This window comes from Camelus ferus, chromosome 13, assembly GCF_009834535.1.
Source record: "Camelus ferus isolate YT-003-E chromosome 13, BCGSAC_Cfer_1.0, whole genome shotgun sequence".
In the NCBI taxonomy this organism is placed as follows: Eukaryota; Metazoa; Chordata; class Mammalia; order Artiodactyla; family Camelidae; genus Camelus; species Camelus ferus.
Window position 1 is genome coordinate 8,199,795 of NC_045708.1, and position 114,728 is coordinate 8,314,522.

A 114,728-nucleotide genomic window follows, 5' to 3' on the forward strand; every position below is an offset into this window, starting at 1 on the left:
CTTTACAGATTTCTCCATAACTCTAAACCATTCATTTTTCACTTAAAAAGTAATGACTCAGACTGGTCCACCCTAGTTTGCCTTCTGAGAACTTGGTTGTGACCTTTTCTTTCTTTCTTTCTTTCTTTGTGTTTGGAGGGCCCTCAGCAGTGGCTTGGGCATGACTAGTCCGTTTCGCTGGCTCCGCACACCTGTCCCCTGGGTTCTGCACCGCCCACCGCCCACCCTGCCCATCCATTTCGGTGGCTTCCACACCTCAGTGGATGGCACCCTCACCCCTCCAGATTCCCAGGTTACAGACTTGGGGCGTCTTCCTGGACTCCTCAGTTACACGTGCTACATCCTATCTGTCAGTTTCTGTCTTCAAAATAAACCCAGCCCCTGACCACATCGTCTGCTCCATTCACAACCACAGCTCTGACCCAGGTTATTGCCCCCAACTCAGCCCCTCCCTCCACCCTCGCCTTCCTGTGCTTGTTTCAAAGCAGCAGCCAGAGTGACCTTGACATAGGTTGGAAATAGAACTCAGCTCTTGTTACATATTTGCTCTAAATACTGCTCTGGCTCCCTGTCCCACCCAGAATCAAGGCCCATGTCCTTGCGGTGACCTTTCAGGATCTGCTGCCTCTGACTACCCCTCCCTCGGCTCCCTCTGTTTTGGCCACACTGGTCCCTGCTCTTCCTTGAAGCTGCTGAGCACACTCCTCCGGGAGGCCTGTGCCTGGGCCAACCCCCTGCCCTTCGGACAGCATCAGGCTGACTGATTCTGTTACCTCCAGGTATGCCCAGACCCCCCAGTTAAAACTTCCTTTCCTTCCCTCTTTCCTGGGACTTCCAAGTACCCTCACCTGAGCATCATCTGAGAAATACTGTTTTGTGTCTCCACCTGCTGGAGCACAAGCTTTAAGAACATAAGCAAAATGTGAAATGTCTGTTTTGTGTATTGACATCTCGGCCAGCGCCAGACCTAGAATCCGAACTCAGGGAATACTTGGTGATTTAACAAACTTTGTCCTGATAACACAGTCACACGTTTATCAACCCTCTAGCGCTGGGGGACAGAACTAATAATTGCTACTGGAAAGTTCCTATAGGTGGGCATGGCACCGGGGGCCTTGAAGTGTGTTGTGTATTCAGTAATTAGCATTTTCAACCCCACTGTGGAAACAGGCTCAGAGAGATTGAGACTCTCAAACCTCAGCAGCCGGAGGGATGATGCAGCCTGGGTTGGAGCCCCGTCCTAATTCCCCAAAGCCCAGTGGCTTTTGACTTTTTTTTTCATCCTGACCCATTTTTAGAAATCCGTCGTGATTGAGTACACACATATAAGTCAGTCATTATCCCCTTTTCTGCACTGCAGAGGTGTTTCCTCATCAAGAAGCTGCTCTTTGCAACCCACTAACCTGCACACCAGCCACTCCTGGATCATGACTGGTAGTTTGAAGAAAGATGTTCTACCCCGTCTGCCTCACTCCACACCTCCTAGTTCTGTGTTCCCAGTCAAGGCCAGACTCATTGCTGTGGTTTCTCATACCACCTCCGCCCACTGAGAGTTCTGGGGAATAAAGAGTCTGAGATTTTTGGTCCTTCAGTAACAATGTCACCATTTAGTCACAAAGTACGTAGCACAAAGTATGTGGCCAAGAGTGTACATCTCTGTTCCAAGCGCTGGGCCTTCCTTACAGATGTCAGCTAAGTTCACTCTGACCTCCAGGACAGAGCTTTCTGTCTCTGAGTCAGACTCTAAGGCTTGAGATTTTATTGAGGGCTTGACATGTGTCAGACATGTAGCTGCATGAACTCAAATCCTCTCAAACACCTAGTCATCTGTTTTTCCCCTTTGTACAAATGAAGAAGTTCATTAATTCAGCAAAATATTTGAGTGCCTGCTGTGTGCTGAGCACGGTTCTGGGCATTGGAGAGACAGCAATGAATAAGGTGGATAAAACTCCCTGCCTCTATGGAGCTTGTATGCTAGTCGGGGAAGGCAGACAGCAGGCAAAGCCGTTGAGTAGAAGACATAGTGTCAGAAGGTAAGGGCTATGGTGGAAAATGAAGCGGGGAAGGTCAGGGAAGACGTAACAAGAGTGTGGTTGGGGCAGGCCCCGCTGGGAAGACGACGTTTGAAGACCTGAATGAATTCAGGGGAACGGACCCCTGTGGATATCTGGGGTGGGGCATTCCAGGCAGAGGGAGCTGCATGTGCAAAGGCCCTAACGTGTGAGCATGCCCAGTATCTTCAAAGAACAGAATGAGACCAGTATGGCTGGAGCAGAGTGAGGGAGGTGGAGAGTAATAGGAGATAAGGTGTGAAAAGGAACCAGGGGAGACTGGGGTCTCGCAGGCCATTGAGAGCACCTTGGCTTTACTGGGAGCGAGGAAGATGCCATTGGACAGTTCTGGGCCATGGGCTCTTGTGCTGCTGTGGCGAGAACAGACAATAGAAAGTAAGGATGGAAGCAGGGAGACCAGTCAGGAGGCGATGGCAACATTCCAGAGAGGAGAGGATGGTGACTTGGACCAGGCAGCTGTGATGGAGGGGGTGAAAAGTGGTCAGTGCTGGAGAACTTTTGAAGACAGAAATGATATGATGTGCTGACAGACTGGATGAGTCATGGCTGACTCGAGTTTTGTCCTGGGCACATGGTAGGATAGGGAAGCAGGTTTGGGGGAGAGGATCAGGAGTTTCATTTTGGACAAGTTGAATTTAGGGTCCCTCTTCCATAGTTGGACATGTGAATTTGGAGTTCAGGTGAAGTCTGGCCCGGCGATGCACACTGGAGAGTCATCAAGTGGATGGTGTCTTGGCCAGGGTTCCCAAAATGTAGAGCCTAAAGTAGAGAGCTTGTGCACCCTCATTTTATTCTGCAGAACAACCCAGAGAGATGCAGTGAGGGAGGCGGGAGTTGGGAGGAAAGAGAGTCAGCAGAAGCATGCATGGTGGAGTTTGCTGCCACCAAATGTGATTCTGAGAAGCCATGTAATGAGTCTCAGCTCCATTTCTTCATGGGGAGGAAGGGGGCAGAGTTTATCCATGGTCTCCCTCTTCCGGTTGGGTGAAGATTTGCCCTGTGGGGTACTGACTCCATGCATTTCTGGTTGCATATAAAAATGCTCAGGTGCCAAGGTGGACCCCCGGATGGGGGTGGAGGTCAGAGGGGCAGGGTATGGGCAGGGGGTGTGGTTGGGCAGGTTGTGTTTGCATCAGATCAGCTCAGCCGAGGCAGAGCTGGACAAGAGGCAAGTAAGGCCAAGAGGGTCTGGAGGGGTCACTCCTCCAACCCACCCAGATCTGCTATTGCTTTTCCTCCCTTATTCCCCCAAAGGGGAGGGTGACGTCCCATCAAACAGAGTTCCCTTCAAGGTGACATGGCCTGGCCCTCATCCACCCCCATTCTATCTCCCTTTACCCTGACCAAAGCTACAGCTGGCAAACATTCCTTTTCATTCCCATGGTCTCCATTGTATGGAAACACATTTAGTTTGTCCATTTGTGAGTTGATGGACATATGGATTATTTCCCTCTTTTTGTGGCTATTATGAATAATGCTGCCAGGAATGTTCTTGTACAAGTCTTTGCGTGGACATATGTTTTCATTTCTCTTGGGTAAATATCTAGCACTGAAATTTCTGGGTCATTCGGTGAATTTATATTTAACTTTTAAAGATACTGCCAAACTCTTCTCAAGTGATTGTACCATTTTACATTCCCACGAACAGAGCACATGGGTTCCAGTTTTTCGCCATCCTCGCCAACACTTGGTAGAGTGTCTTTAATTTTATATGCCATCATTTTAGACATAGAAATAGTTGTGCGGTGGCATCTCGTTGTGGTTTTATTTTACACTTACCTATTGAAGGGAGCCCAGAGCAAGAGAAGACTCTATGGAAAGCCAGACTGGGATGAAAGCTGGTGCCAGAGGTATTCGTGGTAGGTAAGGATGCTGTGTGGGATCTCTCACTAACTTCAGTGGGAGAGTTCTATGATGTAGAGCATCTTTTCATGTGCTTATCTGCTGTCTCTATGTATCTCTTCTTTGGTGAAATATCTGTTCAATTCTTTCACCCATTAAAAAAAATTAGGTTGCAATGTGGGTGGGCATCATCCAATCCCTTGAGGGCCTGAACAGTAAAAAAAAAAAAAAAAAAAGGTAGAAAAGGGGCAAATTTGCTCTTTCTGCTGGAGCTGGGACATCTACCCTCTCCCAACTTTGAACACTGACATTCCTCTGTTTCTCAAGCCTTTGGACTTGGAATGAATCACACCATTGATTTTCCTGGTTCTTCAGCTTCCAGATAGAGAATCGTGGGACTGTCTGGCCTCCATAATCTTGTGAGTCAATTCCTATAATAAATCTTCTCTTATTTATGTAAAAAAATTGGGTTGTTTTCTTATGAGTTGTGAGAGTTCTATATATAACCTGGATATAAATTCTTTATTACACATGCAATCTGCAAATATTGTCTCTGATCTTATGGCTTGTAGGTCCATTCTCTTAATGTCTTTCAAAGAGCAGAAGTTATTAATTTTGACAGAGTCTAATTTATCCATTCTTTCTTTTATAGATTATACTTTTGCCATCATATTTAAGAGATTTCTGCTTAATCCAAGGTCACAAAGATTTTCTTCTAGAAGTTTTATAGTTTTACATTTTACAATTAGGTCTATAATCCATTTTGAGTTAATTTTTACTTATGGTACAAGCATATAGATAGAGGGTTTTAAGATTTGTATTTTGTTTTGTGGTATATGTGTCTTTGGCATATGATTGGTTCTTATACCATTTGCTGAAAAGATTGTCCTTTCTCCATTGAGTTGCCTTTGCATCTTTGTCAAAAATTAATTGATCATATATGTGTGAGGCAAGTTTTGGACTTTCTATTCTGTTCCATTGATCTCTTTGTCTACCTTGATGCCAATACTACACTCTCTTGATTACTGTAGCTTTACAATAAGTCTTGAAGCAGGTAGTGTAGGTCATCTGACTTTGTTCTTTGTTTTCAAAATTGTCTTGGCTATCTAGGTCCTCTGCATTTCCATATGAATTTTAGAAGTTCTCAATTTCTACCAAGAAACTTACTGGGATTTTGCTTGGGATTGTAAGAGTCTTTCAAACCATAAACACAGTGTATCTCTCCAATTATTTAATCTTTCATTTCTCACAACAATAATTTAATGTACAGGTCTTGTACTCTTTTTGGTTTGATTTATCCTTAAGTATTTCATTTTTGTATTTCTTGATGCCATTTGAAACAGTGTTTTTTAAAGTTTTCAATTTCTGATTGTTTATTGCTTATAGAAATACAGCTGATTTTTGTATATGTATCTTGCAACTTTGCAAAACTTAATGATTCTGGTAGCTTTTTTGTAGATTCCATCAGAGTTTCTATTATCATGCTTCTGTAAATACAGCTTTACTCCTTTCTTTCCATTCTATATGCCTTTTATTTTTTCTTCTTGCACTGACTAGAACTCTAGTGTAATATTGAGCTGAAGTGGTGACAGCAGACATCTTTATCTTTCCCTAACTGTAGTGGAGAAACATCATCTTCTTTTTTTTAATAAATTTTTTTTTAAATGGAGGTACTGAGATTGAACCCAGGACCTCTTGCATGCTAAGCACATACTCTATCACTGAGCTATACCCCCCACCCTCCCATAAGATGGATAGGTCACAGGATATATGATAGTTAATTTACCTATGCATTATCAGATCACTCTCTCTACAACTTTTTTTTCTTTTTTCTTTTTTTTTTCAGTGGAGGTACTGGGAATTGAACCGGACCTCATGCTGCTAATCATGTACTCTACCACTGAGCTATTACTCTCCCCTCCGTTCAGTCTTTTATTATGAAATATGCTGTTAAATGTAGGTGTTTAATAGCTGCCTTCTATTAGTGAGGAAGTTCCCTTCCAGTCTTAGTTTTCTGGGACATTCTTATTTTTATTTTTAAAGATTTAAAAATTCAATTTATTTAAACAACAAAAAAAATCCATGTCATGCATTTCTCCTACTCCTGCCTCTTGCAACCAACCACCAATCTGTTCTCTGTATCTATGAGCTTGCTTTCTGTTTTTGTTTTGTTTTGTTTAGATTCCACATATGAGAGAGATAATATAGTATTTGCCTTTTCTTATCTTTCTTCACTTAGCATAATGCCTACAAGTTCCATCCATATTGTTGCAAATGGCAAGATCCCCACTTTTGTATGGCTGAATAATATTCCATTCTGTGTGTGTGTGTGTGTGTGTGTGTGTGTGTGTGTGTACCACACTTTCTGTATCCATTCATCCACTGCTGGACATGTAGGTTGTTTCTGTATCTTGGCTATTGTAAATAGTGCTGCAATGAACATGGGGGTGCGTATATATTTTCAAATCAGTGTTTTTTTCTTCAGATAAATACCCAGAAATGGGATTGCTGAATCATATGGTAGTTCTATTTTTAATTTTTTGAGGAACCGCCACACTATTTTCCATAGTGGTTGCACTGGTTTACATTCCCACCAACAGTGCACAAACGTTATCTTTTCTCCACATCCTTGTGAAAACTTATTTCTTGCCTGTTTGATAATAGCCATTCTAACACATGTGAGGTGATAACTCATTGAGGTTTTGATTTGCATTTCCCTGATGATTACTAATACTGAGCATCTTTTCATGGCCATATAGCTTTATGTCTTCTTTGGAAAAATGCCAATTCGATCCTCTACCCATTTTTAAACTGGACTTTTTTTTTTTTTTTTGTAATTGAGTTGTATAAAACTGGAAGATTTTTTTTTTTTAATCAGAAATGAATGTTGCGTTTTGTCAAAAGCTGGAACATCTCTTTAAGTTAAAATATTGTGGCACTTCCACTTCCAACACTAAGAAGGGACAGTGCTTGGATTTTTCTGTTATCTATTGAGGTAGATTTTCTTCCTTTCCTTTCGTCTGTTAACTTGGGGATTACACTGATTATAAAAGGTTCTGGACAAGTCACTTCATCTCTCATGGCCTAATTTTTGTTTTGTCTGTAAAAACGGGACAAAACCCATCTTAAAGCACATTTATGAGGCTGGCATGCGTTGGCATATGGACAATACCTGGCGCAAAGTAGGCGTTCCGTATAAACTTGTCAATATTTTACAGACTGGTTCATAGGTATCTGTGTTTTCATCTTACGCGCTGCCGCCTCTCCCTCTCCTCCAGGCAGGGACCCCTCTTAATTCTTTCCTGGCTCCAGTGCTTACTACAGTGACAAAAAATAGGCACAGTAAACACTTGAAATAAGGTACAAAAGAATGGGTCGCTGACTGCTGCCTACCCACCGCGGACAGCCGCACCCCACGGCTTGGAACAATGTCAGGTCCAGACTCTGAAACAGCCGCCACCAAAAGCGAACTAGCCCGCGGCCTCTTCCTGACCAAGCGGAGCCCTTCCTCCTGGGGCCCTCCCCATTCCTACAATACAAGTGGACCCAATCAACTGCTGATCCCCATTGTTATCTCCGCCCCAATGTTGAATCTGCGGCTTCTAAAGGCGAAGTAACGCTCGCCGGAGCGTCCCGCCTCCGTCACGCGTATGACCAATCAGAGCGGCCGCACAGGGCCCCGCCCCCGGCCGGCGCTGCGTTTGTGGGCGGGGCGGACTCCCGGCAACGCAGGCGGCGGGGGGCTGCGTGGTTCCGGGACATCTGGGCTGTGAGTGCGGGAGCGGCGGGGTTGGGGATAGGAAGGAAGGGTTAGGCGGGTTGCCCTACGTGCGCCCTCACGGAGGGCCCGGGGCCCGCGATAGGAAAGAAGAAGGAGGCTGAGTCTTCCTTTCCCGGGTGTCCCGCCCCTGCTTTCCCCGGCACCACCTCTGGGACCCTTACTGCCCCGGTTTCTCTTTTGAACGTCGCCTTCCCGGTGCATTGGCGCAGCTTAGCTTTCCAGAGCGCGGCCGGAGCCAGAGGAGGGCAATGCAGGCTGTTCTCTTTAACTCCGTGAGAAAACGGAGACCCTCGGACTATAGGTCGGGCCCAGAGTCGCTTGGTCAGATAAGGGCGGAGGCCTAGTCCTGCCCTCCTTGTTCGCACCCCCAGCGTCGTCTGTTCTCGCATCTCCGCGGTCCCTGTTACCTGCGTGAGCATATGTGGGGGCTGGGGGAGGGCAGTGTAGTCTGTCTTCTCTTTGCTTCCCCCACCCCCGCAACTGGGCCCTGAGGAGGGGACCCCCAGGTGTGGGCAGTCCACAGGCGAGGAGTGGGAATGGGAGGGCTGGGGGCAGGGCAGAGTAGGATGAGAGTAGGATGTCTGGACCTAGTTTAAAAGGGATAGTGCGTTCTGGGGGAGACTGGTTGGAGGAGTCTGGGCTTGAGGCTATGAAGGAAGAGGAAGCCCCTCCCACTAGCCTGCAGAATTCCCTTCCAGTGGCATCAGTGTGTCCCGAGCCTGGATCCCTGGGGGGCCAAAAGGTGGGAGGAAGAGAAGGCGCTTTCTCAGGCCCCTCTCCTCACTGCTGGGGAAAGGCTGGCATGACCATGGACCCTGGAGCCAGATTTGGGTTCAGGTCCAGGCTTTGCCACCTACTAGATGTGTGACTTGGGGCAAGTGGCTTAACTTCTCTCAACTTTGGTTTTTCATTTGTAAAAAGAAAGGGAAGAAGAAGAGGGGGCAGGAGAGAGGGACGAGTCCCTTCAGAAATCTGATTTGTGTTGAATTTGAAAGTTATAATGCTTTATACTTGTGGACTTGCCCTAATTGTTTTCTACAAGTTAAACTAGTCGTAATTTCATAGTTAAGGTTGTTAAAGGGGGTTTGTTCTCTTTTGACATGATGGGAAACACGCCCTGGCCAGTTTAAAAATAATAGACATTTATTGAGTGCTTACTGTGTGCCAGTCACTGACCTAAGATTTAATACGCCTTATCTCCTTTAGTCCTGGTAACAGTCTAATGAGGTAGATGCTGCTATTATCTGTTTGGCAGATGAGGAAAGTTAGGCACAGAGAGGTTAAATAACTTGCCTGAGGCTGCACAGTTAGGGAGTATCTGAGTGGGGATTTGAACCCAGGCCTCTGGCTCCACAGGACAGCCTCCTTAGGGCTGTGTCTTGCTGTCTGTCTTGGCTTCAGGTAGAAGAACCCAGCTGTGAGGGTGCTCTGCAGCCTGGGAGTCTGTGACACCTGCCGCAGGAAGGTAGCCCACACACCCGGGATGGTGGAGACCAGGGACTTGGCGCAGCTGCGGCAGCTCAATCTGGAGCTCCTGAGGCAGCTGTGGGTCGGGCAGGATGCCGTGAGGCGGTCGGTGGCCAAGGCAGCCTCAGAGGTGAGCTCCTTGGCCAAGTCCCAGGGCTGAGGGAGAGGCTGGCTAACCCTCAGGCTGGAATCCTGGCCTTTGGGGGGGTCATCTGCAACGTGCCCATTTTATTGATGGTGAGAAAACCAAGTGAGGCCCAGTGTGAGAGGGACTGGCCTGGGACACTGCAGAGGCTGGAGCAAGGCTGAGGACCAGAACTTCATGCCTAGTGCAGGCCAGCTGGGTGGGTGACTGGGTGACCTGGTCTCTGTGTTCCAGTCAAGCCTGGACTCCAGCAGCAGCTATAACTCAGAGGTGCCATCATCTCAAGAAACGACCTGCATGGCCTGCCCACAGGGTGCCCACCACAGTGACTCCTGTGATAGGTCCTGGCCTGGCGGGGCCAGCTCGGGAGTGATCTCTCTCCCATCTACCAAGTGCCAGCACCAGGAGTCTCTGGGCCCACTGAGGCCCCAGTCAGCTCCCTTGCTGACCAGCTCAGACTCGAATGACCCAGAGCTTTCAGCAGAGCTGGACAGTCTGGGGACCCAGGAGTCACAGGCCCTGAGGTCCGTCCTGGCCCGACGAAGCAAGTTGTCTAAGGTAACTTGGGAGAGCAGGGCGTCCATTGATGGGCACTTCCTTGAACCTCAGTTTCCCTCTTCCTAAGGGGTGCACTCGTGGGCAGCCTCCCTTCCAGGGTGTGGGACTCCCAGGAGATACTGTGAGTTGTGTCCAGCTCAGCCTAAGTGCTTGAAAAGTTTTGGCCATTAGTTTCTCAGAGAGCACTTTGGGAAGAAGATGACGAGCCCCATTAGGCAGATAGGAAGACTGAGGCCCAGAGGACAGACTTGTTCAAAGTTCACATAGAGGGTGGTAGGGCCAAATTCTGGTCTTCCAGCCTCCAAGCCGCCAGCAGAGGCCCGGGGCCCATGTCAGGGTCTAAGTTAAGACACATGCCCTCTCCTCCTTGCAAAGTGGGGCCTCCTTTGGGCTGTTCCTGCTGGCCTAGTCCTTGTCCCTCTTTGCCTCCCCCCTCAGCCAAGAGTGACCTTCGACAAGGAGTCTCCAGTGCCTGAGAGGAGCTGGCGCCTCAGACCGTACCTGGGCTATGATTGGATTGCAGGTGTGGCCCTCCCCTGTGCACACGCCCTGCCTGGGAGTGGGGATGGGGGGAGGTGGGGGCCCAGCTTGCTTACGCCCCTGCCTGAGCCCCCACCAGGTGCTGCTGCTGATTCTTCGACTGTCCCACTCTCCTCAGTGAGGACCTTCAGTGTTGTGTCTCCTCTCTCGGCCGTTGGCACAGACGGTGCCCATCAAGTGCTTGTTGAATGAATGAATGAGACAGCTGCCCTTTTTTTTTTTTGGCATTTATTGTGTGCCAGGCCCCTGCAGAGTTCTGTATGTGTAGCATCTCTTTGCATTTCATTGCCCATCCCCCCCACCCCTCTGCACCTCAGTGGCCTCCTGGCTGGTCTCCCTCTGGCCTCTTTCTCCCTCAATACAATCTTTTTTTGTTGTTGTTCTTTCCAGGTTTGCTGTTCATTTCCAACCATTTTGACACAGCAGCCAGAACAAATTTTTGAACGTGGGAATCAGGTCATGTCACTCAGAGTCCTTAGCTCTTAGAGTAAAATCCAAAATCCTTATCTAGACTTATTAGATGTGAGGCCTGGCCTCTGCTGGCCCCATGGCATGACCTCTAACCTTCTGACTTTTCCCTCCAGCCTTGCTGGCCTCCTTGAACCTGCCATGGTCACAGCCACCTCAGGACTTTTGCACTTGCTCTTCCCTCTGCCTGGCATGCACTTCCCCAGGTTCACATACGCTGGTTCCTTTCCATTATTGAGTGCTCAGTTCCAGTGATAGATCTTCCATGAGCACGGTGTCATAGGGCCACTGTCCCTGCATTATTGCCTCCTGCATTGGCCATTTGTATGGTCTTCATGTCATTCATTCTCAGAAGTCACCTTGTTTGCTTGTTTCTTGTCTGACTCTAGTAGATCATAAGCTCCGTTGGACCAGGGGCTTGGCTGTCTTTTCATTGCTCTGTTTCCCAAGCCTGAGCCTAGAATGGTGCCTGGCACATGGCAGGCCCTCAACCAGCACTGGTTGAGTGAGCGAGAGCAAATGGGCAGTCCTTTGAGGTTGGTGCTGTTGGATCCTCATTTCAGAGGAGGAAACATGCACAGAGAGGTTGAGTTGCTGCCCAAAGCGGGGTGCTCTTTGGGGTTGCTGGGACCCGCAGTGGTGGGATCACAGGCCCCGTCCCAAGGACTTCCCAGACTGCCAGCTCACTGCCTTGCTTCGGGTCTGGAAAGTGGATGTGCCCGCCCCCGCCTGCCCTGTGTTCGTGCGTTCCCTCCCTGCTTTCTGAGCTCCCATCTCCGGCTTGTTCCTGCATTTGCGCACTTGGCCCCATCCCCTCTCGGCTCCCAGAGGGTTTGCCCCCTGTAATTCCCTCCTTTCCTTCCTCCACAATCATTCTTCCCCATCAGCACGTGAACACCCAGGACTATTAGTGAGCACTGATTTTACTGAGTGGCTGTTACGTGCAGGGCCCTGTTTCAAGAGCTTTACTCTGCTCCACTCCCATCAGCTCCTTTACTCTTCATGCTGATCTGATTGGGTTAATGCTGTTACTGTCCCCACTGACAGATGGGAAGGCTGAGGCACCAGGAGACTGAGGAACTTAGCCAAGTCTCACATCTGGTTGGGGTAAAGCTGCAGTCTGGTATTTCCCATACTGATAAAGCATCTCTCCTTTTACTTTCTGTTTGCTTCTAGTTACCACCCACGTTCTCTGCTTTTCTTTATAACAAAGCTCCTCAAGAGGCCACTGGACTAGACTTGCTGTCTCCAGTTTCTCTCCCCAACTTTTTTTTTTTTAAATGGAGGTACTGGCGATTGAACCCAGGACCTCGTGCATGCTAAGCACATGCTCTGCCACTGAGCTATACCCTCTCCCTGACTTTTTCTTAAATCGGGCTTCAGCCCCTGGCACCCACTGAGGCCATCCTCGGCTGAGTCATCAGTGACCTCCCGGTTCAGTTCTCATTCAGCATCTTTCCTGGCCCCAGGCGAGGACACAGCGGCCACTCCCTCCTTCCTGAAGCTCTTTCTTCCCTTGACTTGCAGACCCAGGCACTCCCTGGGCTCTTCCCCAGCTCCCCGACTGCTCTGTTCATTCTCCTCCGCTAAATCTGCCTCCTTATTCCAACCTCCAAACTCCCGAGGCCCCCTTAGCGCTAGTGCTTTCCGCGCTGTCTTCTCCCCCATTTATCTATCTCCAGCTATCTCCAGCCCATGCTGCTCCTTGAACTCCAGAATTGTAGATCTGGCTTTCTTCTCTGCCTAGCTTGTTAGGTGTCTCAGATTCATGTCACGTCCAAAGTCAAGGTCCTGCTTTCCACCTCACGTATTCCTCCTGCAGTCTTTCCTATCTCTGTAAATGGCAACCCCATTTATGGAGCTAATGGCCATCATCTCAATCAGCCTTGATTACGCCTCTCCTTTTGACATATTCCTTCTCTAGTCCATCAGCACATCCTAGTAACAACATAGTTCTAGAATTCGACTACTTGTGCCCACCAGGATGCCTGAGGTAGCCTCCTACATGGTGTCCCTGCTTCCCTCCACCTTGCAGCAGCCAGAAGGGCAATACTTAAAAGTACGTGGCTGATCTGATGGTGTTGTGCCTTGTCCCCAAACCCTTCACTGGCTTCCCGGCCTCATCTCCTCTACCCTCACCCCTCCACCCACTTCGCTTCCTGGATGTTCTTAAAACATACCAAGCACATGCCTACCCCAGGACCTTTGTACTTGCTCCTCCATCTTCCTGGGACGTCCCCATGGCTCCCTCCCTCCTTTTATCAGGTGTCACCTCCTCAGAGAGGCCTCCCATGCCTTCCCTGCCTGACCAAGCTTGGTTTCCTGACTCTCTTACTTTCTGGCAGGTGTCACCTTTTGACTTTGTATCACAGGTTTCTTTGGTGACTAGTTCATCTGTTGCCACGTGTTAGAATGTAAGCCTCACGAGGGCAGGGCTTTGTCCCGGTTACTGCTCTTTCCCGAGCACGTGAACAGTGTCTGGCTCTGTAGTAGGGGCTCTCTGAATGTTTTTACGTGGAATATGGGTATGTGCGAAGTTAAACAGACATAGACACAAAACCAACAGTCACATGAGTGGAGGGTCCCCTCCAGGTCTGTGCGAGGCATGGGAGGGGCAAAGCAGGTGGCCTGGGGTGCCCGCGCCTAGCATCCCCTGAGTCTTGGCCACACAGCAGCTCCTCTGTGCCTTGTCCCCTCCAGGGTCCTTGGACAATAGCTCTCCCATCACCAGCAAGCCCGAGGCCTTCTTCGCAAAGCTGCAGAAGTTCCGGGAAGCTAACAAGGAGGAGTGTATTTGCAGTGACCCCGAGTGAGCAGGGGCAGGCGAGGGGTGGGCAGGGCGGCGCAGGGGTCTGCGTCGCCCTGGTCTGCTCACCCTCTCGCCCTCACAGACCCCAGTTCCTAGGCCTGCAGGAGAGCGGTGCCGTGGAGGGAGATCATGAGTGTGAGTGTAAACCCTCGGGGGCCACCTGTAGCTCAGCCAAGGCCTAGGTGCCTGGGGAGGCAGCTGAGGTGCTGGGGACTCGGGGAGGGAGGTCTGGGGTCCAGACGGGGCGCGGCAAGCCCTGGGTTGGGGATAGGGGAGAGCTGAGGCCTGGCCTCGTGGGGAGCAGGGCCGCCTGTGCCACCCTCCTCTCCGCTCCCCAGCCACCTTCATTTCCCCCCCAGCTGCCTCATTTTCCCTCCTTTCTGCACATCAGCGGGGGGGGGGAATGCCAGCTCAGTCACACGAGCACCTGAGTCAGCTGTGGATTTGCACTTGCAGCATACAGTGTAAATACACGTGTACATGTGTGTGTGAGGTACATGGACACAGGTATATGTGCACCCTGTGTGTGTGATTACACATCAGCACATGCACATATGTCCACAAATGACTCAGCGAAGCCGTGCATTGTGTTTGCACGGGTGACGTGCACGTGTGAAGATGCAGGCGTGTGCGCGTGTGCACACGGGTGTCATGCTTGTGTAGAAGGGGTTGCTCGGTGTGCACGTGGGCACGTGTACACGTGCATGCTCTGTCTGTGCAGGTGGCCAGGCCTGTGAGCGTGGCTGTCGGGGGTGTGGAGGGGTTGGTGGGCCTGCGTGGTCGGGGCCCAGGGATCTAGGTGCCCTGGCTGAGCGGGGCTCCTGCTTCTTGCGGGTCTCACAGGCATGTACTGTTACCGTGTCAACCGGCGCCTGTTTCTGGTGCCTTCGGATCCTGGCACCCCCTGCCGTCTGTGCAGGACACCACGGGACCAGCGGGGTCCTGAGACCCTGGCCCAGCCAGCGCAGGTCAGGTGAGCGGCCAGAGCAGGCAGGACACCCACCCTGAGGGAGCTGTAGGGGCAGCGGCTGCGGAGAAGAAGAGCCTGGGGCCTGCGGTTTTGAGGGAGGGCAGGATGGGCCATAGCAGCCAGGAGGCACCTGCAGCAATGCCCCTGCTGTCACCCCTGCCCAGGGTGAGCATCCCACTGTCCGTCCTGGACCCCCCACACCAGTACCGCATCCACCGGCGGAAAAGCTTCGACGCCTCCGACACGCTGGCACTGCCCCGGGTGAGGATGGGTGTGGGCTGACCCCTGTCTGGCTGAGTCCCTGGATGAGTCCTGCCTGAGGCCCAGAGAGGGTCAGGACTGTCCCAAGGCCACACGGCGAGGCTGGGCTCAAGGACCCAAGTGTGTGGAGTTCATGCTGGGCCACTGGCATCATCGGTACTGTTTGTTCCCTGAGGGAGGTGGGGCTCCTCCCTACCCCACGGCTTCCAGGAGAGGTGTCTGCCTGCATATTGGTGTAGTGCAGAGGGACACCATTTCTTGAGCTCTTGTGTGCTGTGTGCACAGTCCTTAGGAGGATTATCTTGTGGAACCACAGCAACCAAGAGTACTGGTGTTATCCCACTTTACAGATGGAGACTGAGGCAAAAGGGAGGTGACTTGTCCAAGGTCAGCCAGGTGGAAGAGCTGGGATTTGAACCCAGGTCCTTATACTTCCATAGTGTCTCCTGGGTAGGACAGGGGTCAATGGTGACCCCACTCCCAACTGAGGCTGGGGAAGCTGGGGTTGGCGGGAGAGAAGGGGTGCTGAGGAAAGTCAGTTTGCTCATTTGTGAAATGGGTATAAATACTGTCCTCAGGCTTATGGGGTGAGGTGGGGCAGGTCAGTGAATCGATACTTGTCAGGGGCTTGGAGCAGAACCTGTCACGCAGGATGAGCTCCGTCAGTGTCCACAGCCTTCCCTCTGCCTATGTGTGGTCGAGGCCCAGGGCCTGGGTCAGCAGGGTTTGGAAAGAGGCCTGGGGTAACAGTGGGTGGACACAGACCCCTGTCCAGGGGGAGCCTCAGTCTGTGGAAGACACTGACTATTTGGGGACCCCTTCACCCTCACGGGGGACACAGCCGTGTCTTAGAGGATACTGCCAGTCCAAGAGGAGAGGTACAGCCCCTCCCTGGGGTGTGCTCAGGCAGCGAGGAGGCCTGCCCCAGGCCAGGCACCTTAACCCCTTGTTCTCCACAGCACTGCCTCCTGGGCTGGGACATTCTCCCTCCAAAGTCTGAGAAAAGTTCAGCCCCCAAGAGCCTGGACCTCTGGTCCTGTGTCTCCTCTGAGGCCCAGCACCGGAAGCTGTCAGCCGCCGACCCTTCCTGCCAGGTATGGCCCAGGGTGCCCTGGGAGGATCAGATGCCTTGGAGCAGGCCTGAGGACTGCAGAGTCCCTTGGGGGCAGGACTTGGGTGGGAGTGCAGAGCCTGGAAGTGACTCTGTGGGGTCTCGTCCCCCTGGCCCTGACCCACGGCACCCCTCTAGGCTTCACTGCTCTGCATTGGTTACCCCACTTTGGAAGGTGACCCCAAGTCTGAGACCCAGAAGGAGATGAGGCTGGATATGGGGGGAACCTGCCCCCAAAGTGGCCCCTCTGACACCTCTCCCTTCACTATCCAGGCCTTGCCAACGCAGGTCCCACCCCCAACCCCGATCTGGTCAGAACCCTTGGTGCCCCAGCCCTGCGCCCCCCAGCTGAAGCCCTGAGGACTGGCCACCTGGAGGAGGACAGTGCCTCTGCTGTCGTCCCAGCCTCTCCCCTCTGGCAGGGGCGCCCATGAGAGAGGAGCCCTGCCAAGCACAGCTGGAGGTAGACTCAGGCCCCACCCACCTAGGCTGAGCAGGTGGGTGGGCCCAGGCCTGTCTCCTTCCTGGGTACAGAGGTGGGTGGGCTCTGAGGTCAGGGTGAGGGGATTCTGTGACACGTTTGTAAATAAAGTTCAGAGCTCCCTGCAGCTCCTGGTTCCCGCGTGTGCTAGGTCTGCCCTGCTGGTGCCCTCGGTGCCCGGGAGGTGCCCCGGCCTCAGCCTACACTCCCCTCACCTGGGGAACGATGCTTCTGACAACCTGTGCTGGGCGGGTTGAACCCAGCACCCTGAGTGTTGCTCTTTGTGCAGCTCCCAACTCTGGGTGTGTGGCCTCCCCAGACAGATGAGAGTGAGGGTCCCCCAAGTAGGCGGGGACCAAGGTCAGCATTAAAAAGCCATCTCAGTGGGGTATAGCTCAGTGGTGGAGCGTGTGCTTAGCGTGCACAAGGTCCTAGGTTCAATCCCCATTACTGCCATTTATTTTTAAAAAAATCATCTCAGCAAGGAGATTGGGGTTTCAGGCTGTCCCCTATGGGATGAGGCTGAAACTGTGACAGTGGGGAGTGAGTGAGCCCTCTTCTTGGTCCCTGAAATGGGGGATCCAGTGATGGAGGGGCTCTCTTGAAGTCCCTGGGCCAGGTGGCTCCATTGCTCCCAGCCCTAGAAGCCACAGGTGATCCAGATCGCCAGCAGGGACACATTGGGGATGGAGGGCCAGGATTCAGAATCAGAGCAGGTTGGCTGAGAGCCCAGATCAACCCTCTTGGATTAATTAAAAGGACCTGTCTTTCCCCCATAGGTTGAGCAATATGAAATTCCTGATTTTTAGGATAAAAATGGAATAGATGGGGAACCTAAGCCCAGAGAAGGCATGTGCTTTTTCTGAGGTTTCTAGCTTAGAGAGGTGGAGCTCAGGCTGTGGTCCCCTGTGGCTTCCACCTGGAGCTTGTGAAGCTGAGAAAACCTTCTCTCCCCATCATTCACAGCAAATGTGTTAGTCAGGATAAGCGAGGTTATGCCACAGTAACAAATTAACCCCCAAATCTCAGGGGCTTGGACATAAAGGCTATTTCTTGCTGACTTGCTCACAGTACCTGTCCGTCATGGGTCCCGTGGGGCCTCTGCTTTTGACATTGTCTTTTGGGGACCCAGGCCAACGGAGGCCCCACTGTGGAGGAGATCACCAGTTGCTTCAGCCCAGAAATGACACACAGGTCACTTCTGCTCATGGTTCATGACCAGAACTAGTCACATGGGCCCTGCCTGATAGCAAAAAGTCAGGACATGGAGGGGGGCTCACCAGATATTGGGTGAGCCTTACTGTCCACATCCTGCCTCCCCCAGGTCTGTCCATGCAAGACAGACACACAGACTTCCCAGGCCTTTGGCAAAATAACAGGCACTACGAACTCTCACCTAAAAGCCTTCCCTCACTCCATCTGGGGTTCCAACCTCTGCCTCAGAATCCAGACAGGTAAGGTGGGCTCAGGGCCACCTGGTGCGCACATGTCCCTTCCAAAGGCTTTCAAGTTCAAATGCCTCAATGATGCAAACTCTGCGTGTCTGGGCAGGTTCAGTAGCAGGTCATGGTTTGCTGCTTGCTTGAGTCTGGCACCTGGAGAAACAGTCTCCTACTTGTAATTTTTAAATCAACTTTAAAATTGATTTTTAATTATATAAAACATACATACCGTAATTGGTCACTTTTATATGTGCAGTTTGGTGGCATTGAGTGCATTCACAGTGCTGTGTGACCATCACCGCCAGTCATCCCCAGATTTTTTTCTTGTTGCAAAACCCAAACTCCACACCAATTAAACACTAACTCTGGCCACTGCCATTCTACTTTGTGTCTCTGAATTCAACTACTCTTGGTACCTCCTACAAGTGGAGTCATGGAGTATTTGTCTTTTTTGTTTCTTACTTGGCTTCTTTCATTTAGCATAATGTCCTCAAGGTTTATGTTGTACAGCATCAGAATTTCCTTCCTTTTTTTTTAAGGCTGGAAAGTATTTCATTTTACAGCTCCACCACATCTTGCTTATCCATCCATCCATCCGCCGGTAGACCTTTGTGTTACTTCCCCCTTTTGTTATTGTGAACGATGCTGCTGTGAACCTGGATGGACAAATATCTGTTTGAACCCCTGTTTTCAGTTCTTTTGGGTATGTACGTCAAAGAGGAACTGCTGGGTCATATGGTCATTCTAGGTTTAATTTTTTTGAGGAATCACTGTACTGTTTTCCAGAGGAGCTGCACCGTCTTACATTCCCACCAACAAAGCAGAGGGATTCCAGCTTCTCCACATCCTCACCAACGCTTACTTCCTGCCTTTTTGATGGTAGCCATCCTAGTGGGTGTGACGTGATATCTCACTTAGGTCTTTCTTTTTTTTTTTTTTTTTTTTAAGTGAAAGCAGGTTTAATCAGGGAGATACTCCATAGGCAGAATATGGACCACCTCAAAAGGTGAGAGGGAGAGAGAACACGAGGTGTGAGGATGTTTAAAGTACACATGCCATGAAGATACACATGCCATAGACAGAGTGCCGGCCGTCTCAGAAGGCAAGGGAGAGTGACCGCTCGTTACTGATTTGATTTGCATTTCCCTGATGAGTAGCGATGTTGAGCATCTTTTCCTGTACTTAGAGGCCGTTTGTATTATCTTCTTTGGAGAAATGTCTAATCAAGTCCTTTGCCCATTTTTGACTGAGGTTGTTTGGTTTTCTGTTGTTCCACATGTGATTTTAAGTCAAAGAGCCTGTGGGAGTCAGTGGTTTTGTTAGAAATTCTTTGGCCTGAGGGAGAAGAGAGTCTGGAAACCTTCTAACAAACAAAATGACAAAATTTACAGCTGACATCGCTGCCTAAGTTCAGCTGACCCAGAATAGCAACAGCTTGAACAAGACAGAAATGTTTCTTTCCCATAAAAGTCCAGACCCCATTAAATTGTCAGGGCAAGCAGTCTCTCTGGAAGGACAATAATTTGGAAAATTTAGGTGTCTGGCTTCTGCAGGGCCACCCCCTGCGTGTGGTGGCTTCAGCGTGGGGAACAGGCTTTCTCAAACCTAAGGGGCCCTGAGAATGAAGGTCACGGGCAGAGCGGCCCCTGAACAGAGCGTCAGGTCTTCGGCTCTGCCCCCCTCAGCCTGCAGCCCGCACTGTTCCAGGTCACCGCTGCCCTCCCAGGTACCTGCCAGCCATTCCTAATTCTTCCAGCCCTTCCCTCCCTCACATGGGGTTGCCCAGATCTCTCCCTTTCCCTCACCTTCACCCCTTCCAGCTCCGTGTCTCAGCTGGAGTGCTTCTTCCTTCAAGAGGACCTTCCCTGAACCCCTGGGCCGCTCGGATGCACCCCACCCCGTCACACCCTCCTTCATCTCAGCCCTGCCGTATTATTCGATTCCTAATCATGGGGTTCTTTGCGTTAGTGCCCCCCTTTCCCCTGCTAGAATTTAAGCTCCGTATGGCAAAGGTGGCATTCTTCTGTTAGTTTGGAAATTTTTTCCCCCAGTTTTCTCAGAAGTAGTGACTGTATTTCCAGAGTTGGCTTTTTCCTGTTTCCCCACCTGCATCATGACAGGTGGGAAGGATGCTTTCATTTTTCTGAACCAAAGGACCCCTGTGGCTGGACACCTTGCATGCTTCCCACCTGCCTCCAAATTCAGTGTTGTCTTTTATGTGTCCACTCTGAATATGTAGCATCAATGCCAAAGGAAAAAACCAAAATCACCTACATCTTCCAAAATTGATGTCAGGCATTTAGTAGGAAGAACAGAGAGTCCAACTTTAGCCTGTGTCCCAGCAGAGAGACACAGACTCACACAGGTCATCCGTCCTTTCATTCATTTACATGGGCACCGAGGGCCTACCCTGCCAGGCACTGTGCTGGGCTCTGCAGACCCAGTGGTGAACCAGAGACAGCAGTGACAGCAAAAGTGGCCCCAGGGAGCCTCCCTGCCTGTGCTGGGGCTGAAATGAGCCCGCTCGCAGAGATGGCCCCAGCCCCGCTGAAGCTTTTGTCTGGTTCTCCCCCGGCCCCTAGATCTTCATCCACGCTGTTCCCTCTGTCCACAAACTCCTACTCAGGCCTCAGCTTCCATGTCCGCTCCTCAGAGGCCTTCCCGGGTCCCACAGAATTGGCTGAGGTGGCCGAATCAGAGATCCTGCTTCTGTGTCCCCATCCTACCTGCCCTTATGCTCTGCTGTCAAGACCCTCAGCTCTGTCCTTGCGCAGCACGTGGCATATAATGGGTGTGTACTAAACAGATGTTGAATAAATGAACCCTGAGGTCTTGGGATGATGGAGGCCACACAGCGCAGGGACTGGAAGTGAGCGTGTTCCAGGCACGTGGCACCGGGCGTGAGCTGCAGCTGCTCTAGCTGTTACCGGTTTGGAGTTCCTCACGTTGTCCTGTGTCTCAGGCAGATTGTGGTGGGTCTCGCTCAGCACCAGCCCCCTGGGGTATCTGGCCGCCTGGGATGGGAGGTGGGGAGTGACTGGGGAGAGCTGTGACATCTCCCTCACCTGTCAGCAGCCATGGTCCCAGTCCCTTGGTAAGAGGATGGAGAGTGTGTGTAAACAAATGAACTCCTGGCTTCCCAAGGGACCCCTCCCGCTTCCCAAAGAACAGAAGCATCTCCTGATTGCCATCTAGAGGGTGGTCCTCCCTGGACCTCCTGCTTCTGTGACCTCATGTAGGTGGACCCTGCATGGCTCCAGAAAACACAAAGAATTGGATTTTCCAAAATTATTTCCCTGTGCCTTTTGAACATAGCATCATGGTGTTCTCAGGATTTACATTTTGTTGCAACAAAAGTTCCTACGTGGCTTTCCCGACTGGAAAGTTGCATTAAAAGCCTGACCTGGGGGAGTGGCACAGCTTGGCTTCAAAGAGATCGGGGTTCAGACCCCAGCCTGGTTTGCTGCTCCTGACTTTGTGGCCTTGGGCACGTCATCTCACCTCCACAGCTTGGTTCATCATCTGTAGAGGGTGTTAGGACCAGTGAGAGGTGAGGGAGCTCAAGACGGGTGGAGGGCTGCCCATGGCTGGCGGGAGAAGAGGGTGATAAGTGATAAGACATCGCGATTGTCATCGGCAGCGCTCCCTGGGGGTGTGAGGGTGGCTGCCGAGGCCATGCAGGAAGTCAAGAGGGGAAGCCCGGGCCCCATGGGACCATGCTGTAGCTGGTAGGGGTGGCATGGGATTGGGCCCTGGTGATGACGAGGTGCCTGATGGTGGCTTGGGTGGCCTTTGGGGACATCCCTCTGTCGTGGCACCGGGCTGAGCCCTGACCACAGGGTTTTCTCCCTCAGGCCCTCTTTATCTATGGCCCTCTCTCCCCAGAAACCCCCAACACAGCCCCTGAAACTCACCAGAGACCCCCCAGACCCCGCTGTCTGGACAGGTGCCAGGAGGACCTGGGCGCTCTAAGCCCAGCTCCCAAGGCCACGAGACCCTTCTCAGCCAGCCAGGGCTCAGGAACTGTGGGATCTCCATGGGAGGGAAGGGAAGGTCGGGGGTTGAGAATTTTCCGGATCCCAGATCTGGTGTGGGGGAGGATCCCCCGCATCAGAAGGCTCAGAAGGCTCCAGCCCAGAGGGAGACCCAGCTGTCCTGCCCTCCCACTCCCAGCGAGTTCTGACAAACTTCCCCTGGCTCCAGGGACACCCTCCTGGGTCTGTACGGGGTCAGTGAATGCTGTGTGGGCTGAGCACTGGGCCTGGAGCCGAGGCCTGGGGTTCAGGGCAAGCCAGTGGGCCTCTCTGAACCTCAGTTTCCTGTAAAATGGAGGTTATAATGCTACCCATCTTACAGAGGTGTTTTGAGGAGTAAATGAGACAATTCTGAGATGATGAACTGCTTAGTGCTGGTAACCGGCACTTAGGAAGTACTTAATAAATATGGGATGTTATTATTTGAAAACAGGGGCCCATGTGCGTATTGCAGATGCAGATCCTGTCTTTGGGGCAGTCTGCCCCCCCTGGCCTGAAACAGGGATGAGAGAGGATGCAGGAAAGGCTCTAGGTCGTTTCTCCAGTGAACGACTGATGAGGGGCTCTGTCTCAGCGTCCCTGCTGGGCTGTGCCCCCATTGGCCTGCATTTCTGGGGGAGTTACATGGCTGAGTGGGTGAGAATAATTCTGTTGGGCTGGGGTGGGAGGGTTAGAGGCCTGGAAATCACTAAGGCCCTTCCAGGAATCCTTGGGTTCGAGCTCTGGGGGATGTGGGGCAGTGCGTGACACAGTGTGGGAAGATACTGGGCTGTTGGGGTGGGAGTTACCCAAGGCTCCATCTGTCTCCTCCTTTGGAGTCTATTGCCCAAACTTGGCCTTGGGCTCCCTGCTTGGCCACAGGCCCTCCTCGGCCCTCCTGGCTGCCTTGTCAGCCTGCATCTTCCTGTGTATCTCTCGGCCAGAGCCTGGTGGGCTCATTGGATCCTCTCTCCTCACTGGACTGGGGGCCTTGTGAAGGGCAGGGGTCCCCTGTCTGCAAGCCAAGGAGAGAGGCCTGACAAGGACCCAATGCAGCCAGCACCTTGATCTCAGACCTCCAGGCCCCCAGGACTGTGAGACAGGACATTTCTGTTGTTTAAGCTGGTTTGTGGTGCTTTGTCAGGGCCGCCTGTGTAGACTAAGACACCTTCACGCCCGGAAATTCCTTGTGGGACTTGGGGAGGTGGGAGGGAGCTGGCGGACTCTGCACAGCCCTAACCAGTGACCCCTGCGCTCCAGAGCTGCCCTGGCCTGGACCTCAGTTTTTTTCTGCCTGAAAATTCGGGCCATCTTCCCAGCCGAACCAGCCTCTCGCAGACAATGTATGGAGGAGACAAGATTTTGGGCAGAGGGTGGGGGTTGGGGGGTGCAGCAGACAGGCCTGGGGACAGGACGCCCCACCACACCTGCCTCTGCCCCAGTCGCCACCACGCTGAGACTTAGCCTAGCTGTTCTTGGTGTCTGGTCATTCCAGCATCTTGGGATTTTATAATCCTGGAATTCACCTGTCCCCGGAGCTTATTAAATCCACAAGCTCACTGCTGTGATCATAACAAGGAAGATTTATGTGGCACTTGTTATGTGCCAGGTGCTTTTCTAAGAGCGCTACATTTCTTATCTCTTTGAGTCCTCAAAACCAGCCTATGAGGTAAGGTTATTATCCCCATTTACATGTGGAGCAATTGAGGCACAGAGAGGTTAAGTGACTTACCTAAGGCCACGCAGCATGACCAAGTTGGGATCTGAATTCAGACCACCTTGAACTCCAGAGTCCGTGTGTCTAACCTACACCACACACCCAGCGGTGACGACTATCCTGGTCTGTCTTTCCTCCTGGGGCTGGCTTTGGGTTGGACTTGTTTCCCTTGGGAGGCAGCTCGGCAGGGACCAGTGGCAAAGCCTGGTCCTGAGTGTGGGCTCCACGCTGGGAACACTGGCAAGTGACCTCCCTGCCCTGAGCTTCATTTTCCTCCCTGGTGACAGGGCTTCTCTACCTGGACCGCTGTGCAGCGGAGAGGATCCTAATGCTCTCTGACCACACACCCCCGCGCACACGTGCATGCACACACCCCCCCTGACTCACATCGCCGCGGGCACACCCCCTCACACACACATGCCCTGTGTCCGCACACCTCACACGCGTAATCTCAAGGGCTCGCACACTCACACTTGTGGGCGCGCGCACACACACACGTGCTGCAGGAGGCCCCGTCGTCATTGTCACTGTGGCCCCAGCACTTAGTCATCTGACGACCCACTGGGCCGTGCTGCTTTCATGGAAGCCGACGTTTGGCTTTTCTTTTGCCAGGATCTTCTCACTCAGTTTCTCTCAGTCTCACTTTTCATTCTGACTGAGAAGGATTTTTTCTCAATCTCTCTCTCTCGTGGTTTTGACAGCCCAGCGCCTGTAGCTCCGGCCCCCCACCTCCCCAGCCCCGTTTGGCCTCTCCCGCGTATCCACTCTGGGGGCAGGCCCAGGATGGCCCCGTCACCAGCCCCGCCGCTGCCCAGCCATTTGCGGAATGGAGGGGAGAGAGGAAGGCTGAGGGAGGAGACGTGATATCACAGGGGAGCCCCCGGGCTGGGGGGTGGGTAGACCCCTAGAGCTCAGGCCTGTCATTCCACCTCCTCAGCTTGGAGTTTCTGTGAGCCATTCGAGAAGTGCTCGGGGAGGGAGGACTCTGAGGCTGCTGGGATCCCCAGCTGATCACAGGGTTCTCCCTGGGATGCTGACACCTGCCTGCCCCAGATGTGCTGCGCCTCCCCCGGCCGTCACGCTTGGGATCTCCAAGTGGCCTCCCACCCGCTCCCCGCGGACTGTGTTTGAGTCTAGCTCGACTGCTGCTGGCAGAGGCGCTCCGGGCAAGGTGCTCTGAGCCCTCATTGCCTGAGCGCTGTCGGGTACAGGACGCCTTTGAGCGTCCCTGGGAGAAAGCAGCCTCTTCCTGCTTAGAGATTTTTTCAGACCCCAAGTCCCATGACTCCCTCTTCTTTGCCAGGTTGTTTGGATTTGAGGGAGGAGCACGGAGAAGTGTGTTATTCACTGGAATAGCAGAAAATTGTGCTTTTATCCTTTTTTCTGATGTGATGTTGGATGATTAACCTCTCAACCCAGTTTCACATCTATAAATCAGGTATTAGAATGCCTGCCTCATGGGATATGGGGGAGGACACATGAGCTCATGCAGGTAAGGGCTGTTACAGAGCCTTAACCCCCACGTGACTGTATTTGGAGACAGGCCTTTTTTTTGTTTTTAATTAAACTATAGTTGATTTGCAGTGTTGTGTTAGTTTCTGGTGTATGGTCTAGTGATTCAGTCATATGTATATACACATATTCTTTTTCTTTATAGGTTATTACAAGATAGTTTTTTCCCTTGGATTTTTATTTATTTATTTATTTTTAATTGAAGCATAGTCAGTTTTACAGTGTTGTGTCAGTTTCTGGCATACAGCGTAATGTTTCAATCATCCATGTACATACATATATTCCTTCTCATATGCTTTTTCATTATAGGCTACTACAAGATACTGAATATAGCTTCCTGTGCTCTACAGTAGAAACTTGTTGCTTATCTATTTTGTATACAGTAGTTAGTATCTGCTAATCTCAGACTCCTAATTTATTCCTCCCCTACCACCAGCTTGAGACGGACCTTTTAAAGATGTAAAATAAGGTTAAATGAGGTCATAAGGGTGAAGCCCATATCCAGTAGGACCGGAGTCCTCCAGAGAAGAGCACGGGGCCCCAGGGACATGCATGCATGGCCAGGCCATGTGAGGGCACAGCAGGAAGGCGGCCATGCGCAAACCCAAGGCGGGAGGCCTCAGGAGAAACCACAGCTGCCGACACCTTGATCTTGGACTTCCAGCTCCCAGAACTGTGAGAAATGAATTGCTGTTCTTTAAGTCACCCAGTCTCGGGCGTTTTGCTGCAGCAGCGACGGTAACGAACGCCAGGGCCAGCACTGTAACCTCTGGCATGCACATAGTAGCTGCTTGAACAACGGTAGTGGATAGCATTGCTGGGAGATAACTCTCCCTGGTGATTCTACATTTCTTACGTCAGCGTTGGCCCGGACAGTTTGTCCAAGGATGTTTGCAGAGTGGAGGTCTTGAGATGCCAGGAGCAGGTGCTCCGGTGTGAGGCCCAGGGGGCCCGAGGAGAGAATGGTGGCCTCATCTGTTCGTGTGGTTGGGGCCCGATTCGGTGGCCACATAGTTAGAAGAGATCTTTGTCTTTGTAGTGGTTGGGCAATGAGTCTTCGAGCGCTTCCTGTGTGCCCAGCTCTGTGCTAAGCTTTATCACCTCCTTTAATCTTCGCACAGCCCTGTGAAGTGGGTGAAACAGAGGCCCTTGGGAGGTTAACCAACTTGTTCCAAGTGGCTCAGCTGTGGCGGTGACAGAGGTGGGATTCGAACCCAGCTTTGCCTGACTTTCCCAAATGCTTAAGCAAATAAACAAACAAAATACTTGACTACCTCCAACTGCATTTTATGAGTACAAGGCTTTTCTTTTCCTTTTTGAAAAACATCTGAAGCCCTGATGGCCTGAGAAAGGTTTTCTGTGCACTGTTCATGTTAATCTGAGTCCTGGGGACGGTGATGGGCCCAGGTCCTGCAAGGAAGAGCTGCTGTGCCGCCTGGGGTTTTGCAGGGCTGAGCTCCCTGCGCTGGGGGCCCCGGGGGCTGAGCTCTGCCTGACCTGGTCATTCTGAAATCAGGGGCCCCTCCCGGGAAGATGCAGGCTGGGGAGAGCTGCACAGCAGGCTCAAAATTGGGGCTTGAGATGACTCATCTGTGGCTATTTATTACCCATTTCCATTTCTCGGTCTGATTGGGCGCTTGAGGGCCAAGCCTCCTTCTTGGTGGGTGCTGAGCAAGCAGCCCGGCCAGTCCTGCCCACCTCTTGCCTCATCTGGAGCTCGCTTTCCTTGCCCTTAGCAACACTCGGGCCCCTTGAGGCCACTGGAAGTTCCCCCTAACTGCCCTCATCGAGGTCTTCCCAGCAGCCCTGGTTCTTGTCCTTTCTCCCCAGCCCATTCGTTCTTCCTTTAGGCGCAACTTAAATGTCATCTCCTTCGGGAAGCCCTCTCTGACCACCAAGCCCACTCTGTCACGATCTGGCTAGGTGGCCCTGAACACGTGCTCCTGCAGCACCTGCCCTCTCTCCTAACAGTCACCAGTGGGTGATTAATTAGTTACCCCATCCTCCCATCTTAGTTGAAGGCAGTTCCATCCTTCTGGTTTCCCAGGCCAAATCCCTTGAGTCGTCCTCGATGCCTCTGTCAGCAAACCTTGCCTATTCTCCCTTTGGAGTTCACCAGCATCTGGCCACTTTTCTCCTCCCCTCCTCCTGCTCCCTCCTGGTCCGAGCTTCTGTCAACCCCCACCCCTCCCACCAATTGCTGTGGTCAGCCTCCTGTCTGGTCTTCCTGCTTCCATTCTTCCACCCCACTGCCCAGCCCTATTTTCAACGTGTCAGCCAGAGTGACCCTGGAAGAACCTAAGTCAGGTCATGCTTCTCCTCTGCTCAAGGCTCCTGAGTGGCCCTCATCTGAGTGAGGGTAGCAGTCAAAGTCTGCACAGTGACCACAGGCCCTGCACAGCCCTGCCTTGCTCCTCTGATCTCACCCCCACCTGCTGCCCGGCCTGGGTCACCCCCACCTCAGGGCCTTTGCACTGGCTGCTCTGTGCTCCCTCTCTGTCTGCCTGGCTCCCCCGCCCCCACCCCCACTCATTTCTTCAGGTCTTTGCTCACAAATCACTTTCTCTGTGAGGCCTTTCCTCACACTTTATTTAAATGTGTACTCCTACGCCCCAGCACACCTGTGTTGCATCCTTTCCCCGTATTTTTCTTTACAGCACACCTCCCCTTCAAAAATCCCGTGTCTTTACTCATTTATTTTATGTGTTGTCTGTCTTTCCCTCACTAGAATGGAAACTCTTCAAAGGCAGGGCGTTTTGACTGTGTTCGCTGCTGTATCCCCAGCACCTAGTCCGAGGCCTGCTACCCACACACCTGTAGTGTTTGTTGAATGAATGCATGAATGAATGATAACCCCACCGCCCACCTCAAACAAGTGGAAATGTGTTTCTCTCATCCGTCCTCGTTCCTGAAGGCATGTTAGACCCACAGCACTGGTAGGTCCCGTGGGAAGCAGCCTGGTGGAGTTCTAGGACTTAGTGGGCACCCTGCCCCGCTAGACACACCACACAGGCCTGAGTGGCCAAGCTCTGGTCCCTGGAGCACAGCACAGAAGGGGCCTCGGGGACTGGGAACACAGTGACGGCCACGAGTACCTGTAGGCACGGATGGTTCATTTACTTGACTTAGATCAGTGACCCCTCCCTCTAGAGTTGGAAGGTCATGGCTCAGAAGGTGCCCCGGTCCCTGGAGCAGAGGCCGTCCCAGGCAGGGCAGTGGCTGCTCTAACTGCGACCACGCAGGAGGGTGGGATGCCAGCGAGTGGCTGGACTTTAGGCCTCGAGGAACACAGGACAGGCTGCTTCCTCTGGGCTATGGCCGCCAACCCAGTGGGCCTTTGAAATGCTTTGTCAGCCCACGAGCACACAGTCCCCAGGGGGTGGCACAGGACAGATGTCACACTTGTTTCTTATCCCCATTGCAGCGCTCATTTCCCCGGTATCTCTTTGGATAGACACCAGGACTCGTTCCAGGTAGCAGGTGGGTGAGCTGTTCTGAGTGTTGGGGAAGGAGGGTGTGCTGGCACTTGTGGGCTCGTGGGAATTTGTGCCTGTGGAATTCAAACAGGCCCACTGCTCCCCAACCCGTGACATTCCAGCAGTCTCTGCAGTCACGGCCACGCAGACACCCCGGCTCCCTGCCCACTTCCCTGGCTGGGGTCTGAAACTCTGGGGTCCAGACTTTGCTCCCCTGATGGCAGGCCTGGAGAAGGCAGATGATGCAAAGTGGCAGGTAAACATGATAATGCAAGTGATGGCACAGGTGAGGGGTCAGGAGCCTGGGTCTGAGACTGTCTCTGCACTAACTTGCTGCCTGACTTTGGCCTCAGGGTCAGTGTAAGTTGGGTAGGGGAGGGACTATGGGTGGGGAAGGGACTCATGCTCGCTAGACCCCTCTAAGCTTTCACACTCTGGGCCACCTTCTTATGCAAACCAGAAACCAGTCAGCAATGAGTAGCTGGGGGCTGTGGATGATAACTGTTGGTTTTTCTTAGCCCAGAACTTGGTCCCAGTCTCCAGCAGGAACTCCATGAGTACTGAGGCCAGAGTCGGGGCCATGCCTCAGTTTCTTCAGATCTCCAGGATTTCATGGCTGGTGAGCCCCAGGCTCCACCAGGCCTTAGGGCCTCATGGCTCCTATTTGGAGAAAGAGATCCTGGGTGTGAGGCTGATCCTCCCCCAGTGGTGTGAGGGGACTGCTGAGTGAAACTCCAGAGAGCTTTCCTGAATGAACTCCGCACATCCATGGGCAGCTCCTGCTGGGAACAGGGTACCCTCACCCGGAGTGCGGCCCACCTCCCGCCTGCCGTGACTGCATGGATGATGGCACTGACGCTAGGGCTCTGCTCCGGGTTTCACTTTCAGAGCAGTGTCTGTCTGTCTCAGCCTCAATGCTGCCCCCCTGGAGGGAGGAGGCTGGGCTCATGTCCGCTGCGCCTCCCAGGGCCCCTGGCCTTGGTCATTCAGTCATCCAGAAAGTATGCATTAAGCCAAGCCCCCTTCACATCAGACAGTCCCTGTGCCCATAGGCTCCCATCCTAGGGGGAGAGTCAGGCTACTGGCAAATAAACGGGTTCAGATGGTGGTGTGATGTGTCCCTTGAAGGGAATAAACAGAGTGAAGTGACACAGAGTGGCAGTATCAGTTTGGGTGATCAGGGAAGGCCTCTTTGAGAAGGTTTCCTCTAAGCCGAGACGTGAAGGATGAGAAGGAGCAGCATTTTAAAAAAATAGTTTTTACAGCTTTGTTGAGGTGTAATTGACATATGATAAACTTCACCTATTTAAAGTATATAATTTGACAGATTTTGGCATCTGTATGCATTCATCACCATAACCAAGGTAACGAATATTTCCATTACCCCAAGTTTCCTCAGAGGGCCAAAGAGCTGGGGGAATAGAGTTTCAGGCAGAGGGACTAGCGAGTGCAAAGGCCCTGTGGCAGGGACAAGCTTGGTGACCCCAGGAGCAGAAAGGAGGCCAGTGGGGAATGTGACAGGGATAAGGTCAGTGGGGTGTGGGTCCCACAGGGCCCTTTTTGGCCAAGCTGAGAAGCTTGGGTCTGAATCTGAATGCTTCACTGACACCCTCTTGATTGGTGAATGAGCAGCATGTTACACTTGGCCATCAGACCCTCTGGCCCTGTTCTCCTCCGAGGCTCTTCTGAGAACCAGCTCATGTAGGGCGGTGACACTCACTAATGACTTACCAAGTGGTTTCCCCCAGAAATAATTTACATGTTAATCAGGGCATTTAGTACCTTGGCCTGAAGAAGTGAGTAATGGTGGAATTTCAGGCCGAGGGGCAGGCAGTGGTTGGAGTCTTGATCAATCCCTCTTTGGGTCGCTAAATTCTCAGCCTTCAGGAAAGAGAAGCTGGCTTCTGGAACCTGCTGTGTTGTAAGTCATGATTTGAAGATGGGGTAACTTTGGCCCCCTCAAATCCTCCAGAGCTGGTCCTTGGGAGTCTTCCCCGGCTTGACTGCCAGAGACTCAGCCCACGAGGGGACAGGGAACCCAAGACCAATCTCTGTAGAGTAAATTCCTTTACAACAGACAGTGCTGGGAGCCAAGAGCAGGTTTCAGAGTGACCAGGGGGTGTGGGCTGCCCCGCGGCCTTCAGGACAACTAGATGTGGGGGCTCAAATTACAGCAAAAAAATCACCCTAAAGAGGGGACACAGACTTTGAGTCACAGACTTGGGTTTGAATCATGGCTCTAGAACTTACTAATTGGGTGGCTTGGGCAAATGACTGCTCTGAGCATCTGTTTTCCCATAGAACTTTAAAAAATTGTCACTTTGCAGGGCCATTGTGCCAGGTACCCCGTAAGCACCTTAGAGTCATTTATTCTGCATTTTTTGCTGAGCGTCTTACCTACTCCCAGGCACTGAACACGATGGGCAAAATCCCTGCCTGGGGAGATTCTTCTCTTTCCAAGAAGCCAGCAGACCCTGGCCTCAGTTTTTCCTTCTGTAGGGTGGGGACAGTGCTTCTTGGAAGGGAGTATGGCTCATCGGGACAAAAAAGGCACTGAGGAGTGGTCGTCTCCTTCTTGGGGGCCAGCCCCAGGCCTTCCTATCGGGACACGCAGGACCGGGGACCTCCCTGCACGGACATACCCTCCTCACCTTCACCTCTGGTTGAGTCGCTGCCACCATCCGTTGCTTCTGTTTCCTTCTTGCAGCCGATGCCTCTGATTCCGTGATTAATATTGGACTAGGTTTGGTTTCCTGAAAGTCTAAATGACTCACCCCCATTCACAACGGACCTGCTGAGCAGGAAGGTCTGGGGGAGAGAGGGACTCCGTGATGGAGAGTCTCCGCCCACAGGGTCATCCCTGCCATGGGCCTTGGCCGAGTCTCTTTCCCTCTCTGGTCTCAGCTTCCTCCTCTGTCTCTCTGGAAGGTGGAAGGAAACACTGGAACACAACAGGAACTCCTCACCAGCTACCAGTCCCAGGAATTCATGAGGGGTAACAGCCACGAGGCTGCAGAGCAGGCGAGAGTGCCTGAGCCTGGAGGCTAGGCTGTTGCTGAGGACGGGAGCCCCTCCCTGGGCTCCGGTTGGAAGAGCCTTCCCCCCTTGCATCCAAAGAGCATTCTGTGTCCACTGTTTTATTCAGGGCTGCCTGGTAGGGCTAAATCCACATCTGGCAGAGAAAGAAACATGCCCGGATGATCCCCACCACCTCCTGGTTCTCTGCACCTGTGCAGTCCTTACTCGCCTTGGGGAGAGCCAGCCTGCGCAACCAAAAAAGAAAAACATCATGGGGATGATGGCGTGTGATTCCTGAGGCTAGCTCATAAAAGACAACGTGGCTGCCATCTTGCTCTCTCGAGATCCCAGCTCTGGAGGAGGCCTGCTGCCCTGTTGTGAGGACACTCAAGCAGCCTCGTGGAACTGAGGCCTCCTGCCCACAGCCACCTGAGCGGCTCATTTTGGAAACAGGTTCTCATCCCCAGTCAAGCCTTCAGATGGCTGCAGCCCCAGATGACATCTTGACTGCAACCTCACAAGGACCCCCAAGCTAGAATCACCCTGTCAAGTCTTCCCTGAATTGCTGAACCACAGAAACTGTGTGATACCATGTTTGCTGTTTTAAGCTGCCAAGTTTTGAGGTACCCAGCCATAGATAACTACTACACTCTAAGATATGAGAGGACTTGCCCACAGTCACACAGCCAGACCAGGACTCCCACACCAGTGCTGTTTCTCCTGGGGAAAGCTAGGGCATTAGGGGCCTAGAGAGGGAAGAGATGGCAGCTGAGTCTTGAAAGTTAGACAGGACTGGAGCCAAATCCCAGCCCTGCCACCCTCAAGCTGTGTGACCTGAGGAGAGTTACTTAACCACTCTGAGTTTGTTCATCTATGAAGCAGAGATAGCTGCATTGACTTGAATGAAATCTTGTTGCCAGGCTTAAATGTCTGGCCAAGGGCCTGGGTATCCTGTTTGTGGGTGCTTCACCCAGCCAGCTGGGAGCCCCTAGTGTTTGCTCCCAACTCAGGCCTGAACTCCTTGCCCTGGGCTCTCAGCGGCCACTTCTTACTTCCCTCCAAGGGGCAGGAGCTGAGTGACCAGGTAGATCTATCTAGGCCTGGGCCTTGAGGAGGGGAGCGCTCTGGGGGGTTGATTTTAAGGCAGCCTGGCACGTAGGGCCTGCCAGAGAGGCCCACAAATGGAGAGTCCATTTCCATCAAGGTTCTCAAGAAAGGTGCTCAGAGGAGTACCTGTGCCAATTAAAGAAGAAAGTTCCAGATGTTCACCCTCCGCCCCCCTGCCCCCGCCTGGTTTTTCAGCCTGCTACCTGCCTGCTGCTGCCTGTGGCAGAAAGAATCCCTTTATCTGCTGAGGGTATTTTGGGGCCATTTGGGGCTGGGGTTCCCAGCTGCTGGGGAAGTCCCTGAATTTCCTGAACCAAGTCGGAACCTTGTATCTTGCTCAGCATCCCTTTGGTGACACAGGTCCCTGGTCCCCTTGGGAGAGCTTCCTGCTGCACCTGCCTTCCGCCCCGTTCCTCTGAGATGAGATAGTTCGGGTAGCGCTGTGCACCTCCCTGCCTCCTGCAGGCCTGGGAGCTCGGCTTCCCTGGCTCGCTCCCGTGGGGCCCCCTGCGATCCCACAACAGGGCCCGCTGCCGTGTCTCACACCGGGCCGAGGGACTTCCCCTCCTGCTCTTCAAAGCACTTTCACACGCGTTCAGGGCTTCAGGGACCGCCTGAAACCTGCAGAAGCCACGGAGTCAGCTCTGTCCAAGGCTGGCTCTGCAGAGGCCCCCCTCTGCCCCCCAGCTGCCCTTTTCCTAGGCTGCTGCAGTGTCTCCAGGAGAGGCTGACCCCTGCCCCCAAAGCCCTCCCGGGATCCAGCCTGTGCCCTGGCCACGGAAGCTGCCCTTCTCTTGGCTGGCCGGTCACTGGCCCTGGGCCAGGCACTGTGTCCGGCTCCCCGGGACATCTTGGTGCTCTGGGAGCCCACAGTTTCCTGAGGCAGATGGATACATGAATCAGTCAGTCATTACTGGCACGCAGCAACCAGATCAGTTCTAGAATTGAGGTACCAAAAACGACAGAAACCGCCTTTCTGACTGGGAAAACGGCTAAGGGCGGGGAGGGACCAGTGCCAGGAAAGCAGCAAAGAGAAGTGGCGTTGGAGCAGGTTCTGAAGATAAGTAGGAGTCTGAAGTGTGTTCCAAGAGGAGGACCGCCACGGGCAAGGGCATGGAGGGGGGCAGCGGAGCATGAGAGACTGGAGGGTGAAGGGGAGAGACACGAGTGAAGCTGGAGACACAGGACCGAGCCGGCTGGGGAAGGGCCTGGAGCACCATTGGCTTTGGGAACCCTGGTCTCATGGATTCACGACTCTGTGCCTCAATTCCTCACCTGCAAAATGGGCACAAACATTGGATCTTCTGCACAGGGTTCCCCTGAGTCAAGAACCAATGCCTGGGAACTCTTAGCACAAAGTAAGCACTCCAAGGCAGCTACTATTCCTACAATAAGTAAAAGATATAATTTGTCAGGTGATGAGAACCCCTACAGAGGAGGCTTGGTAAAAGGTCCCTTTCTACCCAAGGAGAGGAAAGACAGGAGGGAGAGACTGGTTTCCACAGCATCACTATAATTTTCATTTTGTGGGGAGTGGGGAGGTAATTAGGTTTTATTTACTTATTTATTATTTATTTTTATTTTATTATTATTTTTAATGGAGGTACTGATCGAACTCAGGACCTTGTGCATACTAGGCATGCACTCTGCCACTGAGCTATACTCTCCCCCTATAATTATCATTTTTTATGGATGTGTAGTACTCTATTAAATGGATGTACCACAGTTTCCTTAACTATTATTCCTTGTCATCGTGATTACTAGGGTATTTCCAAAACTTACAATGAATGTTCTAAAAAACATGATTGTATTTATAGTTTTCTTTTTTTCTTTTTCCAGTTGAATTATTTCCTTAGCTTTTTACTAGGGTAAAATTGCTAAGCCACAAGTCGTAAACATTTTTTTGCGAGGGGCTTTTGTTAAGAATTGCCATATTGCTTTCTGAAAAGGGTTGAAACATTTACCAGCAGAGTATGAATGCGTATTCTGATTTCACCACAACTTTGAGGCTGGATTTTACCAAAGTTGTTTTTATAAAGGAAAAAAAAAAAAAAAGAAAAACCCTGATGACTTAAGTCTAAAAAGTTATCAAAGTTTGCTTTAATTTGCATCTCTTCGATTGCTAGAAAGGTGGAATTTTCAAGCTTGTAATCAATGTTAATTTGTATTTCCCCTTGTGTCAGCTGTTTTGGTTTTGTTGTTTAGTTGTGTATGTGTGTGTTTAACAGGTATATTTCTTCAGAGCACCAGCTCTTCTATAGCAGAAAGCTCTGGACTGGGAAGCCGGTGTCCTGGGTCACTCTTGCCCCTGCCTGGTTCTGTTGAATGTCATGTGGTCACTTCCATAATCACTTACTTAATGGTTTGACACAGTCCCAGCTCAGACATCCCAGGACACTGGGCCTGGAGCATCTGGGGAGTGCCCAGAAGTGGGTCTCCAGGGAGGGCGTACAATATGGGCGTCCTCCCAAGTGAAACGCAGGAGTTCAAGGAGGGATGTGGAGGCTGTGTTGGGAGGGTCCTGGAGGGAGACGACTGCTGCAGGTGCCAAGGAGATGAAGGTATTTCTGGAAGATGGGGGCCTTACCCCTTGCAGGACAGACCGAGGTGCAGAATCTTGAGGGTCCTTGGGCCATTTGTGCTCAGGGAAGACAACTGACCATCTTTAATTAGAGCGCCTAGGACTGGCTGCCTGTTTCTAAGCCTTAGTTTCCACATCTGAAAAAAACCAAACACAAGACAAGCATATGAACCCTTGACCTGCCGCCTGCCCAGCGGGTGAAAAAGCAACATGTGTGGAATGTAGAATGAAAGGAGTAGAGAGCTCATGGGATGGAGGAACGCTGGAGGGGAAAATCGTCTGCTGGAAATGAGAACTTAATTCAGTGAAGCTTGTATATTTTCTTTCTTGGAAGTTAGAGTGCTAGGCTGCTCCTCCAGGCAGAAACCTCTGATGGGGCAGGGAAACACCTGTGGATTGATACCCAAATGTCTGTTCTTCTTTCTCTCCATCAGCCCTCCAACAGTCAGTCGATCCACCTCTCCACCCACCTGCCCATCCACCCACCCACCACCCACCCATCCATCTATCATCCATCTACTGATTCATTTCATAGCAGTTAGTTAAGAATGGGAGTGAATGGTTGATGCTGGCTTTCTCTGCAGTCTCCTGACTCCAGCAGTTCCTTCCAAAGAATCTCCAGGTCAGGAGAGAAGGTGGAGCTTGATCAGCGAGTCAGGAGCACGAACCTACACCGGCCTCGCCCTTCCTTGAGGTGAGGTGGGACTGTTGAGACCCACTGGAGCCTCCCAACCTCCGGTGAGCACCCCTCCCCTTCCAGGGGCGGGAGCTTCTCATCCTGCCCCTCAGCCCAGCTGGGCTGGGCAACACCCCCTACCTCCACCCCAGCAGGAGACAATCGGTTCTATCAAATCCTGGGTGGGTCATTCAAACAGCAAAAGGGAAGTGTGGCTTTCCTGAGTCATCTCTGCACGTGTTCACTCCCCTTTTGTCTTGACCACTAATAGCTGCCTTCCTGGAAGCTGTCTGGGGTACCTAGTGCGCCTCGGGTGGTGGTGGAAGGGAAGGGTTAAGGCTGAACCTTTGGGGAAGGAGCATCTACTCTGGAAGTGACTTCACAGCGTGCGGCTGGGTGCCAGCGAAGTGCGCCGCGGGAGGTCCGCCGGCGCCTGGGGTCTGCCTGCTGTTGCGTGGTTCCTGGCCGCGGGCGCCGCGCGTGGGCGCAGCGGGCTTCCCAGGCTGCCCAGGTGGGCGCGGGCTGCCCAGCCCAGCCCTCCTGCCCTGGGCTCAGGATGCTTCGCCCTCCGCGCGGTGCTGGGACTGTTGCTCCTGGGGGTGCTCCGAGCCTTCCCGCAGGTAAGGGGGTGACAGGAGCCTGGGGAGGCGCCAATGGATCCCCTTTCTTGCCACCACTGCCCTGAGCCTGAGCAGGGAAGGGCAGGACAGGGACGCTCCACACCTCGTTCCCTGCCCAGCTGGGGTGAGGGGGCGTAGGTGACAAGCCACGGGTCCGGAATAGGCAAGTATTCGCCGGTGGGAGGTTGGCTGAGAGGCTAGTTGGGGCGCCTGGGTGGGATGATTCATCCATTCAACATTCTAAGGGTGGAGTGGACTACCTGCAGGGGATGGGCTGTTTGTAGGTGGGGGTCCTGCGCAGATCAGGGGAGGCCGGTGGGGGTCTGGGCAGTACAGATGGGTTGATATTCAGCCTCTCCCAGGGTCTAGGAAGGGAGGGAGAGTTGGTTGTGGGTGAGAAGCAAGGGTGAGGGTGCTGGACCAAGCCAGATTAGCTTCCCCCACATGTGGATTCCTTGCTCTGGAGCATGTGGTGGGCATCCACCCCTGGAAAACAGTCAGCAGGGGGGCTGTCATCTGTTGTGGGAAGCCCCGGAACCCGAGTTTGGGGACTGCTTCAGGAAAACTGAGCACTTACCAGTGCCCAGCACTGAGCTAGGCATGGGGCGGGGGCCAACTCAGATTCATCAGCCGTGGTCTACTGCCTAAGTGCTGAAGGCAGGATCTGAAGAGGAGAGAGAGGCCCTGGTGGACCCCCACGTGGAACACAGTAGGTGCTGGCCAGTGCCTGGTGCATATCTGTATAGAGGGCAAAGGGGGAACAACGACAGTCTGTTGGGGGAGGGGCAAGATCCCCCCTTTAATCCTACAGGAAAAAGGGGGCCCACACTGTGGAGTTCAGTCCTATTCATCCAACCTTAGGGCGGGGGTGGGGGGGGGGGACGTGGAGTGGGAATCCGGCAGAAGGAGGGAGATTACAGGTAGAAAAGTAGTGCCCCCTCTTCCATCTTCAATGGGACAATGTGAGACCCCCCAACCCATATACACACAAAAGAGGGCAGAGGAGGCAGCTGTCAGTGCACAGGACAGAGACCCTGGCTAGAGAGCCCCCTCCCAGCCTTCCAAGCCCTCTGCTGATGACCTGGGAGGGGTGAGAGTTTGGGGTGCCAAGGTCTTGTGGGGAATGGAGGGAAGGAAGGACTGTGGGAGAGGCTTTGGGGGGTTTTGCTAGGCTCTGATGGCTGGAGCTCATGTGCTTCCTTTCTATAAAGTGAAACCCCTCTTTAAATTAGAAACTAGCATGCATTTAATTACACATGGAATAAATGAATGTATCCTCAATGCAAAAAGTGGACACCCTGCAGGTAAAGCTCGATTTCAGGGCATCTCCCTAGCCAGATCCCTTGGAAGATAGAACCACCATGATTGGTTTGGCTTTTCCTTTGCAGACCTTTACGCCTGCATGTCCATATTTATATCGATTCTATAAAAATAAGACTTTTCCATGTGCTACATTCTGTGGAACACCCAGCTGTGTCTCCACTTGGTTTTTACAATGTTGGCAGTGTGTCTTGGGGGGTTTTCCCCGTGGATACTTACAGATTCCTCCATGTTTAAAATGCTCTCTAGTATTTTACCAAACAAGGGGACCCATAGTTGATGCATCTGTGTCCCTGACTGTGGGGTGGTAAGTTTCTTCCCATTGTTTTCTGCTTTCTTGCTCCGGCAACTGTGTGGTCCTGTCTGGATGCTTTTGGGAATGTGTGGGCTTCTTTCCCAGAGAAGGAGCTGAGAGGAGTACACGGAGGTGTAGGGTGAAATGTCTTCAAGTTCAAAGATGCCACCGAATTGCCTCCCAGGGTGACTGGACAGTTTGCCCTCCCATCGGCGGGGCGCGAGAGTAGAGTAGCAACTTCCCCACATCCCAACCGACTTTTGATCTTATCAGACTTTTCATTTTTGTCAATGTGACGGATGAAGAGGGCCATATCCTCGTGTTCATTTGCATTTCCCGCCTACTGGAGAGGCTGAGCATCCCGCGTCCCTTGTGGGCTCAGACGTGGGTCATTTCTGGACAGGAATTGGGGCACCTGTCAGGGAGGTGCTGCCTCCCCAGCTCAGTACCCGGCCTCATACCCACCCTGACTGACCCTTCAAGACTGCTCCCACTTCTCTTGTCCCAGGAAAAGTTTGGGAAGTTCATGATTAAAAAGAAAAAACAAAACACACAAAAAAACCCAAACCAGGGCTTGAATTTTAAATCCTTTTTTCTTCGCCATCTGGAGACTCCATCATTTTGTGGTCGGGCCCCTGAGGCACAAATGCTTTCTTGTTGTGTGTCACCTTCTGAGAAAGAGACTTACCCTCTGACACCTCATCCTACAGTCTCCCCAAGAGTGGTTTTGTAATGTGGCCCAGGATTACTCGGGTGCAAATCCTGAGAAAAAATTCATTGCTCCACCTCCTCCCCGACTTTTCCATCCTTTTATTGGGGCCCAAGGCCTCTCCATGAACACAAAACCCTCAGTCATCACCCTCCAGGCCAGCGCTAAGGCTCCAACAAGCCCCCCTCCCCCACCCTCACCGCCATTCCGGCTCCATTTCCTCCAGCCAGATGTGGACCTCCGCCCTGAGCTAGCTATCTTGTTGAGGAATGTGGCAGTCCTCCCGCTGGGCTTTCCAGCCCTCAGGGGACGGCTGACCATGGGATTTTAGGTGCTCGCAGGAGGGAGAGGGGAGAGGCTGCCCCAATCCTGCCCCAATCCACTCTGTCCCTGAAAGAGGGGAGCGGGAGAGAGGGTCCTGATGTGAGCAGATGGAAGGAGGTGCAGGCTGGCCTCTTGCTGTCTTTGTGTGTGTGTGTATAGGGGGGGAGGTAATTTATTTGATGGAGGTACTGGGGGTTAAACCCAGGACCTCGTGCATGCTGAGCACGCGCTCTACCACTGAGCTGTACCTTCCCCCACCCTGGGTCTGGTCTTAAACAAGGCCTCCCCTTCCCCACAGAGAGGCCCAGAGTCCAGGAGATGGTGGCGGGAGCGTTACTCAGCTTGAGAGCTGTCAGTGCTGGGAGAAGGGCAGCGTTTACTGTAAGTTTCTGCTTCTGCTCCCACTCATATCTGACCTAGACTTGTTTCTTGAGTTGATTGTGATTCATCCTTTGGCTCATATGCACCTTCCTTAACCCTCCCTGCATCTCAAGGAGCATCATTAGAAGGAAAATGGGGCTGAGGGACTTCTGGGCCTGGGCTGGGGTCTGGGGAGCCTTGGGAGGCTTGGGGGTCCTTGGCACAGTCGGTTAATTGTGTCCAGCCTGGGCCACGTGTGGCCTTGTCAGACCTGTGGTGCACTGACCTTGGGGTGGCTTATCTGGGATCATGGTCCCCATTTGCCCGATGAGGATGCAGAGGTTCAGAGGTGGGGGAGGGCCTTGCTCACAGCCCCAGGACTGGTCTGGGGCAGAGCAGGACCTGAGCCCCAGACCCGATGGACAGACTGTCCAGAAAGGCAGCTCCCGGCAAAGCTGGTTCTCAGCTTCGCTCTCTCCTCCACCTCCTGCCAGAGGTTGTTGGGGTGGGGGTAGGAAGACTTCATTCCGGAATCTTTGCTGCTCAGGATAGAAAACCACTGGGTATTCTCAGTGGCCTTGCTGCAGGAGAGGGACTTTTAATATGCCGATCAGTCCAATTACTCACCGAGTGCCTAACACTTGGGGTCCACTCATCCAAGTATCCATTCATTCATTCGTTCACTCATTCACAAAAATCTTAAAGGGGCAGTTGCTCTGTGCCAGGCATGGCTTTTGTCCCAGGCTGTTGCGGGTGACCACTCAACCTCTGCCCGTAGGCCTCCGGGGACCAGGCTCCCTCCCCCGCTCCCTCCCTCCCAGGGCAGCTCACAGCACCCTGGGCTACTCTGACGTCTAGAAGGTCTTTATGATGTGCTGAAATCTGCCTCCGCCAAGCCTCTATGCACTGGCCCCGGTTTTGGAAGCTGGGGCTGTGTAAGCAAGATGTCTCCACTTCCTCAGAAATGACTCCCAGCGATGTGAAGGCAGCACCTTGGGCCCCTCAGGTCTCAGGGCTTCCAGCATTTATTCCTCTCAGGGCAGGGGCTCCAATCCTGTCTCAGCAATTCATCCATTCCACAGATCTTTATCGTGCACCCACTGTGTGCCAGGGGGTGTTCTGTCAGGTCTCTGCCTCCTGGACTGACATCCTGCCAGACTGACAGTCAGTGGATGGTGCTCCTTGCCATGGAGAGGATGATAACCTGCTAGTGTGAGAGACGGGCGGCTGCCCTCAGTGGGAAAAGCTGAGCGGCCTCTCTGCTGAGAGGTGGTGACATACACAGGAGTGGAAGCTGGAGGAACAGGAAGGAGGCCAGTGAGGCGGGAGTGGTGCGGGTGCAGCAGGGAAGTCGGGGATAACACAGACCTATGCGGACTGCGGGGGCTGGAGGGTTTCGCCAGGGGGAGTGATATCACATCCATTTGAATGGTCCTTCGGTCAGTCCACTGGAGCATGGGTGCAGGGGGTAGCAGGAGGCCAGGCTGTTGCTGTGGTCCCGGGGAGGAGTGAGTGGAGATGTGCAGGCGGGGATGTGCTTTGGAGCTCGAATCAATAGGACCTGCAGATGGATTGGGAGTGGGGGCAGAGGGCAAAGTGGAAATGGGGGGTACTGTCCAGATCTGGGGGCTCTGCACCTGGTTGAATGGTGGTGTCCTTTATGGAGGTGGGAAAACTGGGCATCAGACAGAGAGGTGCTTTGGAGAAAGGTACAGATTCTGTTTTGCTCTTGTCCGAGGGTCCATTGTGGGTTTGTGTGTCAGAGAAGGGACTCTCTGAGCTCGGGCCCCTGATGTGGGGCTCTGGTACCAGAGGAGACTGTGGAATTCCCAGTGCCCCCTGGACCAGGGCAGAGGAGGATCGCCCCTCCCTCCCTGGAACCACCTGCTTCTACCGATGTGGGCCACGACCCCATATCTTTTGCAGGCCAGCACATTATCGTGTGGATTCCTTCCAACCTAAATGTGGGATCTCCCATTCACCCAGGTTACATTTTATATTAGTTTTCTCTTGCTGCTGTAACAAATTATCACCCAGCTTGGTGGCTTCCAGCAAGACAAATTTATTATCATACAGCTCTGGAGGTCAAAAGTCTTAATAAAATAGGTCAGCAAGGCTGCACTTCTGGAGGCGCTAGGGGGAAATATGTTTCATTGTCTTTTCCAGCTTCCGAAGGCTATCCGCCCTCCTTGGCTCACGGCCCCCAATCGCGCTGGCCTCTGCTTTCATTGTCACGTCTCCTCCTCTGACTCTGCCCCTCCTGCCTGCCTCTTTTAAGGGCCCCTATGTAAGCACAGGGGCCCACACGATGATTCAGAATAATCTCCCCAGCTCAAGATCCTAAACTTAATCACGTCAGCATAGCCCCATCCGCCAGGTCCAGGGATTGGGACCTGGACATTTTTGGGATCATCGTTCCACTTACCACACACTTCATCTTGTCCAGCTGACTCATTATCTTTGTCGTCATTTAAAAAAAAATTCCTTAATTGAACTATAGTTGACTTACAATATTACATCAGTTTCAGGTACACAACATAGTGATTTGACATTTACATACATAGTGAATTGATCATCACACTAAGTCACTAACCATCTGTCCCCACACAAAGTTATTACAATATTATGGGCTATATTTCCTATGATGTACGTGACATCCACGTGACTTATTTCTTTTATAACTGGAAGTTTATACCTCAGTCCCCTTCATCTATCTCACCCCACCTCCCACCAGGTCAAGTCTCTTTGGGGAGACAGTAGAGTTAAGATCAGCCTGCCAGGTTTCTTCCCTGCTTCTGACACTTACCCTAAGGCGTTCTTGGGCAGGTTAAATCACTTCTCTGGGCCTTGGTTTCCCCATCTATAGAATGGGCGTGATAATAGTAGCCACCTTGTAGGGCTGCTGGAGGGACTATACGGGATAAAATAGATGAAAAGTGCAAAGAATAGCTCCTGGCCTGTGGTGAGGGCTGTGTAAAGGTAAGCTGTTATTTAGTGTCTGTTGTATGCTAGGCATGTGGCTACAGGATGAAGGTGAGCCAGTTACAGTTTGTGCCCTCGGGGGAGGCAGCACGGGACGAGGGACGCAGGCCAGTGTGACAGTGCTGTGTGGAGAGTTGTCCAGGCCTGCTGGAGCCCACAGGGCCCCTTCCTCACCTTGGCCTGGGTCGGTGTGTGTGGGGGGGCTCTGGGGAGGAAGGGAGGGAGGAGGCAGCCAGGCTGCAGAGTTTGGGACCGCAGGCCCTGCACCGAGGATGGTGCCAAAGTCCTCACCGACATCTGGGTCAAAGGGCGCACCAGCAAGGGCGTTTGGGACTTGCTCCTGAAGCTCTGTCAGCAGGTTTCATCTGGGCTTCCTGGGGGCTAACTCCCGGAGGCATCGGCACTGCTCTGTTTCATCGCCCATGGTGGGGTTCCTGCCCTCGGGAAGTGCATGGTCTCCTGAAATGGGTCCAGCGCTCTAGGACCGTGAAACCCCCAAAGCCGATCTTCACCTTCCCACCCAGGACACATGCTTTCTCTGCTACTGAGTCAGGAGAAGGGGGGCTGAGAGTTTCCTCTGTCCAAACAGTCTGGGGGACCGGGCCCTGGCCTCTGCCACGTGCAGGCTGGGAGCACAGAGGTGCTCATGGCAACAAGCCGGCAGCTGGGCTGATGCTGTGGGCGGCATCCTGGGCACCTCCAAGCACCACTGTGGGGCGGACCTGCTGCTGGCGTCCCTCGGTGGCTGGTGCGGCTGGGGACTGTTAGTCCAGCGCTGGGGGGATTTCAGCACATCTGAGGTATAGTTAAGCGTGCGCTTGGACACTTGCTGCAGCCCCAGAACTTTCAGGAACACCAATCTGAACAACTGGCTCCTGCAGCCAGCCTGGGGTTTCTCTGGGGCAGGAGGGGCATCAGTGGGAAGTGGGGAGTAAGCAGCTGCAGAATTTGGACCCAAGGCCAGACCTTGGTAACATTCCTTGCCTCCCTCATCCATCTCCTCTTATATTAGCTGCTCTACAACCCTTAGTGGCTCCCTATTGCCAAGGGCAACATTTCCCAAAGTCACTTCCAGGGAAGTTGTTCCATGAGGAAAGGCTTCTATAGCCAGCTAAGCTTGGGGAACAGTTTGTCTCTCTGAGCCGTCCCCCCGTCCCCCTTTCCTTGAAGAATCAGGGAGAAAGTAAGCAGATAAAAGACTCTGAGAGGCCCTATGATTTAAAATGGAAACCTCACAAATGGAATCCAGTAATTCTTTGTGTCTTGCTTTTTTTGTTTTGCTTGCCACCTGCTGACGTCCTGCAGAACCAGCATTTGCTAGAACGCTATGTGGGAAACGAGAATTCAGTGCAGACTGTCTGGCCCTGAGTCCTGGGCCTCCTCTCCTGTCCGCGCTTTCCAGCCCATCAGATCCCTGACTGTCCCACGGCTCTGCTCTTTCCTGCCTCTGCACCTTTGCTTCTGCGGAGCCTTCTGCCTGGGATGCCCTCCCTTCAAAATCCTTCAAAAAAAAAAAATCATCAAAATGGAACTTCTTCTCCTCCAAGAGGCCCCCAAGTTAGTTCTTACTCCGCTTATCTCGCAATATTTATGTTTTTCTGCTTTGCGATAGTGATCCGTGTATTTTCCTGATCTCACCTGCAGGGGTCCCCTTCCCTCATTCATTGCACGGACTGCCTCCCACGCGCCTGTTCTGGGGGCTCTCTGCACGAAACCCGACTGTCTAGAGTTGGCCTCTGTGTCCCTTCCCGCCAGCGCCTCATCCAGTGTCAGCGGGCCTTCGTGGTGGAAGGGACTCAGGAGGGGCCCTGTTTTCATGTCTTTTTTTTTTTTTTTAAATTTTGTTGGGGGGAAGTTATTTAGGCTTATGTACTAATTTTTTTGATGGAGGTGCTGGGGATTGAACCCAGGACCTTGTGCGTGCTAGGCCTGTGCTCTACCGCTGAGCTATACCCTCCCCCACTGTTTTCATTTCTTACTGTGACTGTCATTCCCACACAATCAGTGGCTTAAAACAATACAGATGATTTTCTTTCAGTTCTGTAGTTCAGAGGTTCCAAAATGTTTGTCCCTGGGCTAGAATCAAGGCGTGGGCAGGGCTGTGTTTCTTTCTGGAGGTTCCAAGGGAAAATCCGTTCCCTTGCCTTTCCAGCTGCTGGAGGCCACCTGCAGCCCTTGGCTTGTGGCCCCTTCCTCTCTTTCACGCCAGCAGCTTCACATCTCCCTGACCCTGCTTCTGTCACTGTCTCATCTCTTTCTGACTTTGACTCTTCTTCCCTCTTGCATTTTTTAAGGACCCTTTTAATTACATTGTGCCCACCTCCCTGGATAAATCAGGATCATCTCCCCACATGAAGGTCCCTGATTAGCAGCCTTAATTCCACCTACCACCATAATTCCCTGTTGCCTTGTACGGTGACACATTCATAGGTTCTGGGGATTAGGTCTTTGGAGGGGGACTCTTCTGCTGACGCCGGACCCCTTCTCATCTTCTTCCGTCCCACGTGGAGATGCTCACTGAGGATGACATGATTCTCTTAAACTTCATCTCAGAGAAGGTGTTCATCTGTTCCTCCTGCCGGGAGCTCCAGGCTCCTTCCTATGCCTCCTTCTGTGTCTACTGCCTATGGGTTTTATCTCCAGCTGTGGGGCCAGGCTGCATGGAGCCATATACACTCTCCCTCAGTTCCCCGGAGACACAGGTGAGGGATGCAGCCAGGGCCGGGGCAGGGACAGACCGTATGCCCGTGGTTGTGTTTAAGATCAGGGAAGAGGATGATTTCAATTTCAGGTAATCTCTTGGTCTGGAGCTCAGGTGAACCCTCAGGGTGGAGAGAGAGGTTCAGTTCCCCCAGGACTAGGAGATGACAAAGCCCAGCCAGTTGGCAGTATAGCCTAAGGCTTACTTAGGAGCAGGGCTGTGGTCATTGGAATAATGGTCCCTTAAAATGTCCACGTCCTCATCCCTGGAACCTGTGAGTATGTCACCGTACATGGCAAAGGGCACAGACCTTGAAATGGGGAGATTAGACTGGATTATTCAGGTCCTCACACAAGTCCTAAAAGGTGGAGAAACTCTCCTGGCTGTGTTAGAGGTGATGCAGAAGAAGAGAGAGATGTGACAGGAGAAGGGCTCGACCCACTGTTGTGTGCTTTGCAGATGGAGGAAGGGGGCTGTGGACCAAGGAAGGCGGCAGTTGGGAACAACCTTTGTTGACAGTCAGCAAAGAGATGAGACCTCAGTCTTAACCATAAGGAAATGGATTCTCCTCTAAAGCCTCCAGCAAGGATGCAGCCCTGCCACACCTTGATTTTCTCCTGCTGAGACCTGACTTAGACGAGGGTGATCAGGGAGGGGACCCTGAGGAATTGGCATGCATGAGTGAGGTCCGAAGGATGAGCTGGGGTGCACTGGACCAGGGGAATGGGGTGGCCAGGAGACCAGCGTGTGCAAGGCTGCTGGAGGGAGGAAGGGAGGGAGGGGGTGCGAGTCAGGTGGGAAGATGGCTGGTGGCAAAGGGCACCTGAGGTTGCACAGGCCAGATGGGCCAGGGCTGGCCTGGCAAGGTCTCTTGGGCCACTGTCAGGGCTTTGGGCTTTATCCATAGTTTAGTTGGAAGCCATCTAAGTGCCTTCAGTAGGGTGGAGGGGAGGAGACCAGATCTGTGTTTTGCAAAGACTCCCCTGGTGTCTGCACTGGGAGTGGGGTATAGGGGACAGGGTGGATGTGAGGAGACCTTGGATGACCATTCTCAAGTCCAAGTGGCAGGGAGGCTGGTGGGTCTGAGGGTAGAATTGGAGCTTAAACAGGACTAGGTTTGCACAGCCTGGTGGATAAGAGCCTGTGCAAGATGGCTCAGGCCAAATTCTGGCTCTAACACTGCCTTGCTGTTTGACTTTAGGCAAGTGTCTTAACCTCGCTGTGCTTCAGTTTCCTCATCTATAAAATGGGATAGACAGTAGGTGGAGAGTGTGGCCTGGGATTCTGCATTTTGAGTGAGTCCCCAGGTGGCGTCAGTGCTGCTGGCTCAGGCACTCATCTTGAGTAAGGGAGATGCAGAACCCCTGAGGTAGGGACGGGGTACCCTTCCCAGCTCTGCCCAGCTCTGGCCCCTTTGGGTATTTTGCATCTGATCTGACTCCTCCAACCCAACCTCTCCCTGCTCCCCCAGCTCTAGACTCTGCTCCTACAGGTGTGGCCCAGCTCCTGCTTGTCCCTGCAGCTGCGACCAGGTGGGGCTTTTTGAAAGTGAAGCTTACCAAGTTTTGCAGAGAAAACCAAACCAACTTGAAACTAGACAGGCCTAGAAATGGGAAGGCTTCAGGCCACTCTCTCACATTATCTTGATGCCACTAAGGCTGGACCACAGGCCGCTGGTTCCCCAGCTCACCACGCTGTGGACACCTTACTCTGCCTCAGACCTGTCGGGGAACCCCACCCAAAAGCTCCCCTCCTGGGCCTTGGGCTTCCCCCTCCCACTCTCCCCTTTCTGACCCCCCTTCCCCCTCAGGCTGGGGTCAGAGCGCAGCCCAGCTGTCCCTCCCTGTTCCCCAGGGACAGCAGGAGCTGGAGGCCCGCCCCGGGTCTGGGCCCATGGCCAGTGGGGCCTGGCAGGGCCCTCACAATTCAGAGGCTGCCGCAGGTGCCAAGGTTACTGTCTCCTCTATCAGGAGCTGGTGTGGGTGAAGGGCCCATGCGAGCAGGGAGAGGGGGACCACAGAGGGTGGGGGACTGCCAGGCAGAGGGAGGGCAATGAATGAATGGGCTGGGGGTGAGGGCTGGGCCTGGGGCGTGAGACTGGGCCAGATTTTGGGGACAACAAACTGCACTGCAAGGGCAAAGCTCAAGGCCCTGATTCTACCCCTGACTAGTTGACAGGCTGGAAACACCCTGGGAAGATGGGGTTGTCTCTTCCGCTGGAGTGCCAGCCCTGGAGGGCCTTCTGCTCCTGGCCAGCTTTTTGGCACACAGTAGGTGCTTGATGCAGCCCTGCAGTGGCCAAGTCAGCTGACCTGGATTCAGATCCTGAGCCCGGCACAAGATGTGCTCTTGGCTGGGTCTTCACCTCTCCCAGACCGATTTCTGTGGTAATAGGGTCTCACGGGCCGTCAGGTTCATAACTGCTGTTGTTACTTCTACAACAACACGTGTGTGTCATAGTGACCCATTTTCCGGGTGCTTGTGAAGCCATGACATCATAGGCAAAAAAAGTCCCCAGTGAAGGCCAGCCATAGGGGCCTGGGGGCATCTGGGGTGAACACTGCGGGATGGGGCTGAGCTGTGCCGCAGCCTGGGCCCCACCTACATCTCTGGCAATAGCTGGGGGGCGCTGGGGTCAGCCCCTCCACGGGGTTGGTGGGGAAGAGCCCCTTCCCGCATTAGCCCCACATGGGAACGGAGGCCCCCAAGTCCTCTACGTCTCCCTTCACGGGTCTCTGATGGGTTTGCGAGGGACATCCTGCCTGGAAGCCCACCGCCCCTGCGGACGGTGAACAGACAGCGCCCCCTCGTGGCAAGCTGTGGATTTACCCAGATTCATTGTTGATAAGGGCTGCCCTCTCCTTCCAGAGCGCGCTTGGAATCCTGGAGGTGCTATTATTTGCAGGTGTGGTTTCGTACAATTCTTTCTCTCCCCTCTCTCTGTGTATACACGGATTATTACTATTATCTGTTGCTGAACTGTTTGCTAGTTAGTTGCAAGCCGTTTGATCCTTCACCCCCAAATATTTCAGCATGTTTTTTCTACAACAAGGACATCTCTTGCATAAACCAAGTTTTCAGGCATGGAACATTGGTCGAACGTAATCAAATATAAAGCCCATATTCAAGTTTCACCAGTTATCTCAGTAGTCTCCTTTACAGCAATATCCCCCTTCCCGCCCCCATTCAGGATCCAATCCAGACAGGGCATTCAGTCATCATGTCTCTTTAGTCTCCACAGATCTTCCTTGTCTTCCGTGCATTGGGATTTTTAAAGAACCCAGGCCAGTTGTTTTGTGGAACTTCCCTCAGTTTGGATTTACCTGGTGTTTCCTCATGATTTGATTCACATGTGGACTTTTGGTAGGAAGACCACAGATGGGAGGGACTGTTTTTCTCAGCACAGTGGACCTTTTTTGTTTTCAAGATGGGCAGCCTGTGGCCCGTGAAGCTCGAAATCTCCTCTAAGGGCTTAGCTGCTGTGTGACTTTGGGCAGGTGACTGCACCTCTCTGAGCTGAAGTTTCCTCATCTGTAATGTGGGGTGGTGATCTGGCCACAAAGGGCTGAGGGTGGCCGAAAGGAAGCGATGTGTGACTGGTTTGGGGGAGCGATACACAATACCCTGGGTTCCCTCTTCTCTGCACCTCCCACCTCTCCGCTGACCCAGGGTGAGGTGGCGGGAGATGCAGGGTTAAGCATCCGGACTCCCCTCAGCCTCCTCCCAGGCTCCGGGAGAGTGAGTAGGGCCACTCCCTGCTCACAGTCTATATAGCTCAGGTGAGAGGAGCAGGCAGGCCAGGAGGGGAAAACCCAGGCCGAGGACCCAGAATTTTCCCCACACTCAGCAGGCCTAATGGGGCTGAACCCTCGTACCCCCAGCCATTGGCTCCTGAGCTCACACAGTGAGATGCTGTGGCTCAGAAAGAAACTCGGGCAGCCCTGGCAGGTCTCTGCCCCTAGAGAGGCTCCTCCGAGCTCCTGGTTTACTTGATAAGAGTGAGATCCCCCTGGAGGGGGAGGCTGGGAGCAGGTGGGTGAACAGAGTGCCCTCAAGGCCCTGGGCTCTGGGTTAGATGAAATCCACAAAGTGCTGTGTGTTTGCAAATGTCAGGTTATGTTTATTATTTCAAATTTATAAAATGACACTTTAGGTGTACAAACACAGGAAAAAAGCAGAATGTAATAGACATTTCGCAGGGTCCACCTGCCAGCCACACTGGGCTCCTCGCTGCTCTGACAGCGGAAGTGTTCGTTATATTTCCTCTCTTTCCTTGGGTGGAGGGAAGAGCAGGGAATCCCCTTGGGCCGGCTGGGCTTCTCCCTGGTGGGTAAATGGCTTCTGCTTTCTTCCTCCAAACCAAGAAAGCCCCCACCTCATTCATCCCACAAGTGGCCACCTTCTGTCTGCCGGGCATCCCCTCGGATGCTGAAGATACAGCGGTGGGACGCAGCTCTCTCCTGTCCTGTCCCCCTCGCCCCTCCCTTCCTGGAGCTCCTTGTTGTGGGTCTCCCCTCTCATTCACTGCGAGGGACAAAGTTCCTCCCCATCCCAGCAGGGACTCTCCTCTGTGAGCCCCCTCTAACAAAATGGCTTAGCATCCAAAGAGCCCTGGAAACGTGGGGAAGCTTGTTAAGAGAACCCATTCCTGAAAAAAAGTGAGCCTTGCCCCTCTAGTTCAGACCATGCACCCAAATGAAATCTAAATAGGAAAGGTTAAGTAAAACCATCCAGAAGACAAGGTGGGAGGGCACCTAAGTGCATCAGGTGGGCAGATCTTTCTCAGACAGGACATTAACTACAAATGACTGAGAAACTGTATTTCATTAAAAGTAAGAACTCTAGCAGGGAGAGAACAGCTCAGTGGTAGAGCACGTGCAAGCATGAGGTCCTGGGTTCAATCCCCAGTACCTCCATTAAAAAGAAAAACAAAACAAAACTAAGAGCTCAGGCCTCCTGGGACCGGAGGGGCAGGAGGGAGGGTGGGTGTCTTGGGCCTGCCTGGCCTCACCAGTGTCTCCCACCCTCCAGGGACGAGCCCCCGGGGACGACTGCTGTGATGACAAGGCAGCCGGGAAGTGCTGTGACCGCTGCCCTGAGGGTGAGTGGGGGACGGGGGTGGGGGGGATGAGGAGGGATTTTTGTCAAGGTACAACGCTCCCGGGAGACTGGGGAGTGGGAAGCACCAGAGCCAAGGTCTCCGTTGTCCCTGGCTACAGGTTTCTGAAGGCCATCCCTTTGTGAGGTTTAATTGATGACAAGCTGCCTCTTAGGGAGCACACTGTATAGACACTGGTCCGCGGCCTTCACGGGCATTGCGCCATCTCGGGTCCTCCCGGTGACCCCTCCTCATTGCCGTTTTGCAGATAAGGCTCCCAAGGGAGCTGCAGGGCTAACCAACTTGCCCAGGGTCACCGGACTGGGAAATGGTGGCGCCAGCTGGGGCCGGAGCCCAGGGTTCCATGACCCCAGAGCCTGGGCTAACGGCACCCCGACCACCCCTCATTTCCTGCCCTGTTTGAGCTGTCTGGATGATCGCGCTCTCAGGGACCAGTCTCCCTGCCCAGAGCTCACCTCCTGGAAGGCTCGCCCACCACCGGCACCTGACTAGATGCAGGACACCGTCAGGAGGCCCTGGAACAGGGATGAGCCTTGCTCTCCCCACTGGGCAGATGGATGTACAGCTAACTGCACTCTCCCCTCCCGGCTCCTCCTCCCTCCTCTGCCTGCCCCTCCCATCCCCCTTCCCATTCTTTCTGCCACTCATCCATCTCCCCACCCCTCCCAACCCCCTTTCCTCCACTCTGCCACCCACATCCATCCAACAAGTGTTCATTGCTTGTTCTTATAGTGAGGTCACTTGCCACCTTTCCAGCTTTTTCTCCCTGGGCCTTTCTGCAGGAACTGCTATGCTTGGTGTCCTCTGAGCCTAGTCATGCTGTCATGCTCTGGGCCTTTTCACGTGCCTGTCCGCACCTGGGATGCCCTCCTCCACCATCTCCAATCCTGCTGTAATCCTGACACCCCTTCCTCCACGCAGTCTTCCCTCACCAGCGCAGGGCTGTGTGGCTGGCCGCACACTGCATCTCCGCAGGCCAGCAGCTGTCAGGGTTTCCAAGTGGTGTGGCCCGCAGGGCCCTGTGATTTTCCATAGCACCCACAATCCCAGCCGCAGGGAGGAAGACAGACGCTTCCTTCCCGTGTCCCCTGGCCTCCCTGACACCAGCCTGCGGGGCTTTGATGGGGAGTGGCTGGGGAGAGAGAGAGAGAGAGAGACAGCCCAGTCCTTCCACTCAGATGCGGTGACTTGGGAAGAGGGGGCTCCCTCCCCCCACGTTCCCTCTCCAAGGCCAGGTGACCGGGGGTGGCTGAGCACCTCAGGCTGATGTGGTGGGCGGGGCATTTTGCTGGAGTTTTATTGACACTGTGCTTCCGGGCATGCAAGAGAGGAAAAACCAAAAACCCACAAAAACCCCTTCCTCGGTCTCTTGGGGAAATTTCTGACATTTTGCCTGCCATCAGCACTCAGCTGTGTGGCAGGGTTTGCAGGGGGGCAGTTTGGCGGAGGGAGGAAACTGGGAGACCTTTGAAACTGAGAAATTTCTATGTCATCGAATCCCTCCTCCCACCAGGCCTGTAACGCCCTTTCTAGCATCCTCGACAACGGATCCCCAGCTCTCTGCTTACACACCCCCAGTGATGGGGGGCTCACTGCTTAACAGTAGCAACGATTATCACTGGGGCAGCACATACCTCACCAGCCTGTACCCGTCCTACTGTTTGATCCCTGATAGGGAACTGAAAGAGGAAACTTGGACATGGCAGGGTTCAGGGATTTGCCCTTGGTCACAGGCTAGTACGCGGCTCAGGCGCGGCTCAGGCATGGCTGTCTAACTCAGAATCCTGAGCCGTCCTTCTTATTTGGTACCACCCCCTAACATTGCGTTTGGGGAGGCAGCAGAACCAGAATCTATCAGTGAAGAGCCCATGAGGGGGTTACAACCCCCTTCCTCTCCTGCACCTTGCTTCCTGGCTCACCCAGACTCACTCCCTGTAGGAGGGGTCTCCCGTGCAGGCATGGGGGCGACAATGTGGAGCCAGGTCTGGTGTTAGGTGGAGAGCATGGTTTATTTGGGGCCAGGCGAGTGTCCCTCATCTGGGAACTGAGGGTTTCCCAAGGGCTGTGAGCAGGAAAGGGTAGGAGGGGGCCTTCCCAGCCCTCCTCACTCTGGCCAAGCTTGGCTGGCCCCCAGTTCCCTCCCCACCTGCACTTCTGTGTCAGGGCAACAGCGAGAACCCTTGGCCAACATCATTCAGCCCCAATTCCAAAGCACAAGAAGACAGCATCTGATGGCTCAGATGAGCCCGGACGTCCACCTCTACTCTGGTTCCCCAAGGCGAGGACTGCGCTAGACCACTGCTAGCAGGGAGGGGTGAGGGGGCAGTTCTCCAAGAAGCACTGCCAGCGGGATGAAAAGCCCTTCAGAAATACGTCTGCTGTGACAGGCAGTTTGGCATCAGGGAGGGTGCTGCTGGGAGCCGTGGGAACATGCTCCTGGGGGACCTGACCTTGTTGGAACACTCAGGGGGGACTTCCTAGAGGGGATGGCCTCCTGGGGAGTCCTGAGGATGAGCAGGAGTTGACCAGGCCGGGGTCAGGAGAGGGTGTACTCTCGCCAGCGGACACGATATGCCAAGGCCTAGAATGGGCAAGGATGGGCCTTCAGGAACAGGGAGTGGCTTCATTTGGCAGAAGCTCAGGGCGTGAAGAAGGGCAGGGGGAGAGGGGAGGATGGAGGGCTGGTGGCCCAGACAGCGAGGAGCAGTTCTCTGTATGGGAGTTTCTTGGGCCAAAGCAGCTGGGGCCTGGTGGCCCGGGGCTGAGCCAGAGGTGAGGGGCGGTAACAGGAATGTTAGGACAAACTTTGGGAACATCTGGAGTCAGAAAGGCACTGATCAGAGACTGGGAGGAGCAGGACAGAGGGACCCTTGGGAACCAATTCTAGGAATCACAACACCCGAGGCTTTCGTAACCATTTGTCTTCTAATTCCGAAAGTGATGCTCAGGAGAGAAGACTGATGCGGAAAATGGGAAAAGAAGAAAATAGCAATGAATAAACATGCATAATTCTTTTGCTCCCTCTGCTCCAGTGCCCGTGATCATGACCTTTCTGTTCTCTGCACAAGCCACACCCATTCCTCCCTCAGGGCCTTTTCATGGCAGTTCCCTCTGCCTGCAATGCTCTCCCCAACCCCATCACTGGAAACCCATTTGCTAATTTCTTTCTTTCCTCGCCATCTCTCTTCCCCAGTCTAGGATGTCAGCTTCATGGGAGCAGGGACCTCACCTTCAGTCTCTAAATCAGTGGCAGGCATGAAGGTGGTGGTCAGTAAAGGGGGAGTTGAATGAAAAAAGGACCCCAGCCTCAAGTGAGTCACTCTGAACCGGTGAATGTGATTTCTGCAGCAGAGGGCCTCTAAAGTTCACCCCAGAACAGCCCCTGGTGCTGAGAGGTGGTTGTTAAGGGACCCAGAGAGGAGATCTGGATGGGGTCACATGATCGGGAAAGTTCCACGAGGTATTTCAGCCTGACCTGGCTGGGCACGAAGGGTTCCCAGTGGGTGGAAAGGGGATGGAAGGGGCATCTCAGCCTGCGCTGACAACATCTGTACTCATTTCCTGGGCTGAGGTTAACAAAGTACCACAGACCCCCCTGGAGGCTCCAGGGAAGGTTCTGGCCTCTCTCCCAGCTTCTGGTGGTTCCTTGGCTTGTGGCCACAGGACTGCACCTCCCTGTGTGCATGCCTGTCTCTGTTTCCAAATTTCCCCCCTTTTACTAAGGACACCAGTCCTGCTGGATGAGGTCCCACCCTAACAACTTCATTTTAACTTGATTACCTCTGTAAAGACTCTGTCTTCCAAGAAGGTCACATTCTGAGATAGTGGGGGTTAGGACTGCAGCACATCCTTTTTTTGGGGGGGGTTGCAGATAATTTAACCTATAACAACACTGCAGGACATCCGAGGAGTGCTAGAGAAAAGACGGAGAGGCCCGGCTTGGCTGGAGCACGGAGTACACGAAGTGAGTGATGTACCGTAACGCCAGACCAGGAGTCTGCAGAGCGAGGCCTGGGAGTGCCTGGCTGAGGAGTCTGCATTGATTCTGTTGTCAGAACGTGTCTTTTTTTTTTTTTAACTGAAGTATAGTCAGTTACAATATGTCAGTTTCTGGTGTACAGCATAATGTTTCAGTCATACATACAAATACGTATGTTCATTTTCATATCCTTTTTTGTTATAGGTTACTACCAGATATTGAATATAGTTCCCTGTGCTCTACAGAAGAAACCTGTACATCTATTTTATCTGTAGTAGTTAGTATCTGCAAATCTCGAACTCCCAGTTTATCACTTCCCACCCCCTTTCCCCCTGGTAACTGTAAGTTTGTTTTCTATATCTGTGAGTCTGTTTCTGTTTTGTAAATAAGTTCATTTGTGTCTTTTTTTTTTTTTTTACATTCCACATATGAGTGATATCATATGGTATTTTCCTTTCTCTTTCTGGCTTACTTCACTTAGATTGATGATTTCCAAGTCCATCCATGTTGCTGCAAATGCCTTTATTTTATTCTTTTTTATGGCTGAGTAGTATTCCATTGTATAAATATACCACAACTTCTTTATCCAGTTGTCTGTTGATGGACATTGTTTGCATGTGTCAGAACATGTCTTGATCAAATATGCACCAGGCCCTGTGATAGAGGAATGATTAGTGAGCAGAAAGGAAAAGCTCTGTCCTTGAGGAGCTGACACTCCAGTAGGAAGTCTGGACCCTACGACAATTCATCTCTGAAATAAATATAAAATGACAACAGAGTTAGGCGTAAGAGGGCAAGGTACGTGGGTCTTTTCCAGTTTATAACAGGGGTGAGTGGGAGTTTACTAGGGGAAAGGGGAGGAGACCAGTCCTGGCAGAAGAATAGCTTGTGGAAAGGCCCTGGGGCAGAAGGGAGCACAGCTTCTTTGGGGGATAGGGAGACTCCAGCATGGCTAGACATTAGAGGGCAAGGGGGATATGGGTGGGAAGGACCTCATTAACCATGGTAAGGACCTAGGCCTCTATGGTGAGAGCCATGAGAAGTCTTTGAAAGTTTTAGGCAAGGAGTGATGGGCCACAGACTTACCTCTGAAAGCCCACTGGGGAGCTACTGGAATTTACTGAGCTAGAGGGTGCCAGCCATTAAGCTAGTACTTTTGAGAGGTACTTGCATGTTATTCTAGAGCAGGAGCTCTTACCTGGGGATCCACTGACTCCCAAGGGTCCATGAGTAGATTTCAGGGGAGCTGTGAACCTGACTGCGTTCACTTATCTTCATTAGCCTCTAACAAAATTTCCCTTTATGAGTCCCTTCCATTATGAAGACAACAAAGCACAGTCGTAATAGTAGCACCTGCAGCTTTTCTGTCAGTAGAAATCGGATCTTCTTATGTTACAACTGCTTCAGGTACCATAAGATGTTGTTGGCGCTCGTCACTACTTTGAAACTCCGGTAGCTGTTAGATCTTATTTAATGAGTTTACAAAGAATCACCTGTACTACTATATCTAAAATTATTTTGTTGAAAGCTTTGATAACTGTATTCCAACATAGCTGGGCCCCTTCATAATCCAATGTGTTTTATTTTATGCACCTAAAAACATGTTTCTGAGCAGGGTCCACAGGCTTCCCCAGAATGACTAGGGGGCACAAGAAATGTTGAAAAGCTCTGGTCTAGATTCTTTTGGTTGTAACGAACAGCAGCCTAACTCACTCAGGCCCCAACAAGGCAAAAGAGAATTATTTGGCTCCGTAACAGAGCAGTCCATGGATCCATAAATCCAGGTTTGAATGATGACCTCAGGAATCCATTTCTCTCTGTCCGTGGACTCTCCTCACCTCTGTGTTGACTCCTTATGAGGCAGACCCTGCCCATGCCCCAGCAGCCTTGGGCTTAAACTGCCTTTCAACCCTGGAATCCAAGAGTAAAGAGAGGGTCTCTTTCCTGGTAGCTCTTGTGGACCCCTCGGAGATGGGGCTCACTGGCTAGCATGGGTCACGTGCCTGTCCTGAATCAATTATATTGGCGGGAGGAATGGGGTATTCTGATTGGCCTGTCTGGGTGACGTGCATATCCTGGAAGCAAGCTCTGGGAGGTGTGGGGCTAAACATCGCGGGATGGAATGGAGTGGGGCAGGGGCACATCCTTGGGGACATCCAGGACACCCCCTCCCCTTTTGCCCCATGCAGTCAGTGTCAACGTCAGGCGTCTCCTGTCCCTGTACAGTGGGGGTGAGGGACTGCTGGGTGATTCGTGTGCCTCTCAGTCAGGCTGGATTAGGTGCCTTACGGTCGAGGGACTCATGTCTCCCCTGTTCTTGCAGTGAAAACAGGACTCCTGCCAGGAGTGATACCCAGTGCCCAGCCAGCGCATGCTGTTTGCCCTGGGGTTCCTGCCACACTTTGTACATATTTACAATCCCTTTCATCCTTTCAACAACCCTAGGAGGTGAATCTTATTATTAACTTAATATTTATCCATTTGTTACCCAAAAAACTGGATTCGCCTCTCGGTGGGTGTTGAGCCAAAAGACACAGGCAAGCCAAAGACAGGGAGAAGAAAGGATTTATCACGTGCAGCAAGGAAGGAGAGCTCCAGGGATCCCTCCCAAAGCAGTGTCTCCCTGAACAGCAAACTGGGGAAGGTTTACGCTAAGGATGCGTGCGTATTCATGAAGGAGCTTGAGCAGAGGTGCATTCCGCACAGAGTTGGGGCCAAGACAGACAGAGCCTTGCAGGTGACTGAAGTGTCAGAAGACGTCAACGCTGTCATCCCTTAGGGCAGCTGGCGGGTGAGCGCTTCAGGCTAATCTCTACCATTGAAACAGAACTGGGAGTTTACAGCGGATGCATTTTCTTTGCTATTGTTACTTCTCTTGCCTGAGAGCCATAGTTTGTTCTTTTGTTCCCTTAAGATCATTATTACTGAGAGCTGTTCAAGGGCAAACATTGTGGCCAGGCTTAGATCACAAAATGGTTTAGGCTAAAATGACTTCTCTATGTCAAGAAAGCCAAGCCTGGTTCTCTTTTCCCAGGGACCTCCTACCCTATCTGCTTATACAATTATTGGTGGGTTTTTAAAATTATTGTTACTCCATGAGGCTACTGTAGCTTGCCCAAGGCCACGCAGATGGCGAGTGGCAGCCCTGGAATCCCAGGTACTGCTCTGCTCCCAGACTCTGCTGCTCCTCCTGCCCACCAGGTGGCCTCAGGCAAGGCCTGCCCTCTTGGGCATCAGTACCTCCATCACAACACAAGAGTTGGACCGGCCTGTTTGGGGGTTTAGGAGTGAGGCTGGGAAGGGCTTCAGGGATGAGAATTGTTGGGGTGGCTGGAGGCGAGGTCTTTGCCAAGGTGGCCTGGTCTGCAGCTTCTCTGTTTCTTACCCCAGGGGTTTCCCCGAAGCAGCGATGCCCTCAAGGATCCTCCAAATGCTGGAAGCAGTGTGAGTCCGACTACTACCTGGACCAGAACTGCCGCTGCACGGCCTGCGTGAGCTGTGCGGGAGGTAAGGGCCATGCCTCTCCTCCTGGGGGGTGGGGGAGGGAGGTGGCGGGGAGGCAGTGACTCCGGAAAGTGGGGAGCATCAGTGCTTGTGCTCTGTACTCTGAATCAGCCCCCGGGTGCCTTGGTTTACCCTTCTGGATTTGTGAATTGGTATCAGCCATGATCTTTCACATCCATAATTTTTAGGGAGACAGTTTTCCTCAAGGGAGGGACTCAACTTTTGTTTATTTCTTCATTTATTTTAAAATAATTTTATTCTTTTGTTGTTGTTAATGTAAGTACTAGGGATTGAACCCAGGTCCTTGCGCATACAAAGCACACACTCTGCCACTGAGCTATACTCCACCCCCCACCCCCTGACTCTTAGGGAGGTTAAGGGCTTTTCCAAAGTTATGACATTCTGGTAAGTGGCAGCCCTGGAGTTTGAGCAGCTGGTTGGACACCGAGACCTGTGTTCTTTCCCACAGACCACAGTGCTTCCAGAAGAACGCTTTCAATGAGAGTTTTAATTGTCAGTTTCTTATTATGGGTAGTGAGTGAGGTTTGTGTGTGTCTCATGTTTGTTGGGTTTTTTGGGGGTGGGGTGGGAAAATTTGTTGGGATTCCTTGTGATCTAATAAATGTTCATACTTTTTAGCATGTTTAGTATGTTTGGGGAAAAAATGTGTTCTGTTTGTCACATACAAAATTCCATCTGTGCTTGTGAGATCAAGTTAATTAATTTAAATAATATGCATCCTTGTTTATTTTTGTCACCTTCACAAAGGCAGGTTTTTGAGATGGATGGGTTAAAAATGACCTCCCAATACGCTTGTTTTTCAGCAGGTTTTCTTTGTGGTCAAACTATTTTTGCTCTATATATGTCAAAACCCTGTTATTAGGTACCATGTTTGTGAGTATCGTGTTATTGTGGAGAGTTGGACCTTTTCTCAACATGAAGTGTACCTCCTTGTTCCTTATGTTTGCCTTAATTCCATTTTTGTTTGGTATTAATGTTGCCATTCTTCTTTGTTTATGTTAGCATTTCTCTGGTATCTCTTTAAATTTTTAAAACTAACGATTGCATTTTATTAAATGAAAGTTCTATGCGTCCAGCACAAAAATTCCAGCAATACGGAAGTGTGAGGAGGAAAGCCAGCCCTGCCCCTTCCCCATCAGTGATGACGGACACTTCTCTGTCCCTTTACACAGAGAGAAGAGTAGGTAGGTTAGTAGCCAGGCGGACTATACGCACGTAGAAAGAAGGAATCTTTAAGAGAATGGGAGCATATTATTTATGGCATTAAAACAATTACATTTAATTTCATTCAACTGTATCGGAGGAAGAAGAAATCACAGTGAGGAAATCAAACTATCACGAGACAGTCGTTCCTAGAAAAAACGCCTCTAAAATTAAGAAAAGAGGTTATGAAAACCAATAGGCAGTTAGGAATCATTGAAGGAATGACTGTCTCTTGTGTCTAAAACTCATTCTCCCTGTTTCAATTTTGGGGTGATAGAGGGCAGACTGACTCCCCAGAAGGAAAAATGAAGTGCTCGCCTTGCTGGCCTCCCTGGCTTCTTCCTGAATTTTCTTGCTTACATTCTCCCTTCATCACAGCCTAGGATGCTTCTGTCCTTTTCTGGAGCCCTACATCCCCCAGGCGGGTCAGCTCTGCTTTGCTATTTAAGTGTGCTCGTCGTGCACTACGGGTCCATTTCCCACAGCTTCTTTGTTCCCCAGTTTTTCATTTTGATGGCCCACTTTGTTGGTTAAGTCTCACTGTCGCGTGGACTTTTCAGGAAGGACTCCTCTTCATACCTTCCTTGCCTTCTTTCGTGTTTGAGATTATTGGAATGACAGCTTGGGCAGCCGTAATATTATTCCTGGGACATATTTTCTTTAGGACTCAGTAGGCATAGGCACACTGTCCTCTTGGGATGAACACGGCTGCGGAGGGGTCTGCAGTCAGCCTCTCTCTCCTCCTTGGTAAGTGTCTGCAAGAATCACTCTCTCTTTATCCATAAAGATCAGAAACTTAGCCAGCACATGCCTTGATATTCACTGTTTGAAAACAATTCCTCCCGGTACCTGGTATGTCTTTTCTATCTGCAGGGTTATTTCCTCCTTCATTTCAGGGGAATTCACGTGGGCTTTTATCTCTGCTAAACAGATACATGTCAATAGCAACTTGATGGACTCCAATTATCCTTATGCTTGACTGTGTCTGCCTGTCCTCCTGGTCTACCATTTTCATTAACTGCATTGCTATCTTGCACTCATGGGGTATCTTCTCAATCTTTTCTCCGTGCCATTCACTCAGTTTTCTGTCTAGAGTCTTCTGTATCTTGTGACTCAGGGGTGGCAGGGCCCCAGGCCCCAGTAGTTGACTTTCTGGATTTCTAATGATGAGGCTGTGAATCTCAGTTTTTTTATTTTTTCCTTTTGCTCTGCAGTCTTCCTTCTTAGCTCATCCTTTTAAAAAACCATCTTTGAGCTCTTCCTTTATTGAATTTATCATCTTATTAGGTCCCTTCATAGTGTGAGGCACGCCTGGGATTGCTCGTTTGCTGTAGGTTGGGTTTTTGTTGTTGCAAACTCTATTCCTACCTTTTCTAGATCTTTCTGTTTTTCTTGTCTCCCCTCCTGCCACCCTTCCATCTTTCCTGCTATGGTGTGTTGGCACACTTGCCTTGGTCTGTTTTTAATTCTTGTTCAAGCTTAGCCAGAGCTTTAGCTGGGGAGTGTTACTTTAAAAAAAAAAAGTAATAAACCATATATAACATAGAATTTATTATTTTAACCATTTAAAAATGTACTGTTTAGCAGCATGAAGTGCACTCATATTTGGGGCAACCATCACCATCATCCAGTTCCAGAACTTTTTTGTTTTCCCCAGTGGAAACTCTGTCCCCATTAAACACCAGCTCTCCATCACCCCCCACCCTCCATCCCAAGCCTTTGACAACTACCAGGCTACTCTCTGTCTCTATGAGTTTGACTACCCTGGGAAGTTCATAGAAGTGGAATCATGCAATATTTATTCTTTCGTGACTTAACCTCACTTACCATAACATCTTCAAGGTGCATCCATGTTGTAGCATGTGTCAAAATTTCCTTCTGTCTTTTTCTTTTTAAATTTTATTTATTTGTTTTTTTGGGGGGGTGGTTATTTATTTATCTATTTATTTTTAGAGGAGGTACTGGGAGTGAACCCAGGACCTCGTGCTTAGGCACACGCTCTACCACTTGAGCTGTACCCCAACCACCCCCACTTCTTAAGTCTGTGTAATATTCCATTGGTTGGATCGACCACATTTTTGAGGGGGCAGGTAATTAGGTTTGTTTGTTTGTTTATCTTAACGGAGGTACTGGGGATTGAACCCAGGACCTTGTGCATGCTAAACATGCACTCTGCCACTGAACTACACCCTCTCCCGGATCTGCCACACTTTGTTTATCTATTCATGTCCACGGACACTGGGGTTGTTTCCACCTTTTTGCTATTCTGACTATTGTTGCTGTGGACACAGTTGTGCAAATATCTGTTTAAGCCCTTGCTCTTAATTCTTTTGGGTGCAACCACGACCGCTATCTAATTCCAGAACATTTCTGCCTTCCCCCAAAGAAGCCCCTTATAATAACTACGAATGGAATGTAAACTTTAATAATTATGAATCACTACGTTGCACACCTGAAACTTATATAATACTGTACGTCAACTATACCTCAATAAAAAAAACAAAAGAAATCTCTTACCTCCCAATCCTCCTCTCCTGCCATCCCCTGACAACCACTAATCTACTTTCCGTCTCTACGGATTTGCATACTTTGTATATTTCCTATAAATGGAATCATACAGTATGTGGCTTTTAGTGTCTGACCTCTTTTACTTTGCACAGTGTTTTTCAAGGTTCATCCGTGTCATAGCATGTACCAGTACTTCATTCCTTTTTATGGCTGAATAATATTGCATTCTATGGATATAACACATTTTGTTTATCCATTTATCAGTTGATGGACATTTGGGTTGCTTCTACTCTTTGGCTATTGTGAATAATGCTGGTATGAACAATTGTGTACAAGTTTTTGTGTGAACGTATGTTTTCAGTTGTCCTGGGTATGGACCTGGGAGTGGCATTGCTGGATCATATAGTAAATCTATGTTTAACTGTTTGAGGAGCTGCCACATTGCCTTCTGCAGCTCTGAGCCATTTTATATTCCCACTAGCATTCTATGAGGATCCCAGTTTCTCCACCTCCTCGTCAACACTTGTCATTGTCTGCTTTTTGATTCTATCCATCTTATTGGGTACAGAGTGTCTGTCATTGTGGTTTGGATTTGATGACTAATGGATGGATCTGATGACTGGTGATGTTGAACATCTTTTCATGTGCTTATTGGCCATTTGTATACCTTCTCTGGAGAAAAGTCTTCTCAAATCCTTTGCCCATTAAAAAAAAAAAACCTGGACATTTTTTAGTGCAGTTTTCGATTTATAAAACAATTGAGCAGAAAGTACAGAGATTTCCCATACACCCTCTCTCCTCCACTAGTCTCCTTTAACATCTTGCACTAGAGTGGTACATTGTTACAGGTGGTGACCAACATTGCTACATTATTGTTGAAACTAAAATTCATAGTTTACTTTAAGGTTCACTCTTGCTGTTGTACATTCTGTGGGTTTTGGCAAATGTATAATGACATGTGTCCATCATTATAGTATCTTACAATGTGTTTTCACTGCCCTAAAAATCCTCTGGGCTCGGCCCAGTCATCCTCCCCTCCCCCACCCCCCACCAAATTCTGGCAACCACTGTTCGCTTTACTGTCTCTGTGATTTTGCCTTTTCCTGAATGGCAAGTAGTTGGAATGCATGCCAGCTGCCCTGCCCTGCCCAGTGGAAGGCCACAGCAGCATCCTTCCTCACGTGCTGGACTGTCCCTGGGGGTTTTCTGTGTCCCTTCCCTCGCCCTCCCTCTGTCCCCGGTGACCCTTCTCCGTGTCCCTTAGGTGACCTCGTGGAGAAGAAGCCGTGCTCATGGAACTCCTCCCGCGTCTGCGAGTGCCGGGCGGGCATGTTCTGTGAGACATTAGTCATCAACTCCTGCGCCCGCTGCTTCCCGCACTCCGTCTGCCCAGCAGGCATGGTTGTCAAGGTCCAGGGTGAGTATCGTCTCCCTCAATCCAGGACTGCGATCTGCACTGATGCTGCCCCACCCCACCCCAGACCTCCAAATGACTCCTCCCACCCCCTCCTTCCTGTTGAAGATCATACCTCCTATCCCCATGATGTGGTGCGTGGATGCACCCAGAGGCCCCTGCTGCCTCTCCCCTGCACCTTGTGTCCTGGACTCAGAAAGGCCCCCATGGCCTGAGGCGCCAGCCTGGCTGGAGGAGGTCTTGGTTTGGTTTGAAGTTTAGGGCAGACGTTTTCTGATAAACAAGAAGGAAACCTCAAGTTTCTGTCCTGGGAGAGTTTCCTGGAAGATTAGGGCTGGTTTTCCCCATTTCACAATCAAGTCATTGGAGTTAGAGGTTCCAAGAGATTGGGCACCAGGCTTAAGACTGAGAAATGGGTTTCTTTCCCAATTTGCTGTGTGACCTCAGGCAACTTCCTTGCCTTCTCTGGGCTTCTAATGTTCTGACAGTACAAGGAGGCCTGTGATCAGAGTAGAGATAAGGGCCACAGATCCTGTGTGGGTGGCATCAAGAGAGTGCCTTTTAGAACGGAGGCATGGGGAATGGGTGGGCTTTGGACCACAGCCCAGAAGAGGGGCCACAGCGACACAGAGGGCTTGGAATGAGAGGGAGCCGTGTATGCTGGGGAGAATGGTGCCCACATGGAGCCTGTGACCCCTCCCCAACCTGATTCCTTTTCCAAAGCCCCCCTCCCCCGCGCCCTCCCCACCATCACGTTCCTTCCCTCCCTCCCCTCCCCCAGCCCATAGATTTTGCCCCCCAATTCTTTCTCCTGTTCCCCACCCCTAATTCCTCCTCTCAGAGCCACCTTTGCAAAACCAAGTCTGATGGTTTGTGTGTTTCTTTCTCTCACACATGTACCAGCTAAAACACTTGATATCTTCTCATTACTCTGATGATAAGGACCAGATCCTTTGGCAAAAGAGAACAGGACTTTTAGGGGCCTTTTTTTTTTTTGGTCTGTGTGCCCTTTGGCATTTCTAGGTGGCTGGCTCATTGGGCTTCCAGGTCCGGGAAATATGAAACAAGGAGAAGATGCAGGGGACCCACCACCCCACCATGTCATTCCTGGGTCCCAAGGCCCCTCACTGACCTGCCTTCCCCCTCCAACTTTCTGAGTCTTCTCTGCTTTACATTCACATCCAGGGCTTTTAGCTGTACTTGGTGGGAGGAATGGGGAAAATGGCACCCATTTCTATCTTCCCAGAAGCAGAGTCTCGAGGACGTGATCCTGGACATGACTCTACGTGGGTGGCCCCTCCTTCTTCCAGCCCCAGCCTTCAGCACCAGCCTCTCACTTTCTGTCTCCCCTCTGGTCCACTCTTCTTTCTGTTCCAAGGATGCCCCATGCTTGTCCCTCTACCAGGCCTTCGCACAGGCTGTTCCCTCTCTCTGGAACACCCTTCCCTCCCCATGCACTTCGTCAACTTCTACTCAGCCTTCAGCTTTCCATCCAAACAATGCCTCCTGACCTCTCACGGGTCACATCTCCTTATCCCAGGGCATCCTTTCTAGCTGCAATATGAACACTTGTGTCTGTCTTGGTGTGATCAGTGCTCCCTCACTCCCTCCCTCCCGAGGCTGTAGCTCCGTGAAGGCCAGGACCACCCCCTTGTACTCACTGTTATCTCCCCGCTGCCTGATCAAATGCCAGGTGCCCAATCTGCTGTTCGTTGATGTTTGCTGAATGATGTGACAGGGAAATCAGATGTGGGGCTGGGTGGGTTTCAAATCTGGCCAGATTCTCCCTAGCCATGCAGAGTGCTCCGCGAAGGGACACTCAGAAGCCCACCACCCACAAGCCGGGGCAGGTGGTGGAGTGGAAGACACTCTGGACTGGGCATCCGATACCTGGGATTTTGTGCAGCCTCGTATCTGTGGGGCATGTTCCCACCCCTCTCCGGTTTTCAGTCTCTGCAGCTGCAAAATGTGGAGGTGTGACTGGAAGGCCTTGTAGGGGGCGCCTTTCCAGCTCAGGAACTCTTGGATCTCCACGAAAGATAGGCTTGAGTTCTGTTGCTCCAGCTGGTGAATCAGCTCCTCCTGGCAAGGCTCTCTCGGAGGTGTTCCTGTATCTGCCACATGGTGGCGCCAGAGGCCTCTCGTCCAGCTGCCCAAGGCTGTACCACTGGCCACATGTGGCCATCAAACACTTAAAATGTGGCCAGTCACACTGAGATGTGCAGTCAGTATAGAATATGCACTGGATTTCAAATATTTAGTATAAAAAAAGAATGTAAAACATCTCATTAGTTTTTTTCATTAATTATTTTTCATATTGACTACCTGCTGGCCTAGTATTTTAGATAGATGGGGTTAAAGAAATGTATTGTTTAAATTAATTTCACTTGTTTCTTTTTACTTTTAAAAATGTGGCTACTAGAACATTTAAAATGACATGTGTGATTCTCACCATGTTTTATTGGACTGCACTTTTTTAGGAGTGCTTCAACCTCTGGCTGCCAAACCCTGATTAACTTCTAGATTCCTCTGTGGGCTCTCCCACCTGGCAACTCTCTGGGCCTCAGTCTCTCTGGCTGTCAAATGGAAAGTAGTTTTCACCTTGGCTCAAGCTTATCTCTAAACCTTACGCTAAGACCTCGCATGGGCTTTCTCCCCTGAAAATCTCCAGACTCCAGAAGACTGAATTAGCCCCATTTTACAAGTGAGGAAATTGAGGTTCAGAGATGGCAGGTAATTGCTCAAGACCACAGAGCAGAGAATATCCGGTCCAGAGTTGGAACCTTATGCCCAGGTCTTGGCACCCCACTGCACTGCGGATATGTAAGTCTGCATTGCTCATATCCACCTCCACCAAAACCTTCAAACTCAAGTCTGCTTGATTAAAAGCTGTATGTGTTTTCTTCTCCACTTTGCTTCCACCCAATATTCTTCAGAACTCTTTGGCTTGTGAGTTACAAAATTTTGGGCTCATGTGGCTGAAAAGTCTGAGGATAGCTTTGTGGAGCTTCAGGCATGGCTGGATCTAGGAGCTCTGCCTTTTCCCATCTCTCATCTCTACTCCCTGATGTGTTGGTTTGTCTGTAAGATACCTACCAGCAGCTCCAGGCTTGCTTGCTACCCAACCCCAGTGGAAAGACAGCTTCTCCTTCTAACATTCTCAACTACCAAAACAAAACCTTGAAATTGCATCTCACAGGCATGGTTTGGGTCATATGCCCACCCCTGAATGAGTCCATAGCGGCCAGAGGAATGGGATGGATTGATTGGTCCAGTCTGGTCCCGTGGCTACTTGTGGAAGTGGTGGGGGGGGGGTGGTCAGAAAGTCCCAGCCCCTCCCCTCAGTAATTCTCCAGGGAAAATCAGAACGGATGCTGGGCACGCACAAACACCAGAAGGCCACTTTGTTTTCCTGGGATGTGGTGCTAAAAGTTCTATTCCTGGAGTCTCTGGACTCCTCAGTACCAAGTCTGAAGGCACTGTCATCTTCCTACAGGCACAGCACAGAGGGATACTGTCTGTGAGCTGCCTTCCCTGGGGGCCGGCCCTGACTGCAGCACCAGCCCACACGGCTGCCCGGGACCCGTCAGGTGACTCTTGGCCCCCTCCCATCTAGCTGACCCTAGGGTGGGGCTGTCCCATCCCACAGGATGTCCGAGGCACTGTTGGGCTGGGGGTGTGGGTGGGGTTCAGCCCAGGGGGTCAGGACTCCGGGGTGCCTCTCTGCTAAGCTCACGAGTCCTTTGAGGCCCTACTGTGTGCCCAACATGAGCACATGGGAGACCCAGAAGGCCTAGAAAATACAGGAGCTGATGGTGGGCCTGCCAGAGGCTGTGGGCAGAAGGTCCGGGGACCCCTTCTCTACAGAAATGGTTATCCCTGAGCAGAGACTCCCCTCGCCCCATTGGGAGAATTGCCAGTCCCATCTCTGACTTCCTTCCCAGCCGCACCACCCACCAGGCCAAGCCCACCTTGACCTCCCCAGCAAGCTCTGATACCAGGACCACACTTCTTGGAGGAGGCACCCCCATCGCCCCAGAAGATGCGTCTGAAATGACTCCCAGCTCTCCCTCCACCGTGGGGAAGCTCAATCCAGATGGAGGTAATTTATCCAGAGAAGCTGTGGGCTGTCTCCCAGGGCAACAGTGTCTGATGGGCGGGCGACTGTGTGGCGATCTGGACAGGTGGGCACTGAGCTGTGGTCTTCCCTGGCGCGGATAGAAGAGGGTTTCAAGGTCTTCTGGAGCTGAGGGCTTCGAGGACCAGAGTAGATCATGGAAGAACTCATTTGTTTCATTTTTTGAGTGCCCCTTGGGAGCCAGACGCTGAGGTAAGTGCTAGGCTGTGCTGGTCTTGCCGCGGAGCTGGCCAGCCTCTGTAGGTGTCATCTTGATGCCCCGCTGGTTCCTATGGCGACGGATTGGGGTCCTCGGTTCACTCCTGTTTATTACCGAATAGCCTTCCATTATCTAGGAATACCTCAGTTTGTTTATCCGAATAGTTTTTGGATGTTTGGGTTGTTTCTACTTTTCGGCTATAACGAAGAATGAAAAACATTTGTGTGAATGTATGTTTTCATTTCTCTTTTTTAAAAAATATTGATCTGTAAGACTTCTTATAATTCTGGGTTTGAGCCCTTTGTCCTATAGTCATGTTTAAAAGATCTCCCACCCTGCAGCTCGCCTTCTCACCCTCTTTCCGGTGTATTTTGATGAAGAGATGTTCTTCAGTGTCATTGAAAGGACCCGTCTTTTCCTTTATGACTCGTGCTCTTTGTGTTCTGCTTTGTAAGTCTCTTCCTCCACTGGACTCTCAGTGACGTCCTGCATTTATTTTTGTTTTGCCTTTGTTTAAAGTGTCCACATGGATATCCCATGGAAACACTACTCACCAAATAAATTGTCCTTGCCCCACTGTTTTGCAAGCCATCTTTTTTGTAAATCAAGGGTCCATATGTGTAGGGATATGACTCCGGACTCTCTAGTCTATTCCATTGATCTGGTTGTGTATTCTGTGTCAGTATCATACTCTCTGAATCACTACAGTTTTTCAGTAAGTCTTGATGGATGCTTGAGCAACTTCTCCAACTTTGATCTTCAACAATGTATTGGCTATTATGGGTAATTTGGATATCCACATGAATTTTAGAATCAGCCTTTCAAATTTCACAAAATGGCTCATTTTGACTGGGATTGCATTGAATCTGTAGACCAGTTTGGAGAAAATCCACGTCTTTGCAGTATTGAGTATATGGCAGAGCCCTACATTTATTTAGGCCTTCTTTCTTTCATTATTTATTTAAAAAAATTTTTTGGGGGGGAGTTTATTTATTTATCTTTGGAGGAAGTACAGGGGATTGAACCCAGGACCTTGTGTATGCCAGGCATGAGCTCTACCACTTGAGCTATACCCTCCCCCCTATTTAGGCCTTCTTTAAATTCTCCCAATACTGTTTTATTGTGTAGAGATATTTACAACTTTTTGTTAGATTTCTAAGTATTTGGTATTTCTGATGATGATGTGAATTATATATTTTCCAATATTTTATGTTCTAAGTCTTTGTTGTTGGTATTATTTTGAACATGTGAAATGCCAACATTTGACTGTTTCTGACTGGTCAAAACAGCAACTTCATGTGGTTCAATGCAAATATATAGACATTCAATTGATTTGATGTTGTAACATTATATCCACCTACCTTGCTCAACTCATTTATTCGTTCTGATACTGTATCTGCAGACTCTTCAGATGGTCTGTGCACTCAGTGATATCATCTGTCCATAACAGCTTCATAGCTTCCTTTCTAAACCTTACCACCTTTATTTGTTTTTCTTGCCATATTGCATTGCCTACCATCCCTGGGACCAAACTGAAGAGATGTTGTGATAGGCACCACTGCCTTGTTGCTGAACGCAAAGGGAAAGTGGCTACCAAAGTTTTGAGCAGGGTAGTGACAGAGCAGTGAAACTGGGGAGAGGACTCTGGCAGAGTGGAGATACCTGATTGTGTGGGGAGCCCTTAGGAGGCAGTTAGCGCTCTTCTCCTGTGTGGCCTTAGACACATACCTTCCCTCTCTGAGCCTCAGGACTCCCTCTGAAGGACTGAGTGACATGTGCAGAGGTTGGGAGCCGGCTGCGGAGCTGGAGGCTTCAGCAGTAGGGGGTGGGGTGGGGGTGAGGCCTCTGCCAAGGTGGCCTGGCCTGGAGCTTCTCTGCTTCTTTTTCCAGGGCTGAGCCTGCAGCAGCCGTGCCCTCAGGGGTCCGTCAACTGCAGGAAGCCGTGTGAACCCAACTACTACCTGGACAGGGATGGCCGCTGCACGGCCTGTGTGAGCTGTTCAGGAGGTAAGGAGCTTGTCTTTCCTCCTGGGGGCCCCTTCCACAGAGTAGGGCCAGGTCTTAGAGGAGAGGCCGAGAGTATGGGGTTGGGAGCCCTGAGTTTGGTCTTGAATGCTCAGCCCTTGGGAGACTCGTTCACCTCGCTGGTGTTTTTAAGCTGTCAGTTTCTCTTGACTCCCACTCCTGATTGTGGGTTTTGATGGCCATGACCCCTTTTCAGAGAGCTTCTGTTCACTGTCCTTCCTGCAAGGAAACACTTGTCAATGAACAGTCACTGACCTGTTTCAGGCTTGTCTCATTATTGTTTGTAACTATCCTGTGACACATGGATCATGATTGTCCCCATTTTACAGAAGAGGAAACTGGGGCTCTGGGAAGTCAGGGGACTTCCAAGGGCCACAAGCCCTCAGGAGTGGCAGGGCCGGGATTTGAACTTGGGCATCTGCCAGCAGGTTCTGGGCTCATCATTCCGCTATGCTGCCTCTTAGATTGCCTTTGGACAAGCACTTAGCGGGTGACTGCTGTGTGCAGACAGCTCCCCACGCCCACCAACTGCCCTGTGACGTCCACAAAGTTGCTGGCATCCCAGCCCACTCACCATGGCCACCACCACTGTGGGGAGACGTGATTCTGTCTCTGCAGCAATGTGGACTAGAGTCAGGGGAGGCCAAGTGGAGGAAAGGATACTTAGTTCATGGTCACTGGGGTCACAGTTCTGGTTACTAAGGCCACTAGCGAATGTTCTCAAAGCTGAGTGGCAAAAGGCAAACCATTCATTGTGCTCATGGAATCTGTGGGTCAGAATTCAGATCCGGCCCTGCGGGGACAGCTGGTCTCTGTTCCACGATGTCGGGATCTCGGCTGGAAAACTTGAAGGCTGGAGCTGGAACCATCTGATGGCTTTTTCATTCACGGGTCTGGGGTCAGTGGGGCTGCGGGCTGGTCCCTCACTTCCTCTCCGCGTGGGCCTCTACATGGCCTTCTTTGGGCTTCTTCAAGTCGTGTATGTTGGATCCCCAGTTTGAGTTGGGCTGTGGGTGGGGATCGGAAGCCACGTCTGTTTTCTGACCTCGGAATTCGCACGGCATAACTTCCGCTACATTCCGCCTGTGGAGGTTGTCACAGACCCCACTTGTCATGAGAGGAAACAGAGCTGGAAGAGCTCCTGAAAGAGCTGGCGGGGCCACAGATATCGCTGTGGCCGTTTTGGGAAAAATATAATCTGTCACAGCCACTGTGTCAGATGGAGAAGCAAAAGATGGCTCAGGGCCCAAGAATTCCTTCACCCAGCATCACTGAAGCCCTGCCAGGCTGTGGAGCAGAGCCCAGGTGCCTGGGTTCAAGTCTCAGTTCTACTGCCTGGGAGCTTATAAACGCAAGCCAATTTCTTAACCTCTCAGTGCCTCAGTTTCCTCATCTATAAAATGGGCATAATAATAGAACTCTCTCAGAGAATCGTTCTGGGAGTTAAATAGGTTAAACTAGGTTAGTCTGGATGGTGCGCCAAGAACACTGCCTCGCACACACTCGGTTATATTAACATAAGATTATAATTAATAGAGAAGCTCTCACTTACCACTGAGCTCACTCTTGCCCCCTGCACAGATTCTCCGAGTCCTCCCCAGCCCCCACTCTCTCTGGGGGTTGTGGGAAGAGACTGCAGGCCCTCATCTTTCTTACGTGAGGTCTCAAAGTAAACGCTGGGTGAGAAATGTTCTTATTGAGTGAGTCACAGTTGTCTAATCTACTGAGTAATTCTATTTTCACCCATCAAAAGAGGATGCAAAATATACAATTTATGTTTTTGATTTGGGGAAAAAAACCCTTTTCATCATTGGAAATTTCAAACATATTCAGAAGTGAAGAGAATCAGGACAGGTTATGGATATGGCCTCTCACTTTTAAAGAACGATCAAGTCATGGCCAGTCTCGGTTCATCTTTGCTCGTGCTGACTCACCCTTGTCCTCTGGGTTCTTTCCTTCATTTAACATTATTTTATTTTGAGGGGGTTATTTTCTTTTAATACCTTTACTGAGATATAGTTGACAGACACTTAAATGCACATGTTCGAAGTGTGCAGTTTGAGAAAAGTTTCGACGTATGGATGCAGCTGTGAAACCATCACCACAGTCAAAATAATGAACTGTCCATCACCCGCAAGTTTCCTCGTGTTCCTTACCAGCCCTCCCATCCCCAGACCATCATTCTGCTTTCTGTCTTTATGGAATAGTTCAAATTTTCTAGTTTTTCTCTGTAAATGGAACCATAGAATATATACTCCTTTTTTGTCCACCTTCTTTTATTTAGCCGAGTTATTTTGGGCATCAAAAGATCTGCTTAACAGATCCGATGAGTTTTTGCTCCTGAGCAAATACTTTTCTGCCCTCCTGGGGCTTCTCTGGACCCCCTGCCCTCTCCATCGCAATCCTTCCTCAGGACCTTTCTCTGTGTCCCTCAGATGACCTCGTGGAGAAGATACCTTGCACGTGGAACTCCTCCCGTGTCTGCGAGTGTCGACCTGGCATGTTCTGTGTCACGTCAGCCACCAACTCTTGTGCCCGCTGCGTCGCCCGTCCCATCTGCCCACCAGGGATGGTCGCCAAACTCCAGGGTAAGCTGTTCACACCTCGTACCAAGGGGCCGAGTCCTGTGTCCCTACAGCTGTGCCTCTCCCTAGCCCCAGCTGGACAAATGACCTTCAGCCCCAGCTGTTAACTAGGTCAGGCTGGGGCTTTGGTTTATCTTTGAATAGTTAGATCCAGTGAGTGGGATACAATTCAAACCTGGCATTTTGCTAAGAGTTTCTGATGATTATTTTTAAATTTTTAGTTAAAAATTTTTTATTCTTCTTGAAATTGTTGGGCTGGTAAAACCTTGACTTGTTTGCAAGGCTGTTTTATTGGCTCAAGATAGATCAATATAAAGTTTATGAAGAAGCTTCTGATTCAAGTGGTGGACATTCGCCAGAGTGCAGAAAAGTATAAATGCTTGACAGTGGAAAAAGAAACAAACAAAATTCATCAGCAGATATGAGATTTCAACACATTTCTGTAAAGTAGAAAACAGATGGAAGGCTGGTAGCAAATGAAAACAGGTGGAGGAGAGCTCACCCCAGAATTCACTCCATGAGGGCTGCAGAAAAGTGAGTCTCTGGGTTCCGAGCAGACAAGTAAAATGAAGGATGAGAGTGAAATAGAAGATTAGAAAGTGCAGTGAGCTGCATCTTGAAAATCAAAATTAAAATTTTGTAACAATGCAAAACCAACCAAAGAAAACAAGTGCAAAATCTGAAAAGTAGAACATCAGTGGTTTACAGTTTTGTGTATAATTCTTTCACCTCCTTGGTTAGATTTATTCCTAGGTCCTTTATTACTTTGTAAACTGTTGATGAAGAAAATTAAAGAAGACTTTAAAAAATGGAAAGCTATCCCATGCTCTTGGATTGGAAGAATCAATATGGTTAAAATGGTCACACTGCCCAAGGCAGTCTACAGATTTAATGCAATCCCTATCAAATTACCCAGGACATACTTCACAGAACTAGAGCAAATCATAATAAAATTTATATGGAACCACAAAAGACCTAGAATTGTCAAAGCATAACTGAAGAGAAAGAAAGAGGCTGGAGGAGTAACTCTCCCAGACTTCAGACAATACTATAGAGCTACAGTCATCAAGACAGCATGGTGTTGGTACAAAAACAGACATATAGACCAATGGGACAGAATAGAGAGCCCAGAAATGAACCTACAAACTTGTGGTCAACTAATCTTCAACAAAGGAGGCAAGAATATACGATGGAATAAAGACAGTCTCTTCAGCAAATGGTGTTGGGAAAACTGGACAGCAGCATGTAAATCAATGAAGCTAGAACACTCCCTTACACCATACACAAAAATCAACTCAAAATGGATCAAAGACTTAAATATAAGACAAGATACAATAAACCTCCTAAAAGAAAATATAGGCAAAACATTATCTGACATACATCTCAAAAATGCTCTCCTAGGGCAATCTACCCAAGCAATAGAAATAAAAGCAAGAATAAACAAATGCGACCTAATGAAACTTACAAGCTTCTGCACAGCAAAGGAAACCAGAAGTAAAACAAAAAGACAACCTACGGAATGGGAGAACATTTTTGCAAATGAAACCGACAAAGGCTTGATCTCCAGAATATATAAGCAGCTCATACGACTTAATAAGAAAAAACAAACAACCCAATCCAAAAATGGGCAGAAGACCTAAACAAGCAGTTCTCCAAGGAAGAAGTACAAATGATCAATAGGCACATGAAAAATACTCAGTATCACTAATTATCAGAGAAATGCAAATCAAAACTACAATGAGGTATCACCTCACACCAGCCAGAATGGCCATCATTCAAAAGTCCACAAATGACAAATCCTGGAGAGGCTGTGGAGAAAAGGGAACCCTCCTACACTGCTGGTGGGAATGCAGTTTGGTGCAGCCACTATGGAAAACAGTATGGAGATTCCTCAAAAGACTAGGAATAGACTTACCATATGACCCAGGAATCCTGCTCCTGGGCATATATCCAGAAGGAACCCTACTTCAGGATGACACCTGCACCCCAATGTTCATAGCAGCACTATTTACAATAGCCAAGACATGGAAACAGCCTAAATGTCCATCAGCAGATGACTGGATAAAGAAGATGTGATATATTTATACAATGGAATACTATTCAGCCATAAAAACTGACAACATAACACCATTTGCAGCAACATGGATGTCCCTGGAGAATGTCATTCTAAGTGAAGTAAACCAGAAAGAGAAAGAAAAATGCCATATGAGATCGCTCATATGTGGAATCTAAAATAAATAAATACATACATACATACATACAAAACAGAAACAGATTCATTGACGTAGAATACAAACTGGTGGTTGCCACTGAGGCAGGGGGTGGGAAGGGACAGACTGGGATTTCAAAATGTATAATAGATAAAGAAGATTATACTGTATAGCACAGGGAAATATACACAAGATCTTATGGTAGCTCACAGAGAAAAAAAATGTGACAATGAATATATATATGTTCATGTATAACTGAAAAATTGTGCTCTACACTGGAATTTGATACAACATTGTAAAATGATTATAACTCAATAAAAAGTGTTAAAAAAATAAAAATAAAAATAAAACAAATGAATGCATGTAAGAGCAACAACAAAATGTGTTAAAAACTCAGATGATGCCTGAGTTTTTATCTCCAGGTGAAAATGATCAACTTTTTGACTAAAGATCCTGCAGGACTATTTAGGGAAAGCTTGCTGTTGGCCACTCTGAGGGAAAGCTTGCTGTTGGCCACTCTGGTGCAAAGCCCTCTTTGCTTGTGGATTTGGGGGTACCCCATGTTAATAGGCTGTTCTTGCTCAGTCACCTGGAAGTGAAACCTTTGAGCCCAGAGTTCCCAGGCAAACCCTCTGCTCGGGGATGAGTCCCATCGTGAAAAGGACATACAACAGCACAGCAGAAGAAACCCTACCAGCTGCTGGACTATTCAGCATAGTTTTTTGGGTTTTTTTTTGATAAATATGAATGAGCAGTAAAGACCTTCAGACTTAGAAGGAAAGACAGCAGTATGAAGGAGAATAACAAGATACACAAACAGAAAAACTTACCACAGATGAAGCAATGAAGAACCCAGGAAAAGAAGAGAAAAAAATTAGTTTCTACAGAAAAATTCATGAAGTTGTTACATCCACAAAGTGAGAACGGAAGGCAATGAAGAAGGAACAGTAAGAAAGCAGAGGACAAGAAACAGCTTTTAGGGAGTGTGCTTGCTGCCTCTTAGGTCCCAGTTCCCTCTTCAGTACCTGCTTTGCAATAGAGGATTGGACTCTTCAAGGATTTCTCCTTGTGAGCATGATGCTAGGATTTGCCAGTAGAGGGCGTTGGAGGACCATCGCAGGAGGAAGGAGGCATCTCTTGGAGGCATTTGCTTTTTCTTGCTCCTGGAGTCTGTCCCAGGGCCTGTAGGTGGGGACGTCTGGTGTCATGCTTCCAGAGTTGGCAGTCCCTCGGCAACCTCACAGGCCCAGGTAAGGCCTGGTGACCACCTTCCATGCTCCAGGACCCATGTCAGCAAGAGAGTCATAACTTCCTCTGTGCCTCCCTCCCCCACCAGCCTTGGGTCTTTTGCACACCATTTCTTGACATGGTCACTGTGTGCTCCCACAGTGGTGCCCCAGTGTTCCCTATGTACCTGACCTGGAAAATATAAGACTGCAGATTGAAATGACCTACCAGGAGCAAAGCTGGATGAACAAAGATTACCCACATCTAGACATAGTAGATGTACCATCATTTGTTTATGCATTCACCAGTCGATGGACATTTGACTTGTTTCCAGTTTAGGGCTATTAGGAATAAAGAAGCTACAAATGTTCTTGTACAAGCCTTTGTGTGAACATATATTTTCAATTCATGGGTAAATACCTAGGAGAGGGATGACTGGGTCACTGTGCTAGCCACACAGAATGTCTTTTGAGAGTCAGATCAAAGCTGGCCACCTGCGATCTGATCCAGCCACCTCGTTATACTGATGGAGAGACCGTACAGAGTGTTATAGCTGGAGCCAGAGCACAAACTCCTGAGTCACAGCCAAGTACTCACCACTGGGCCACAACAGCTCCTTCTTAGTTGAACAGAGATCTTTTTACTCAGCTAAAATACAATTACGTTTGAAAGCGGAATAAAAACATTTTCAGACATAAAAGGGCTGAAATTCTGTCTTCCCCACTTGTATCTTTTCTTAGAAAGTTACTTAAAGATGTAATCCAGTTAAATGAAGGGCAAACAACAACAACAACAACAAAGCCATGAAATCTAGAAAAGCAGGGGTTCTATCCCAGGAGAGCAAAGAAGGGAAGTCCCAGAATGACAGCTGTGCAAAAGACATTACGACATCTAGTTGAGCCCCACCAGAGCAGGAAAATGAAGGGTTCCAGGGAAATGTCCGCAGGAATAAAAGGCAGAATTGCAGTCAGTTTCAAGAGTAGTAGGGTTGAAACCCTTGAGGATATGGTGGAAGCACAGTACTTTTACCAGCAAGGAAAAGAAAGGCGATTGAAAACTCCAGGGAAAATAAAAAGCTGATAAGAAATGTACAGTTCAAGTACAAAGATGAACATTTCATATGATTTTAAACAATTTCTGGGTGTACAAAAGAAGATTCCATTTGACTTTGATGCTAAGACTATTCTCCTTTAAATGGCCCAAGGGTCAGGTATTTGGATTTAAAGAGAAATATTTAAGTCTGGCAAACAATATCTTTTTTTAGTTTCTAAATTGGGACTAAGAGCAGGCAGGTTCTTTTTTTCTTCCTCTTCCAATGGGCCCTTAACAGATAACACAGGTGAGCTAAGTAGGGGCTAACCAAGTACCTCCTGCTCACCTTCAGATCCAAAGGAGGAAGAAAAGGGGAGGGTCAGTAACCCAGGGAGGAAGGTAACGGTGGAGGTATGGTACACACAGAGAGGGGATGAGAGGCACCCAAGGAGCATCGGGACCCCCTTCTCTGCTTAGAGGAGGGACAGCATTTCTGTTGCTGGATTCCAGCAGTGTTCCAGTGGCAGCTCAGACCCAAGCTGCCTTAGAGAGAGGCCAGGGATGGGGAGGATGCTAATTGGCTGTAGCCACAGTTAGTGTTCTTGAGCACAAGGGCTCTGACAGTCCTCTCAAAATTAACTCTCACTGAATCCCAATATTTCTTTTCTTTCCTTCATTTTTTAAAAATTGAAGCATCATTGATTTACAATGTTGTGTTAGTTTCTGGTGTATAGCAAGGTGATTCTTTTTTTATATATATATTATTTCTCATATTCTTTTCCATTGTGGTTTATTACAGAATATTAAATATAGCTCCCTGTACTATACAGTAGGACCTTGTTGTTTATCTATTTTATATACAGTAATTTGTATCTGCTAATCCCAAACTCCTAATTTATCCTCACACACTTTCCCCTTTGGTAACCATAAGTTTGTTTTCTATGTCTGCAAGTCTGTTTCTGTTTTGTAAATAAGTTCATTTGTGTCATATTTTAGATTCCACATATAAGCGATATCATATGGTATTTGTCTTTCTCTGTCTGACTTACTTCACTTAGTATGATCATCTCTAGGTCCATCCATGTTGCTGCAAATGGCATTATTTCATTCTTTTTATGGCGGAGTAGTATTCCATTGTGTATATATATGCCACATCTTTTTTATCCGGTCGTCTGTTGATGGACAATTAGATTGCTTCCATATCTTGGCTATTGTAAAGACTGCTGCTATGAACATTGGGATGCACGTATCTTTTCAAAATAAGAGTTTTCTTTGGGTACATACCCAGGAGTGGGGTTGCTGGATCATATAGCAACTCTATTTTTAGTTTTTAAGAAGCCTCCATACTGTTCTGCATAATGGCTGCACCAGTTTACATCCCCACCAGGAGGGTTCCCTCTTCTCCACACCCTTTCCAGCATTTGTCATTTGTAGACTTTTTAATGATGGCCATTCTAACTGGTGTGAGGTGATACTTCATTATAGTTTTGATTTGCATTTCTCTAAGAATTAGCAATTTTGAACACCTTTTCACATGCCTATTGGCCATCTGTATGTCTTCTTTGGAGAAACATCTATGTAGGTCTTCTGCCCATTTTTTGATTGTGTTGTTTGTTCTTCCTTGTTATTGAGCTGTATGAGCTGTTTGTATATTTTGGAAATTAAGCCCTTGTTGATTGCATCATTTGCAAACATTTTCTCCCAGTCTGTAAGTTTTTTTCATTTTGTTTATGGTTTCCTTTGCTGTGCAAAAGCTTATAAGTTTGATTAGGTCACATTTGTTTAGTTTTGCTTTTATTTCTATAGCCTTGGGAGGCTGATCTAAGAAAATCTTGCTCTGATTGATGTCAGAGAATGTTTTGCCTGTGTTCTCTTCTAGGAGTTTTATGGTGTCGTATCTTACAGTTAAGTCTTTAAGCCATTTTGAGTTGATTTTTGTGTATGGTGTGAGGGAGTGTTCTAACTTCATTGATCTATATGCGCCTGTCCAGCTCTGATATTTCAAATATAATTCAAATAAAAATTTGGAAATAAATAGAAATTATCATAACAAATTGCATCATCTTTCTTATAGCCTAAGGCCTCCGGGCTTTAACTAATTCACGTAATAATCTGGTGACCATGTGGAAAGACGTAGTATCTATTTGGAGACTCCAAAGCAGAGGGGTTCCTCGGGACCCTACTGATCCAAGAATAAAATTAATCCTAGCCTCACTTTCTCTTCACAGAGTTTCAGGAAAAATCTGAGCGGCATCATGAGAGCTTTTTAGAAGGGAGGTGTGTGTGGGTGGGGGGTTTGCCTTGTACCACAGAAGGGAAGGGGTGCCGCCGCCAGGAACATGGGGGCGGAGAGGGCAAGTGGCTGGGCATGACCTACTTCAAATGTGGGCCATTTTTTCCTGCCCTAGAAAAGCAGTTAATCATAAGCTTGTAAGAAAATGCTCAGTCCTCTGGCAGGAGGCAGTGCAGTCCAGTGGGGAGCGCTCGGGGCTGGGACTCAGAAGCCCTTTCCCTGGCTCTCGCCCCGGGTCTGTGGTCCTCTCTATCTGCAAAAGGAGGTGGGCTGGGCCCGATCAGAGGTGACCGTGCCTGAAGTGGTCCTCAAAGACGTTCAGCATAGTGGCACAGCCTTCCCTCTCCTAGGAACTCCAAGTGAAATAAAATGATATGTTTTCACAAAGACTTGTGTGAGAACAGTCCTAGGAACTCCAAGTGAAATAAAATGATATGTTTTCACAAAGACTTGTGTGAGAACAGTCCTAGGAACTCCAAGTGAAATAAAATGATATGTTTTCACAAAGACTTGTGTGAGAACAGTCATAGCTGCCTTACTTACAATACCTTCAAACTGGAAACAAGCAGAATGTCCATCAGCAGGTGACCAGATAAATAAATGGTGGCCCATCTCTACGATGAAATGCCGCTCAGCAATACAAGGATGAATTACCGATGCAGGAACATGACGGAATCTCAGAAACATTATGCTGAGTGGAAGAAGCCAGACACCAGGGAGTTCGCCTGCACGAGTCTGTCTAATGTGGTTCTGGAATGGGCTGGCTGGCTTATAGTGACGTAAAGCAGATCTGTGGTTGCCTGGGTGTAGGGGAGGATTGACTGCCAAAGGACAGGGAACTTTCTGGGGAGGCGAGAATGTTCTAGGTCTTGAGTGGAGTCACAGTTACATAGAAGTACCATTTCAGGTTGGTTTCAGGATGCCCTGCAGATACCGAAATCCAGGGATGCTCAGGTCCCTTCTATAAAACGGCAAGGTGCAAAGGTGCAGGTGGCCCTTTATCTCTGCAGGTTCCACAGCCATGGATTCACTCGATCTGCAGTTGGTTGAATTCAGAGATGTGGAGTCTGAGGATGAGGGACCTGCAGAGATGGGGGGCCGACTGTATACATTCCTCAAAACTCATCAAACTGTACACTTAGGAGACATTTTCTTCTATGTAAATTGTGCCTCAATAAAACTGATTTCAAAAGAAAAGAACTTTGAAAATTGAGGCTACTTTTAAATACCAGGAGATATTTAAATTTATTTGTTCACATTGATTTAATCAGGTTTCTCTTGCATAAAATCAGAAGGTCTGGAGTCACCAGGCCACCCTCTTGCGTGATCACAGTTGGCTGGAGATGAAGATCTTTGATCTTTTGAAACACAAATCTGATCGTGTCTGCCAATTACAGCTGCAGGAATAGTGTGTTACAAAACCCTCGACAGTAAGCCTTCAGCTTTCACTCCGTGGGTCAGCTGCGTGGCTCTGCGGTCTTGCTGGGCTCTGACGTTTGGTTTGGGTTTGCTCCATTCGTAATTCTGGGACTGGTGGGAGCTGCCTGCCCAACCCCCGCACAGTCTGCTTATGGTAACTGCGGGAGTGCAGAAAGAGGGCAGTGGAGAGCAGACACTTTTTAAGGCTCAGTCTGGGAATGGGCACACCACTGCTTCTCTCTCGTTCCACTGGCCAGACGAGTCACCCGGCCAAGTTCAGGCACTGATGCGGGTGGGTGGAGGGGGGACACGCAGACACCTGCCTCGACCTGCAGAAGCTGCAGGGTCACCAGGCAATAGATGGGGCCGTGGACATGGAGCAAGATGGGGAGTCTGGACCAACGTGCCGTCTGCCGCATCCATCCCATCTCGTTGCTAATGAAAACCACCACTTTGGGGAGAAAGAGCCAATGTTTAAAAGCAGCCTTGTTGAGGTATAGTTTACATACCTTAAAATCTGGTAGATTTAAGTGTATAGTTTGATGATTTTAAAGAAATCTACAAAGTTGTGTGACTGTCACCACCATGTGAGAAACCTGGTATCAGTCAACCCCATGGACAACCACTAATCCACTCTCTGTTCCTCTACATTAGCATCTGGGGACATTTCTAGAATATGCATCCTTCTGTGTCCGGCTTCTTTCACTGAGCATAACACTTCTGAGGTTCGTCCATGCCGCAGCTGTATCAGGACTTCATTTCTTTTATTGCCAAAGAATACTCCAGTGTGCAGATACTGCATTTTATTTATTTATCTGTTTACCAGCAGATGGACATTTGGGTCGACTATGAAGGATGCTGCTATGATCAACCTCCTCCCTCCCCCACCTCTGGGCCTCTCCACCTTCTATTTCCTCTACTTAGAAACCCCTACAGCCACTTACGTCCCAGCAACCCCCTCCTCAGAGGAGCCTCTCTGATCCGACAAGGTCAAGCCCACCCTTACAGGGGCCCCACGTGCCTGCGCCTCTGAGCTCTGGCGGTGGGGATCTTGTCTGTTTGCTCACTGCTCTATCCCAGCTCCCAGCACAGTCTGGTGCATAGTAGGTGCTCAGGAAAGAGTTGTTGCATGGAGGGAAGGGAGGAGGGAGGGAGAGAGGAAGCGGGGAGACAGAGCCAGGACACAAACCTGCAGTGTCCTTCAGGCCCCACCGTGCTGCCTCCCTGGAAGTCACCAATCCCCATGGGTTGGGCTCCTTGGCACTGATTCTAACCCACTCTCTGCAGGTATGGCTGAGGGGGACACCACCTATGAGCTACCTCCCCCGGGGACCTACCCTGACTGCAGCTCCAACCCAGAGGACAGCGGGGCCCCTGCCAGGTGACTCCCGGCCCCTTCTCTCCATTTGGCCTGCCAGTGCCCAGGGGATGCCTGGGGGCAGCCGGCTGGGGATGGAGGTGGGGGCCTCAGCCGGATCTCTGGGACTAGCCCATGAGTCATTTTGGAGAATGTAAGCCTCTGCGCTGGCACCATGGAAGGCCAGGAGGCCTAGAAACCCAGTCCCTGCCCTCAAAGTGCCTGGCACAGACAGTAGGCAGAGGAACTGGGACTCAGGCCTCGGCTCCACAATCCCTATAGAAAGGGAATGCTTTCCAAGCACACACTGCCCTCTTCCTTTTTCTTTTCTTTTTTTGTAGGGGAGGTAATTAGCTTTTATTTATTTATTTAACGGAGGTCCTGGGGATTGAACCCAGGACCTTTGCATCTTAAGCGCCCAGTCTACCACGAGCTACACCCTCCCCCACCCCACGCCCACTGCCTTTTTTCCATCTCGATCAATTTCGATGAATCGATTGATAGTCTGTCTTACTTCTGGCTTCTTTCCCTGCAGCACCGACCCCTCCCTGATCTCCCTGGTGGACTCCCTGACGGGTAGGGAGCATGGAGGGGGCGTAACCCACGCCTGGGGGGATGCCTCCATGTCAACCAGTGCGCCCATCTCCTTCTCCTCCACAGGGAAGCCCACTCTGGTTTCAGGTAATGATAGTCCCATGAAGCAGGGCCTTCCTCCCAGGGGGCCGCAAGGAGGCTGGCGTCTCACTGGGCAGTGGTATCCACTTGGTGGGGGGTGTGGGGAACCAAAGTTGAACCCCGGTGCCCGGCTTCTGGGTCTGGGACTGTGGCTCTGTCACTTGTGAGCGGGGATTTCATTCACAGCTTCATCCCCGCAGCCCGTAACTGCTACTCAGAAAATATTTGGTGAATGACTTCATGACCTTGACGAGCGGCTTACTTCCTTGGAGCCTCTGGTTTCTCACCTGTAAAGGTGCAACAGCGCAGACCACACAGGGCACAGGCAGCGTAGGACGCAGCTAGCTCATCAGCGGCTCCCGTTGGACGTTCACTCTGAGGGCCTTGAGTTTTAGGACTTGCAGATCTAGTATTGGACACTAGATGGCGGTAGGTTTCAGGCCCGCAGTTCTCAAAGTGGTCCTGGACTTGCCAGACTCAGTAACTTACTGGAAATGCAAATTACCGGCCCCATCGGAGCCTGAAGAATCAAAATCTGCATTTTAGCACTGTCTCCAGGAAAGTCATATGCGCATGAGTGTTTGAGAAGCACTTACCTGGCACTTACTACCTTTTTAAAGTCTGAAAATGGACTTTAAAAATAATAGATACGTATTGATTTTCACAAGTGACAAAGTGGGGGAAAAAAGAGGCAAGTTAAGTACTAAGATGTAAAGAAATATACCCAGATAGCGGCTAAGGGCATGGGCTCTGGGGTGCCCCTGGCCTGGGCTGAACTCACCTGCGATTCTTATCCTCAGGGTGACCTCGGGTGTGTTAACCTGTGTGAACTTCAGGTTCCCTCATTTGTAAAACGGAGAAAGTAATGGTGTCTATTGTCTATCGTGGGGCTGTTGATTCACCCATTCAGGGAACACCTGCTGAGTGTGCTTGTGTGTAGAGTAGACACTGTGCCTGCCCTCAGGGAGCTTCCAGTCTAGAGGGGAGGCTGGGAGTGTTGCCAGGCTCACAGCATCACCCTCCGAGCTGCTCTGCCCGCCAGCTACCTGGGGAGGTGCTCCACGCAGGCCCTCTCCCTGAGTCCCCAGCTGTCATTGTTTTGGACCTCTATTCCTTCTTCATTCTGGCTCCTTGACTTCTCAGTTTCTCACCCTCTCAAAATAGTTTGCTTTTTCTTCAACTATTTAGCCCCCCAGATGAGCTTCCTAGAGCCAGGTGAGGAAGGACAGGTGGGTAAGGGCTGGGCCAGATGGGTAGGGTCTGGGTTTCTGCCCTGGCTTGGGAAAGGCCCAGGTCCTGGCAGCCACCGTGGAGTCTGTGCCCAGGAGGAGGAGGCAGTAGTCTGGGCTGGGGCTGTCCTGTGTGGTTGCAGGAGGGCCTCAGATCCCCGCCAGGATGTACACTTGGGGGCCACGAGTGTGAGGACGAGAGGGCAGGGCCGCCTCTGTGTTCCAGGACCCGTGCTCTTCTGGGTGACCTTGACGCTGGTGGTGGTCATCAGCTCCGGCTCCTTCCTCCTGTGCCACTGGAAAGCCTGCAGGAAGTGGATTCGGCAAAGTGAGTGCACGTGTCCTTTGGGCTCTGGGAAGGGCAGGGTGCTCTGTGCCAGCCTGGCTGGGGGCCTCTCCTGCCCTGGCCGCTGAGGCTCTCCGAGCTGGCACCCCAGCCCTCCTCCCGCTGTCGTTTCAGAGCTCCACCTGTGCTACTCCGTCCAGACCTTCCAGCCCAAGCTGGAGCCTGCAGGTGAGTGTCCGGAGGGCCAGAGGGGCAGCTCCGGACCGTGGTTTCAGAGCTCCTCGGGGATCCCTCTCTCTGGGTTCCCACAAGCTGCTCCTTCCTTCTGTACAACCTCATCTGTGAAGGGAATGTCCTGTGGGTGGAAACGGCGGGGCATGCCCTTTGAGCGCTGGCCAGATGCTGGCTGGAAGGTTGAAAAATCCACCTTGTTCTCTCCTGAATGCCTTCCCTTCCTCCCACTCCCACATGACCTTGGGTGAGTTACTTAGTTCCTCTGTGTCTCAGTTTCTTCCTTTGTAAAACGGGGACAGTGGGGCCTCATTCAGAGGGTGGGCACGTGGATCCACGGAGAAAGGGCCTCTGAGCGCTGCGTGGGGTGCCTGCACCCGGTCAGTGCTCAGTGTATGGTGGCTGCTGTTTGCTGACAGGTGGCCCATGTCTGGGGCCTTTTCCCCCACCAGGAATCCCAGGCCTTCTTGAGTTCTACGTTGTTCTGAACTCCTCTCTCTGATCACTGCCCAGCCTCCAGGCCGACTCTTCCAGGCAGCCCTCCATGCCCCACCCATCCAGGCAACTGGTCTCTTCCAGCTCTCACCTCAGCATTTTGTGCCAAGTGTCTTCTCTCCCCTGTGCGGCTTCTTTCAAGGCAGGGCAGGGTCTTCCTCAGCTTGCCACAAGCATTGATTGAGCACCTACTGTGTACGGGGCCCTGGCCACAGGGGAGCGAGCAAACACAAATGGTCTGAGCTTCCCTTTCTGGCTTCAGATCCAGGAGCCTCAGGGGAGGCAGGTGATGCTCTTTGGTCTGTAAGGCACAGACAAGACCCGGGGCCACATGGCCCGTCAGTGCCACCGCCAGACTCAGGCACTGGTCCTTAGATGGTGGGTCTTGTTTGTAGGGGCCCAGTCCCATCCCTAATCTCTTCCTCCCTCCAAGGGTTGTCAACCACCCAGTGCCCACCCTGGAGCCCAGTGGTCAACTCAGACCTCACCCCTGTCTCCCCTGGGCCTGTGGAGAGCTTTGCCGTAGCCTGGCTTCTACTTGGGCCCCCAGACACAGCCCATGAGGCATGTTTTGGATTTGATGAGTTTCACAAGCAGGTGCTTGTGTTCCCTTCACAAGGGGGGTTTTTGTGTTTTGACAGTTTCAAGCCTTTTTCCGTGAGCTGTCAGGCTTAGTGTCTCACTGAAACCCGTGTTTGCTTTCTTGACATTTTTCTAGTATTCGAGTTTCCATTGCTGTCAGTTTATTTTTTTTCTTCAAACCTCCGTGATAGCAGTTTTGTCATACCAAAAAAAAAAAAAAAAAAAAAAAAAAAAAGAGAGAGAGAGGGAAAGAAAGACAAAAGGCACCTTCCCTTAAGAAGCCAGACCTACCAAGAACTAAGCCCCAGGGCTCAGTGGCGGCCGCCCTATTTGGGGCCATTGCTGGCCCTCTGGCTTCCGGTGGGGGGTGGGGTGGGGGTCTGGTTCCCAGGCCTGAGAGGGAAGGAGGTGGCGCAGGGCGCAGGATGTGGACGGACAGAGCAGGGTGGCTGCAGTGGGTGCTGGATGCGTGCAGGAGCGCTAATATCTGTCCACTCCTTCATGTACCCATTGGGCACTTCCTAGCAGCGCTGGGCTGGTAGAAGAACTGCCCTGCTGAGCTTTCAGACCAGCACCAGTTGCTGGAAGGACTAAAGGCGAGCAGGACAGAAATGTGCATCCCAGTCCTCTGAGTCCCGGAGCTCCAGCGCTGGGGGACCGCCGGGTCTGTGAGCAGCGCATCAGCCATCTGGGCAGGTGCCCATCTGATGCTCATCCCCATCTCTGAATCGATTTGACTTTGTGGCATGTGTCCTCTTTGGCAGGCGTCTCCAAAGCACCTATGTGTTCTCATCTTCCTCCCAGTGGCCTTGTGGTATCCCCATTTCACAGATGAGAAACCAGAGGCACAGGAAGATGAAGGAATTTGTTTAAGGCCACTTGGTTAATTAGCAGGGATTTTGTTGGTAGTGACAGTTTTGCATAAAGGGTCTCTCATTCTCAGCACTAGTGACATCTGGATGGAGTAATTCTTTGATGTGGAGGCAGTCCTATGCGTTACAGGATGCCAGGCAGTTTTCCTGGTCCCTAGACCCACCAGATACTAGGGGCACCTCCCATCTGTGACAGCCCAAAATATCTCCAGATATTGCAAAATGTCCCCTCATGGGGGTAAGTCGCTTGTGGTTGAGAAACACTGACTGAAATTCTTTTAACCCCTCATTTTAAAGGACACTATGATCATGACTTCATTTGTTACTTCAGACAGGTTTACGCTGGAAAAAATCTTTTTTCTTTGTTTTGAAACAATTTCAAATGTCTGGAAAAGTCTCAAGGACAGTACCAAAAACTTATTTTGCCTGAACCATTTGAGAGTAAATTACTGACTTAATGCCTTCTCATCCCTGAATACTTACGTGTGTATTTCACACGACTACTTGTAGTAAAATCGTCAAAATCGGAGAGTTCACACTGATGCCTTTGCCACCAACGAATTCTCCGACTCCACTCAAGTTTCTTTGTTTATCCTAATAACATTCTTTACGCAAAAGAATGCCGTTCAGGGTCTTGTGCTGCCTTTGGCCTCAGTGTCCCCGGTCTCCTCTAATCGGGGGCAGTTCTGCAGGCTTTTCTTTCACAGTCATGATCTTGTCACTTTGAAAGATTCTGCCAGTGATTCGGTGGCTGCCCCTGACCTTGGGTTGGTTTGCTTGACGTCTTCCTCACCCCTGGATTCAGGTGGTGCATCTCTGGCAGGAAGTTGCCAGGCGTGACGCCCAGCTCTCTGTGTGGGTCCCCCCACCAGGTCTCCTTTTGTCCCTTCCTCCGTGTGTTCACCGCAAGCACGTGATTAGGGTGGTGTCTGCCAGGCTTCTCCCCCATGAAGCCCTCTTTCCTCCTCGGTCATTGTGAAGTATTTTGAAGGGAGGTCCTTTGAGGCTCTGAATAACTGAAGCCTCGTCAAACTTTTCTTCATTTCCATGTTTATATCCGTCTGGACCACAGATTCCTCTCTTACTCTACTGCCATCATTATTTAATTTGATGTTCAAATCGTCCCAGCTTAGGCCAGTGGGGGCCCCTTCAAGCTGGCTCCCGTGGCCTTTTGTCCCCGTCCTTCTGTGTTTGGAGCACCTCTTCCTCCACGATGTTCCCAGCTTAGCCCGCACTTTCCCTGCCCTGTCCTGGCTTTGCATCTAGGGGTGTTGCCTGTTGCCCATGTCTGGCTGAGCCTTTGTGTCAGACCCCTTCCTTGGGTCTGTTCTGCTTCCCACAGCAGCTGGACCCCAGGGCCAGAGAGGGGATGGGATGGAAAGGGGAGAGCAGTGGGGATGGAAGGGATGGATACCTCGGGTGTCAGAACCCACGTGCAGGGCTTTAGCGGCCTTCAGAGCAGCCCTGGGACACCAGGCACTCCTTCCGGGGGCAGGGGCACCGATGCCCAGTGTGTCCCTGGACTTGTGCCCTGGGCTGCTAGACTTGTTAATGAGAAGCTCATTATTATTCCAGAAAGCAAGGGAAACAATACATGAAGACAGTAGGCTGAAGCAACATTTTTAGGGGAAGAGCAGTTACGAAATCTGACCTCTGTTCTTGGCACGATTTACTCTGCATCTTTATCAAAGTCCACACGCGGGTGGGAGCACGGCTGCAGGCAGATGTCGGTACCTTCCAGATTCTGCCTTTTTACCTCGATGTTTCCTTCTGCTTGTTTCCAAGAGTCAGTATCGAAGGCAGACCTTCTATTCGATGTGATGGAAGGTCAAGCCACAGGGACATCCGGAAGCCCTCTATGTGCTAGGCAGCCCCTGGGCATCTTCCCTTTTCCATATTTTTAAACAATTATTTTAATTTTTTTTCAAACTGAAGTATAGTTGATTTACAATGTTGTGTTAATTTCTGGTGTACAGCACACTGATTCAGTTATATATATATAATGCTTTTCATATTCTTTTTGTTAGAGGTTTTACAACTTCTATATAATAATTTTAAAAAATCTACATAGACTTCAATTTTTAAGAAAAGTTTTAGACTTACGGAAAATTTGAGGGGCTAGTACAGAGAGTTTCTGTACAGCCCACACCCAGTTTCCTTTACTGGGGACATCTCACATTAGTGCAGTAGGTTTGTCACAGTAAATGAGCCCATGTTGATGCATTGCTATCATCTGAAGCCCATACTCTATTCAGACTTACTTAGTTTTGCCTAGTATCCTTTCACTGCCCACCCAGGACACCACATGACATTTTTTTTAAAAGTCTTTATTTTATTTTTTAAAAAAATTTTATTGAAGTGTAGTTGATTTACAATGTTCGTTTCAGCTAACACCAAACTGATTGAGTTATACATATACGTGCATATATATTTTTTCTTTTCAGATTGTTTTCCATTATACTATTACAAGAAATTGGATATAGTTCCCTGTGCTGTACAGTAGGTCCTTGTTGTTTATCTATTTTATATGTAGTAACGTGTGTCTGTTAATCCCCAACCCTTTATTTATCCCTCCCCGCCCTTTCCCCGTTGGTAACCATAGTTTGTTTTCTATGTCTGTGAGTCTGTTTTTGGCTTGTAAATAGAATTTGTATCATTTTTTTTAAGATTCCACATATAAGTGATATCATATGATATTTGTCTTTCTCTGTCTGACTTCACTTAATATGATAATCTCTAGGAATTACAGTTTTCTCCAGATATATGCCTAGGGGTGGGATTGCTGGATTATATGGTAATTCTATTTTTAGTTTCTTAAGGAACCTCCATACTGTCCTCCACAATGACTGCACCAAACTACATTCCCACCAACAGTGTAGGAGGGTTCCTTTTTTCTCCACACCCTCTCCAGCATTTATTATTTGTAGACTTTTTAATGATGGCCATTCTGACTGGTGTGAGTTGATACCTCACTGTAGTTTTGATTTGTGTTTCTCTAATAATTAGCAATACTGAGCATCTTTTCATGTGCCTGTTGGCCATCTGGATGTCTTCTTTGGAGGCACCACATTTCATTTGACTGTCATGTCTTCTTAAGCTCCTCTGGCCTGTGACAGTTTCTGGCTTTCTTTGCTTTTGATGACCTTGGAGGTTTTGAGGAGTACTGGTCAGCTACGGTGTAGGAGCCCCTCTGTTGGAATTTGCCTGAAATTTTCCTCCTGATTAGATCAGAGTCATGGGTTTTGGGGAGGAAGACCACACAGGTTCAGTGTCATCTTCATCACAACGTATCAGGGTTGTGTCCTCTCAAGGTGACTGATCACGAGGCAACTTCTCTTTTGAGATCTCATTTAATCTTCATAAAGACCCTCCAAAGTTGGCATGATCTGTCCCTGAGAGGACTAAGCTGGGAAAGGTGAAGGCATGTCGTATGGGGGTCTCAATGCGGGGGGGCCCTGCTGCAGGACTAGGGAGCTGCTTCATTGTTTGGCTTCTGGCTTGTTTTCAGTTTTGTTGGTGATTATAAACCACCGCTGGGGCAGGCTGATGGCTTTCTTTCCAGTTATTTCCTGAGGGTGTGTCCCTGAAGAGGGATTACTGGGTCAAAGTGTGTGAGGCTTCCACTGCCAGATGGCTCTTGAGAAAGAGGGAACCGGTTCACAGGGCACGAACAGCTGCATTCCTGTTTACCCAAGTCCTCTCCAAGCCTGCATTTTATCATTTTTATTTATGCTGACTTGTTACTTTGTCACATACACGCCCGCCCCTTCCCTGTCAATGACTTGCTGCCAAATCACCGTTGGCTGTTTGCAAAACTGAAAATTCACTCTCAAGGGGTGAAGATTTGGTTTCACTGACATCATTTAAAAGAATGTGCCTCCAGCCAGAGACTGTTTCTCAGAGTGGCAGCTTGGGCAGTGGACAGTGGCCACTTCGTGGGAGGAGCCACAGTCTCCCAAGGTGACTGCTTTGCTGGGAGCAGCAGTGACCAGATTTGTTAAATCAAGAGTCAAGAATTGTGTCATTTTACACATGTGCTTCTTTTGACCATTATTCTGGTCCATTTCCCCTTTAGACACTTCACCTGCTGATGGTTGTTTACAAGGTACAGGTGAGAGTGTCCCCCAGCCAGACCTAGTGCCCACACAACAGGTTCGGACGGCCAGGCTTGTTTGTGTCATCATGGTTGGTTGGCCTCCAGTGAGTGGTTCAGCTAGGACTCAGGGATGAGCAGCTGAGATCACTCTTGCGTTCCGGGGACAACTTAGCTGGCATCCTGGCCTCTTCGTAGCGGATTTCTCTGGTTAGGTCTGTGCACGGAACAGCAGCGAAAGCCGGGTCTCCTCAGGTGGGCTCCTGGGGAGCCGTAGAGGCTGTGCCTACCCAGAGGACGCTCAGCGCTTGGGAGCTGGCTTGCCCTGGCATAGACAGGTGCCTGCGCACCACCTCCAGCTTTCCTGGGTGGCCATCGGGCTGTGGTTAACTGTCAACATTCGCTTGGCCATGACCTGGCGCCCTGTTTGATATGAGAGGAAAGTTGGAGTGGAGGGTGGAGTTTGGGATGAGAGGATCTCAGGTTGTGCTCTAAGGATCGTTGCGTCTCGAGCCCCCCAAAGGGTAGGATTGCAGGGGTTGGGATGACCAGTGAGCAGGCTGGTCGCCTGGGCTCTTTCAGGGACACATGATAGAAAATTGAACCCTCATTGGTCTGAGCCAGAAGGGGTGGGTTCAGGCATATCCGACGCGGGGCTTAGAAAATGTCCTCAGGACCCATCACCGGCTCTCTATCACCCTGCCCTGGGGTCCTCGCTGTGAGTTTCACACAGTGCTCTGGGGAGTTCTGGCCTCTCCAGCCCCTGGCAGTCACCAGGTGGTGGCAGCAGCCAGGGACCAACTGCTGACCCGGTGGAAGCCTCTTCGGCTCCAGCTGGGGTGAGCGCCCCTTCAGAACCACTGCTGTGTGTGGGTAGCGGTGGGTGTGCTGGGCGGGGGTCCCTGGGCTGATGGGCTTAGTGGCTGGGAGAGAGGTGGTTCCCCAGTTCTCTGAACACTGCTGGGAAGTGAGCGCCTGTGCCCTAGGTCCGGGGGATGGGCGCTGGCCCTGAAACCCATCCGCTGTTCTCCAGACTGAGGACCTGACAAGCGCCAGTTACCACCCAGGGGCGGAGGCACTGGGCAGGCCAGGCAGCTGACAGACCCCCCTTGGTGAAGTCACGGCTCTTTTTCTTCTTGCAGATTCCAGGCCCGGGAGGAACCCTGCAGTAAGTAGTACCCCCTTGCCCCCACCCCAGCTTTGTGCCCCTAAATCTGACTCCGTTCCCAGCAGATCTGCTGGTTCTGAGAGCAACCGGGTAGCTCCGTCCCCTCCCACAGGCCCCAGGTGCGAGCTCCCCCTTCAAGTTCAGGCGAGTCTGCCCCACAGAAGGAGCCCTGAGCACAGCGGGAGCCCTGAGCACAGCGGGGCCTTGGCCAGGCCCTGTCCGAGAAAGGGAGCCCCATCTGCACGCACAGCAGCCTCGGCTCCTGGCTCAGCCCGCCGGGGACTTCCAGAAGGGCCTGCCAGACCATGGACTTGGTTCTGGCTGCTTGGGTGCCAGGTGTGGTCTGGGAAAGGCTGCGTTTATTTTTCCCTTTCTCCTCCCCTCCCCCAGGCATCTCATCCTCAAAGCTGGGATGTTAGGTCAGTAGCACCAACTTTTGCAACTTCAGCTATCATGAATGGAGCCCTCGGCACCCGGCTTTGTGCTTTCTCGAAGTTATCCCGGGTAGTCCTTACAATGCACAGAGTTCAGTACTGGTTTCCCGTTGTATTACAGCGGAAACAGAGGCCCAGACAGGAAAGGTGGTCCCACAGTTGGAAAGTAGATCAACTAGGATTTGAGCCCTGGTTTGTGTGACTCCAAAGCCAGTGCTCTGAACTGTTACCCTGAGCTGCCTCCTAGTAAGAGCATCTTCATGGACCTTTTATGAAGCACTCGCTGTGCGCAGGCGCTGCGCTGGGTGGCGGGGGGTTTGGGGGGCTTTGCTGATCCTGTGACCACCCAGGGCGGTGTGCATATACCAGGTCCTCACTGGGCTTTTCCTGGTGCCCTGGTGTGTGCCAGCCTCCCAGGGGCTGTGAGGATGGGTGGGGGGTGGGGGCGGGTAGCCGGGGCACCACCCTCTGCAGCTGGGTGGGGGGATGCAGGACAAAGCACTCCATGCCTCCTGGTCTCAGGTGTGTATGGTTCACTCATTTTACTTTCACGTATCAATTCTTCCTTTACTTTCTTTTAACTCAAACATTCACACATGAGAAACATTTCCATCCTTTATTTTTAAACATAATAGATGGAGCCACAATACGAGTTCAGTTTCAAATCATGGGAGATCGCATTCAAAGAGGCTTAGGTCACACAAGTTGCTGTTACAATACCGAGAAATTTCATGAGAAAGGTATTTAATGTTTTATACGGTAATCAAGTATCTGTGGCCACGCGAGCCAATGCATTAACAGCAACTGGTTTAAAAATGCCGTCTTTTGGACTTCAAATTATTTTAAAAGAATATTCAGGATTACACAGCTAGACTTTATGAATTACTCAGACTCATTCCATTTTGAAGGCTGGAGGTAAATTGTATTTACATCAGAACATTTCATGAGGCCACTCCTCCTTGGCACTTACCTATGAAATTCAAAAACGAAACCAACCAACATTTTCCTGAAGACATAGCTATTTTAAGAATACATTAGTGTTGTCATCAAAGACTGCTGTCCCAGGAGGTCAGGGCCAGGGAGTTGGGGTGGGCCTGGCACCGACACAGAGACTGTTGCTAAAGAGCATGAATTCCAGAGTGAGATGCCGGCGTTCCGGAGTTTGGCTCCCGGACACTTGCTTACTAACCCTGGGCAAATTATTTGACTCCTCTGTGCCTCAGCTTCCTGATCTGTAGAATGGGGAAGGTACTGATATGAGCCACCTTGGTTGTAAGGTTGGCGGTGGTTGTAAGGGTTAACGTACAGCAAGGGCCACACACATGGTCAGTGTGGTCGGCGATGCCGGCCACCATCCTTCTTCAGCACGAGTTAAAAGCAACACGACTTCATGGGGTCGCCACATGCAGGGTCATCAGGCTACAAGACTGAGAAGTCCGGGGTATTCATATGATGGCTTGAAAGCAGAGGGAGACTCACTGGGGTCTATGAAGATGAAGAAACAGGGGCTCCCCGATTCAGATCCTGGGGGAGGCTGGGCATCTTTCTTCAGCACCATCTCCTCTGCGCCCACAGCAGCTGATCAGGAGCATATCGGTGGCAGAGCCGGGCACAGAGGAGCTGGGGTTGCTGAGCCCCCAAGCTGCAGAGATGTGCCCCACCGTGGGGGCAGCTGGCCTGGAGAGCCTGCGGCTGCTGGAGGCCAGCCCGGCCAGCAGCCCTTCATCCCCCACCGACCTTCCTGAGCCCCGGGGGACCACGGAGTGTACCAACAACAGGATCGGTGAGTCAGCCTGTCTGAGGCATCCTGGGGGTGCTCGGGGGGCAGGGGGAGATAGACGCTGAGGCCTGGGGACTGGAGGCCCAGCGAGGAATAGGTGTGGGTTCCCCCACCGGCCCCCACAGGTAGGAGATGCTTTTAGTGAAGGAGTTAAACCATTCTCAGGGGTGTCATGCAGATGGCTCCGCAAGGTAGGAGATGCTTTTAGTGAAGGAGTTAAACCATTCTCAGGGGTGTCATGCAGATGGCTCCGCATCTTCATCCTCCTTTATGTTTCTATAAAACAAGAAGAGCAGTCGTTTTTTAGAAGTTTTTTTTTTTGTAAGGGGGGGTAATTAATTTTACTTATTCATGTATCTTTTAATGGAGGTACTGGGGATGGAACCCAGGACCTCGTGCATGCTAAGTATGCGCTCTACCACTGAGCTACACCCTCCGCCTAGAATAGCAATAGTTCTGATGTCACAGGGCCGCTGTGAGAATTGGTGAAGTGACGCACCTTAAGTTGTCTTGGTGGCTGGGGGCTCCCTCTGCCCGGTGCCTGCTGTTATTAGAGGGGCAGTGAACCCCACTCCAGCCCCCATGAAGAGCCCCTCTGAGGGGAACAGGAGGGAGATGCCAGGGACAGCAGAGCTGCCGCTTGGCTGACACACTGGGGCGCTGCGCATGTCACCTCTTGACACATTCTGAGGATGGCTTCCTTCCCTCCTTTTTACAATTGGGGAAACAGAGGTCAGAGGGGAGAGGTGGTTTTCCCCAGTCATACAGCTACAGCTACCAAGTAGCAGAGCAGAGACTCACCCCCATGTCGACGGGCTCCGAAAGCCCTGCTTCGTCCACACCACCACCCCGCTGTGGGGCCCGGAGGCCCGCGCCCCCGAACCACAGTCACTCTCCAACTGGGACCCATGGGCCTCCCTGCCTCCTCTCCCACTTTTCTCCTTCCTGCTACAGTCTGTGTTTCTCCCAAAATGCAGACCTGTCCCTATTACAGCCCCGCTTGAAATCTTCCAGGGGGTCCCTGTTACTTTCAGGATGAATTCCAGGCTTCTTATGCTGGCATTCAAGGCTGTGACAAGCTGCCTGCTCCCCACCAGACTCCCCTGCTTCCCAGCCCTACAGGGCTGCTCCTCCCGTTCCCTGGCAGCCTCCTAATTCACGGAGCCTTCTCTCACAGCTAAGCTTCTCCGTGGGAGTTGCTTCCTCACCTGAAACAGCCCACGCCTTTGAAACTAGTTAATTCCTGATGTCTTGAGGACCCTTCTTATTTGCCTCCTCCTCTAGGAAGCCTTCCCTGCCCTCTCCATCTCCTGTCTAGGAGATGCCCCGCTTCTGTGCTCCCCCAGACCCCGGGTCTTCCCACCTAGAGTCCTCAGGACCCAGCAGTGTGATTGTGTCTGTAGCCCTCCCCCCGCCCCCCTCACCTGGCTGTGAGCTCCAGGGGGCAGGGCCTTGGTGACTCCATCTCTGCCTTCTCTGGAGGGCTGACCATCACTGAGATAGTACCAGAGAGGCATCTGTGTTTGTCTTCCACATTTCTGGGGTAGGTGTCGGTGGATAGAACTCTTCAGGGCAGAGTCTGTCCCATCAAACTGAGACTTTTGGAATTGTAGCTTTCAGCAAGTTTATTTGCAAAGAATGTATTTTGGGAAATACTGCCAAAGGCATTGCTACCAATTTCCTAAGAAGTCCTAATTTGAACATTTGAGTCCATGCTGAGTGCAGTGCCTGGAAGTGCAGGGGTGTGGCCCTGGGAGTGTCTGGGGGGGAGGGGGGAGGGAGGCACCAGGCTCCCAGGTGGGCCAGGGCGGGCTTGGGCAGCGTGGCCTGTACTTAAGCCTCGCTGGTGAGCAAGGTGGTGGGGAGGGAAGGCCTTGAAGCTTCTCTTGGGACACTGAAGAGACTGAGCCCTTCGTCCTCCGGACACCTCCCCAGAGGAGCGGCCCTTTGTCCAGCTCCCAAGGGGACCAAACTCCAGTTATGCTTCACCCCCTAGCCCTGGGCACCAGGCGGGGGAGCCCCTTCCCCTCACCTTCATGACCCCTCCCCACCAAGACAACTTTCTTGGATTCTGGAGCCCTGGATGGGGCAGGAAGTCCAAGCAACTTCTGGAAGGCCCTCCCCCTCCCAAATGGGGAGAAGGTAGCCCTGTGATGGGGGACAGAGCCCCAGGAATCAGGACCCGAGGACTCTGAGGGGGTGAGAGTCTGGCCCCCAGCTTTGGCCTCTTCTTCCTGGACAAACTCACTCTGCTTCTCTCACACCCTACTTCTGTCCATCTGTCTGTCTGTCATCCCCTGTAGCCCTGTCTGGCCTCCTCTGTGCTCTCTCTCACCTCCTGGAGTCCCCTCTCCCTCACCACCTCTGGCTCCCATCTTCTGCCAGACCCTCTGGTCAAGGGCCCTGCAGGCCTTGATGGAGGGGTGGTGGGGCCTGAGTCCCTGTTTTCTTTTTTGGTGTCGGGGGGCACCCGGCCCACAGTTTCAAGCTGGTAGCCCTCTCTCTAGTCCTCACTTCTGTTTTGAACACTTCTCTCTTTCCTGGAGGTATTAAAAACCAAAACAGAAGAGCTGGCATTATGCAATGGGGTTGAGGGTACAGGGATCCTGAGTTCCTTGCCCCACCCTAGTTCTTAAGTTCCTTCTTGAGCTTCCCCATTCAGACTCCGGAGAGAGACCCAGGGCTGAGCTGCTGGGAGCTGGGACTCTGCCCTGAGCCCAAGGTCATCAGACGCTGGGCTGCTGGTGTTTGGAATCAGCTGACCCAGGTGAAGGCCAGGCTCCCCACTTCCCAGCTTCTTGGGCAGGTGACTTAGCTCCCTCAAGCCTGGCAGCAGGTGTCAGAGGACCACAGGGGATCAGGCCTCTGATGGGCTGGGCTGGGTACTCATCCAAGCAGTACGTACAAACGGTCCTCCTGCATGCCCCGCAGGCACAGGCAGGAGACTGGCAGTAAACACCGAGATATACTGGCCCCTGCAACCTGTCCAAATCACCGGCTGCTGGTGACTATTAACAGGGCAGGGCTGTGGTTTCTGTAGGGTGTGACCGACTGTCTGGGTTTTCCTGGACTGAAGAGATCCTGGGATGCGGAGCTTCCACTACTAAAACCGGGACCATCCCAGGCACACCGGGACAAGGTGTGCCCCGGGTTTCTGCCTTAGGCACGTGGACAGGAGTGGAGAGGCTGGCCGGGTGGGGTGGGAGTTTCTTTGGGGATTTCTGCTAACTACCTGGTGACGTTGGGCAGGTCATTTAACGTCTCTGGGCTTCAGGTTCTTTATCGGTAAGTGGGGATAAGAACAGACTATCTACCTGGCAGAAGTGATGCGAGGATTCAGGAGCTAACGTGTGGGAAGTGTCTGGAACGGCGTCCAGCACAGGCTGAACTCCGAGTGCTCCCCGGTGCTGTTGGTGTCGGTGTCATTCCCCGAGTTCTCTCCCGATGCTGTTCTCTCTGTCCCTGCCCCGGCCCTGCAGAAGGGTAGAGAGAATCATGAACATTACAATAAGTGGGCAGCTCCTTAACTCCTCAGCACACAGTTCCTAGCTGTTTTATCTCCTTTGAGCCTCAGGACACCTGTGAAGTTGGCAAGGCTTACTGTGTATCAGAGAGGTTGTGTCATCTGCCTGAGGTCACACAGCAGAAGTGGTGGTGCTGGGACTCGGCCCCTCCTCAGCCTCCTTGCTTCCATCCAGCTGGGGCTCTGGTCTCCTCACCTCCCCCACCCTTCTGCCTTGCAGAAAACATCTACATCATGAAGGCTGACACCGTGATCGTGGGGACGGTGAAGACCGAAGTGCCCGAGGGCCAGGGCCTGGTGGGGCCGGCGGGGTCTGAGTTTGAGGAGGGTCTGGAAGTGGACTATGCCCCCCACTACCCCGAGCAGGAGACAGAACCACCTCTGGGCAGCTGCGGGGACGTCATGTTCTCAGTGGAGGAGGAAGGAAAGGAAGACCCCTTGCCCACGACCGACTCTGGGAAATGAGGCTTGGCCTGGGCTGGGGCAGAGAAGGCAGCTGGGTGCCTCTGGGAGGCCAGGGTGGTGCTGGGGGCACCAAGCTGGTGGCAGAGGCCCGTCTGGCCTGAACTGGTTCCAGCATCCAGCAGTAGGCCCAGCCTGTTAAGGCAGGAGGTTCTGGTGGTTTGTACCTGCATCCTCACCCGGCTGCCCCCTGACCCAGACCCCAGGGGAGCCCGGGCCCGCGCAGTAGAGACACCCAGGGGGCTGCGTCTGAATGGCAGTGGTTGTCGGGGCAACAGACAGTTGGCAGGAACTGGGCCCCCTGCCTTGTGCTGCTGCCAAGGAGATGCCCTGGAACCGTGGGTGTCAGACACACACACATAGGGCGGAGGGGAGGCTGCGAGGCACGTACCCCTGTGTCTCTTCCTGTCGCCGTGGCCTCAGGAGTGATGCCCGCCAGCTGCCCCCAGTTACTGTGAATGTGGCCCCTGTGGGCACTGAGCCAGCGCCTGCGGTTGTTTCTCCTGAGTCAAAAGGAAAGTCAAGAGATGGGGTGTCGTCCGTCTGCCGCGTCCTGGCCGCAGCTGCAGCACTGCTTTGTGCGGACGTGAGCCCCCAGTCTGGCTTCCAGCCCTGCCCGGGCTGCTGGGACCCTCCTGGGGCTGCCAGTTCTCTGCTCTGTAGCCTCCATGGTGGGCCCAGGGCGGAGGACCACGTCACTGTCCCTGCCGCAGGAGGCATCTCAGGACCCAGATATCTGCAGACCCTCAACAGCAGTGGTGCCCCTCTCTGGTCGGAGACCTGCCCGGCCAGCTGTTGCCCGGAGAAGGGCCTGCTCTGCTTTGCCTAGGGGCTTCCTGCCCTCTTGGAGAAGGGGAACCAGGGGCTCTTCTTGGGTCCTGGCTTGCCCTGTGGGCACCATGCCCTCTGTCTTGGGCAATGAAGATCTCCCTAGGTCGGCCATGTGCACAGATCCTGGTGGCACCAGGCCCTGCCTCTGGCTCCAACCACTCAGCCCCCATGACTGGGATGTGGATGGTTTCACGTGGACGGTCTGCCAGAAAAGAAAGCCTTTAGCAGTTCAATTTGGACTGCAGGACTTTTGCGCTTCGGCTTTCAGACTCATGTCAACAAGTGGCTTTGGAAATAAGTGGCCATGACACGTCTCGGGCACGGAGTTGCAGGCAGCCCAGAGGCTGCTGGAATTACCCGCTGGAAGCCAGGCCCCAGAAAGCTGCCATTTCCTCACCAGCCCACTGCTCTCGGGAGGAAGTTGAGGCTGGGTCAGGAATTACAAGGGTAGTTTCTGAAACAACTCAGATGTTTTGGGGAAAGTTGGAGAGAGGCTGGACACTCTGGGAGCCGGTTTACATCAGCACCTGAAGTTTATGTGGGATGGACCATATTTGCCAAAATGCCCTGGGCAAGGACAGTGTAGGGGCTCGGCTGTCCTCTGTGACTTGAGGATATTGACACGTGGTTAATGGAATGAAGTATTCTTTCGGCCAAGGGACCTTCACAGAACTTTGATCCTTTAAAAATTCATCAGGTCCCTTAAACACCAATCATAAGGCTCAGGAAATTCTCCCTGAGATTGGGAGTATCTGAGAACCACTGAACAGAAGGGTCCAAGCAATCGCTCTGCCCCCAGGATAGGGGATCCCCCTTCACCTCTAGGCTGCCAGCCTCTGGAGACTAGAAGCCCTCTATCTACTGGGACAGCCCATCCCACTGCCGGATGGAGACACTCCCTTTGTGTAACTCCTGCTGCCTGGTCCCAGGCCCACCCTTTGAGGGTCCTCAGGATAAAGCGTTTGGTGCTGAGGCTGCCTGTGGGTATTGGCAGGAGGAATCCCGAGTCTCTGCATGGCCTCCTCCCTCTGGGCTGGGTGGAGCAGCCCCACCGCTTGGGGAAAGGGAGTCACAAAGTAGCAGCGTGCATGCCCCAGCCTTAGAGGTCAGGGAGAGGCCTGAGGGGTAAATGTGAACCTCAGGCGACCAGCCAGAGCTGGGAGGAGCCGGCCTGCCTACCTGGCCACAACTCAGAGGCAGGTTGGGGCCTGCTCCTCACCACAGGCAGCTAGCCTGGAGCCCCCTCTGACTGTGGCTCCCCTGGAGGGTGGAGGAAGGAGACTGAGGGCCAGAGTCAGACCTCACCCACCCCACCCCCAGGACTCCAGCCCCTGCCCAGACCTCTTAGTCAGCCTGGCTGTTGAACCAGCCACTGCTTGTCATGTGATCGATCTGAAAGCCAGGGCAAATTCCCCTGCCCTGACCAGTGATGAGGAACCTCTGGCCGTTCTGATGTCCAGGTGGGCAGACAGACAAGGCCCCTGCTGCCCAGGGTAGCAGTTCCCAGGCTGTAAGGAACCTGCCCACATGTGCACACCGCTTTTCCTGAACAGTTGCCGTTGGGGAGTGACAGTAAGTGACTAGTGTCCTACTGAGACAGGAGGGAAGGGGGCAGGGTACAGCCATTCAAGGAATGACACAGCAATTAATACCAGACTGGTGGAAGATTCAACCCCTAGTAGGTCTTGAGGCTCAAGACAGTGGGAGATTTGACTCCCAGTAAACCTTGAGTTTCATTATACGCTTATTGTAATATATTAACATGGTGAATGACACTCCCACAGGCACCAAGACAGCTTCAAGGCTGACCGTAAAAGGTCAAAGAGTGGGCAGTGGCCCAATTCCTGGGAACCCCAGCCCCTTCCCCAGGGTAGTTGGGATAGTCCTCCCACTTGCTAGCATGTGAAGCTACTGAGCCCATAAAAACTGGCAACACCATGCCTCGTGGCCTCACTGGCTCCCTCGTCTTCAGAGACGGCCCGCACTCTGTGGAATGTGTACCTATTTTTACTTTAACCTGAGCACCCAGCCCCCAAACCTCGTGGCCTTTCTCTCGCCTTCTGAAACAGCCTGCACTCTATGCAGTATGTATCTCTCTAAATAAATCTACCTTTACTCAGCTGCGGCTCGCTCTTGAATTCTTTCTTGCACGAAGCCAAGGACCCACGCTTGGTGGGGCACGTCCCAGGGGCTCAACCGAGACCTGGGACACAGCCCTCCTCTTGCCCCACATTCATTTTTCCCGTATCACTACAGGAGCTATTGCATTCAAAGAAAATCCATTGTTTCCCAAGGCAGGCTTGTAGATTGTAAACTACGCTAGTTTTTAGAATCTCTAAGGCCAGGGCCAGTCCCTAAGATGGAACAAGAGCCTGAATCTCCAGAGCATCCTTCTCCGTCTCCATCCGTCCCCAGCCTTGAGAGCCTAAAGACCCCGTACGGCATCTCCTGCATCGTCTCTGTCCCACGGTCCCTGGGACCTGATTTGTTGGGCTGAACAGAAATGAAAACCTGTGCAGAGATGAGAAGCGGCTCTCTGGCCACAGGTTCTTGGGTGCCTTCTCTCCTTCCACCCGCTTCCTTGATTTTCCGTGTCCTCTAAGGCATAACAGCTGGAGAAGTGCAGGGTGGGAGATGCCGGGGTCAGGATGGGTGGAGGGAGGGATTCACAGGCAGGGCCCGAGAAATAACTCTAATGTGTCAATGTCCTTGGCTGGAAGCCAGGGTGAGACTAGCACAAGCTTTAGGGCAGCTCCTTGAAGGGGCCTAAGGAGAAGCTGGCGAGCTCCCCGTGGGCTCCTGCCCCCTGTCCCAGGACTGCTTAACTGGATCCGTGAACAAGGCCCTTCCCGAGTCAGATCATGCTCTGTGCTATGAGAAGCCCCAGTCAGGGGACTGTGGCACAGAGTCCAGAGGGCGGGCCAACTCTAGCCAGGTGGTCAGGGACGGCTTCTTAGAGGAGGTGTCCTTTGCGCTCCACCTGAGTGACTTGACAGGTGGGCGAGATGGGGACCTGTGAGCATCCCAAGAAGGCAAGGAAATGGCAAAGACCCCGAGGTGGGAATGCTCCCGGCCCTGAGGTTCAGGAAGCTCGTTGCCTGGTAGAAACATAGTGATCAGGGCGGACAGGAGAGGGAAGTGAGTAAGGTGGCCAGCGGGGCCAGATTACACATGGAGGGCCTGCTGGACCATTGTAAGGCGCTTGGATTTTATTGTAAATATTGTAAGAACATCAGTCTACGTTTATCTCTATGTTCTTCCTATTAGAACAATAAACATCCTGGTATTCTTTCAGTAATGGGCGTGAAAGGCAACCCAGGGGCAGCGAAGTTTGTTTTAACCTACTTCAGAGGGAAGTCAGGGAAAGAGGCAGCAGTTGCTGGCAGCCAGGAGGCAATTGGGTGTGTTTTCTCAGAAAGGGCAGAAAGCTAGGACTATATTCCTGGTTAACATCGCAGCCCTGGGCCCCCGGCTGATGTCACCGCAGGGGTGAGGAGGCAGTCAGTCCAGGTTCCCCTTTCTTTGGGTGTCTTCCAGGAGAGTAAAAACCAAACCAAAAGATCCTGGGGAGGCTGGAGGCGTTTGTTTGTGTTTTGGTGTGGGGAGTGCGTCCTTTTAGCATCGAGATCTGCCCTTTTCTCCTTAGCCCTCCAGCACCTGCCTGCATCCCATTTTATTACTGCAGCTTCTGATGGAGGGGAAGGAATGGGCCCATCAGGGTTCAACCTCCAGCCCAAAGCAGTTCTCAGCTACACGGCCTCAAGACAAACCCTCAAATGCTTTCACCTTCGGTTTCCTAATCTGCAAAATGGACATAATAATTATCTTCCAAGATGGTTGTAAGGCTCAGCAGTAAGACAGGTAGAGGTTGGCCTGGAGATGGGCATATTTCCTATTCAGTAAATGATATCATTATATGCAGCGTTTCATGAGCTTTAAAGATTGCCTTTCTATATTCCTTACATATTTGGGCTTCATAATAATAACTGAGAGGTAAATAGGCTGAGTATCAGCGCTCCCTTTTATGAATTGAGGCTCAGAGAGGTAAAGCAATCAACCCACTGTCACACAGTGAGGAAGAACCAGAGCTGGAGTTGAACTCTGTGATTTAGAATTCCCCCACTGAGCCCTCCTGGCCGGCCGTGCCGCCTCTGTGGTTGGGGTTGTTTACATCAGAATTAGTGCCTGGTATTATGTCCTCTGAACAAAGTTTCCTTTAGGAAGGAGGCCAATTTTATTCCTCTTTTTATGGGGAGGCAGGGACAGATGCAAGAGGCTAGGTAAACCTGCCTGAGATCAAGTGGCTTTCTGCCTCCTGTGACCAGGCAGAAAGGACACAGAATTAACCCAGTCACAGTCTTATTTCTGGAAGCTGCTTTCCTTAAAGGTGTTCTGATTCTGAGGTTGGGGAGACACAGGGCTGGGAGGACAGCAGGACAGAGAATCTGCCAGAGTGCTGTGCAATTGTCCTGCCTGCCACATTCTCAGTAACTCCTTGCACTTGACTCTCTGCCCCATCCCAAGATCCCTGGAAGAAAGACAGATCAAGAACAAGCCACCCTATTTTACAGATGGGAAAACTCAACCGCATGGTGGTAAACCTCTGCCCAAGGTCCCAGCTTGGAGCTCTAGGGTGGAGATAGCGCTGGCTAGATGTGGGGACTGGGATGCTGGGAACCACTCTTTAGTCCAAGTGAGCAGATTGCTTGTGCATTTTCATTCTTCCTTTTCTTTTTTCCTTTAAAAAAATTGGTGTTCTAATAAAAGTAACTGCAGTAAGAGAGTTGAGTTCTTATTTGTAAGGAAGGTTGCAAGAACCAAAGGAGTTCCCATCATCAGACAAGAATATTGTAGGGGAACAGCTTTGCACGTGGCCTGTACAGTCCCAGAGGGTTCCATACTTAGAAGGACCTGTGCTTGGTTAAATGCTCTGCTGTCGCTGCCTGAAAAATGAATAATCATTTTTGAACAAGGGGCCCCACGTTTTCATTTTCCTCTGGGTCACAAAAGTTCTGTAGCTCATCCTGCATGAGCGGCAGGGAAACGGTCTGTGGGGATTTACTCAATGCCAAAGCACTTTACATACCTCGCCACCCAGCTTCACGGAGACCATAATTATAGGCAAGGTTGTTGTTCGCCATTTTTCCAAAACGCTGAATGGTTGGTAACTGACCTTAACGATCCTGGTTCTCTCTTGCTATGTCATGAATCTCTTGCTATGTCAAAACAGCACTTATAATAGCACTGGGTGTTTATTTTGCTCACAAGTCTGCAGTCTGGCCTGGGCTCGGCAGGAAAGTGCACCCCGGCTCACCCAGGACCCCTGACACTGGAGAACATGCTTTGGAGACGGCTGTGAGCAGGTGCTGGCTGTGGGTTTCTCTCTGTAGGCCCTCCTGGAACAGCTTGGGCTTCCTCACAGCGTGGTGGTGGGGTTCCTAGAGCAAACAACTCCTGGGGAAATGAAAACAGCCAGGCTCTTAAAATCTGGGCCCAGAAATGGTCCCAGCACCACTTTTGTCACATACTATTGGTCAAGCAGTCAGAGAGCCCAGATTCAAGGGGAGGGACGCAAACTCCACCCCTCAACAGGCGTGTCAAAGAATTTGAGATCTTACAATATGCCAGGCACGTGCTTAACACTTCCCATAATGCCTCCCTTCATCCTCCCTAAAATTTCCCCGCTGTTGTTCCCAGAGCTGCTCAAGAAAGCTAAATAACCAAATCCAAGTTTGTCTCCAGACTGTGAGCTCTGGACCATGGGGCTGACCTATACATTCAGGGATCCATGCAATCAGAATAAGGTAAGGCCAGAATCTGTCTGATTTAAAGACATTTAAGGCTTTTGAAAATATTCAGCCCCAACGCCCTACACTTCCAGACGGGGAAACTGAGGCTGCGAGAGGTCCTATTGGGCCTCCCCTGAGAAGGGGCACAGGGTCTGGCACCTTTCGGGGCAGGAAGGGGCCCCCCCAGCCAGGGCTTCACAGAGCCCGGTCAGGAAGTCACAGAGAACTGTGGGCAGATTATGCAACAAGAGGCTGTAACAGGGACATTGTTTTTCACTGAAATGACACTTCAGTCAGGAAATACCCACATCTTGGCAGGCATTGAGGGAGGGAGGGCTCCTCGCTTCAGGTGGAAGACCCCCGGTGAACACTGGGAGACTCTCAAGATGGGTCCCCTGGGCCAGGTGCATTGATCAGAAGTTCCCTCGAGAGCCCAGTGTCCCTGTGAGCTGGGCTCTGACAAAAGAGATTTAGGCAGTTCCATCCCTGCCATCCAGGAAGTCACACATCAGTTAGAAAGACAATAAGAGGTCAATTATTGAGGCTTTTTGTGCTATTTCATTTAAACCTCACAATGCCCTAGGAAGTGGTTGGTATGATTAGTCCTATGTTACAGGTGAGAAAACCAAGACACGGAGTGGTTAAGTCTCTTGCCCAAGGTCACACAGCTGCTCAGTGGTACAGCCAGGGTTCAAACCCCAGCTATCTGGCTGGAGTCCGAGTTCTCAACCACTTGGCCATGCTGTTCCATTGTAGTTCAGGCTGGGGTCATCACTGTGCCGTGGATCCAATGCTGCAGTCCCAGGCCCTGCAGAATATTGTCCAGGCATCCACGGGGCTCAGTAAATGTACAGGGAATGGAATCTGCCTCCTGGTTCCTGTTTACTGCTCTGTTCCAAAGTCCAACTCTGACCAGGCCATTCTGTCACGGAAACTTCGCTAGTTCCCCAGTACTTTCATTTAGGCTCAAGTCAGCCAATCTGGCCCTCCCAGGCATGGCCTGCTACCTGCCACAGGCCCTGTATCCAAAACCCCTCTGAAACCCAACTGTGTCCCCTCAAGCCACCAAATGAGGACACATCTCCACCATGAAATCTCTACTCAGTGCCCCAACTCCCAAACCTCTATCCTCAACTTTCTCCTCCTCCCAGAAGCCTTCCAGGACTACCCTGGACCAGGACCTCTATGTCCTCCAAGTTCCCACAGCTCTGACTATGAAGCGAGTTGAGGCCTAGTTCCAGATCCCTCACAAAAAATATTTCTTTTTGTTTTTTTAAATTTTTTTAAAAGAAAATAGAACATTTAGTCTTTTGTTTTATTTGTTTGTTTGTTTGTTTGTTTATTTGAAGGGGGAGGTAATTAGGTTTATTTATTTATCTCTTGCTGGAGGTCCTAGGAATTGAACCCAGGACGTCATGTGTGCTAAGCAGGCACTCTACCACTGAGCTATACCCTCCCTTAACAAAAAAATATTTCTGTATGAAAAGATAAATTTGTTCATGCATTCATTCTCTCAGCCCTTCCTCTAGTCACTCAAGCACTCAAGAAATCTGTAGAAAGCACCTACTATGTGTTAGGAACTGCGCTAAGGAACACAGAGCCCAAGTGGGGAGGCGGGCCTGAAGTCAGGCCATGGCTGAGGGCGTGATCATTGCTGTGATGGAGGTAAGCGTGGGGTTCCAGGGCCCACTGCATGGCATCTAGCCCAGAGGGTGGGCCTCCACTTTCTCCTCTGTAAATTGGGTTGAATAAGAGTACCTAAGAGAAGTTGCAAGGCTTAAACTCATTCATTTGTTAAATAAATATTCATTAAGCTCAAACTGAATGTGCTGCTGGGTGTGGGGACACAGCCCTACCCTTGGGGAGAGGAACAGTAAAGAGCACAAGAGATGCCTTAGGCTGCGGTAACTGCTATAAAGACAGAAAGTTCAGTGGTGCGTACTGCGCTTAGTGTGGCTCACGTGTGCAGGCGGGATCCGGGGATCTGGCACACGCTGGACAGAAGTCTGGAAGGCTGGAGAAGTTTGGAACATGCCGGGGGAAGTGAGTAGCTGTGATCGTGGTGTCAAAAATGAGAGTGTGTGTGTGAGTCTGCATTTGGATCTCTAGGTCTCTGGGGAAGAAAAGGGTGAGGTGATGGAAACGGCTTCCTAGGCAGAAATGATCCTGCAGGAGCTGGAAGGGAGGGTGGAAGGGCTGGGCTAGGCGGTTGGTGGGGAGTTACAAGAGTCTCAGGAGAGTTTGGGAACTGCAGTGGAATTGGGGCCCCATGGGGGTTTCCTTGTGCGAAGGGGAAGAGGGAGGCTGACCACTTCGGGAACTTCACAGGGAAACCTTCCCCTGCACCGGGGGAGACCCAGGGTTCCGTGCTGGGGAGGCAGACTACACAGCCACCATCAAGTTCTGAGTCTACCTTTGCTGAGCACCTACTATGTTCCAGGCACTTTGGACTCCCAAACCCTGATACTTATAGCATCCCTGTAGGCAGCTTATTCCCCCCATTCTGTAGATGAGAAATGGGGGCTCAGGGAGATGAAGTGATTTCTCCAAGTTCAAGGTCACATGCTAGGAAATGTCCTGAGCTAGGACTTGAACCCAGGTCTAGGTGATGGCAAAATCGATGACTTCTTGGAGCTTGAAATGCCACTATTCATTCCTAGGAACTAAAGGTTTCTGGGATCCTCACCTGGGCATGTGGCAGGAGCACGGTCTCAATGAACTGTGAGCGAAGGGGCAGGAGAATTCCGCCTGGAACACAGTAGATGCTCAACAATTGTGTGTGGAGTTGGTAGGACAGCAGGATGATGGGGGTTTGGGGGAAGATATGCAGGGTTCTGGTTCCCCTCACTTCCTGGGAAATGAGGTCCTGTTGTCAAACTTCACCTAAGAGATGAACTAGAGGTGGCCAAGCCACTGTCACCTATTTCAAGAAGCCCCCGGGCTGCTCAGCCAGGGTCCCTCTGTCCTCCAGTCCCCAAGTTTCTGCAGGCGTTGTGTCCTCACTGAGTCACCTCTACCCAGCCCTGCCCAGCTCTGGCCAGTAGACAAGTGCTCGTAAATATTCGAAGGAGTGAAGATTGGGAAATTGCAGCAGGGGAAAATTACTTACTTCTTCTTCCTTTCGAACGGGGGAAGGGAAAACTTGGGGGAAATGAGGTCAGTGACATCGGTGTGACTGATGAGCAGGGTTCCCTGAGTTGCTTTTCCCAAAGGGAGGGCTGGGTTTCGTGTCAGGGAAAAGGGCCCAGAGCCACCCCACGTCCAGCCTGGCAGGGAACTGTCCCCCGGCCCTGTCACTCCCTCCTTGCTCCTTGCTCCTGGTAACTCCTACTCTGAGCCACGTTCTCACTAATGAGGAAAAAACGTTCTCTCCGTGTTGCTGAAGGCCGATTGGGGCAGGTGGGTCAGGCGCGAGGCAGCAAGTGGATGTGGGGTGGGGCTGATGTGATGTGCACCCCCAGATTTCAGAGCCCCAGGCAGCCCTCCTCTCTCTGAGTACAGACAGGGAAACTGAGGCCTGGAGAGGAGAGATGGGCCCGAGGTCACATAGATAGAGCATCAGTGGCCATCAGGACTAGCATCCAGGTTGCTGATGTTTTGAAATTAAAACAAAAACTAGAAACCTTTATATGTAGAGAGGTAAGTGTAATTTTTGAGAAAAAAAATGAATAAAAACCAGAAAAAAAGCATAGGGAAAATAATAAAAATTATGCATGATCCCCTCACCCGTTATAACCACTTCAAACACTTTGGTGTCTTTCCTCCTTCTAAATAATTGTAAGAATTATCTTGATTTATGAATAAGATAAAACCTCCTACTTTACGGTTATCTTTGCTATCAGTATGTGTTCCCGGCCCAACTCACACTGCTAAAATCATTTCTGTCCTACAGTTACAAATTGTCAGAAATCCGTAACTTGGACTGTCAGCGTGAACCCCAGCTCTGCAGCGGCCCCACTGAGGGGATTTGCTTCTGGGGAGTCTTTTAAAAATTTTTTAAAAAATTATTATTATTTTTAAAGTGGAGGTGCTGGAGCTTGAACCCAGGACCTCGTGCATGCTAAGCATGTGCTTCACCACTGAGCTGTACCCATTTTTTGTTTGTTTGTTTGGTGGGGAGGAGGTAATTAGGTTTATTTCTTGGTATTATTTTTTAATGGAGGTACTGGGGATTGAACCTGGGACCTCCTGCATGCCAAGCACGTGCCCGACCACTGAGCTGTTCTCACCCCTGCCCCTACTTCTGGTGATTCTGAATGGAAATTCTAGAGGACTTTTACATATGAGACCCACTCCTTCTCAATGTCTGTGCTGTATTAGGGCATCACCTTTGCCTATTATAGATTTTAGATTATTCCCATTATTTTATGGATTCTGGATCACTGATCCAGACCATGGGATTTTAGGATTCTGGGGATGTAACTCAGGAGTGAGCCAAGCTAGTGGGGAGCAAACCTTCCCTAACCCTCTTCAGCTGAAGCAGCAACCCTTGGATCTGTTTTGCAAACTGGATTTCCATCCTAATGGCCATCATTATTGAGTGCTTACTGTGTACCAGGTACTTGTCATGTGTCATAGCATTTCCTCTTCACATCAACCTTGGGAGGTAGGTATCGTTATTATTACCATTCTATAGATCAGGAAACTGAGGGCTCAGAGAGGTGTAGTGACCTGTCCAAGGTCACACAGCCAATGAGTAGTAAAGCTGGAATACACAGCCAGGCACTCAGAGAGAACGAAGTCATCATTCCATCTAATATTCCATTTAAATATAGTTTTATGGCCAAAAAATCTTTGAGAATCTCTGGTTTAGCTCATTGTAGTGCTTTTTCTCTAATGACAGACCCCATGTAGAGAGGGCACGAGACCCCTGTGGGCTGGAGAGATCCTGGAGGGCTTCAAGAAAGAGAAAGAGCTGAAGCGAAACCTCGAAGGATGGCACAGCATCAGGAACAGGAAGGCATCAGATTTCAGTGTGAGATTGTTTATGCCCGAGCATCCTACGGGGCCAAGTGGGAGCCCTTCAGGGAGGTGCTTTGGAGGAAACCTTTGGGAAAGGTGAGGTGAGGACAGGTTCAGGAAAGCTGTTTTCCCTAGGAAGGTCCACAAAGATGTGACAGGTATGGCCTTGGCCTCCTGACTAGGCTTATCTGAAGAGGTGAGGCCACTGATTTCGAGTAGGCATGCGCTACTAGCGAGGGGGTGAGATGGGCTTGGTAATTGCACCTCTCCTTAAGGACCAGCCCTGGGGAGAGCCTTGCGTTCAGAGCACATGAAGAACCTCAATTCTCCATCTGTGAAGTGGAACCTCTTTATGATTCATGGTGCAACTTAACACAAGAGGCTGCTGCCTTGGGATCTGGCAAATCTTTTAGGAAACAGACTTCAGATTTTAATGAGTGTGTCCACATTCTGCTGGCTGTGTGGACTCGGATGAACTGCTGAAAATCATCTATAATGTGACTGATGGTTCCTGCCATTCAGCCTGCTTGGAGTTATTGCCCAGGCGTAGAGGTGGCTAGTTAGGGAGAAGTGCTGACAGCTTTCACCCTGCCACACTCAAATACCCAGAGCAAAAAATAAAACTTGTTAAAAGCCACAGAAGAAGCTCTGAATAAATGAAGGGTAAACCAGGTTGATGATGGGAGAAATTAACACTGCAATGATGTCAGTTCTCTCCCCAATTCATTCACCTGTCAGTTCAGTGCAATCTCAACTAGAATCAGAGCTAGAATTTGAGGAACTTGACAGATGTATTCTAAAAATGTGGATGGAAGAATAAAGAACCATGTATGATTAAGTCAACTTAGAAAAAGAGCAAAGGAGGGGATAAATTAGGAGTTTGTGATTAACAGATACACATTACTAGATATAAAATAGATACACAAGGATCTACTGTATAGCACAGGGAACTATATTTAATTTCTTTTAATAAGCTGTAATGGAAAAGAATCTGAAAAAAAAGTATGTATATGTATAACTGAATCGCTTTGCTGTACACCTGAAAGTAGTATTGTAAATCAACTACACTTCAATAAAAAAGACAAACGCCCCCCCCCCAAAAAAGGAGCAAAAGAGACTCTTTACCAGGCACTAAACATTTGCCAAATCTCTGCTAATACAACACGTGGGACTAGCCCAGGAACAAGAAGATCAATGGAACAGGATGATTCGTCAGTGACAGACCCATGTAATTATGATCAGTGATTAAAGGATGGGCTGTTCCGCCAATGGAGTAGGAAAGACTGTCTCACTCCATGGAGAAAAGTGAAACTGGGCCTTTAGATCTTACACACCCCACATAATCCAGTTAAAGACCTTGACATGCGATGTAAAATCATAAAACTAATGAAAGAAAATAGAGGAAAATATTTTTACATCCCACTGTAAGAAAGGACCTTTTGACTAAGATCCAAATGGCAAAAAAAAAAAAAAAAAAAAAAATTATGGATTTGATTACATTAAAATTAAAAAAATTTTTTTCCAAATCAACAAAGGACACTAGAAACCAGGATACCAGACCAATGACAGAACAGAGAAGTGTTTGTGATGTCTAAAAATGACAAAGAATTAATATCTCAAATATACAAGGAATTATTGCAAAGCTTCAAGAAAAAGACAGGAAATAATAGAAATATGGTCAAAGGATATGAATAGGCAGTTCAGAGAAGGGGAAACCCAAATGACTAAGTAATGAAGAGGTGCTGCAACCCACGAATATTCAGAGAAATGCAAATGAGACAACGGTGTGTTCCACTGCATACCCAACAAACTGGCCAAAATCAGAATGTTGGCCAATGGTGAGTTTGGGGGAGAGGATAAAGAAAAGGGAACCTTTTGACCCTGCTGCTGGGAAGGAGTGTGGCTGGTGTGGCCATCCTGGAGAATCTTCTAGCAATGTTGGTGAAATAGTTAGGTACACAAAGACTCCAAGATCCAGCCGTCCCACTTCAGAGGAATTCAAACACCCACAGACAGCACCATGTGCTTCACTGGACACAGGCATTGGGTGGGAAAGGAAAGGGAGCAGGGATTGGGGGAAAAAAGAAGCAAGAGAGGAGGCTGGCCAGGCAAGATGTGAGGAGTATGATTCACTGAACCCGCTGTACCTGAGGTCCAAAACAAGAAGGGTGAGAGAAGTTATGCAAAAAAGATTCCGTTCACACCAGCCACCAAATTATAAATCACCTAGGAATCACTTACCCAAAGGGGGAGGGTCTGGAGGAAGGGCTGGGTGAGGAGGGCAGGTTCCTGCCCCTGTGAGAGTGGCCCAGTTTGTAATGGGGTGAAGAACTCAAGGAGAGACAGGGAAACTGAGCCCAAAGTGCGTCTGAGGAGAGCCAGATAGAAGGCAGCCATTCCTTGTCTTCGAGTTTTTAACTGGAAAGTGGGACCAGTTACTCCTAGGCTCCTCCAGGGTGTGAAGGAGAGACAGTGAGAGAGGGGTTTGGAGAGCGGTGGCTGCTGGGAGAGTGGAGGCGGGGTGGGCAGATGGACTGAGGGGAAGGGGGTGGAGGGGGGCTGGGAGTCGGGGGACGGCATTGGGGCGGGGATCTCATCCCTCAAAAAAAAGGAGTATCTGCAGGGCCGTGGTGAGTCTGAAACACACTAGGAGAATTGAAAGCCCTTTGAAAATACAACGGGCTATAAAAAGAAACCCGCTGACAAGATCAAACATCGTTGCAGATGTGGGCACACGGGAGGGAGTCTCACATGCTGCTGGTGGGAGTGTAAACGGGTACAGCCCCTTGGGAGAGGGATTTGGCAGGACCTAGCGAAAATGAAAATGTGTAACCCCCACGGCCTGGCTTCTACTTTCTAGGTTTACGACCTAGGGAAACCCTCAATCCTGTGCTTCGGGAGACAGGTGCCAGAACGCGCGGCGGGGCCAGAGTGCAAACACCTGGCCTTCAGTTCCCAGGGCAGCAGGTAAACAGCGCGGGGCAGGCGTGCGGGGCAGCACCGGGTCTCAGCTCAACAACACGGAAACTTCTCAGAAACTCAGCAGCGGGGCGGGGAGTCCGGGCGCAGGGATGAGGGGTGGGGGGCAGGGTGGAAACCCAGGGGCAGAAGAGCCTGCCTGGTATATTTATATAAACACAGAAGCACGTGGATAATAATACCCCCTTCTGTTCTCTTATATGTAAAGGTAGGAAATGGATTTGAGAGAAACTCGGGTAAACTCAAGAGTAATAGTTGCCTTTGGGAAGAAAGAGAATTCTTTCTTTGGAATTTAATTCTAAAATGAAAAATTTAACAAATATTTACTGAGAACTTACCATTAAAAAAAAATCGAATCGATGCCCATGGGGTTTTTTAGATGATGGGGACTGAGCGGAGAACAAGGTTCCTGCCACAATGGGAGAGAAAGACAAACAAATAGAGAAATGATACTGCTATGAAGAAAAGTAACCTTAGTTAGGAGGGTCAGAGAAGCCTCTCTGGGGAGGTGACGCCTGAGCAGACTGGACTGGAGTGAGGGGTGAGTCATGTGGGTGTCTGGAGTCAGGATGATCCTGGTGCTTGGCATGTTCACGACCCGCTGGGAAGACAGAGGACAGGCGAGGAGAGAGGAAGGAGGGAAGCCCAGGCTAATACTGGTCAATGCTGGGAAGTGGGAATATGGGTGTTTCTTATATTATGCTTCGAATTCTATTTTAATTTTAAAGTCGAAATAAAGACAATGTAAGGTGAAAAGACAGATGGCTGTAAAATGCAGCAGCATGATTTGCCAGGAGGATGAAAGGAAGGACTACCCACCATGAAAGGTCCTGCCTGGTATGAAGGACCACCATTCCTGCAGGACAGGCACATCCCTTCTGTACTCTTAAAGGCAGAAGTTTAGAATGAAGCCCAGTCCAGCTCCATCCCCATTCCCCCACATCACATGGAAGTCAGAATCCTTGAAGGTCAGGACAGAGGGGTACTTGGACCTACCCCAGAGATCACAGAGGCCAGGTGATCCGCTGTGCCTGCCCCCTTCCCACCCAGGGCACGCCTGGCTATTTGGTCAAGCACCCTTCCTGGTAGAGCCCTCATGCAGACTCAGAACCCTTTTCAACACTAAGCCCTAGGCAGCCGTCACCAAGCGGAGTTGGCGTTTAGGCTAAACCCTGCCTCCCTTAATCGAATCCACCCACCGCCTGTTACAGATGAGGGCACTGGCCCTCATGCGGGGAGGGGGCTGGGCTGGGAATTCCTCTGAGTCTGAGCTGGCCCCACTTGCTGGGCCTAGAAACCGAGGGTCTTCAGAAGGTTTGGGGATTGGTTCCTGGAAAGAGGCAACCCAGAACGCGAAGGGTTTGGTGGGGCAGGAAGTAGGGGGACCCAGGGAGACCCGGAGAATCTCTAGGCTCCCTTCCCCAAATTGCCTGGGGTCTTCTTTTGGGATTAGGGGGAGGGAGAGCTGCCCATCTCTTCTTTGGAAGGAAATGGGGACTGGCGACGGGAGCTGGGGAGTATTGCTTGATCCAGCGCCCCCAGCCACCAGCTTGGTATGGTCAGCTCAGCCCAAGATGTGACCCTGGGGAGGGAGAGGGCAGGTGGGAGGGTCAGATGAAGGAGGCAGTTGCAGGGCTGAGGCTCACACCGAGTGCTACTTCCTGTTCGTGACTTTCGGACATGAGTCATCAAGGGGCTGGCCCAGCGCACTCTGGGCGCTGAGATAAGCAGGTGGTAAGGTGGTGGCAGGCTGCTGGCCCTGACTGTGGGCCAGGAGCGGTGGGGTTGGGGAGGGGGTCCTACTGCCCCTACAGCGCCCGCAAGACAGGATCCCACTGGCCAGTTCACGAGGTTTTCTGGCCGGTTCTGAACCCTCCCCCAGCACGTAAACCGCCCTTCCCAGCACAACCACGGCTATGCCTCCCAAACCACCCTCATCCACTGCACCTGTAGCAGCTCGACCGTCTGCACAGCGTTTCCCAAAGGACGTCCATCAGCCACCTGGGGGCTCATTAAAAAGCTAGATTGTCAGGCCCTCAACAGACATGGGAGGGAGGCCCAGGAATCTGCATGTTTAACAAGCCTTCCAGATGATTCCAGTGCTGGCTGAAGTTGGAGAGCCATTCCTCCAAATGGTCTGCTACAACACCCAGCACATAGAAGGTGTTCAGTAAATATTGATAAGCAGCCTGGCTGTTCTTGTGTACGATGCCTGCTGTGGCTGAGCCTTCCTCTGCACCAGCCTGCAAAGCACGGGCACCCGCTTTCGGGGGTGGTGTGCGCGAAGTGGCGGGGGCTCTCTGAGGACCATGCACTGCTCTGGGAAGTGAGTGAGGAAAGGCTCCAGAGGCCCCCAGGCTGAGGGTTGAGATACCGTTCATGCAGCCCCTGAGTTGGGGACCAGAGGGCCATGGTCCTGCCTGCCTGCCTGCCTGGTACTCATGACCAAGGAGCAGGTGGATTTTCTCTGTGCTGTGGGGCTAGGGGCCTAAGAGATGCACGGCCTGGAAGACCTGGGAAACTGGGCTGGACTGTTTGCCCGGGCCTTGACCCTGACATTCACTCACTCATTCATTCACTTCACTCACTTCTTCACCCCTTTCTTGCCTCCTGCAGACACTCATCCTGTGTGCAGTCACTACAACTTTACTGAGCCCCCACTCTGGGTATCACCTGGTCACAAGGGAAACAGAGGGGACCATGACAGAGTTCCTCTGCTCTTGAGGACCACACAGTCCAGCAGTGA

At 51.0% G+C, this 114,728-nt stretch overlaps 2 protein-coding genes across 8 annotated transcripts; both read left to right on the top strand.

Annotated features, from left to right (window-relative positions):
- Positions 1-7,567: 7,567 nt before the first annotated feature.
- MIIP (migration and invasion inhibitory protein) lies at positions 7,568-16,632 on the top strand. Of its 5 annotated transcripts, none has more exons than XM_032495213.1 (10): positions 7,569-7,683; positions 9,097-9,292; positions 9,542-9,865; positions 10,304-10,388; positions 13,574-13,682; positions 13,765-13,817; positions 14,526-14,655; positions 14,817-14,913; positions 15,873-16,007; positions 16,298-16,632. In XM_032495213.1, exons 2-10 carry the CDS (start codon positions 9,179-9,181, stop codon positions 16,382-16,384), a joined length of 1,134 nt encoding a protein of 377 aa, XP_032351104.1. In that variant the 5' UTR covers positions 7,569-7,683; positions 9,097-9,178; the 3' UTR covers positions 16,385-16,632. The 5 variants fall into 5 exon arrangements, with proteins under 5 accessions (XP_032351108.1, XP_032351104.1, XP_032351109.1 ...); XM_032495214.1 differs by lacking the exon at positions 7,569-7,683 and adding an exon at positions 7,702-8,106; XM_032495216.1 differs by lacking the exon at positions 7,569-7,683 and adding an exon at positions 7,702-7,996.
- A 19,821-nt stretch (positions 16,633-36,453) lies between these two features.
- On the top strand, positions 36,454-100,340 carry TNFRSF8 (TNF receptor superfamily member 8). 3 transcript variants are annotated; one of them, XM_032495219.1, is made up of 15 exons: positions 36,454-36,667; positions 50,390-50,459; positions 57,847-57,963; positions 62,957-63,109; positions 66,603-66,696; positions 67,051-67,208; positions 69,334-69,450; positions 71,904-72,056; positions 81,522-81,615; positions 82,127-82,272; positions 83,722-83,823; positions 83,956-84,009; positions 91,197-91,222; positions 93,232-93,439; positions 97,180-100,340. In XM_032495219.1, the coding sequence occupies exons 4-15, from the start codon at positions 63,022-63,024 to the stop codon at positions 97,422-97,424; spliced, it is 1,485 nt and encodes a 494-aa protein (XP_032351110.1). In that variant the 5' UTR covers positions 36,454-36,667; positions 50,390-50,459; positions 57,847-57,963; positions 62,957-63,021; the 3' UTR covers positions 97,425-100,340. The 3 variants fall into 3 exon arrangements, with proteins under 3 accessions (XP_032351110.1, XP_032351111.1, XP_006192526.1); XM_032495220.1 differs by lacking the exon at positions 36,454-36,667 and adding an exon at positions 37,370-37,376; XM_006192464.3 differs by lacking the exons at positions 36,454-36,667; positions 50,390-50,459 and adding an exon at positions 56,461-57,247.
- Positions 100,341-114,728: the final 14,388 nt, after the last annotated feature.

Excerpts from the sequence above, each read along its gene's own strand:
- MIIP (XM_032495213.1), top strand. The coding sequence starts at position 9,179 with ATGGTGGAGACCAGGGACTTGGCGCAGCTGCGGCAGCTCAATCTGGAG. Across the intron at positions 10,389-13,573 it reads GGGCTATGATTGGATTGCAG|GGTCCTTGGACAATAGCTCT; the intron begins GTGTGGCCCTCC and ends TGTCCCCTCCAG. Across the intron at positions 14,656-14,816 it reads GCCCAGCCAGCGCAGGTCAG|GGTGAGCATCCCACTGTCCG; the intron begins GTGAGCGGCCAG and ends ACCCCTGCCCAG.
- TNFRSF8 (XM_032495219.1), top strand. The coding sequence starts at position 63,022 with ATGTTCTGTGAGACATTAGTCATCAACTCCTGCGCCCGCTGCTTCCCG. Across the intron at positions 72,057-81,521 it reads GATGGTCGCCAAACTCCAGG|GTATGGCTGAGGGGGACACC; the intron begins GTAAGCTGTTCA and ends CACTCTCTGCAG. Across the intron at positions 91,223-93,231 it reads GGCCCGGGAGGAACCCTGCA|CAGCTGATCAGGAGCATATC; the intron begins GTAAGTAGTACC and ends CTGCGCCCACAG.